A 141,185-nucleotide genomic window follows, 5' to 3' on the forward strand; every position below is an offset into this window, starting at 1 on the left:
TACACACCATACCAAATTTCAAAGTGTACTGTTACTATCTGAGCAAAAAACAATTGATAAGCTCTTATGGTTAGAGTGATATTACCTCTTGAAAAAAAAATGTCAAGTGGCTCAACTTACCCCATGCACGGGGTAAGATGAGCCACTGTGTGGGGTAAACTGAGCCAACACAAAACATGTTAGGTTAACAAAGTAAACAACTTTTATTATTAGAAATGCAATCAATGAATCAAGTCAAGTCAATCAAGTGGGGGATAGGGCCGTTGCATAGAGAAGGGGAGATGAAGAGAGAGGTGATAGAACGAGATGGGATAGGGAGGGATAGATAGATGGATAGAGAGAGAGATATGCGTAGATAGATAGAAAGAGGGATGGTTAGAGAGGGAATGAGAGATATACTATATTATAGAAATTACTAAAACAGTAGAGCAGTGCCAAAAAATCTTATTTCTTTCAGTAGGTTAAAACATTGCTAAAACATGCAGCAATCATTCCATCAATCATTTCATCATTATTCAATGTTCCAAGCGTTCAAATTGCAAGGGAACACCATTTGCCTCTCCCTCCGTGCTGTCCCCCCAACAGTAAAGGGGCGGGGCAATTTTTTCACAATATCCTGTCTTGACAGGACAGCCTCATCTTTCTCTTTGAAGACAAAGGTTGGCTTTCTTGCAGAGCCATGGCATGACCGGCTTCTTTTGAGAAATCTTGCCTCTATTTCAAAGACATCCAATTTGATTATCTGGCCAATGAAGAAATGCACTTTCACCAACTTGGTATAACCTGTCTCTACCTCTCCATTCTTTATCTTTTCAATGAACCTAGTCAGAGTCATCCTGTCCAAATGCATATCCCTCGCCACAGCCCGAATAGGCCTGCCTTTCCTGACTTCCTCTGCGGCTCTCTCCAAAACTGCACGGGACTGTGCGGCCCTGTCTGTTTTTCTTTTGTATGAGTGTGGCATCATGCACACCTGTAATAACAGAGGGCATTATTTTATTTATTAAAAACGTTTTAAACATATTATTTATATTAACATGTTATTTATTTGTTTGTTTATTTGTTGTTGTTGTCATATATGACCAGCAAATGTGAAAACTTAAGTGTCATCCATATTGGGTAAGCTCAGCCACCAATGGGGTAAGTTGAGCCAGTGGCTCAACTTGCCCCACATCTAATGGCTCATCTTACCCCGTGGCCACCATTTTGTAGAAAAATGCTAATAAAGGGGATTAGGCTAATCAAAATTATTTTTATTAGCATTCATATCATAGCTTAGAAAGCCACTAACTTAACCCTAATGTGTCTAAATATTATTCTACTTTTGTCTTCTCTAAATCACCTTCACTGTGGACAAACATGGAATTGACTTAGAAAGCACAAAAACACATTTTTATAAATATCTCCCTCACCTAGTTTGACATGTGGTGCTCCTCTCCACAAGTGTAAGTAAATGGTCCCGCCCCCCTTTGAATGTGGTCACATGGTCACATTTGTTTACTGTTTCTTAGAAACAGGGGGTGGCTCATCTTACCCCCTGGCTCATCTTACCCCGCTCTCCCCTACATATTGTAATAATAATAATATAAGGACATACTACATTGACAAAAAGAGCATTGGTTTTAAAACTTTATCATTAGTATTCATAGTTTATGTTTATTATTAATCCTTTCTTTATGATAAGCAAAGCTGTAGTTAGTTTCACTGTAAATGGAAGCAGAAGCAAGCTTCTTATTTCTCTGTCCCCTAAAAATAAGCATACAACAAAATTACTCATTAGAAGTGAACTGAGAAAGAACAGTGGCCAGTAATTTGGTCTGTTTCCATACTGACTCCATAACTGGGCTTGTAGATGGAATGAACTCTGCTTTTTTGCATGGACGTAATGAACAGAGTAGCTTTGGAGGAACAAAGGCTATCCGACCACACCTGGGCCGTTACATCAAACACCAATGTGCCCAAATAACTCTAAATTCATTTGCTCAAAAAGGGTTTGTGTATGCAGGCACAGAGCTCAAAGCATGCTCTGATGCAGACATTAAAGGGTTTGCATAGAAGATAATGGGTTCTGGCTTGTGCACTGTTCTTTGGTCTCTGCATGCTCTGGTGCTGGTCAATTCACCAGCATCTATGCCATCTTTTTTCTTTCTTTTTTCCCTTCTATCAAATATGTTCTAGCTTGCTTAATGTTAAAATCAAGAAATTCACACAAATACAAAACCCCCCAAAGTTTGTAGTGACATACAGTATATTCAATATGTCAAGGGATCATTTCTTGATTTCCCATGCCAGTCTCTGCCAAATCACTACATTACTTTGAGAAAATGGGAGCACTTTGACCACCTGTGTGTCGCAGCCTCTAATTTTTTCAGTGCTGCCACTCAGAAGCTTGTTATACTGAGAGGAAGAATCAGTTTGGTAAAGACATAAGTGCTGAAGGGCCAAGGCTGTCAGCTCTATTTCTCTTTTCAGTTATTATTAATAATAATAATAATAATAATAATAATAATGGGCGGCGCGGTGGTGTAGTGGTTATCGCTGTCGCCTCACAGCAATAAGGTCCGGGTTCGAGCCCCGTGGCCGGCGAGGGCCTTTCTGTGTGGAGTTTGCATGTTCTCCCCGTATCCATGTGGGTTTCCTCCGGGTGCTCCGGTTTCCCCCACAGTCCAAAGACATGCAGGTTAGGTTAACTGGTGACTCTAAATTGACCGTAGGTGTGAATGTGAGTGTGAATGGTTGTCTGTGTCTATGTGTCAGCCCTGTGATGACCTGGCGACTTGTCTAAGGTGTACCCCGCCTTTCGCCCATAGTCAGCTGGGATAGGCTCCAGCTTGCCTGCGACCCTGTAGAACAGGATAAAGCGGCTAGAGATAATGAGATGAGATGAGATGAGATGAAATAATAATAATAATAATAATGGGCGGCACGGTGGTGCAGTGGTTAGCGCTGTCGCCTCACAGCAAGAAGGTCCGGGTTCGAGCCCTGTGGCCGGCGAGGGCCTTTCTGTGTGGAGTTTGCATGTTCTCCCCGTGTCCGCGTGGGTTTCCTCCGGGTGCTCCAGTTTCCCCCACAGTCCAAAGACATGCAGGTTAGGTTAACTGGTGACTCTAAATTGAGCGTAGGTGTGAATGTGAGTGTGAATGGTTGTCTGTGTCTATGTGTCAGCCCTGTGATGACCTGGCGACTTGTCCAGGGTGTACCCCGCCTTTCGCCCGTAGTCAGCTGGGATAGGCTCCAGCTTGCCTGCGACCCTGTAGAACAGGATAAAGCGACTAGAGATAATGAGATGAGATAATAATAATAATAATAATAATAATAATAATCTCATCTCATTATCTCTAGCCGCTTTATCCTTCTACAGGGTCGCAGGCAAGCTGGAGCCTATCCCAGCTGACTACGGGCGAAAGGCGGGGTACACCCTGGACAAGTCGCCAGGTCATCACAGGGCTGACACATAGACACAGACAACCGTTCACACTCACATTCACACCTATGGTCAATTTAGAGTCAGCAGTTAACCTAACCTGCATGTCTTTGGACTGTGGGGGAAACTGGAGCACCCGGAGGAAACCCACGCGGACACGGGGAGAACATGCAAACGCCACACAGAAAGGCCCTCGCCGGCCACAGGGCTCGAACCCGGACCTTCTTGCTGTGAGGCGACAGCGCTAACCACTACACCACCGTGCCGCCCAATCTCATCTCATCTCATCTCATCTCATTATCTCAAGCCGCTTTATCCTTCTACAGGGTCGCAGGCAAGCTGGAGCCTATCCCAGCTGACTACGGGCGAAAGGCGGGGTACACCCTGGACAAGTCGCCAGGTCATCACAGGGCTGACACATAGACACAGACAACCATTCACACTCACATTCACACCTACGCTCAATTTAGAGTCAGCAGTTAACCTAACCTGCATGTCTTTGGACTGTGGGGGAAACTGGAGCACCCGGAGGAAACCCACGCGGACACGGGGAGAACATGCAAACTCCACACAGAAAGGCCCTCGCTGGCCACAGGGCTCGAACCCGGACCTTCTTGCTGTGAGGCGACAGCGCTAACCACTACACCACCGTGCCGCCCAATAATAATAATAATAATAATAATAATAGCAGCAGCTGCCATGTGTGTAAAATGTTTGGAACAATGTTTGTTATTTTGTAATTTTGTGTTTCAGTCACTTAGTTTAAATCAAATTTATTGTCTTTATACTGTGCACACATGCACACTATACACTGTATGGCCAAAGGTTCGCAGACACCTGACCCATCACATGTATTTTTGAACATCCGATTCCAAATTTAGTCCCTCTTTGCGATCATAATAACCTTCCACTAGATGTTAGAGCATGGCTGTGCGTTTAAATAAATAAATAAATTATATATATATATATATATATATATATATATATATATATATATATATATATATATATTAACACACAGGACCTTCTTGCTGTGAAGCGACAGTGCTAATGACTACACCACCGTGCCACCCCTAGATAGATAGATAGATAGATAGATAGATAGATAGATAGATAGATAGATAGATAGGAGTGGCACGGTGGTGTAATGGTTACCACTGTTGCCTCACAGCAAGAAGGTCCTGGGTTTGAGCCCAGTGGCCGGCGAGGGCCGTTCTGTGTGGAGTTTGCATGTTCTCCCCGTGTCTGCGTGGGTTTCCTCCGGGTGCTCCGGTTTCCCCCAGTCCAAAGACATGCAGGTTAGGCTAATTGGTGGCTCTAAATTGACCGTAGGTGTGAATGTGAGTGTGAATGGTTGTTTGTCTCTGTGTGTCAGCCCTGCGATGACCTGGCGACTTGTCCAGGGTGTACCCCGCCTCTCGCCCATAGTCAGCTGGGATAGACTCCAGCTTGCCTGCAACCCTGTAGAACAGGATAAGTGGCTACAGATAATATATATATATATATATATATATATATATATATATATATATATATATATATATTGCATACTAGGGTACACATAAAAGGAAATGCACCTATGAACTTTCAGCTACACTATATAGGTAAAAGATTGTAGAGACCTGACTATCACATTCATATGCGCTTGTTGAACATCCCATTCCAGATTTATTCCCCTTTGCTGTTACAACAACCTCCACTCTTCTGGGAAGGATTTCCATGAGATCTTGGAGTGTAGCTGTAGGATATGTGTTCATTCAGCCACAAACCATGCATTAGTGAGGTCAGGTAGTGTTTCAGTTTATCCCAATAGGCGTTCAGTTGAGTTGAGGTCATGGCTCTGTTCAGGACACATAAGTTCTTAGAAGAACACAAGAAGAGCACAGCAAAATTATTTTTTTCACAGATCCCAGCTTGTAGGGTCAGAGCCCAGGGTCAGCACCCTTGGAGCATAGATGGTTAAAGGCCTAGCTCAAGGGCCCAGTAACCCAGAGCCTTAAAGGAGATACAGTATGCAGAACCTTTATTTTTAAATACATTTCTGAGTGGATAGTATCTCCATCCTTGAGTCTTGCATGCTGCATAATTGCGAATAAAAACATATATATTTTTGAGAGTTAAAATCGGCCGCAAAGTTGGCATTCAAGCTGCCCCGCTGAGCCAGCCAGCCTTGAGTGGGTGACGTCACAGCAGGAACCGGTGCTATAGACCAAAGCCAGACTTGGCAGGCGAGAGTGGTTACAATGGCCTCTTCGTTCAGATTTATTGGAGATTCTTCGGATTCCTCAGATAGTAATACACGTGACTGTGATAGTCCTGAAATTGGAGTGTGTGTACATGCTACTGCTATACACGTAGAACCGTATCAGTTCGAACCATTGGAAAATGAATCTGATAGTAACACGTCGGCCACGGAGGCCCCCACCTTACGAAATAAAGCCAGAGAACAAAGCTGTCTAGAGAATTGGATGGAATTGAGTGTTGTTGTTTTTGTTATGTAACCAAATGAGAGTCGCATCTTACCCGTCTGTGTTCTCGCTTCTTGAAGGCCGAGCTTGTGGCCAATTATTTTGAAACAATCTTACTTTCAGTTCTTCGTTCATTCACTTCTTCCACATAAGGGCAAGATGTTGCTGCTGAGGCAAGCATATCCAGCGGGGAGGAGGAAGCATATCCAGTGGAGAAATCTGATGACTGGTCCACTCATTCTCCAATTTCTCTATACTGAGTATGCCACCATTACTGCTCAGTTCACACTCCAGGAGAACTGGTGCAACTGAACTTACTTTCCTTTTCTTGTAGTTTTCTTTTCCTTGAGTTGTTGGTACTGCACCCTCTTTCAATATGGGCTTATAGCCAACGCTCCTCAACAGATCAGAGGTTTCATACGAGTCCTCAGTAAAATGTGCAGAGCAGAGGAGAGACCACTTTGCAGGCGCCCAATCCGTGAACTTCTCGCAAAACGCGTCCAAATCTTTGCAGTTTGAACATTCTTGGGCCATGAATGCAACGTAAATCCACCTTCTGTTGTGTTGCTGCACCGGCCAAAAACACATCTACATGGCATGGCAATAAATTAGCTCAAAATGGAGGATCGGAGTTGCAGTCAGCTCTGTGTTTTAGTATAGCGGAAATGACAATGAGACCGATAGACTTCCTGCTGTGATGTCACAGATGTCAAGGTCATTCGCTCAGACCGCTACCTATATGAATCACTTTAATCGTAAAAATTACTATATTAGATTTATTGTTAGCGCTTAAAACTATTCCTATGCCATTCTTGAGGTCTCAAGGCATTTATAAACAAAAAGTGAGGCCATGGTTCTGCGTATATGCTTTAAGTATTGAGCCACCACTTCAACCTTCGCAAGCTGTGTCTTTATGGAGGCTCACTGGCACATTGTCATGCTGGAACAGGTTTGGGCCTTTTAGTATCAGTGAAAGGAAATTATAATGCTACAACGTACAAAGACATTCTATACAATTTTATGCTTTCAACTTTGTGGCAACAATTAAAGGAAGGCCCGCATATGGGTGTGATGCCAGGTGTCCACATACTGTACCTTTGGCCATATAGTATAAAGACATAATTCTCCTGGTTTGAGAAGCTCCTATTGTTTTGCTGGACAGTAATGTTGGCTTTAAGTTGTATGGGTTGCGTTGTAGTCAGATTATGTCTTGTAATTGTTCACTATTAAATTTCACTTACTCCTCTTGCTTGAAATGAATAGGTGAACAGTTGAGTGCTTTGAAATGGAGAGATGAAAACAAAAAACTGTCACCTCATTCTACCCTCAGACACAGGCTGCAAAAGTCAATCACATGACCTGAGAAGGTTTGGCTGGTCCTCCGCCATGTCTGTGTACTGTACTTAGTAAAATGAAAGCTAGGATTAATCGTAAATATTATCAATGGATGAGCCAAAGAAGATTAAATATTTTCATTATAGATATACTCCTCCAGGAAAGCACTGTGAGTAATTGCTGCAGAGGGCCATCCTCCCTACACTTGTACTGCTGCATTTATTTTATTTTACTGACTCAGTTAAACATTATCGGAGCAAAGCAAATTAAAAGAAAAATAACTTTCCTTTTTTTAATTTTTTTGTCCTCTTTACATTTGCTTCAATCTCATTTTCATTTCCCCCATCCACTCTTTTTCTTGCAAACTGCCTCTCTGTCCTGTTATACCTGTTATCTAACAGTGTGTGGTGTGTAGGTGGGGATTATATTCACACACTCATGGATATCAGCTGCATATAGTGCAGCAGAAGTGCACTTCTATATTCCACCGTCCCGCTCTGCTGGAGGCCCACAGTGTACCGTGCGCTCGGACCACGCAGTACATTCAAACCAGGATAGTGTTAACATTTCACTTCCCTCATGCACGCCCAACACAAAGTGAAATAATGCCGCATAGATGAATCAGCTTGTGCTTTACCAATTGAGTGAAGCTGAATTGAGCCTTTGTTTAAATTTATAGGAAGTTTAAGTTGTCCATTTGACTGACTGCAGATAGTGATTTTTGCTGTAGTTTACGTCGTGCAACACACACACACACACACACACACACACACACACACACACACACACTGCTTTATCTATATCAATTAATCTATTGCAGCTATTACTGCTGATTCATTTCATATATTGCTTTATTTCCCCCCAAATAGCTCTGCAAAACATCCGCGTGTAACCATTAACTCGAATTTAACAGTGGGTGCTGAAAATGACTTCATAATGTGCTCAAAACTGACACTGCATTAGCACATGATCCTCTCATGTTACTGAGCTGATGGAGTAAGTCACTGGAACCTCAGAAGTGTGTGTGTGTGGGAGAAGAACCTGTACGTCCTACAAACAGTTCAGGGAATGCATAGTACATTGAGTGGGTTTCTATTTGCCTGGTTTTATGTAAAGCTAAGTAGGAGGGAGGCTTGGCCTCTGTGGAGGCGGATTGTGGCCTTTATAGTATACGGCGTTATACTGACGATGCTTCCTGGTACCTTTATTTATCTCGTTATAGTTATAAATCTCCTGCAGTATGTTGCTGACACATTTGTGCTCCTATAGAAATAACAGCTGATTTCCATTCTTGACCAACAGGTGGCAACACAGCTTCATTCGAACATGGGCCAATGAGAGGAGGTGGGAGGGAGGACTGTAACATGTTCAGAGAGGTGAGCTGATAAAAGTGTGGTTCTGAGGCAGTCAGCTGGGAAGCGTGTGAAGGCAGAAGACACAGCTTTAGGCATGGAGTGAAACAAAAAGGCAGATAAGAAGACAACTATGGGTCCTGCTGCTGCCTGAGGGTTCCACACTTCCTGGACTTGGTACATTGTTTAGAGACAGTGTCTGGTGTCTCTGGAAAGAAAGAAAAGTAAAAAAAAAAAGAAGAATAAGAGGCAAGGAAAAGGCTGAGCCCTGGAGAAAGTGTTTGTCTGAGACAAAGTCATATTGTTGTCAGTGGGTGGTGGAAGAACAGGCTCCAGAACATGGACGAGGAGAAGGAAAAGTTTACTCTAAGAGCCTCGGACACAATTTCAGTGTTCACACACATGTTCAGACAGCTGCACTTCCTGGTATGTGATGAGGACTGATTGCCTGAGCTGCTTGGTGGAATCAACTCCCACATCATGGAGATCAAGCATATTGTGATACTCTCATTGACAAGCCAAGGATATTTCCTGTAATAACATAAAAACAGACTTCTGATTTAAAAAAAAAAACAACCCAAAAAACCTTGTTTTCTCTGGTTGTCAGAAGTTTCACCACACTGTAAATGTTTACAAGTGTATAAAATCATGTTTGTGTGAGATGGAATATCTCTACCTGGACTCAATTTGCCTTGTGACCTCATGATGGAGGGAGATGGAGACCGAGGTGAGATGTCTGCCAACCTGGATGCTCTGGTGGATGGTAAGGAACAGGCAACTCCAGGATCAGCATCATCATCCTGCTCAGATCTGTCCACCTCTACCCCTGCAGTTCAACCCTGTCCACACACCACCAAGACCTTCAGTGGACTCCGGTTCTTTGGCAGAAAGTGAGTGAGTGTGTGCGTGCGTGCGTGTGTGTGTAGCTGCTTTAAGTTCTGAACAATGGAGCAAAGTCAAAACCTCACCCAAAAAAGACTTTGAAATAAACAATAGGTAATGAATCTCAGATGAGCCAGAATAGTTACACCTTGAGCACCAGCATTCTTTACAGCTGGTTTCTCACCATAACTGTTTTATAGTTCAAAGCTCAGTGCAGTACTTTCACTTTTCTTTAGTTATTCTGGATTTTAGTAATATTCTTGTGGAATACTGCTTATTTAAAAACAAATCCCAAATGTATATCTGCACTTTTCATATTTTGCTTTCTATTACAAATGGATTATACTGTACATGTCAATTGTTTTTGCTGCCGTTAACACTCTTATACCCAACATCGCTTCTTCACTGAATTTTACTCAAATATTGAAGGTTTTTAAATGTGCAAGATCAGATTTCATCAAGTGGGTACACTAATCCTACAATCTCTTGTGGTTTGCCGAAAATGGCTGCCTTAATGGATTCTTAAAGAAGTTAATTAAGATCTATTATTGTCAAACCTGTTGGGACCATGGTCACACCCACCCTTCTAGTGCACTGCTGACCTTGTGCTTTTTAGAGCTAACCTACGAACTACGCTGCTGGTTTCAAATTCGAAAAGAGTGTGTTTTGTTTACATTTGATTAGATCCTGGCTTTTGCAATCAGTGTGTGTGTGTGTGTGTGTGTGTGTATATATATAAAACAGGTAGTTTAGGGGGTTAACATTTGATAGACCAGTAACACAGAATAATAAGATAGGAAGTAAGAAAGAAGAAGCATTCATTTTTAAAGCTACAACTTCATATCATTTCATCTGACCTCCTGATGCATTACACTACAAATTACCACTACTGGGCGGCATGGTGGTATAGTGGTTAGCATGGTCGCCTCACAGCAAAAAGGTTCTGGGTTTGAACCCAGTGCCCAACTGGGGCTTCTCTGTGTGGAGTTTGCATGTTCTTCCCGTGTCTGTGTGGGTTTCCTCTGGGTGCTCGGGTTTCCCCTACAGTCCAAAGACATGCAAGTTAGGTTAACTGGTGACTCTAAATTGTCCATAGGTGGGAATGTGTGTGGGAATGGTGGTTTCCCAAGCACGGAAATGGGAAGATTGCAGCAGGAAGGGCATATGGTATGTGGATCAATACGGTCCACATGGACCCTGACCTGGCAGCAGTGCTGGACAAGGGAGAAGATGATGATGATGATGACAAATTACCGTTACTGGTCTGCTGGCTGGATTTTTATGTGGAAAAACATATACGGAGTTCAGTGTGTGCGTTGAATTAAATGTGGTGATTGTATCTAGTGTAATCATATCTGAGAAGCATAAAAATATGAAAATGGATGAAATGATCAAAGTAACACTGACATTTTTTTAAGATTCTGTTTAGGCTGATCAAAACAGTCAGTGTGGGTGCAGTTTTCCGCATGCACAGTGAACTTCTTTTTAATGAACCATATTCAGTCCTGTTAAAATGGATTTGAAATGGAAATAGCTGTATCTGGCCTCAGTGCTTTAGTTGTACATAGTATAAGTGGACTTAAAAGAGGACTCAGATCTCCTTCTGGATATTTTAGAAGTTATGAGCTCTCAGACCACTTGTTTACTCCCCAGTCCCTTTACCATTTTGCAATTGCTCTGTAACACAAAACTAAGGATAGTGTAATTCAAAATGTTACTTTACATGGTGCTATTACAACCCTAAATCGGGATGGTATGTTGAAATGGAAATTAAAACTGAAAACAATGATTTGTAAATAATCTTTGACCTGTACTGCAATCAGAACAATACAACAGCGTATTGTTTGATGTTTTACTTCATGAATTTTCTTGTTTTTTTTTTCAAAGTAAACACTTCAATTTTGATTCTTGCAACACATTTCAAAAGAATTTGGGACAGTAAAGTATTTACTACTTTATAATGTGTCCATTCCTTCTCACAACATTTAAAAAATGTTTAGGGGCTGAAGACACCAAGTGATGAAGCATTTCAGGTGTTATTTTATCCCATTCTTCCTGTAAACAGGTTTAAAGGTATGCAACAGTCCAGTGTCATTGTTGTCATATTTTTTTTTTTTTTTGTTTCAAAATTCACCACACATTCTCTATTGGGGACAGGCGGGATAGGCACCCTTTTCCTCCACAGCTATTCCTTTGTAATGTGTACAGAATGTGGTTTTGCAATGTCTTGTTGAAATCTGCATGGGCGTCCCTGGAAAAGATGTCGTCTTGAAGGACGTTGCTCCAAAATCTCAATGTACTTTTCTGCAGTAATGCTGCCATCACAGAAGTGTAAGTTACTTTTGCCAAGGGCACTGACACAACCCCATACCATGACAGACCCTGGCTTTTGGACTTGTTGCTGGTAACAGTCCGGCCTGAGTTTCCCAAAACCAATGCAGCACAAAGATCATCTTTAAATGGTAGAGTGAGCAGCACAATGAACGCTCTCTCCATGTTAAGATGCTCTTAGCATTAAGAGGCTTTTGGGAAACCCACCCCTGGATGGTCCTTTTCATCTTTGGTCTGGATCACACACTGTCCATTTCTTACAAAATTAAAAAAAAAAAAGACCTAGATTACTGATTTGTCTCATCACAATACACGTTTTCACTGTGTGATGGTCCATCCCAGATGCCTCCAAGCCCAAAGACATTGACGGCGCTTCTGGACACAGTTAACAGGACACAGGCTTCCTTTTTGCACATTAAAGTTTTAACTGGCATTTGTGGATGTAACTTTGTATTCTAGTGCTTGCCAAAGGCTTGCTAAAATAATCCCGAGCCCATGTGGTTATATCAGCTACAGTGGTGCTTGAAAGTTTGTGAACCCTTTAGAATTTTCTATATTTCTGCATAAATATGACCTAAAACATCATCAGATTTTCACACAAGTCCTAAAAGTAGATAAAGAGAATCCAGTTAAACAAATGAGAGAAAAATATTATACTCGGTCATTTATTTATTGAGGAAAATGATCCAATATTACATATCTGTGAGTGGCAAAAGTATGTGAACCTCTAGGATTAGCAGTTAATTTGAAGGTGAAATTAATCAGGTGTTTTCAGTCAATGGGATGACAATCAGGTGTGAGTGGGCACCCTGTTTTATTTAAAGAACAGGGATCTATCAAAGTCTGATCTTCACAACACATGTTTGTGGAAGTGTATCATGGCATGAACAAAGGAGATTTCTGAGAACCTCAGAAAAAGCGTTGCTGATGCTCATCAGGCTGGAAAAGGTTACAAAACCATCTCTAAAGAGTTTGGACTCCACCAATTCACAGTCAGACAGATTGTGTACAAATTGAGGAAATTCAAGACTATTGTTACCCTCCCCAGGAGTGGTCAACCAACAAAGATCACTCCAAGAGCAAGGCATGTAATAGTCGGCGAAGTCACAAAGGACCCCAGGGTAACTTCTAAGCAACTGAAGGCCTCTCTCACATTGGCTAATGTTAATGTTCATGAATCCACCATCAGGAAAACACTGAACAACAATGGTGTGCATGGCAGGGTTGCAAGGAGAAAGCCACTCCTCTCCAAAAAGAAGATTGCTGCTCGTCTGCAGTTTGCTAAAGATCACGTGGACAAGCCAGAAGGCTATTGGAAAAATGTTTTGTGAGACCAAAATAGAAATTTTTGGTTTAAATGAGAAGCATAATGTTTGGAGAAAGGAAAACCCTGCATTCAAGCATAAGAACCTTATCCCATCTGTGAAACATGGTGGTGGTAGTATCATGGTTTGGGCCTGTTTTGCTGCATCTGGGCCAGGATGGCTTGCCATTATTGATGGAACAATGAATTCTGAATTATACCAGTGAATTCTAAAGGAAAATATCAGGACATCTGTCCATGAACTGAATCTCAAGAGAAGGTGGGTCATGCAGCAAGACAACGACCCTAAGCACACAAGTTGTTCTACCAAAGAATGGTTAAAGAAGAATAAAGTAATATTTTGGAATGGCCAAGTCAAAGTCCTGACCTTAAGCCAATCAAAATGTTGTGGAAGGACCTGAAGCGAGCAGTTCATGTGAGGAAACCCACCAACATCCCAGAGTTGAAGCTGTTTTGTACGGAGGAGTGGGCTAAAATTCCTCCAAGCCGGTGTGCAGGACTGATCAACAGTTACTGGAAACGTTTAGTTGCAGTTATTGCTGCACAAGGGGGTCACACCAGATACTGAAAGCAAAGGTTCACATACTTTTGCCACTCACAGATATGTAATAGGCCCTGTGATGACCTGGCGACTTGTCCAGGGTGTACCCCGCCTTTCGCCCGTAGTCAGCTGAGATAGGTTCCAGCTTGCCTGTGACCCTGTAGAACAGGATAAAGCGGCTAGAGATAATGAGATGAGATGTAATATTGGATCATTTTCCTCAATAAATAAATGACCAAGTATAATATTTTTGTCTCATTTATTTAGCTGGGATCTCTTTATCTACTTTTAGGACTTGCGTGAAAATCTGATGATGTTTTAGGTCATGTTTATGCAGAAATATAGAAAATTCTAAAGGGTTCACAAACTTTCAAGCACCAATGTATAGATGAATGATGGCTCTTGATACAGTGCCGTCTGAGGGATCAGAGAGCACGGGTGTTCAGCTTAGGCTTGCGCCCTTGCCCTTTACACACTGAAATTCCTCCAGATTCCTTGAATTGTTTAATGATATTATGCAATGTCGAGGATGAAATATTCAAATACCTTGAGGAACATTATTGTTTTTAAAAATTTTGGTCATTTTCTCATGGATTTGTTGACAAACTGGAGATACTCAGCCCATCCTTGCTCCTCAAAGACTAGGCCTTTCCTGGATACTGATTTAATACCAAATCATGATTACAATCACCTGTTGATATTACTGGCTTCAAATCACATCATTGTTTTACCTCATTACTAGCACTAAATTGCTCCGGTCCAAACTTTTTTTGAAATGTGTTGCAGGCCTGAAATGCAGGAATGGATACATGTTAATAAATAAAATTAAGTTGACCAGAAAAAACATGAAATATTTTGGGTTCATACTGTTTGCACTGAAATACACATCAGAGTAGAATTAGAAATCACTGCTTTCTGTTTTTTAAATTTGCATTTTCTATACGTCGCAACTTTTTCTGATTTGGGGTTGTATTTGGCTGTGGATGAAAAACGGAGAGCATAGCAACAGAATTGAAATGAAATACCAGAAGTACTTGAGGGATAAAAAGAAAGTAACAATATTTTTGTTGCTGAACCATCAAAACCATGCTTCATGCCTTTCTTTTTCCTGCCTAGCTAAATTTCTAATGCCACAGTGCCTCTATTGACCTGTCTGTCCTGTTGCTACCCAACACTGCTTACTTTTTTCTTTTTTTAAAAAAAACCTTGGTTTCTGCAAGGTTACAGAAGATTGCAGCTATGTATGGATGGTAAACACTATTTCATCTCATCTCATTATCTCTAGCCGCTTTATCCTGTTCTACAGGGTCACAGGCAAGCTGGAGCCTATCCCAGCTGACTATGGGCGAAAGGCGGGGTACACCCTGGACAAGTTGCCAGGTCATCACAGGGCTGACACATAGACACAGACAACCATTCACACTCACATTCACACCTACGCTCAATTTAGAGTCACCAGTTAACCTAACCTGCATGTCTTTGGACTGTGGGGGAAACCGGAGCACCCGGAGGAAACCCACGCAGACACGGGGAGAACATGCAAACTCCGCACAGAAAGGCCCTCGTCGGCCACAGGGCTCGAACCCGGCCCTTCTTGCTGTGAGGCGACAGCGCTAACCACTACACCACCGTGCCGCCCCCACTATTTATTTATGTATGTAACTATGGATTATCCATGGCTGATGGGACTCACCTGGATACCTTTTTAGACATGTGCACACATGCCCAGACCTACAAAAAGTCACATAGAGAATGTAGTAGTTGATATGCATACCATTTTTTTTTTTTTAAACTCATTGTTCCCTGGAACTGTTTTGCTGTTCCCCTTGGGTTGGCATTGGTTTCAAATGATGGGTACACTTAGAGATTCCTAACTGTAAGAATCACCAGAATAACCTATGCCACAATGTTATGAGGAACCTACCCAACTTTGAGCTGACTGGAAAGGTGTTCTGAGATAATTGCTGTATGCATGCCACTGGGAGGGGCAACATTAACACTGTATTAACACTGCAGAATCTGGGGAAGGTATGCAGTAATGCCTACTTTGCAGAAGCACAGACCTGCCAGAGTGGCACACTTCATCGGAGTGGCACAAGTAATGCATGCCTCATGAAGTGCCATGTTACAACAGGGGCTGTGTGTCTGGCCCACCATTTGATGTTCACTACCCACTGGGCCAGTTTCCATTTAGAGCTTTTTCCCCATGAAAGATGAACAGTTGATCTGGGAATTGAATTGCTGCTATATAGTCCAAATTGTACAATAGTGTGTATGTTGGGCATAGCAAGGAAGGAACACTCAGCAAGTTCTACATCCTGGAACACTGGTAGGTTAATTAATTGGTTAACAAGTGTAGGTGATATGACTTTGAGCAGAAACCAAGGGTTCAACCGCAAAGTGACTACAATGTCAACACAAGGGATGCCCAAAGCTTCTGACATAGATAACATTGCATATCAACATAGCTGGTCAATGCTGAGGCAGTAGGCAAAAAGTTGGTATTTATCCTCAGCTTCTAGTGAGCTTAAACGTTGGCTGTACAAATGGGAACCCTGTAATTGCTAGTAAGTGACAGGCCTGCTAGACTTCGGAGGGCAGGTGATGTGGAAACTGAGGAATTCATTGTTGAGGGAGGAGCAAGTTCCAACCCCATTGTGTTATTAGTAATCTGGCTAACGAAGTGCAATTATGAACAATATCTCACCACACGAGCAGCACCTAGTCACAGACATGTTGGTTTGGTTAGATGGTGAGGCAGAGGAAGATGGAGCATAGAATGGACCAGAGCTGTACAACTAACATAGGAAGCTCAATACTGAGGGAGACCACTTAAGAATGTTAAGTGCACTTAGCCTCACACCTACTAGTCAGGAGGCTGAGGGGGCTGCAGGACTGAAGAGAAGTGCTGAGGATTCTCTCTGTACTTGGTGATTAGAAGGAATGAAATAGAACCTTAGATTCTTTATCTATAAAGCAAATTGTAAAGTGGACTGAGACCACTTTGTTTCATAATGCATACATAAAATGGACTCCATGGTTCTCTTGTGGGGTGACACGGTGGTGTAGTGGTTAGCACTGTCACCTCACAGCAAGAAGGTCCTGGGTTCGAGCCCAGTGGCCAGCAAGGGCCTTTCTGTGTGGAGTTTGCTTGTTCTCCCTGTGTCCGCGTGGGTTTCCTCTGGGTGCTCCGGTTTCCCCCACAGTCCAAAGACATGCAGGTTAGGTTAATTGGTGGCTCTAAATTGACCATAGGTGTGAATGTGAGTGTGAATGGTTGTTTGTCTCTGTCTCAGCCCTTCGATAACCTGGCAACTTGTCCAGGGTGTACACCACCTCTTGCCCATAGTCAGCTGGGATAGGCTCCAGCTTGCCTGCAACCCTGTAGAACAGGATAAGCGGCTACAGATAATGGATGAGGTTCTCTTGTGGTTTATTTTATTGGTGTTTTGAGTTTATTTCTTATGCAGACCTCTTAAGTGATCTGCATCTGGCGGGTCAGACCTGCAAAATGATATCCAAACCAGCTGACCCACCATGACATGAAAAAACCTGCATCAGAAAAATCTGAAGAGTAATGCCAGGAATGACCTGTCAGGATTTATAGCAGGGCTCCCCATGTACAAAGCGTAGCTGAAAGTGTCAGCCTAACCACAGAGAACCTGACTGTAAGTGCAAGGCAATGTATCTCATAAACACTTGACCACCGGACAACGAAATTTGTATCTTTTATTTACGTGAGATAGATGGGTTTTTATCCAGTGCTTATTTGGATTATTGACTAACACATTTTACACTCGTCGGGAGCTCTGCTTTTAGGCAGTGTGTGTGTGTGTGTGTGTGTGTGTGTGTGTGTGTGTGTATTTCTAAGCTTCAACTTGCCAATAAGTGTTTTTGGACCAATTAGCAGCTTATTAAACAAGTACGTGTGTATATATACACACATGTACAGGGCTTGTATGTCTTCTGGTATGTATGGGTTTAGTTGATTGATGAATGAAATCTGGTCTTTTCATTCACAACAGTCTGACTACTCGACCACTTCCAAACCTGCTTTTTGACAGTTCACATGCCGAGATTTTCCGATTGCTTTGACAGGACCTGTGAGTTTAGAAACCTACAGACATATGACAGATGCTGTCATTGTATGCATGTACATATGTAAGTTAATCTTTATAATTATTGATCTCTACCATATGTAATTTATATCTCACGTGCATGATCGATCATTTGTATAATCATGTCAGATTATGATGGACCAAGTACAAGTATACTAAAGAAAAGAAAACGTGCATTCTAAAACTAAGTTCAATAGAGAGTGGGTTTTTATTTTTATTTTTTTGCATTTCCGTGTATACAGCCTGTGAAAGATCAGCCAGTCAAAGCTTTCTGCACAGTAAGTATGTATTATTTTTAATAACTTATTTACAAGATCTAGGCCTAATGGTTAACTTTTCCTTTACAGTATATTACTGGTTTGTAAAGAGATCCATATGTTGGAAATATCCCAGTGTTTTAATGTATCTAAAATCTAGATCTGCAGCTGATAGACTCTAGTGCAGGCCTGTAATAGCCGAATGTCTGTCATGATCTAAGACTAATGTGTGATTTATCAAATGTCAACGTTGTTGCCCCGACAAAATAACACTACTCGGTGCTGTCAGACACTAAACATGTGCTGTTATAAACTCTCAGCAGATACACAGTCCACTTGCAAGTTTTGATAAGAATATAAATCTCATAAAAATAAGCTGAATTGCTTGGAAATTGTGTATTTCAATGACATTAAAAAATTATTTGGGAGGACACCCCCCACTCCCCAGCGGCTTCGCTGTTGTCAATCAGCCTCCGGCATCGCTTCAGAAATGGACCAGCCTTTGGAAGTTGGAAACTTGGGACCTATGTTTATGTTCACATATGGACAAAAAGTATTGCGTCATCAACCTATGACCACTTGGAATGCTGAAATGTGTGACAACCTGCCTTAGATCTCTTGTTTAAACACCCTTCCAAACTATATTGCATTCATGTCAATGATGGCAAACGTTCTTTGAAAACTAAGTTCTCACTTGTGATTTTGTCCATCGTGTAGCACTCTCCAGTTTATTGGATAAGTGTGTGTTCGTGTGTGTGTGAACTCATGTATTCCACCTGCTCTGTCTAAGAAAGAGGCAGCTGTTTTGGTGCTTTGCTAGTATATGTTCACTGAACTTGTGTAATCTGATAATGTCACACACCCCACAGCCACCTGAGTTTTGTTTTGAAAAAGTAAGTCCACCGTGCCAAAAGTAGAACAGTGACATGAATCTGATTTTCTACAGAGCTGCTGGGTGACGCTATATCCCAGCACCAAAACAAGCTTTCAAACAAACTGATTTATTGCAAACATTTTTAACGTGCCTATTCTGAGACTCATTAAAGTAGGTCTTCTAAACACATACAAATGATGCAACTCGCAGTTCACATTTGTATTAGTGGTCCCAGTCAAGACCTGAAGAGGGACAGACCCATTTCTGCTGCTATCTTTACCATCTCTCCCTCTCCACTCCTGCTATGTATAGATCAGGGTCAGAGTCTCAGTAGTGGATTTTGTGTGTGTGTGTGTGTGTGTATGTAGTGCTGGGGCATTAAATGATGCTCTCCTGAGCTCTGACTCAAAGGAATTAGGCCAGCTGTTTGATTGAAGTTGGCCTGTGGGGAGATGAACTAGTGGACCTGAAACAAGGCAGTGAAGGTATTCACATGTCTATTTGAACACTTTGAAACATTTACCATCTCACTTGTGTATTACATTCTACCAGTCAATCCAGCTATTAGCACTGACATGCAAGATTCAGTTGGAGCATTGTACTCTGCTGTTTGCACATGGTTTATTTATTCATTCATTCACGGCATGGTGGTGTAAGTGGTTAGCACTGTCGCCTCACAGCAAGAAGGCTCTGGGTTCGAGCCCAGCGGCCAACGGGGGCCTTTCTATGTGGAGTTTGCGTGTTCTCCCTGTGTCTGTGTGGGTTTCCTCCGGGTGCTCCGGTTTCCCTTGCAGTCCAAAGACATGCAGGTTAGGCTAATTGGTGGCTCGAAATTGTCCATAGGTGTGAATGTGTGTGTGTGAATGGTTGAGAGGAGAAAACCTCTATAATAATTCCGTAGAAGGCAACGGGAAACTACTACTGTAATGTTCCCCAGAGACTTTGATGGCTGAAGCCGTCAGAGCAGCCACACCACTGTAGTGATATGTCAAAATAGATGGATTTATTTATAAGAATGAAGACAGGATATATGATGTACATGATGGAAGGAGCTAAGATTTTGAGATATAGTCTTGAAATATAAAATTGTTCGTAGACGCATCTTCACTTATAAACTCTCAGGGCAAGGCAAAGAATGGATATTTGGGAAGTGTCCTGCAGATGGCGACAGTGCTATATGTAGTCCTTTTGCTCTGAGAGCCATTACTTTTGTGGTTGCTTGGCAATCACAGTCAACCCTACTGTCATGTTGGGACAACAGGGGAATGTCCAGGGCCTTGGTTGGATGGTAGCCCAGGGGGCACAGTGACATAGAACAGGCATATTCGATCCAGATATTGTGGTCAGAGTGTTAGGTTTAAACTTTTAATTAAACTTCATGTTAAAAATCCAATCCAAACCAAAAAACCCAGAGTTGTTCCATTTGTATCCACAGATCTTTCTTTCTTTCTTTCTTTCTTTCTTTCTTTCTTTCTTTCTTTCTTTCTTTCTTTCTTTCTTTCTTTTAAAAGTTGCAATTAAAAAATTAAAACAAATGTATAAATAATTTATAAAATGTATATATTTGCATATTGGTTTCAGCATACATTGTGCTTATCGGTGGTCTTTGGTGTTTAGTGTGACTCTGCTTTATCCTCCTAGCTGGCATCTTTGTGAAACTCCCAGACAAGCTTTCTTTAAACAAACCTCCCTGAGTTTCCTAGCAACATGTGATAGGAAATACACACAGTGCACAAAGTACCAGTTAACAAGGTACATCAAGTTTTTTTTTTTTTTTTACACAGCCTGAGTAATTAACAAGTAAAGCTAAATACTTATTGGACAACTGTATTATCCTGACTGGATCAATATTTCCAGGCATGTCTGATTTTATTATTTTGTTGTTTTATTTATTATGTATTTCATTATTTATTTCTAAAGTAATTATAGTCAAAGGGAAGAGTGATAGGTTATAAACTTGTGTTGTTTAATATTATCTTGAGAGGCTAGAACAAAAGTTGACATGTGTAGTCGATTTTAACCAGGTAAAGCACAAGGAGAACATCTTCAATTCCACATGGACAGCAGCCTGAGCACAAGATCAAACCCAGGCCCTGTGAAGTGACAACTCTAGTCTCTGGGCCAGTGTGCTGCCCAGGTAACGTATTTCAGAATATTTAATTGATGTTTCAAAATATGTCTGGTAACACTATTATATAAGTGTTTGGAGACAATGCTTGGCACAGTTTAAATCACTTCATTGGTTTCTTCCTGCCTTCAGAGGGTTTAACATTAACGCTTAAATTAAAAATGGCAACCGCAGTAGCAATAACAACCAGTGAAAGCAGTGGAAACCAAGGTCTTGCTGACATTCTCAAGGCCACAAGTATGGTCTAGTTGCCGAATCCTTCACAGAGTGGGATAAACAAGTGGTAACGGAGGAAAGGTATATAATAATTGGCGAATCGAGTCATAGGCCAGAGCACCATGACTCAGAGGGAAATCCAACTCTGCCAGAGAGAGCCATAAATGGCAATGTGTTAACTGAGGACTGGCAAAGAGGTCCACCTCCCCCTGGTCCAGCCTCTTCAAAGATCTGGGCTACCACCAAGGTGTAGACACCATGCTCCTGGATAGTTTCAAAGATGCATCCACCACACCATTGCACAGGCCCAGCAGAGAAATTGTTCTCAGGAAGGTCAGTTCTAGTTTAGCCCATTTGAGGAGATTCTCCGCAATTCTAGCATTCTAACATTCTTGGTGAGTCCAGTTTTATGCCTTTGATCTATCATCTGCTTTGGTGTTTAAGAGCTTTTGAGGTCATTTCTAGGGTCACTGTGTGCCCCAGTTCCCCAGTGTGATAGAGGAAGTTGGACTGTATGGCCTGCTCTTTGGTGAGAGCACATCTGGCAGTCATCCAGATACAGAAGTATCCACAAGTCAATAGCCATCAGAGGAAATAAGGCCATCTGTATGCACCTTCCAGTAAGGTGTGAATTTGACCTGTCTACAGCCCTCTCTACGAAGTAGAAATGGTCATCAAAATGGTCATCAAATGCTCATTACATTACAGGCATTTAGCAGACACTGTTATCCAGAGTGGCATACAACATACTTGGAGAAGTCTGGGGAGCAGTTCGGGGGCCTTGCTCAAGGGTACTTCAGCCATTCCTGCTGGTCTAAGGAATCAAACCAGTGACCTTTTGGTTCCAAAGCTGCTTCTCTAACCTTTAAGCCATGACTTCCCCTTCCATTGTCAAAGACAGTGTGAGGAAGGCAGGCACCCTGTAAGTGGAAAGCACCAGGTGAACAGTCTTGCTGGTTGTGCGATTCTGAAATCCACATCCCCTGTGTAGGGCTTCTTTGGCAGCAAGCCCAAAAAGGAACTCAAGCACACATGGCAGGTTCTGCAGGAGTAATCAGTACACCTTTGGCAGGGTGGATTACACCAAACACATCTGATGCCCAAAAGTCCCACCATCAGTCATGAGGTGCTAACTAGCTCCCTTACAGGGATATATACTGGATCTGCTAATTGGAGTAACTGCTTTAGTGCTAGCACAAGAGTAGCCAACAATGTGACACTCCATGATGCACCATCATAAAGGCCCATTCACACTGGACGTGTGGTGAGAAGCGTCTTGTTTAGTCTAGTCTATAAGTAGCTGTGCACCTGCTATGGCAGAGTTTTTATATTCTATTATAAAATCCTATACAGCAATGTGAACAAACAGAGGGACAGTTATACAGGAAACAGTGTAGCTAATTACAACCCCAATTCCAAAAAAGTTGGGACAAAGTACAAATTGTAAATAAAAACAGAATGCAATGATGTGGAAGTTTCAAAATTCCATATTTTATTCAGAATAGAACATAGATGACATATCAAATGTTTAAACTGAGAAAATGTATCATTTAAAGAGGAAAAATTAGGTGATTTTAAATTTCATGACAACAACACATCTCAAAAAAGTTGGGACAAGGCCATGTTTACCACTGTGAGACATCCCCTTTTCTCTTTACAACAGTCTGTAAACGTCTGGGGACTGAGGAGACAAGTTGCTCAAGTTTAGGGATAGGAATATTAACCCATTCTTGTCTAATGTAGGATTCTAGTTGCTCAACTGTCTTAGGTCTTTTTGTCATATCTTCCGTTTTATGATGCGCCAAATGTTTTCTATGGGTGAAAGATCTGGACTGCAGCCTGGCCAGTTCAGTACCCGGACCCTTCTTCTACGCAGCCATGATGCTGTAATTGATGCAGTATGTGGTCTGGCATTGTCATGTTGGAAAATGCAAGGTCTTCCCTGAAAGAGACGTCGTCTGGATGGGAGCATATGTTGCTCTATAACCTGGATATACCTTTCAGCATTGATGGTGTCTTTCCAGATGTGTAAGCTGCCCATGCCACACGCACTAATGCAACCCCATACCATCAGAGATGCAGGCTTCTGAACTGAGCGCCGATAACAACTTGGGTCGTCCTTCTCCTCTTTAGTCCGAATGACACGGCATCCCTGATTTCCATAAAGAACTTCAAATTTTGATTCGTCTGACCACAGAACAGTTTTCCACTTTGCCACAGTCCATTTTAAATGAGCTTTGGCCCAGAGAAGACGTCTGCGCTTCTGGATCATGTTTAGATACGGCTTCTTCTTTGAACTATAGAGTTTTAGCTGGCAACGGCGGATGGCACGGTGAATTGTGTTCACAGATAATGTTCTCTGGAAATATTCCTGAGCCCATTTTGTGATTTCCAATACAGAAGCATGCCTGTATGTGATGCAGTGCCGTCTAAGGGCCCGAAGATCACGGGCACCCAGTATGGTTTTCTGGCCTTGCCCCTTACGCACAGAGATTCTTCCAGATTCTCTGAATCTTTTGATGATATTATGCACTGTAGATGATATGTTCAAACTCTTTGCAATTTTACACTGTTGAACTCCTTTCTGATATTGCTCCACTATTTGTCGGTGCAGAATTAGGGGGATTGGTGATCCTCTTCCCATCTTTACTTCTGAGAGCCGCTGCCACTCCAAGATACTCTTTTTATACCCAGTCATGTTAATGACCTATTGCCAATTGATCTAATGAGTTGCAATTTGGTCCTCCAGCTGTTCCTTTTTTGTACCTTTAACTTTTCCAGCCTCTTATTGCCCCTGTCCCAACTTTTTTGAGATGTGTTGCTGTCATGAAATTTCAAATGAGCCAATATTTGGCATGAAATTTCAAAATGTCTCACTTTCGACATTTGATATGTTGTCTATGTTCTATTGTGAATACAATATCAGTTTTTGAGATTTGTAAATTATTGCATTCCGTTTTTATTTACAATTTGTACTTTGTCCCAACTTTTTTGGAATCGGGGTTGTACATAAATGGCATTTAGCAGACACTCTTATCCAATGCAACGTACAACATACCCAGAGCAGCCTGGGGAGCAGTTAGGGTTTAGGTGCCTTTGCTCAAGGGCACTTCAGCCATTCCTGCTGGTCCAGGGAATCGAACCAGCAACATTTTGGTCCCAAAGCTGCTTCTCTAACCATCAGGTCATGGCTAATGAGCACCGGATAAGTGTAATTAAATTGAACACGAGATTTCAGTGCCAGTGGAACCTAGACAATAATGTCCAAGTACAAATAGAGCATGTGAGGGAATAGTGGACAATATTGTGCTCAGTTCTGTTTTGCAATAATGATTGTAATATCAGAAACGAGAACATACTCATTACTATAATCTGTCATAATTTTCCTTCTGGTTGTTTGGTTTGCTGGTTCTTCCAGTTTCTCTCTGACGCAGTGCTTGAAGTATTGCCATTGTTCACACTGGGGCACTCAAAACAAGCATTCAAAGCATGATCTGATTTATCTTGAAGAGTGAAAGCAAAGCAATGTAAAAAGTTTAGTTCTGTATCCCAGAAAAAGAGACATGAGCTGGTACAACTTCCAGACTCCACCTCATGGTAACAACTCGAGTCAGCAACAGTATTCTAGCCCCTCTTAAAGAGCAGTAATTATTCCCTTACATGTTGTGCTTTAAGCGTAGTGGTGCAGCTCTCATAAGCGGAAGTGTTGCTGAGGTTTATAATCTAATGAAGTGGATGGTATTGACACGCTGTATTTTAAGTAAGGCTTCTAATAAACAGACAGTGGCTGATTAGCGTTCTGTGATGTTAAATTTGCATGCAGCTTTTCAGACCCTGCGCTGGTTTATACACACTGATCCATAATTCAGGAACTGAGGGGCCTTGAAGTGGAAATGAATGGTATTGTGTTGTGTTGTATTGGTGGTGTTATGGCTGCGCTGTGTCTTTTTTTTTTTTTTTTTAAATCTGGTGAAGAGTTGATACAATGACAAGATGTTCACTGCATATTAGACTGACTTGGGGAAGGCTTCAATGCAGAGCTACCTGCTGACCATCTATGAAGTAATGTTAAATTACAGCATATTTCTAAATGTTGATAAATTACTGAGCTCTGCCCTCCAGGTGTACATAGGAATATGTTATTCAGGCTCACTTGTTTTTCTCAATTACAGTATCTTGCAAAAGTATTCATCCCCCTTGGTGTTTGTCCTGTTTTGTTGCATTACAAGCTGGAATTAAAATGGATTTTGGGGGGGTTAGCACCATTTGATTTACACACCATGCCTACCACTTTAAAGGTGCAATTTTTTTTCCTATTGTGACACAAACAATAATTAAGATGAAAAAACAGAAATCTGGAGTGTGCATAGGTATTCACCCCCTTTCAAATGAAACACCTAAATAAGAGCTGGTCCAACCAATTCACTTCATAAGTCACATAATTAGTTGATTAAGATCCACCTGTGTACAGTAAGTGTCACATGATGTCTGTATAAATCAGCCTGTTCTGGAAGGACCCTGACTCTGCAACACTACCAAGCAAGCAACATGAGAACCAAGGAGCCTCCAAACAGGTCAGAGACAAAGTTGTGGAGAAGTATAGCTCAGGGTTGGGTTATAAAAAATATACCAAACTTTGAATGTTCCAGGGAGCACCATTAAATCCATGAAGCAAAATGGAACGAATATGTCACCAGTACAAACCTGACGAGAAAGCCGCCCACCAAAACTCACAGACCGGGCAAGGAGGGCATTAATCAGAGATGCAACAAAGACACCAAAGATAACACTGAAGGAGCTGCAAAGATCCACAGCGGAGGTGGGAGTATCTGTCCATAGGACCACTTTTAAGCCATACACAACACAGAGTGGGGCTTTATGGAAGAGTGGCCAGAAAAAGCCATTGCTTGAAGAAAATAATAAGAAAACACGTTTGGAGTTTGCCAAACAGCATGTGGCAGATTCCCCAAACACATTGGAAGAAGATTCTCTAGTCAGATGAGACTAAAATTGAACTTTTTGGCCATCATGGGAAACGCCATGTGTGGCGCAAACCCAACACCCTGAGAACACCATTCCTACAGTGAAGCATGGTGGTGGCAGCATCATGCTGTGGGGATGTTTTTCATCTGCAGGGACAGGAAAGCTGGTCAGGACTGAAGGAAATATGGATGGCACTAAATACAGGGCAATTCTGGAGGAAAACCTGTTTGAGTCGGCTAGAGGTTTGAGACTGGGATGAAGGTTCACGTTCCACAATGACCCTAAACATGCTGCTAAAGTTACACTGGAGTGGTTTAAAGGGAAACATTTAAATGTCTTGGAATGGCCTAATCAAAGCCAAGACCTGAATCCAATTGAGAATCTGTGACATAACTTGAAGATTGCTGTACACCAACGCAACCCATCTAACTTGAAGGAGTTGGAGCAGTTTTACCTTGAGGAATGGGCAAAAATCCCAGTGGCTAGATGTGCTAAGCTAATATAGACATACCCCAAGAGACTTGCAGCTGTAATTGCAGCAAAAGGTGAATCTACAAAGTATTGACTTTGGGGGGTGAATACCTATGCATGCTCCAGATTTCTTTTTTCCATCTTAATTATTGTTTGTGTCACAATTAAAAAAAACAAAAAACAATTTGCACCTTTAAATTTGTAGGCATGTTGTGTAAATCAAATGGTGCTAAACCCCCGAAAAATCCATTTTAATTCCAGCTTGTAATGCAACAAACAGGACAAACACCAAGGGGGATGAATACTTTTGCAAGACACTGTAACAGCATGTTAATTAACATCTTGTTTCATATGGGTCATTGTGGGCTTAATTTTACTATTGGTGGTATGAATGTTGGTTTATACAGGTCTTTATTTTTTTGTTTATATTCTGTTAATAGGGGTGGTGCAGTGGTTGCACTATTGCCTCACAGCAAGAAGGTTCTGGGTTTGTGCCCAGTGGCTGACTGGAGCCTTTCTGTGTGGAGTTTGCATGTTTTCTCCATGTCTGTGTGGGTTTCCTCCATGTCTGTGTGGGTTTCCTCTGGGTGCTCTGGTTTCCCCCAAAGACATGCAGTTAGGCTAACTGGTTCCTTTAAATTGCCCATAGGTATGAGAAAGGAACTGGCCACCTACTGCTGCAGTTCTGACCAAGTCAACCAAACGTGGTTTGCCTCAAGGCTGGATCGGGTTCGGCGGTGACGACAACGACGATTTCGTTAATACAAGACTACTTTGTTTGTTACTTCTGGTATATTATTGCTGAAGTTTGTACAGTATGTGAGTTGTTCATGTTTATTTATGTGTTAAGTAATATTAGTCATGGGAACCTTCATGAAAATATTATGTTTATTCCTGCAAATGGATAAGATCAGTAGAGAGGGATTCTTGTGGTCAGGGTTTGTGATGCCGCTTCTGTAGTTTAGTTGTCCTTAGGATGAATAAATACAGGTTTCCCATTGAAAAGGGTAGTGGACCGGGGAGGGGGCTGTCACCGGAAGCTCTGTGTGTGTGTGTGTTGTGTGAGAGATGCACAGTGTGTGTCTGAATCTGGTAATTAGTGATTATTTTAAACCACAGGCTTAGCCTCTGATGCACTCCTGCTGGCTCCCTCACAGCCAATCGATGAGCTGTGTTTGTGTCTGTGTTCTTTAGCACCTCCTCTTTTCCTTCACCTGATCATTCGCCTTTCTCTTCTCTCTTACTTTCTCTCTTTCTGTCAGTCCATTGTGTTTCAGAACTGCCAGAGGACAGCTGCGTAATCCGTGTCAGGTTGTATGCTACTACACTACTTTCCTCTTCACGGTTCATAGTGGTATTAGTCTGGTAAACATACTGAAGTTAATATTTGTGGTGAACTTCCAAAATTGGGTTCTGCGCTTGGTTCCTTGAAGTTGCTTGTATATTTGAGTACGGTAGGTAGACTGCTGCATTGATGCCTGATTGATATACATTTAATGCTTATTTAATTTGTGTCTGTTTTAAAATAGTTTACTTCATTAAAAGAAGCTTTACAGATTTGGTGAGTAATAAGATGCTCTTGTCCATCCTGATTGTACACAGCAAATTCCTCAGTGTTGAATTAACACCCAGAGTGTTTATATCGGTCCAATTGGACCGATATAAACACTGGGTGTTAATTCAACACTGGGGAATTTGCTGTGTACCATGTTCATAACTTCTCTTTACTTGTGTGCACTTTTGTCATTTTTGGAATAGCCTAGGGCTCAATCAGTAGTTGAGCACAGAATTCTCTTTATAGACTGAAAGCTCTTTTTTAATACGTTTTTGAAAAAAAAAAAGGGGGTTGTCTGTAACATCTTTTGTAAAATACTTATTATTGAAATAGCTTGAAGAATCATTTGTACCTGACAGGATATTAAACTACATGATGAATCTAAATTCTAGCCTTTGAGTCTGGTGGAAGTGAAAATGATCGTAATCAGTATTCTACAGGAAATGCACGTGGTGAGCAAGTGTACAGTAAAGTCAAAGAAAATGAGTGCTCTGCACAGTTTTTAAAAGATCACTGTGTCTTGTATTTACTGCATGACTTTGTTAATAGAAGGAAGTTGGCTAGATTGATTGATCATTGATTAGAAGGGAAGACCTAGAGAACTTCCTAATCATATCCTGTTAGCTGATCTGCCCCCTGGCTTGAACTTCATCTAGCATTGACGATATCTGAATTGAAACGGGCACAACCCAGTGATAAAGCAAAAAAAAAAAAAAAAAGAAAGAAAAAAGGGGACTTTCTGGGGGACCCTTAGAACTGTTTTGAGAACCACTAACTTACAGTTTTAGTCAGAAGTTTACATACACTCATCATGGGCATGAATGTCATGGTAATTTTGGGCTGTCAATGATTTCCTTGAACTGTTCTTTTTTCCATGGTGGAATGATTGTACAGCATACATCTTTAATGACTTCAAAAACAAAATTGAATGCACAAGTTTGAATTTATTTTGGATTTTCTCTAATCCACACAGGGTCAAAATTATACATACAGGCTCAAATATACAGGGGACTGCAAAAGTAGGTATACAGTAATGAAAAACAAAACATTCACACACAACGAAATTTGACGGTGAAAAATGAAACCTAGCACCACTATTATAATACTGGAATAATCCTTACTGTATACCTACTTTTGTAGCCCCCTGTATACATACATCAACAAGCTTCTGGCATAATTCTGGCTGGATATTTGACCACTCTTCTTGGCAGAATAGGTAGAGTTCATTTAAATTGGTTGGTTTCCTTGCACAGACTCAGCTTTTAAGAGCAGTCCACAAATTTTCAATAGGGTCGAGGTCTTTGCTTTGGGAACGCCATTCCAGAAGCTTAATGTTAGTCTGCTTTATCCATTCCAAAACCAGTTTTGATGTGTGTTTGGGATCATTGTCCTGTTGGAACACCCAATTGTGTCCAAGTTTCAACTGTCTAGCTATTGATTTGAGGTGAAGTTGAAGAATTTGAAGGTAGTCCTCCTTCATTATTCCATACACTTTGTGCAATGCACCAGTACCACTGGCAGCAAAACAGCCCCAGAGCATGATGCTACCACCATCATGCTTGACAGTGTTCTTAAGGTTGAAAGCCTCACCTTTACTCCTCCAAACATACCTCTTGTCATTGTGGCCAAATAGCTCAATCTTTGTCTTGTCTGACCATAAAACTTTTCCCAGAAGGCATTTGGCTTGTCCATGTGGGCAGCTGCAAATTTCAGTCGAGCTTGAAGGTGTCGATTTTGGAGCAGGGGTTTCTTTCTTGGTCAGCACCCTCTCAGTCCATGGTGATGTAATACTCGCTTCACTGTGGACAGTGATGCTGGTGTTCCGGCAGTTTCCAGTTCATGGCAGGCTTGAGCCTTGGTGGTTCCTGGGTTGTTCCTGAACATCCTAACCAATTTCCTCTCATCTGAGGGTGACAGTTTGGGTCTTCTTCCAGACCTTGCCAAAGTGGTGACACATCTGAATAACTTGTACTTATGTACAATTGTTTGAACTTATGATCTTGGAATCTGCAGTTGTTTAGAAATGGCTCCAAGAGACCTTCCCAACTTGTGTAAATCTACAATTCTCCTTCTTAGATCTTCACTGATTTTCCTTGGACTTTCCCATGGTTCTGAGCATTGGTCAATCCAATGAGGTGCTGTCAAACAAATCCTTTTTATGCTGGCAAAGAGAAACTACCAGTTGTAGTCAATCATGATCACTAACAAGAAGTTAATAGGCCTTGGCCTTGTCAAGTTAAAAGACACTGAAGAACCTTCAGCACTACTTATTAACAGATTTAAGTGAATGTATGTATAAATTTGAGCCTGTATGTATAATTTTGACCCTTTGTGGATTAGAGAAAATCCAAAATAAATTCAAACTTGTGCACTCAATTCATGTTTTTGAAGTCATTAAAGATGCATGCTGTATAATCATGCCACCCTGGAAAAAGAACAGTTCAAGGAAATCATTGACAGCCCAAAATTATCATGACAGTCATGCCTATGATGAGTGTATGTAAACTTCTGACCACAACTGTATATGATACAAAATATATTGAAATGGACATTTTTCAGTGCCACAATCCCGAGAGCTTATATACAGTACTATCTTCTGTTTCTAGTACAGTTCATAACTAACTTTATGCAATTTGTAGAATGTAAAGCTAATGTTCTGTTTGAACACTCAGTCCTACAATGTGTTCTTAATACTTAAGGCTAGTTAATGTACCACTGCAGTAGACCAGTGTTTGGACTGAGGGTAATGTCGACAAATTTTAATAACTTTAAATGAACACGAACAGCTGCTCACCACCTCGAAATGAGATTGAGAGAGGCTATAATTAGCACAGCCATTATTGAAGGGTTAGAAAGCCTTTTAACCTGCTTTGTATATCTACAAGTCAAAGGTTCATTCTCAGTAGGTGAACACTACCTGATTTTCTCATGTGTTTTACATGTCACTGAATGATGTTATCAGGGCTTTGCAAAGAAGTAGCACATGTGGCTACTTAACACTACCTGAACCTCTGAGATGATGTCTACTAGGGCTAGTCTCAGAGCAGAATATACTTGGATATAAACAGTGCACTAATTCTCTGGAGACCTGTGTTGTCTATGGGGAGGGGATAAAAATGGCATGTTGCAATGCATGCAAATGCCAGGCTGTTAATATTACATTAAGAGCTAGAATTAAATTAGTATTAAATTAGATCAGTGTTATGTCAAGGTTCTGTTCAATGCGCTATGAGTCTTCAAGGTTTAGATTTGTCTTTTATCAGTAATTCATACTGACAATTTTGCACCAACAGCCTCAAAGAAGCTTTAGAAAGCCTCCATGGACGTGTTCTTTCGACGTCACTTTAAGAGGAAGGAGGCTGTTTTTGCTCGGCCAGGTGGCGAAGGGTCTGAGCCATGTCGATCCAGGAGACCCAGTATTGCCGTACCAGCGAGCCGTGCACGCAGGCGTTCCAGTGCAGGTTTTGCCTCCGCGACATTGGCACAACGCAGGAGATCCAGTGCTCAGCTACAGTCACTACAGTCACTGCCTCGTGCTGCTTGCAGCCGATCGACTAAGACTGGTAATACGAGACGCCGCTCAAGCACCACCACTCCAGGTGCAAATCCACGTTTTGCTGTACACCGCAAGAAGGCAAGTAAGTTGCGTAACATTGACACGCACCTTCTTGGCCCTTCCATGTTGCTCGCCAGCCTTATCCAGATGACGGAGGAGGAAGAGGATGTTCGGGACCAAGCTGTTGGACAGGTGGAGTTGAAAGAGAGCATGTCCTATGTCTGCTCAGACCCAATGCTTTCAGAAGGAGACTACGAAAGTGATAGTCCAAGCTCCACTACTGACTCTGAACATGACCAGTACTCAGAGCCATATGACGAGCATCTTATGGAGGCAAGTTTGTCAGAGCATGAGTTTAGAAATTCCTCTATTTTGTGCCAGCGGAACTGCCTGCCTCTGAGTGTGGTTGTCGAGCGAGTCCAGGCCCATACGTTAATCCGTGTTCCACGATGTCTCAGGAGAAATTCCTCTTACTTGGGCCATGCTGAAGGTGGCCCACAAGGGCGTTATTACCAGAGAAGGCGCCGCAGACGTGTCTCAGTCATCTCCAAGGCAGGCAGCCCATGGCCAGGAAGAGGTCAACCACTGCCTAGCCGCAGGAACTCCACCTGCTGGAAGACGCATGGTGCCTTTAGCCCACTAATGGGAGCCCATTATGACCCTACACTGGAGTCATGGAGTGGCTTCCTCTCGTATGTAAAACCTTTACTTTCTTTCAGTCCAAATGATGTTCTCTGTTTTTACTGTTCTTGGTCACACCCACTCCCAGAATGAGCTTAAATCTGAAATCCCTTCTTGTGTTTACTGTGTTTTTTCTTGTACTGTTGCGTACGAAATTCAAAAGATATACTGGACCCTAAACTACTGATCACAAACAAACATTCGTGATGTAAACCACCATTTTAGACCAGAGGAGTGTGATAAAATGTGACCATTTCACTCTTGCATATCACATGACTGGTATTTAGCAGACACTCTTATTCAGAGTGACGTACAGCGTACCCAGAGCAGTCTGAGGTTAGATGCCTTGCTCAAGGGCACTTCAGCCATTCCTGCTGGTCCAGGGAATTGAACCAGCAACCTTTTGGTCCCAAAGCTGCTTCTCTAACCATTAAGCCATGACTTCCCTTGCTAACATATTTCTCCATGTTAGAAACAAACAATGTAATCATTAATCAGACATGAATTATAGCATTTAAATAAGAAATCTGTGTCATCTGAAGGTGGCTCTGTGTGTGTGTGTGTGTGTGTTTTCTGAGTGACCTTCTCATTCTCTGTCCTGTGGATCTGAGCTCCATGGTGCTAGCTCATTAGAGGCACTGGTACTACAGCTGGGCTGCCAACTCTCACGCAATGAGCGTGAGACACACGCATTTGATTGTCCTCACATGCCATACCTCCAATTTCTCACGCTAGAAAAAAATCTAGTTTATCTATCTAATCTAGGCTACCCATTGCGTCGCGCCAACCACTTGTGATCGATCAATTATGCCTTACGCACGGCTAAACAGGCAGAGAGGTGTTCCCTTCTGTACACACTCCCCTATGGTAGGTGGCGCATCTAATGATGCTGCACTCGCCGGAAGTTGGATAATTGCCTACCGTCAATTTAGAGGGAGAGGAGAGAGAAGAAGGTATCTGAGTTGAAGACGGGTGTCTCAGACAGGTTTGTACATATGCACACCAATGTGTGGTGTTACTGGCGTAATTATGAAGTTATATAAAGTTTCTTAATCGTTTTAGCCTATAAGTGTTGTGAGAATATTTAATGCCATATCGAGAGCTATGTACTAGGCATGCTAAATCATTATAGGCCTACTGCCGTGCCACAGCCTCTATCTTCCCCAACAAGCAGCACGGGAGAGCACCTCCTTAGTACATGTTTATTGAGGTGGATTTTTAGTTTGTTTACTGTATGTTATCATACTTTATGACTTTATTTGAAGCCATACTGGAAATGTAAAATAAAGCAAGTAAGAGATAATATTACAAATGCAAGAAGAGCCATTAGCCACCATACCTATTGTTTATTTACAGGGTATTTATTTTAAATTATTTATGATGTATGTAATTGCTCAGTTAAAGTAAATAAAGCATGGTCACCTGTAATATCAAAGAACTTGAACTTGTGAATAATTAAAAAAAAAGACAGAGAACAATATACTGAGGAGACAGGGTTTCAAAGAGGGCAAGACAGGTAGAGAATATTTGTCAGATAACAGGCCCTGATGAATGCTCTATTACTAATAAGAAACATAGATAAGAAATAAATTAATAAGAAATATATTAATATAGCTTATTTAAGTATGACCAAAATTTTTAAGCCCAACTTTGTGTGCACATTCCCACCTATGGCCAAGGTTCAGCTTTTTGTGTTTCAATACTGTTCAAACTTAATCATTTTAATGTTTCTTGTAGCACATGCACATTTTGCTTACTGTTTAAGCATTTTATTTGTTCTTTTGCTGTTGATATTTTTCCCCATGCCAATCTTCTGCTGAGCCCAGTGGTGGGGAAAGCCCTTAAATGCATAATGAATAGTCAGTGAGGGACAATCTTATTTTTTGCAACAGTTATTAAAAACTTAACATTTAGTTTCAATTCAGAAGGTGTTTAGGCTTAGCTGATGAAATATTTTCAAACATGAACTTGCCTTTAAATCTGAAACACAGGTCTATAGGGCTACAGGAACATTGGCAGTCATCTGTAGTTTTCTAGTGTGGGGGCTTTTAAACCAAAACTTGGTGCTTTTGTTGGCCACAAGCTGAAGGCCTGGCAAGTCAGGGTGTGTAAGAATGTAGGTATGGCACAGCAGGCCACTCCAAAAATCCACCAGAATGCAGGAACATCTACTAAATCCAAAATCTCAACCCCCCCATTGTCCATCTCCAGCTGGACGACCCACAAACAAAACACCAGAATGCAGGGGGACAAGTGAATATCAAACTGAATACAAAATTCCCACTTACTGCATGGTGTGCGGAAAAGTTTTGCCGTTGCCCCCCCCCCCCCCCCCCCCCCCCCCAAAAAAAAAATCTCACTCCAAGGAACTTCGAAAAGTTGGCAGCCCTGCTACAGCATAATATTGTTACTTATCAGTCAGAAGTTAACCACCCTCAGGTTGCTAAGCGTCACTAATTCACACAGAAGGGACTGCACGCACAGTTTACAAAAAGTAAGGTCTTGCAACAACAGGAAGTAAAAAAAAATACTTTTCACCTTATCTGTTTAAACCCTCATAGAAGGGAAGTTATGATAACATAATTTTGACTTCAGTACTAATATCAAATCTATAACACAGTGCACTTTAACAAAATAATAAAAAAATTACAAAATTTTTTTGACATTTAGTTATATTTAGTAATAGTTTGGTAGTTAATAATCTATTATTGACAAATAATTTGTTATTCATTGTATTGCTTACAGTATATTATGTTAATGGGCCTGAAACCACACAAACCTCCAAACTTGGGCTGCCTTCAATGGCATCAATGCATAATTTTATTTTTGTCTAATCTCACTGTTTAGTGCCAAAAAAAAAATCTGTTACCAAATTAGACTTCATACAGACCATTCACTAGCACATTTGCAAAATAGCCTCTTTGTAATGGCAATTCTTAGTTAAATCCTAAGCTTTACAATGACTACATTTGAGTTTCCTGCACGGTTGAGCTTATACAAATCAAAATAGCAATTTGTGAAATTGTATTTGTCTAGAGGCATCAAACTTTTAGTATAGCGTTGACCAAATTAAAGACTTAAAAATATGAAATATTAGAGTACTGACATTTTTTGCCATGTAGCATCCTTAACCGTGAGTTGGCCTAGTGGTTAACGTGTCCGCCTCTCAACCGGGAGATCGTGAGTTCTACTTGCAGTTGGGTCATACCAAAGACCATTATTAAAAAATGGTACCTACTATTGTCTGGCAAGGTACGCTGCAATACAGATGTGAGTGGGGAATCAAACTCTGGTGGTTACCAGAGGACTAGCCCCCCAATGTAACCCTAGTTGTATAGGTGAGAAGCCGAGTGCTATGGAAACTGAGATTGGCACTGCACCTATACGCCTTAAAGAGTTGGTTAGTACTGGGACAGACCAGATTCTGGTGTGGGAGGGACTTTGACTTGACTTGTAGCATTTTTATTTCTCAGTGCTGTCAAAATCAGCTCTGCTTATTGCTGTTGCTTTGTGCAAGCTTTGTATATGAATGATGAGTTTGTCATGTTGAAGTGTGGATGAAATTAGACAGACCTTTCTTCACATTGAGTGTTTTTTTTTTTTTTTTTTTCCATTTTGGCAAACAGAGCAGTCTATAAACCGTGGGATGAATTATATAAGGAATGATGTGTGTAGGCTTATTAAATGATGGTTAGAATAAACTATTTGGGATATTAAAAAAGCAGAGCTCTTTAAAATGTGGGCTTATTTTGAAACAAGACTCTGTGATTGTGATTGATATGGGATTTAAAAAAAAAAGAAGCTTAAACAGGTCCCTGAAGTGCTCCAGGCAAATGAACAGAGAAAGCGCTTCCTGAAAAAGCTTACTTTCTAATGTCAAGATTATTTATAACCAAATGACTAGATGTTGTGATCTGATTTGTAAGATTTTTGCTGAAGTTATAAAGGGTGCCCCAAGAGTCTCTATACATGGGGGAAATTAATACTTAGTTTAATGCTTAGTTCATACTTTATACTTTGAAGTGCAATTACATGCGCATGTAAAGTAGACATGGGACAGACGACTCTGTGTGCATTTACAAAGAAGTGGCATCCATGCGGAGGACGTTTTGTAAATAAAGTTGCATTTTGCTAAAAAGTGTTCATTTCTCCTATGTATGGAGACTTTTGGGACACCTTGTAGAATTTTTTTTTTTTAAACTATATATTTAATGGTTATTCCACAAAATCGAGTCATACATGAGCTGACAGCTGATGAGGCGCATAGCACGGAGTTGGCTATAAGCCATGTATGACAAGATTGAGTGGAATAACTGTTTTATTCTATCCACATTCCCTGGATTTTGAGAAATGGAGCATTTTTATTTTTATTTTTTGAAAATTTGATAAATAAAAACTTTGTACAAAATGTCCAACAAAATTATTTCCGCTTGGAACGTAAACAAACTGGCGAAATGACGGGAGCAATTTGTGAAAAATGCTACAATAATAATTCTTGAAAAATAAAGAGATGCGTTCTTACCATCAAATACTTTTATTCCATATTTTGTTGCTTTTTTTTGTATTTTCTGGCGTTTGGTTTTCGAGTAGTTTTTATTTCATCATCGATTGGTTCAGCAACACACTCCACCATTTTGTTTTTCTTTACTCACGGTATATGAGCTGATAGCCTAGTAGTAGAGTAGCCAATCAGAGCACGCGATTGCTCATATCCAGTGAATGTGGATAGAATAATTTGAGGTATCTGAGCCAGCAAGCAAGACAGAAGTCTGAAGTTTCTTTATTGGTGGATCTTCTAAATGTAAACGACAATTCGTCAATGCATTGCTAATGGGGCTTATGTCTAAAATGGTGAGATGTAATAACCTGTAGTACATTGAGAGAGTTTGCTTACTGTATGTGTGGGGTGTCTGTGTTCGTATGTTCTTTCCGTATTTCCAACCTTCTCCATCTTCCTGCCTTGCAATAATATGTTCACAGTTACAAAAGAAAAGTCAGTGACAATCACAAATTGATGACAGTTGTTATATTCTGTAGTCTATTTATCTTGCATTCAGAAATCTCACAATGTTTTTTAAATTTGTGCTGGCATTCTTCACTTCCCTGATTCCCCCCCCCCCCCCCCCCCCATTTTAATTGTTGTTAATGGGAAAGTAATCCTAGTGCTATGAAACACTTAAAATTATTTTTAAGGACTTTGCATCAAACCAGGCTGGCCTGGTTTTTAACAACTAAATTTGAATTTGCTACTAAAATAAGAGTTCAGTTTTAAAATATTGTACAAGTAATTGAAAAATGAGATTGTGTAGCCACTTACAGCATCATTTAAAAGGTTGTGACATGTAGCTACCTTTGTCTTGACTTAATCGTTGTGGGTAATGGAATACCATGTAAATTATGCGAAAATGCATAGTGAAACACACTATGTGGCCAAAAGTATGTGGACACTCGACCATCACATTTATACGTGGTCCTTCCCCAAACTTTGCACAAAGTTGGAAGAACACAATTATATTGAAGGCTGTAGCATTTACAGTTACTCTTCACTGGAACTAAGAAGCCCAAACCTGAGAAGTCCAGCATGACAATGCTCCTGTGCATAAACACCAGCTCCATGAAGAAATGGTTAGAAAAGGTTGGAGTGAAAAACTCGAGTGTCCTACACAGAGTCCTGACCTCAACCCCACTGAACACTTTTGGGATGAACTGGGACACTGATACCCCTTTTCCACCAAATCAGTTCCAGGGCTGGTTCGGGGCCGGTGCTGGTTCACAACTCGTTCAACTTGCGAACCAGCTGAGAACCAGTTTGCTTTTCCATAGCTCGGGGTGCTAAGGGGAGCCACGTCATTACGTCACTGTATACATCAGTTATGTCGCTGCGTTTGCATAAACCTTGGCGCGAACATCGAAGCAACAACAACATGGAGAAGAAGAAGAAGCAGCAACAACAACAATAATGGATGACTGCTGCTTTACTGCATCCATGAAATCTCGTCGCTTATTTAAAAATGGCGCCCTCTTGTGGTCTTGCTATTGTTGTTGGTCTTAACAACTCCGCCCCCCCGCTGACGTAAGCAGTTCTTTCCTCTGGCCCAGCAAAGAGCTGGTGCTACCCTGGAACCGTTTTTTCTGGCCCAGAGCCAGTTCTTTGTCAGTGGAAACAGAAAACCCGGTTCCAAACTAAGCACTGGCCCCGAACCAGCCCTGGAACTGATTTGGTGGAAAAGGGGTATGACTGCACCCCAGGCTCCTCACCCAACATCACTGCCTGATCTCACTAATGCTGTTGTGGCTGAATGTTCACCAATCTCCACAGTCACACTCCAAGATCTAGCGGAAAGCCTTCAAGAAGAGTGGAGGTTATTATAACAGCAAAGGGGAATAAATCTGGAATGAGATTTTCAACAAGCACATATGACTGTGATGGTCAGGTCTCCACAATCTTTTGCCCACATAGTGTAGCTGAAAGTTCATAGGTGCATTTCCTTTTGTGTGTACCCTAGTATGCAGAAAGTTTTTTGTATTTTATGTTTCTTGAGATTTGAAGCTTTTTAAAAAATATTATTTTATTTTTATTTAGTCATGCAAGCTATTTTTGTGTACTGCCAAACAATTTCATTTTTTGTTGGTTATACCAGAAACAATATCAGGACTTTATTTGTATAAATCCTTTTCAGACATAATGTGTACAATTGTACACATGAAGTTCCATAGCATTTTTCCTTGTGTCCGAAGGGGTTATACAGGTAGTCGTTGACTTACGACTGCGTTTGGTTACGACTGACCGGTCGTAAACCGATCTGGTCATAAGTCGGCCTATGTTAAATGAACGTAAGTATATTGTGATATGTAATGATATTGTAATCATCTTAAAGTCTTATTTTATCAACATTTTCTTATTTCATTACCTTGGCTCATTATTTGGTTTAAGTCAAACACTGCATACTACTCTGCGTACAGTACAATTCGTTTAATATGTGCAAAACAAAAAATATGAAATACAGGTGTGAAAAATAGAAAACATTTTAGTTTGAAACATACCAAAATACAAATGTAAAACATAGCAAAATACAAAATTTAGTGACCGCTGGTATCACTGGTGCTTGGCTGTGGGTCGTCTACGTCATCATCAGCTGTTGCAGCACTCGGGCTGGCGGGAGCATTTGCTCATTTCATAAACCAGGAGCTGGGGCGGAAACTGTATGACGGAGTGTGCGAGGGAGCGTGAGAGAGACTGCGCATGTGCCTGGAGCTGGGGCGGAAACTGTTGTACGCGGTGAGAGGCGCTGCCGGGAGCTGGGGCGGAAACTGTCGTACGCTCAGCTAGCTCAGCTGGGAAACACTTGCCAGTCGTAACCAGACGGTCATAAAGTCGATTGGTCGTAAGTCGCATAGGTCGTAAGTCGACGACTACCTGTATTCACATTTTCTTCCGAGTCATTAGCCATAGGTATAAAAACCATAAATGCAGCGTTAGTTGTTGTTGCTAATTACTTTCAATCATTAGCTCCCACGCTGCCCCCATGAGAATCACCTTATAACCAACTGCAAGTCTGTGGAGAGACACACACCTACCGTGATATATTTGTGTGTAACTTGCTTTGTTCAACTGATTTTTACAAAATTAATTTTGCTACATATATCATACATTTGTGCATATTGTAGCTGATGCGAATGTATTCTACACAATGTGCACTGACTGCAAAGCAGGGTGTAGGCTGATGTAAATGTACAATTGTACAGAAATGATCATAATCAAGTGTTTTACTGCTGTATATCATTTTAAACCTAATAACGCTCAAAAACAACTATAATAATATCCAAATAATAATAACTGAGAACAGAGCTTCCAAGACTTATCTTTTAATTGGGGAATAAAACACAAAGGGGAATTTTGTTATTAGGAAAATCAACAATGGCCTGGTGTGATGTGGCCTGGCATATAGATTACCAATAAGCAGCTAATTAGTTTATAACACCATGTTCTGAAGTGTTTTATTTCCTCTAATACAGTTGCGGTTAAATATTTACATGCATGAACATGAATGTCATGGCAATATTGGGCTTTTAGTGGTTTTCTTTGAACTGTTCTTTTTCTGTGGCAGAATGATTGATTGTACAACATCCACCTTTAATAAAAGAAACAAGAATTTGGTGCACATGTTTTAATTTATTTTTGGTTTTCTGAAATCAACACAAACAAAAATTATACATACAGGGTCAAAAATGCACATACACCCACTTAGATTATTAATTCAGTGGTTCCAGTTTTTTTTTTTAACTTGCAAAGGCCTCTTAACTTCCTGTTAGTGTGAACATAATTGATTACAGCTGGTAGCTTCTCTGTGCCAAAATAAAAGGATTTGTTTGACAGCATTCATTGGAATGACCACTGGGAAAGTCCAAGGAGCTCAATGCAGATCTGAGAAAGAGGATCATAGATTTGCACTCAGGAATGTCTCTTGGAGCCATTTCTAAACAACTGCAGATTCCAAGATCATCAGTTTAAACCATTTTATGTAAGTACAAGTTATTGGGAGGTGTAGCCACTTTGCTTGAAGAAGACCCAAACAGTCACCCTCAGCTGAAAGGAAACTGATCATGAAGATGGTCAGGAACAACCCAGGAGCCACCAAAGCACAGGCCTGTCATGAACCGGAAGCTGCTGAAACACCAGTGTCCTTGTCTACAGTCAAGTAAGTTTTATATCACCATGGACTGTGAAGCTGCCATCCAAGAAAGAAGTGATACCTTCAAGCTTGACTAAAGTTTGCAGCTGACCATACCTTCTGGAAGAAAGCTTTTTTGGAGTCAGTATTTTATTGCATGTCTGTGTGTGTGTGTGTGTGTGTGTGTAATAGGAGAGAAAACTGTTCTCCACAAACAAGATGCTGAAGCCTCATGTTGAACAGGTTGCCCATACTTTTTTCCACTGGAAAGAATCAGTAGTTGGATGGCAGGATTGTATTATTACCTGTTCTACAATCCTTGTAGGCTGATGCTCCTGTTTTGGACAGCTGAAGATAAATGTGTCTCCTCATCTTTGTCCAATCAAGCCTCAGATTCTTGTTCTTGGCTGACAGGATGTGATCCCCTGCTTTTGTAGTCCATCTACTTCAAGGATTTTCCCTCTCTGTCCTCTTTTTTTATTTTATCATCTCTCTTTCTCACACACACACACATATATATATATATATATATATATATATATATATATCATTATCTCTAGCCGCTTTATCCTTCTACAGGGTCGCAGGCAAGCTGGAGCCTATCCCAGCTGACTATGGGCGAAAGGCGGGGTACACCCTGGACAAGTCGCCAGGTCATCACAGGGCTGACACATAGACACAGACAACCATTCACACTCACATTCACACCTACGGTCAATTTAGAGTCACCAGTTAACCTAACCTGCATGTCTTTGGACTGTGGGGGAAACCGGAGCACCCGGAGGAAACCCACGGGGAGAACATGCAAACTCCGCACAGAAGGGCCCTCGCCGGCCCCGGGGCTCGAACCCAGGACCTTCTTGCTGTGAGGCGACAGCGCTAACCACTACACCACCGTGCCGCCATATATATATATATATATATATATATATATATATATATATATATATAAAAAAACAGGAACAAAAGACAATGCTGACAAGACAGTGTGGTCTGTGCCAGGAAACACACAAATTTAATGGGACTCTATTGATTCTGACAGTAACAGTGGTCAAATATCCAACCAGAATTCTGTCAGAAGCTTGTTAATTGCTATTAAAAACATCTGGTCAGGGTGAAACTTGCTAAGGGACATTTAACCAAATATTAGGTGTGTTGTATGTATAATTTTGAGCCTATTTGAATTTCAGAAAACCCAAAATAAATTACAACTTATGCACCAAATTCATGTTTTTTTCTATTAAAGATATATGTTGTACAATCATTTTTCCAAAAAAAAAAAAATTCAAAGAAATCACTGAAAGCACAACATCGCCGTGACATTCATTTCCGTGTATGTAAACTTCTGACTGCAGCTGTATCAGTAATTAAATTTTTTTAAAGTGTATTAATGACTCTGCATGCATTTGGTCCATTTCTGGTTTTGTCTAATTTTGTGGAACATCCATGACACAAGTTAATAGCGGAGCAGAGCCCCATACTTTAGAGAATATGGTAATACATTGACCTGATTTTTGATGGATTTTGACTGTACAACGTCCGTACGAATGACGAATGTGTACTTCTACAGGGAACTCAATCATAAATGCAAGGCAATGTATTTCATAAACACTTGACCACTGGACAACAAAATTTGTATTTATTTACATAAGAGAGATGGATTTTTATCCAGCACTTATTTTTAAATTACTTTTTAAAAAATAACGTGGAATTATTTATTAACCCATTTTTTGGAAAATATTCATGACCGTTTCTTAAATAGTTAAAACAGTTTCATTAGTCCACGAGCTTGACAGTTTCTGTCATATAAGGGCGGTAGACGGATGTAATCACAGGAAGAGTTTTATTGAAAACACGCTAGTAAACAGATCCAAAACCAAAAAACAGGCAGTAGTTGAGACAGAAAGAAAGCACAACTTTATTCATCACACACTTGTGAAATTTCCTTTCTGCATTTAACCCATCTGAAGCAGTGAACACACACATGAGCAATGAACACACACACATAGCAGTGGGCAGCCATGCTAACAGCACCCAGGGAGCAGTTGGGAGTTAGGTGCCTCGCTCAAGGGCACCTCAACCCAAGGCCGTCTCATATTACCCTAACCGCATGTCTTTGAACTGTGGGGGAAACCAGAACACCCAGAGGAAACCCACACAGATACGGGGAGAACATGCAAACTCCACACAGAAAGGCCCTCGCCGGCCGCTGGGTTCGAACCCAGGACCTTCTTGCTGTGAGGTGACCGTGCTAACCACTACACCACTGTGCCGCCAATGAGTGAGGCACAGGCAGGATATCAGAGGTAATACAATATATGCAGTCCAAAAACACAAACAGGGTCAAAAGCAGAAAAGCAACATAAAAATACAAGGCTTGATAACGTCAAACACAGGGTACAGAGTGTATACTTTGCAAAGTCTGTGTGTTACTGAGAGTTCTTATATGTATGTGCTGTGATTGTGCTCTAATCAGGAACAGGTGCATGGTAATTAGTCCTAATGGTGCTGTGTGTAAATGCGCATGGATGTGACTGATGTAACCAGACAGCTGTTTGACATATCAAATTTGATATTCAATCATAACTATATCGTAATGATGTGAAGTGAAAGCGCTGGTTCACTGCTGTCCACCAGGCACCCAGCAGAGTCACGCCATAATAAATGTCGTGGTGTTGTTTCTGGTGCATGGCATGTGGTGTCAAAGAAAGGAATAAATATGTATCGTAACTGCGATGTGTATCTCATTATTAATATCACTCTCAGAAGACAATGCAGCAATTTATTGACATGAAACACACTACACTACACAATTTGATGGTTCATATGCTATAATATTGTTATTCTATTACGGTTGATTTTGTGCCCTTGCAAATATTTTGCTCATACACTCATCAGGAGCTCTGCTTTTAGGCAGTGCCTATATATCTATACTATACACCTGTGATTTGACTTGCATCCAGATTTTGGCACTACTTACAAATTATTCAGTGCCTTCTGACCAATCAGAATGGAGAATTTAATAGTACCATGGTATACAGCCATATAACAGGAATCAGTGATAACAAGATTAGATGAAATCTCAATGGGGTGGTGTAGCAGTTAGCACTGTTGCCTCACAGCAAGAAGGTCCTGGGTTTGAGCCTAGTGGCCGGCGAGGGCCTTTCTGTGCGGAGTTTGCATGTTCTCCCCGTGTCCGCGTGGGTTTCCTTCGGGTGCTCCGGTTTCCCCCACAGTCCAAAGACATGCAGGTTAGGTTAACTGGTGACTCTAAATTGACCGTAGGTGTGAATGTGAGTGTGAATGGTTGTTTGTCTCTATGTGTCAGCCCTGTGATAACCTGGCGACTTGTCCAGGGTGTACCCCGCCTCTCGCCCATAGTCAGCTGGGATATATCCCTCCCCCCAAAAAAAAATCTTCATGAATGATCTGGAAAATTGCCCCACCAAGACGATAGTAGGTGCATGAACCTGGCATTCAGGTTTCATATATCTGTGGCCATTACTAACATGAAAATTAGTAGGTATTAGACCAGTTATTGATCTTTATTTGTAATTATTGAGTCTTTAGGTGGTTTCTGTTCTGACTATAGGAATCTGCAATGAAATGAGATGTTTAGGATTAGCACTCATACTGCAAATATTATATCTATTTCCTGTGTAAAGTTACTGTATATGCTATAAACACAAACAGCTAACATGTGAGGGATAAATATGTACAGCATCACATATATGATGGTCTGATTAGTCCATCTTTTTATTACGTTTATACAGAATAGCTAAAAACCTCCCGAACACTATACTATGTATAATCGTAGTTCCTATGCTTTCTTTCCTTTTTAATACTTTTGTACTACAACCCCGATTCCAAAAAAGTTGGGACAAAGTACAAATTGTAAATAAAAACGGAATGCAATGATGTGGAAGTTTCAAAATTCCATATTTTATTCAGAATAGAACATAGATGACATATCAAATGTTTAAACTGAGAAAATGTATCATTTAAAGAGAAAAATTAGGTGATTTTAAATTTCATGATAACAACACATCTCAAAAAAGTTGGGACAAGGCCATGTTTATCACTGTGAGACATCCCCTTTTCTCTTTACAACAGTCTGTAAACGTCTGGGGACTGAGGAGACAAGTTGCTCAAGTTTAGGGATAGGAATGTTAACCCATTCTTGTCTAATGTAGGATTCTAGTTGCTCAGCTGTCTTAGGTCTTTTTTGTCGTATCTTCCGTTTTATGATGCGCCAAATGTTTTCTATGGGTGAAAGATCTGGACTGCAGGCTGGCCAGTTCAGTACCCGGACCCTTCCTCTACGCAGCCACAATGCTGTAATTGATGCAGTACGTGGTTTGGCATTGTCATGTTAGAAAATGCAAGGTCTTCCCTGAAAGAGATGTGGTCTGGATGGGAGCATATGTTGCTCTAGAACCTGGATATACCTTTCAGCACTGATGGTGTCTTTCCAGATGTGTAAGCTGCCCATGCCACATGCACTAATGCAACCCCATACCATCAGAGATGCAGGCTTCTGAACTGAGCACTGATAACAACTTGGGTCGTCCTTCTCCTCTTTAGTCCGAATGACACGGCGTCCCTGATTTCCATAAAGTACTTCAAATTTTGATTCGTCTGACCACAGAACAGTTTTCCACTTTGCTACAGTCCATTTTAAATGAGCCTTGGCCCAGAGAAGACGTCTGCGCTTCTGGATCATGTTTAGATACGGCTTCTTCTTTGAACTATAGAGTTTTAGCTGGCAACGCCGGATGGCATGGTGAATTGTGTTCACAGATAATGTTCTCTGGAAATATTCCTGAGCCCATTTTGTGATTTCCAATACATAAGCATGCCTGTATGTGATGCAGTGCCGTCTAAGGGCCCGAAGATCACGGGCACCCAGTATGGTTTTCCGGCCTTGACCCTTACGCGCAGAGATTCTTCCAGATTCTCTGAATCCTTTGATGATATTATGCACTGTAGATGATGATATGTTCAAACTCTTTGCAATTTTACACTGTTGAACTCCTTTCTGATATTGCTCCACTATTTGTCGGTGCAGAATTAGGGGGATTGGTGATCCTCTTCCCATCTTTACTTCTGAGAGCCGCTGCCACTCCAAGATGCTCTTTTTACACCCAGTCATGTTAATGACCTATTGCCAATTGACCTAATGAGTTGCAATTTGGTCCTCCAGCTGTTCCTTTTTTGCACCTTTAACTTTTCCAGCCTCTTATTGCCCCTGTCCCAACTTTTTTGAGATGTGTTGCTGTCATGAAATTTCAAATGAGCCAATATTTGGCATGAAATTTCAAAACGTCTCACTTTCGACATTTGATATGTTGTCTGTTCTACTGTGAATACAGTATCAGTTTTTGAGGTTTGTAAATTATTGCATTCCGTTTTTATTTACAATTTGTACTTTGTCCCAACTTTTTTGGAATTGGGGTTGTAAGTGTGAACAATCCAAGTTATGTGGAATATAATATGTACTGTATATTAGTCCATAAGCATGTATGCATTTGTGTTGTTTCAGGAAAGCCATTGCCAAGTCTGGTGTTCAGAACCAGGCCAACCAGTCCAGTGCCTTGGCAGCAACCAAGTGTGAAACTAACCAGGAGATCTCCCAGACAGTTGACTGGACCGTGAGTTTCATTATTCTATAAGGATAATATGACAGATCTACCTGCTACTCTGGATAATGAGGTCATGTGTTCACATTCGGCTAATTAACACCAGTCTGATGGCTGGCTTGCTAGCAGTTTTCATTAAAAGAGTATTTCTTCTTTACAGTATATGCACTGTATAACTCACTCCTGATAAGTGGATACAAATGAACTAGCATTGCCATTACTATATTTTTACATACAGTACAGAATGTTAAAAAAAAATCTTACATGGTTCATAGATGTGAAAATGTAGAGTCTGGTTATTGCACCTTCTCTACCCTACAGGAGAATGCTCAGTTCGGACAGCACGTCTGGTTTGAGACCAGTCTTTCTGGGGATTTCTGCTATGTTGGAGAGCTTTATTGCTTTGCCAAATCACTGGTGAGATTTCCGCAGAGCACATATGCTGCTTTTCCTCTTTTACACTTCCTTATTTTGTGCTGTTCTGTTTGTTCCGTCAAACGGAGTATCATTAACATAAAGGAACACAACTGTGATTTCAAAAATAAGCTTCCTAAATTGTTGCTGAGGTTAAAATAATTTCCTCAAATACTATAGTGCTTGATCTTTTTAGAAAACCTTGTGTTAGAGCACCCACCACTGTTGCCACTGTGTAAGCACATGCCTTGTGGCAGATAGTGATCCATGAATAATAATAAAAACCTTGTAATAGTAGTAATAATAATAATGTCACTGCCCTGTCTATAACCATATGTTTTCTGACCAACAGCAGAAATCACTGCCTCGCTATAAATGTGCTGCTTGTAAAATAGCAGTCCATACAATATGCATGGACCAGCTAGAGAAGGTAAACATTTCAAATTGGTACATGTTTGATTTTGAATTCTGTTTATTAAGTGCATTGTTGTGCTATTCATTGCTTTTGTGTGCAGATTAATTTCAGATGTAAACCATCGTTTCGGGATCCAGGCACAAGGAATGTGCGAGAGGTAAGAAAAGTCTCATTAAACTGAATTTCTCGGTATAACCGTGCTGTTTAATATTTCTCTAACATCCGTACATTTGCGTTTTTCAGCCATGTACTGTAAGGCATCACTGGGTCCACAGGAGGCGGCAGGATGGGAAATGCAGACAATGTGGAAAGGTCTGTTACAGTTTAATGCCAATAAAATACAAATCTGATTTTAGATTTAATGTCCTATTGTATTATATTGTATTGTATTCCGGATTCGTGGTTTGCCAAAACAGTCCTTTTCTGGCAGGCATTTTGATGAATGAACTCATTTCATCTCATTATCTCTAGCCACTTTATCCTGTTCTACAGGGTCTCAGGCAAGCTGGAGCCTATCCCAGCTGACTACGGGCGAAAGGTGGGGTACACCCTGGACAAGTCGCCAGGTCATCACAGGGCTGACACATAGACACAGACAACCATTCACACCTACGGTCAATTTAGAGTCACCAGTTAACCTAACCTGCATATCTTTGGACTGTGGGGGAAACCGGAGCACCCGGAGGAAATCCACGCGGACACGGGGAGAACATACAAACTCCGCACAGAAAGGCCCTCGCCGGCCACGGGGCTCGAACCTGGACCTTCTTGCTGTGAGGCGACAGCGCTAACTACTACACCACCATGAATGAACTCATTTTTCTATATATATATTTTTAATGTAGGTATGATTACTTTTATGCATTATTATTATTAGTTATATTTAGTAAGTTGTTTTTAGTTGTTAGGCACTTTTGAAAACTGTATAGGTGAATCTGTGTGGTATAAAAAATTAATAAATAAAGACAATCTTTATTTCATAAAAAAAGTTAAAATCATTAATATAACTGTACAAAATGATTTCTATAACTATTCAAAATCACACAATTTGGTCTGATATAAAAAACTGCAATAATATATAACAAGTATGATAAAAACTATATATGATAAAAACTAAACTAAAGAATATAGACTAAATTAATAAAAACTATATATAATAGAAACTAAGCTAAAGAATATAGATTAAATTGATAAAAACTATATATAAATAAAAACTATAAACTAAAAGAATATAAATTAAATTGAACACTTTTTAAAATGCTCTAATTAATTGCGGCGACTGACGTTTCTGCATCAAAGTCAATGCCTTTCGCATTCAAATTAGTTCTTCTTATAGTTCTTAAACCTTTCAAACATAGAAGAGCTGATCGCAGAATGGAGAAGGACACTTTGGCTCTTATCCAGGCAATGGCTGTAGCATAATCCTCTCCTATAATAATTAATAATAATAATAATAATAATAATAATTATTATTATTATTATTATTCCACATAAATTGAAAATGCTACAATCATGGTTTCTTCTTTTCCTCAGGGTTTCCAGCAGAAGTTCTTCCACAATAAAGACATCGTGGCCATCAGTTGCTCTTGGTGTAAACAGGCGGTAAATGGATCTATTGATCTGAGAGTGGTTATGTAACAGAAAGAACATGGTGATGAAGCAGAGCAATGAAGTTAATGGGTCTGTGTATGCTTTACAGTACCACAATAAGGTGACCTGCTTCATGCTACAGCACATAGAAGAGACCTGCAGTCTCGGTGCACATGCTGCTGTTATAGTACCTCCTACCTGGATCATCCGAGTACGCAGACAGCAGGTGCACACTCAGCCCTCTCCCCAAGGCCTTACTGTTCTGCCTGTTATATTTATAACATGTAACATCTGGTTTTGTGCTGAGAATTTTTTTTTTTTAATTTTTAAAGATTTCTCTCTTTAGCTCAATATTGCATTTTCAAATTTGCTGTCTCACGGCCTTCAGCATAAAACACAAAAAGACCTGCAACATATATTTCAGCTTTAGTTTATATAAATTATGTGGAAGAATTTTAATAAATCAATATTCAGAAGGCTAGATCTATAGCAAATAATTCAAGCTTTATTGTGATATTGCAGCTGGAGAGATAAGCATGTACATACAGAGTATTCCTACACTCCTCCCTCACCAAGGAAGGTGAACTGTTTTTATATTGTATACTGGTTCCAGAGACAGTTACACAAGCTCGCAGTCCCTCACTCAGCATCCTTCCATATTATATATACACACACACACACACACACACACACACACACACACACACACACACACAGAGCAGTTAGTTACCAACTTAAAACTAATCCACAGCATATTTCACTTATTTCCTATTAATGATCATTTTAAGCAGTATGAATGATTAATTTTTGGTCATCATTTAACTCGCATGTAGATACATGCATTTTTTTTCTGTTTCCACACTAGTCCAGGGACAAGGGATTAAGTGAAATTTTTGTGAATCCTTTGAGGATGATCAGAGGCATTTTGGACATTGTACTCTTCATATAGTTCAGAATGTCACCTAAAACCCTATTTTACTTCCTTCAGGCTTCCCTAAAGTCTAGTAAAAGGAGGAAAAAGACATCTGTGAAAAGCAAGACCAGCAAGAAAGGGACAGAGGTAAACCATTCAGTGTCCCTTGCTGTATCATGAATGTTGTGATTAACATAGTGATGATGTGAACAGCACTGGAAACATTTTGATGGAGTATAAAGAAGGTATTACACGGTGGTGTGAAGATATGAAGTTTATCTTTGAGTGGTGAATATATTCACAAGTGAGCGAAGCAAATGAGTGAAAATATCTTCAACACAAGAAGATAAACTCCATATCTTCGCACCACCATGTAACATTCTTTATATTATATGGATACATCCACAAAAAAACCCCCGCAAGTTAATCAAAAGAATTTTAATTTTGAACCGGTTCACCATTTTGACAATGCACGCCTAATCAGCAGGAAAACACTGGGAGTGACGACATCGGAGTGAAATATCAGGAATTATTATACTTACTTACAAGACACTTTTTTGATGGAATAAAAACATGTATTCTATTCCCTTCTAGCAGGTTTCATTCAGTTGGTTTGATCGCATGCAATATTGTTAGCATATCGCTTATCCTACGTGTATTATGTCATTCTACCCAATGGAGAATGAGCATTAAATATGGTTTACGATATTGCATGGTTGTCAAGACAACATGACGTCACACGTCGGAGGTGTAAAACTTCCATGCTAGTGAACAACTGTGTCAATTTGGAAACAAACATGGCCGCCAGGTTTGTTTCATTAAATATGGAAGATTTTGAGAGAATTTTGAAAGAGAAAGACGCGTTGAACACCCGAAAGGAATGTATAATAATAATAATAATAATATTGGCTGGCTTTTTTTTCATGGTATATCAGATATATTCTATTCAGCTATCATGATATGGAACTCGTTGAAAATCATGCTAGCTGAATGGAACATATCTGATATACCACTCAACGCCAGCCAATATTATTTAAATATGTCACTCAGATCTGTGATTTTTCACCTGAAAAATGTGAGTTTTTCAGCATGAGAAGATAAACTTCATATCTTCAAGCCAATGTGTGATTTTCTTTTTATTATATCGACACATTCACAAACAAAAAGTACCCAAATTTATCAAAACAATTCATCAGTTTCCTCACGAGTGACATATAGAGGTTTATGTCACCGTTTTAGTTCTCCAGGTCTCAGATGTAGCTTGCATGAAAAATACGAGTGGCGTATTTCCCACTAAAACACTCGTGTCCATATAATATATACAGCTATTTTGTGCTCGAAAAGCAGCTCTTTGCTTCTAATCCCTGTGCTAGGATGGCAAATGGAAACACTTTATAGTCAAGCCGATTCCCTCTCAGCTCATGAAGCCATTGGTTGTGTTTGTGAATCCAAAGAGTGGTGGAAATCAGGTGAGTATGAGCCAGTTTTTTTTTTCTATCACATGGAATTGTCAAGTACTACACACAAACAAGCCTTTTAACAAATAAATTTGATTTGTCTTATTTTATTAGGGAACGAAAATTATTCGGTCTTTCTTGTGGTACCTAAATCCCCGACAAGTGTTTGATCTCACTCAAGGAGGGCCTAGAGAAGGGTAAGTATTGAAACGCTGGTTGTTTCATTGCCTTTGGTTTGATACCGAGATCTATTTCTTACTTCGGTTGTAGAGAAACCACTATTTTTAACTTCCTCACTCCACTGTGCTCATTTTTTTAAGGTTAGAAATGTACCGCAAAGTGCCCAACCTACGTATCCTGGTATGTGGAGGAGATGGAACGGTCAGTACAATTTGTCAGTTATGTACACTTTAATGCAGTAAGCAGTTTTCTTGTTTAGACTAAGCGATAGTGGTAATGTTGCATACATAATAATAATAATTTAACTACTTATATTGCGCCTGTTACATAAAAAATGCTCACAGGCGCATTACAATATCGGAAAAATGTCAAATACATCATTCAGTGTAATTTAAATAATGGTTTATTTGTCTAGAGCTGACTTTCTGGGAAATGTTATGTTTAGACTAAGCAATAGTGGTAATGTTGCATACATCATTTAATGTAATTTAAATAATGGTTTATTTGTCTAGAGCTGACTTTCTGGGAAATGTTATGTCAGATGTATGAAGGCTGATAAGATGAACTGGACACCTTTTGAATATGCAGGTTGGCTGGATCCTGTCAATGTTGGATGAGCTGCAATTGAATCCTCAGCCTGCTGTTGCTGTCCTCCCACTTGGCACAGGAAACGACCTGGCCAGAACACTCAACTGGGGAGGAGTGAGGAAAACATAATGCTCTAATATGTTCTTGAAATCATTTGGCTAGCAGTGGCTAGTGTAGGTTACTGTATGTGCCTGATTTGCTTAGATTGTTCATAATGCCATAGTGTTTACTTTTATGTTTCCACCACCAAGAGGTGGAGGCATTATGTTTCCAGATTGTCCATCTGTCAGTCCAAGGTTAGCACAATCATGAACATGATAGCTCAAGAACAGTGGTTCAATGTTTGTTTTTTTCTTGGGGGGGGGGGGATTTATATGGAATTACCATGGTAACCAGCAGATGAACTAATTAGATTTTGGATCTATTGAGCCAGACAGGTTCAAGGCCATAGCAAGGTCAAATGTCTGAAATAGTTTTTCTTTAATAGGTCCTTTCTTTATGAAGTACAGTACCAGTCAAAAGTTTGAACACACCTACCTCATGAAGCTGGTTAAGATAATGCCAGTAGTGTGCAAAGCGTCATCAAGGTAAATGGTGGCTACTTTGAAGAATCTAAAATATGAACCATATATTTTTAGCACTTTTTTGTTTAATTTCATACATGTTCCAGATGTTATTTCATAGTTTTGATGTCTTCAGTATTGTTCTACAATGTAGAAAATAGTAAAAATACAGAAAAACCTATGAACGAGTAGGGGTGTCCAAACTTTTGACTGGTACTGTATATTTTAAAAGTATTTCTGGCATACAAATACTGCATACATACAAAAGTAACAAGAAGGACTAGACTATTTTGGTGGCAGAGGCTTCCGCAAGGTCTAATTGTTGCTCTCATCAGTCAGTAAAAATAGATTATCTTAATCAGTCAGACAGTTTTTGGTGGGTTTATCTTGTACTGTGTTGTTTCTCTTCTTCTTCTTTTGTTGTTATTAAAATGTTACCGCCGAGATGAAGCTCAAACTCTACACTGTATTTGTTGATTTATCTGTGTGATATGTTCAGGGCTACACAGACGAGCCAGTGTCTAAAATTCTGTCTCATGTCGAGGATGGGAACATTGTGCAGCTGGACCGCTGGAACCTCAGTGTGGAGCCCAACCTAGAGGCCACCGAAGAAGAGAAAGATGAACACCAGACAGACAAGGTCAGCTCATGCTCCAAGCGCAGAAACGGCACTGAGCCTCTCAATTTAGCAAGTGAAAAAATCATACACTGTCAAATTGTGCTGGCTGACTGCAAGATTTCACTAAACCAAATATAAGATTATTAAACCTGTTTTTTAAAAACATATTTACCAATTTCAAGCTGTTAATCTTCTTTTTCTGTTGGCAAATATTTTTGCATCTATCTAGAAATACAACCCCGATTCCAAAAAAGTTGGGATGCTGTGTAAACTGGAAATAAAAACAGAATGTGATAATTCACAAATCATGGAAACCCTATATTTCACTGAAAATAGTACGAAGACAACATATCAAATCTTAAAACTGAGAAATTGTATTGTGTTTTAAAAATATATGCTCATTTTGAATTTGATGTCAGCAACATGTTTCAGAAAAGTTAGGACAGGGGCATGTTTACCACTGTGTTGCATCACCTCTACTTTTAACAACATTCTGTAAACATTTGGGAACTGAGGAGAGCAATTGCTGTAGTTTTGAAAGAGAAATGTTGTCCCATTCTTGCCTGACATACAATTTTAGTTGCTCAACAGTTTGGGGTCTCCTTTGTTGTATTTTGCATTTCATAATGCACCAAATGTTTTAAACGGGAGACAGGTCTGGATTGCAGGCAGGCCAGTTTAGCACCCAGACTCTTTTATTATGGAGCCATGCAGTTTTAATATGTGCAGAAAGTGGTTTGGTATTGTCTTGCTGAAAGAAGGAAGGCCTTCCCTGAAAAAGATTTGTCTGGATGGCAGCATATTGCTCTGAAACGTGTATATATCATTTAGCATTAATGATGCCTTCCCAGATGTAAAAGCTACCCATGTCATGTGCACTAATGCACCCTCATACCATCACAGATGCTGGCTTTTGAACTGTGCATTGATAACAAACCTGATGTTCCCTCTCCTCTTTAGTCTGGAGGATGTGGTGTCCATGATGTCTAAAAAGAATTTCTACTTTTGATTTATTAGACCTCGGGAAAATTTTCCACTTCGCCTCAGCCCATTGTAAAAAGAACTCGGGCACAGAGAAGGTGGCAGTGTTTCTGGATATTGTTTAAATATGGTTTTAACTTGCATTTGTGGATGCAGTAATGAACTGTTTTCACAGACGATGGTTTTCTGAAGCGTCCCTGAACCCATACAGTGATTTCCACTACAGACACGTGTCTGCTTTTAATGCAGTGTCACCTGAGGGCCTGACGATCACCGGCATCCAGTAGTTTTCAGCCTTATCTCTTGCATACAGAGATTTCTCCAGATTCTCTGAATCTTTTAATGATATTATGTACCATAAATGATGTGATCCCCAAATTCTTTGCAATTTTAAATTGAGGAACGTTATTCTTAAATTGTTGCACTGTTTGCCCACACAGTCTTTCACAGAGCAGTGAACCCCTCATCATCTTTATTTCTGAGAGACTCCGCCTCCCTGGGATGCTCTTTTTATACCCGATAATGTTACTGGCCTGTTGCCAAATAACCAAATTAGGTTTTTTTTTTAACATTACACAACTTTTTCAGTCTTTTGTTGCCCCGTCCCAACTTTTCTGAGATGTGTTGCTAACATCAAATTCAAAATGAGCATATATTTTTCAAAAAACAAATAAAAAAATTCTCAGTTTCAACCTTTGATATGTTGTCTTTGTTCTATTTCCAATGAAATATAGGGTTTCCATGATTTGCAGATCTTCACATTCTGTTTTTATTTATGTTTTACACAGTGTCCCAACTTTTTTGAAATTGGGGTTGTCCGTGATTAAAATGAGCAAAATGATTTGCTTGTGGAAGATGGAAATTAGTTTTAAAAAAAGTTATATAATTTTAATGGTCTTGTATTTGGTTTGTTGTAATTATAGAACAAGAAATATTAGACTTTTTGACTATATTTAAGATATTTTCACTTGCTAAGGTTTTTTGCATTTGTGAGGACAAAATTGCCATTAGATAGTCATCATAATGAATGATTAATTATTGAACATAAATAAATTATTGAACAAAACTGAATGAAAGTGTGTCACTTCTGTGTCTTTCAGCTAAACCTGTGTTTCTGTTTGTAAATTTAGCTTCCCATTGATGTCTTTAACAACTACTTCAGCTTGGGTTTCGATGCACATGTAACCTTAGAGTTCCACGAATCCAGAGGTGCACCTCCTCTCCAATTTTTTTGCATTTGTGTAATTTTGATCTTGGTTACCAAAACCTAAATACTTTCAAGACATATGTATTATAATAAAGTAACCTGTGGTTTTGTTTGTTTTTTGTCAGAGGCCAAACCTGAAAAATTCAACAGCCGTCTTCGGAATAAGATGTTCTATGCAGGGGTGAGTGTGTCGTGGTTTAGATGTATCCCTTTGTACGTTCTCACATGTGCTGATTTTCCTGCTTTCTTCCAGACGGCATTCTCTGACTTTTTAATGGGCAGCGCTAAAGACTTGTCTAAGCACATCAGAGTGGTGGTGAGTAGAAAAATGGTGGTTTTCTCTCATATTCATATAGTCAGAAAAAAAAGTTAAATGAATATGTATGCAAAACATGTTTTTTGGCATTTTTTTTAAATTATGCAATGAGTGGAGTTGGGCTCAGAGCTGGGGGTGAAGTTACACTTTAAGAGTTAGACTGCATTTCCTGCAGGGAAGTTGTTCCAGTATAAAACATAAAAAGCATTCTTAATGTCACTTCTGTATTTCTCTGCCTTTGGACATATCCAGTGTGATGGCACAGACCTCACTTGTAAAGTTCAGGAGCTGAAACTACAGTGTTTGCTCTTCCTCAACATTCCACGGTAACATCTGTATATCCTGTCTTTGGTTTGTTGACTAGTGAGCAACATGGAGCATGATTTATTTCATAGTTTCTATATGTCTAATGCTGAGCCTGACATCATGTAATACGGAGTGTAATATGCAAAGTGATGGTTGGTTTGTTTTTTAAAGATATTGTGCTGGTACAATGCCATGGGGCAACCCTAGCGACCACCATGACTTTGAGCCTCAGAGGCACGATGACGGCTACATAGAAGTTATTGGATTCACCATGACCTCTCTGGTAAATTAATCACTGTATCCTTTAAAGAAATGTTAATAAATATGCTTCTGGTCAGTTTATTGGTTCATACACTATTCTCAGTGGTTATATATGGGCATCTGCCATTTTGTAAAATATGGGTAAAGTGTGAAATACAGCGAACCATTGATGTTGCTAGACTCCTATTCCTCTTTCTCGTGTAAAATACCCTGGAGAATAATGATGAAAAATAACACGCTGTTGTTGGATTTTTATTTTTTTAATTTTTTTAAGAACCTCAGTTGTACTCCTTGCCCTCATTTTGTCAGACAGTCAGAGAAATTATATGAATGAATGTAAATTCTATGCTCTTTAAAACCATCAAATGCATTGCAAAAGTGTAGAGAGGTCATGGAAAATGAGCGAGAAATGCCAAAGCAATACAAACTGTGCATGTAAATTCACTGCATAAATGTTCTTGGTTTGGTTATTAATACAGTTCATTGTGGATGGTCTTGTAGGCCACGCTGCAGGTAGGAGGCCATGGCGAGAGGCTACACCAGTGTCAGGAGGTGACTCTCACCACCTTTAAGCCCATTCCTGTGCAGGTGGATGGAGAGCCATGCAGACTGGCTCCATCCGTTATCCACATCACGCTCAGGAACCAGGCCAACATGCTGCAGAAGACCAAGAGGAGAATCTCCCTCCCACAGCTCAATGAGTGAGTCACACACAAACACCAGCCGTCTCTTTTATTATTTAAATTAAGGGAAAACCATATACATTTGAATATTTTCAGCTGCCTTAAAATTGATTTATTTTCTCTTTATAATCCTCTTAAACCATGGTCGCAATGGTACTATGAGCTACGAGTCTGATTGTTAAAATATCTTTTTGTATTTTGAAGTTTTGAGCCTATAATGTACAGAATAAACAAATGGAAGGGTAATTGACTTTATACTGTATAACTTTTCTTACTTCAAAAAGTGGTCAGTGTGCATATTATAACCCTGTTTCCAAAAAAAGTTGGGACTCTTGTGTAAACTGTAAATAAAAACAGAATGCTATGATTTGCAAATCATGGAAACCCTGCATTTCATTGAAAATAGTAAAAAGACAACATGTGTTGAAACTGAATTTTTTTTGTTTGTTTTTTGAAAAGTATATGCTTATTTTGAATTTGATGCCAACAACATGTTTCAAAAAATTGGGATGGGGCAACAAGAGACGTTGTGTAATGCAAACAAAATGTGGTTAATTGGCAACAGGCCAGTAACATGATTGGGTATAAAAAGAGCATCCCAGGGAGGTGGAGTCTCTCAGAAGTGAAGATCTGATGAATCAAATTTTTAAATTCTTTTTGAAATTCTGGAACCATCCGGCTTGTTGTCAGTGCACAGTTCAAAAGCCAGAATCTGTGATGGTATGAGAGTGCGTGAGTGCATAAAGCATGGGTAGTTTGCATATCTGGAAAGGCACCATTAATGCTGAATAATATATACAGGGTTTGGAGAAACATGCTGCTATCCAGATAGCATCTTTTTCAGGGAAGGCCTTCCTTCTTTCAGCAATATAATGCCAAACTGCATTCTGCATATATGACAGCTGCATGGCTCTGGAGTAAAAGAGTGCAGGCGCTAAACTGGCCTGTCTCACATTGAAAACTTTTGGTGCATAATGAAGCACAAAATACGACAAATGAGACCCCAAACTGTTGAGCAACTGAAATTGTATATCCAGTAAGAATGGGACAACATTTCACTTCCAAAACTACAGCAACTGGTCTCTTCAATTCCCAAATGTTTAAAGAATGTTATTTAAAATAGAGGTGATGCAACACAGTGGTAAACTTGCCCCATCCCAACTTTTTTGAAATGTGTTGCTCACATCAAATTCAAAATGAGCATATGTTAAACTATATAACATTTCTCAGTTTCAACATTTGATATGTTGATTTTGTACTATTTTTAATTAAATATAGGGCTTTCATGATTTGCAAATCTTCACATTCTGTTTTTATTTATATTGTACACAGCATCCTAATATTTTTGGGCAATAGCCAGGAAATGATAGTATGTCCTGTATTACACTGTGTGTGTGTGTGTGTGTGTGTCCTTAGTCAGCAGCCCATCTCTGAGCAGCTGCATATCCAAGTGAGCCGAATCAGCATGCGTGACTATGAGGCTTTACACTATGACAAAGATCAGCTCAAAAAAGCCTGTAAGCGATACATTTGTTTTTCAAGCACTGGATGTTTATTAAGTCAGATACACATATGATGTTAGCTTGAATGCTTGATCTCTCTAACAGAGTAGTTTCTATTATTATGTTTTTAAGAAAGCATACAGAGCAGACTTTTTTGTTTTCTCAGCAATTCCTCTGGGAATCATCACTGTCCGGGCAGACAGTGATTTGGAGACTTGTCGTCTTCACATTGAAAGGCTTCATGAGGTACATTTGGATTCTGAAACACACGTTAGAGGACCTCTGTCTGCTTATTCATAATGCTTACATCAAGCATTTAAAGAAAGGCTGTTGATTGAGCATAATTTATGCAATCCTGTAACTACAATTTTGCTTAATATTAAGTTGACAAATACAACCCCAAAACAGAAAAAGTTGACATGGAATGGAAAATGCAGGAAAGGTCTAGTTTTTGAGGAGCAAAGATGGGCAGAGGATCTCCAGTTTATCAACAAATGTGTGAGAAAATTATTGAAATGTTTAAAAACAATGTTCCTCAAAGAAAGATAAGAATGGATTTGGATATTTCACCCTCAGTGGTGCATAATATCATTAAACGATTCAAGGAATCTGGAGGAATTTCGGTGTGTAAAGGGTAAGGGCGCAAGCCTAAGCTGAATACTCGTGCCGCCCTGAAATATGTTTATTTTGGAAAAAAACAAAACAATAAAATTTACGAGGTAAAACATCAAATAATGTGCTGTTGTTTTGTTCTGAGTGTAATTCAGGTCAAAGATGATTTTACAAATCATTGTGTTCAGTTTTAATTTCAATCGCAACATACCATCCCAACTTTTTCTGAGTTGGGGTTGTAATGAACTTTTAGACATAACTTTTTTTTAATCACAAAGTGAATAGTTTCAAATGTTGCCCTCTTGTCAGAAAACTGGATATTTGAAGCATAACGATGCCACGACCATCTGTGAGTCTGAGACTCAGACTATGAGAGTTGATATTGATGGTCGTCTTCTTTTCTCAGTTGATCAGAATGATACTAGGCTGTTGCACCTGTTAGGAATTGAGGGAATTGTCATCAACTAAATGGTAGAAAAGTAGAATGAAAGAACTGGTGTTAGTGTAGTCTTTGTATTTAATTACTGAAGAACAACCGTCTGGCGTTATAACCATATAATAGTTAATGAAGACCATATTGTGAAGTTAATGAACTTCTACAGCTAAGTAATTTAACAAGTGAAAAAATGTGATTAAAGTGTCACGATTATAATATGATTCATCATTTTTAATTATGACTCCAATTTTTCTAAAGTAATTTTAAGGTAAAATCACACAAACACACAGTACGTAACTATGAGTAATCACACTCCGTTAGATAGTTGCTAGGAGTTGCTCTTTTTTCTTTTCAGGAGGGGATTGATGTAAATTCAGACACGGCAACCATACCAAAGCTCTCACCAAAATGGTGCTTCCTCGACTGTAAGTGAAAAATGTATAAGTTTGATTATCACCTATTGACTTAGATGTCATTTGTTGATGGTGTCTGGTTTTCTTTCACAGCCACAACTGCGGATCGTTTCTACAGAATAGACCGTGCTCAGGTATTTATATTGAGGGTTTAGTAAATACTTACAGTATTTAGGTACATTTTGATTCTGTTCTTTGCCTTTTCATTTTGACATATTTCTAACTTTTATGTTGTTTATTCCAGGAGCATCTGAACTATGTGACCGAGATCTCACAGAATGAACTTTTTATCTTGGACCCTGAGCTGATCATTAAGGAAACTGTGGGCACCTCTACTGGAATGCCAGAAATGGTAGACACACTGGAAAAGAACTCTGATAGCTCAGATCAGACTGCCTTCCCAGCATGCCCTGCAGCATCTCCACCACTCAATAGGTAAAATTCAGATTTTTCTGCTTGTGCGTGCACTTCCATGGCATTACTAAAAGTAAAAATCTGCCTGTAGTAAGGTTTCTGTAAAAAGATTTCACCCTAGAGCTCGATGACTATTCTGCAAAATTTTTTAAAAAATCGGGCGTAACGTAGTTCTGGCAGGCCATGAAGTCAAGCTCAGCCCTCAGTCTCAGCTACATCAGTTGACTGCAGTTGATCTCAAGCCAGCCCACATCAGCTGTCAGCTCAGCTGATTCCCTTCTATGCATTCTATTGGCAATCTCTCATAGAGCACCTATTGAAGCTGCTTTAACCTGCCTACCTTTGCTGCTTCCTCTGCAAGCCATTTTGCAACCCACTTCCACCCCAACTCCGCCCCCTTTCATGCTGTCTGACTTTAATCAATGTCATTTCTAGATCATTAATGCCAGCTTACAACCCAGTCCAGGTCACCTTCTTCCATTGCTCCATGGTCCAATTCTGATGCTCACATGCCTATTGTAGGCACTTTCCTTGGCGGACAGGAGTCAGCATGAGCACCCTGACCAGTCTGCAGTTCCTCAGCCCATATAAGCAAGCTGCGATGCGCTGTGCGTTCTAACACCTATCATAGCCAGCATTAACTTTTCAGTAGTTGTGCAGGTGCTCTTCTGTGGTTCACTGATTTGTTCTTCCTTGAACCACTTTCTGATAGACAATAATCACTACATACCAGGAACACCCCATGACCTCCAATTTTGGAGCTGTGTTGACCCAGTCATTTAACCATTGCATTTGGCCCCTGTCAGAGAAGCTAAGGTCCCTTAATCCATGTCATTTCTGTTGCTGCCACCTTCCCTGCTTTAGCTGTTCCATGCATGCACATGGAAGGGCAGGGAGGTCCCATATTCCAACCTTAATCATTGTCATCTCTGTTGTCATTGATGCCTGCTCTGTTCTGTACCCTATGGGGGGTTGCTGCGACTCTCCCTGCTTCAGCCTTTCCATGTAGGCACATGGTAGGGCGTAGGGAGGTGTGCTCTCCCTGCCCCAAGGCTTTCCATGTATGCACATGGAAGGGCAGGAAGGTCCCAGAACAGAGCCACCTACCAAATACAACTTGTTGCAAATATTGTGTGCAAATAATGTTCCTTGATGAAAGTGGTTCTGACAGGACTACAGTTAATGGCCCATTATGCTGGTGTGTAATTTGATTCATATGAGTAATAAGTATATTTTGTGGTCTATCTTGCTAATCTCCTGAAGTAGTATAGTCCATCACAATCAGAAGCAAACCTATTGTTAGTTTCAGCTGGTGAAAGATTTAATTTGCCTGACATCACCCCAGAACTCTAAAATAGAGTTGCTAGACCGCTATTATGACAAACTCTTAATGTGTTTTAAATCTGGATTAAAAATGGTAGCACTTATCTATATATTATATACTTTAAATCTTTTAAATATAAAGAAGATTTTGGACTCGTAATAAAAAGAGGATTAGTTTTTTTTTTCGCACACCCATTGCTATTATTTTACTAGTGTGCACTGTATTCAACCATGAACTGGCCTAGTGGTTAGCATGTCTGCCTCTCAACCAGAAGATCGTGAGTTCTACTCGCGGTCGGGTCATACCAAAGACCATCACAAAAAATGGTACCTCCTGCCATCTGGCAAGGCACACTGCAATACAGATGTGAGTGGGGAGTCAAACTCTCATGGTTACCAGAGGACTAGCCCCCCACTGTAACCCGAGCTGTAGAAGCGAGAGGCCAAGGGCTATCAAAACGGAGATCGGCGCCGCACCCATACGCCTTAAGGGCCTGGTTAGTACTGGGACAGGAGACTGCCTGGGAAGACCAGATTCTGCCATGAGAGGGACTCTGACACTATATTCAGTCCTCCATATCAGCACTGGCATTAAAGTCTATTGTTTTCTTTCAGGGTAAATGAAGATCAAACTGCTGCACAGAGAAAGCACATGTTCTGTGACAACCCCAATGCAGAGGGACATGCTGATGCACTGGCATCTATCAACACAGACATTTGCAAGTGAGTTTGAGTTAAATTTGTGTAAATTATGAGTCCGAGTAGTGAGAGTCAGGCCAATTCATATGCCAACTGTATTTGAAAAATAGCTAGTTTAGCATTTTGTGAAACGTGATCAGCTCGAAGTTGCTCCCCAAAGAGGAATTTAAGCCTGTACCACAAAACTGTGATTTAAGAGCTGCCTCCAGAACTGAAATTGCAGTTTCTCTTACTTGGAAGAATAGAAATGCATTCCAACAGAAATGCTAAGAAAAAGAGGTTTGTGCTGAAATGAAGGCTGAACTTTCACTCTTCTTTTGTCCATTTAATTTCCAAAGACAGGAGAAAGAATTGAACTAGCACAACTCATGAGCACTAGGGTGGTGCTTTTACACACACACACACACACACACACACACACACACACACACACACACACACACACACACACACACACACACACACACCCCTTCATCACTAAGCAGCCTTCAAATTGTACAAACTTTTGAATGAATATGTTGACAGTGCTCACTGACTAAATATTTCTTCCTCTTGTACTCTCAGATCAGACGACATGGTCCAGAATGAAATTGATAAAGGTAAAATCAAACCATTTTGGTGATCCTGTTAAGGTTTAGAAATCTGATAGAATCACACTTTTAGTTCTTGAATTTTTTGTTACAGTTTTAATAATTGAAACATATCTATTGTTGCTCATAAGACTGCAGGCTAGCGAACAACGAAATTACCTCCAACATTTTTTTTCTTTTAATATAGAGACCATGAAGAGGCTAATCACAAGTGTGAAGTCAGATAATTTTAAAAAGGTGAGAGAATAATTCATATGCATAGATTTTATTCCTGTTATTGAATGTGACCCCATGACCCTGGCCACCTGGTTAATGAAACTGAATGAATGTAGGATTTTGCTCTAGAGATGGCACGATATCACTTTCTTTTCCAATACCGACATAGAAACTTTGAGTATCAGTCAATACTGTTACCCATTCGATATTGTTTTCTGTAAAAACTACTAAGCTTTTAAAATGCTTTTTTTTTGGTAAATGAACCACTTCACAGGTAAAGTCTTTCACATAAAAATCACTTGCATTGTAAATATAATAAAGTACTGTATAAAATATAAACATAATAAAATCAATCAGATAAAAGAGAAACTAGTCAAGTCTCTTTATATGGAAATATTTCCAGTTCCAAAAATAAAGTTCTCTTCCAAATCCAATTGCAGTGTCTTTCTGTTCCAAATCCAATCTTACAGTCCCAAATCTAATTTCTGTTATACTTCCAAATCCATTCTGCTACAGTTGCAAATCTAATTCCAATCTCTTATATTTCCAAATACAATTTCTATCTATACTTCTAAATCCAAATCCAATCTGTTCCAGTTCCAAATCCATTTCTGGATCCAATTCCAATCTCTTACAGTTCCAAATCCAATCTGTTGCAGTTACAAATCCAATTGCAATCTCTTATATTTCCAAATCAAGTTCCAGATCCAATTCCAATTTCTTATCGTTCCAAATCCGATTGCAATCTTGTATTTCCAAATCCAATTCCAATCTGTTACAGTTCCAAATCTAATTCCAATCTCTTATATTTCCAGATCCAATTCCAATTTCTTACAGTTCCAAATCCAATTGCAATCTCTCATATTTCCAGATCCAATTCCAATCTGTTCCAGTTCCAAATCCAGTCTGTTCCAGTTCCAAATCCAATTCCAATCTCTTACAGCTCCCAATCCAATTCCAATCTCTTATATTTCCAGATCCAATTCCAATTTCTTATTGTTCCAAATCTGATTACAATCGCTTGTATTTCCAAATCCAGTTTCAAATCCAATTCCTATCTGTTACAGTTCCAAATCCAATCTCTCTTTTGTTGGCAGGTACTGGCCTAATACCCATAGTGAATTTCAGATCAGTGACATCTACAACCCCAATTCCAAAAAAGTTGGGACACTCAGTAAAACATCAGTAAAATCAGAATGCGATAATTTGCAAATCATGGAAACCCTATATTGCATTGAAAATAGTACAAAGACAACATATCAAATGTTGAAACTGAAAAATTTTATTGTTTTTTTAAAAATATATGCTCCTTTTGAATTTGATGTCAGCAGCACATTTCAGAAAACTTGGGACAGGGACAACAAAAGACTGAAAAAGTTGTGTAAAGCTAAAAAAAAAAGTAATTTGGTTAATTGGCAAGAGGTCAGTAAAATGATTGGGTATAAAAAGAGCATCCCAGAGAGGCGGAGTCTCTCAGAAGTAAAGATGGGGAGGGGTTCACCGCTCTGTAAAAGACTGCTTGGGCAAACAGTACAAAAATTTAAGAATAACGTTCCTCAATGTAAAATTGCAAAGAATTTGGGGATCACATCATCTATGGTACATAATATCATTAAAAGATTCAGAGAATCTGGAGAAATCTCTGTATGCAAGAGACAAGGCTGAAAACTGACACTGGATGCCTGTGATCTTCAGGCCCTCAGCTGACACTGCATTAAAAGCAGACACGTGTCTGTAGTGGAAATCACTGAATGGGCTCAGGAACACTTCAGAAAACCATCGTCTGTGAAAACAGTCCATTTCTGCATCCACAAATGCAAGTTAAAACTAGATATAAACAATATCCAGAAACACAGCTACCTTCTCTGGGCCCGAGCTCTTTTACGATGGACTGACGTGAAGTGGAAAATTGTCCTAAGGTCTGACAAATCGAAATCTGAAATTCTTTTTAGAAATCTTGGACATCACCTCCTCCAGGCCAAAAAGGAGAGGGACCATCCGGCTTATCATCAGTGCACAGTTCAAAAGGCAGCATTTGTGATGGTATGAGGGTGCATTAATGTACGTGACATTGGGTAGCTTGCACATCTTGGAAGGCATCATGAATGCTGAATGATACATGTTTCAGAACAACATGCTGCCATCCAGACAAAATATTTTTCAGGGAAGGCCTTCCTTCTTTCAGCAAGACAATGCCAAACTGCTTTCTGCACATATTAAAACTGCATGGTTCTGTAGTAAAAGAGTCCGGGTGCTAAACTGGCCTGCCTGCAATCCAGACCTGTCTCCCATTTAAAACATTTGGTGCATTATGAAGCTCAAAATATGACAAAGGAGACCCGAACAGTTGAGCAACTGAAATTGTGTATCATGCAAAAATGGGACAACATTTCTCTTTCAAAACTACAGCAATTGCTCTCCTCAGTTCTCAAACGTTTACAGAGTGTTGTTAAAAGTAGAGGTGATGCAACACAGTGGTAAACATGCCCCTGTCCCAACTTTTTTAAAACGTGTTGCTGACATCAAATTCAAAATGAGCACATATTTTTCAAAAAACAATAACATTTCTCAGTTTCAACATGTGATCTGCTGTCTTTGTGCTATTTTCAAAGAAATATAGGGTTTCCATGATTTGCAAATTATCACATTTTTGTTTTTATTTACAGTTTACACAGTGTTCCAACTTTTTTGGAACTGGGGTTGTATATTTTTCTCAGTTTCATGCAAATCATCTCTGATGTCTTATTTATGCAGTTGGTAGAGCTACACAAAGATGGAGCCAATCTTGCAGTGCATGATGCATTGGGCTGTACGCTGCTCCACTATGCTGTAGATACTGGCAACAAGGAAATGGTCAGATACATCATAGACAATGGTACAGTAACAAAATAACTCGTACTGTAAAGAAGTGACTTTGCAGTCACTAGTACTAAATCACATTTCTTTTTTTACCTGATTTTTTTTTAAACAAGCAGCTCCACTGAGTATCCTGGATGTTGCAGAAAAAGACACGTAAGTAGAACTGCAAGAGAACGATGGCTCGATTGCGTTTTCTTAATGTTATTTGAACTATATTTGAGGGGTCTTTTGTACCTCTAGAACCTCTATAAAACCTCTCTATTCTGGATTGTTGCATAATCCATAATTCCAAGCATCATTATTTGCAATATTGAGCACATGATTTAATATGTATGCGGGTATTTTTTTTAGCTCATGCAATTTTATACCATGTAATATCATGTAAGAGTTTTGAAATTGTGTTCATGCACAATCTAGAGGTGAGACAGCGCTGCACAAAGCTGCAGCATTGTGCCAGAGGACAATCTGTGGTTACTTGGTGGATGCAGGAGCTTCGCTCACAAAGACTGACCTACAGGTGAGCAGATGGCCAGCATACTACCTTTACCTCCTCTAGCAGACCTAGTGTAAAGTCTAACCTTGTGCTGTCCTCAGGGTGACACTGCAAAGGCACATGCCGAGAGAGCTCAGGACTGGCAGCTGGCTGAGTATCTGGAGAACCAGCAGCACCACCAGATGATTCAGAGGGATGACCATGAGACATCAGTATAACCAACAGCCTGAACTGTCCTGATCCTCTAATGGAAAATGCTTTTCTTGCCATGGTCTAATGACAATACTGGGCAGCATGTTAGTCTGAACGAATGAGGTTTGTTTCTTTCTTGACTGAAATGCCAAACAAAGACAACATGCAATGTCCTGTTGTAGTTGCGCGAATATGCTTCTCTTGTACTGCAGATAATGTTGTGCCAAATGCTAAATTTCCTAGATAATAATGGCAAAAATATGTGGGACATCAGGGTTAGAAGAACAGAAGTACAGTACAGTACATCTGACTGTGGCTTATCCTTTATTAAGCAAACCGCTTAAACCTCAAAACAGATCATTGTGGACAGAAGGTTTTTTTTTTTCTGTATTTAAGGAATCTATCTTACTTTTAACTTGGTATTTGCTTGCCAGACACTTAGATACTTATGCTAATCCATTTTGCCTAGTTTTATTCACATTTTAAACGGTTGGTTTTTTCATTTTGACTGAATTGGACTTTACAACAGCCATCTGCATTTAAAACTTCTTCCTTGGCTGCGGCTTTATGAGTCATTTCTGTCTTTTTGGTAAATGCTTGTATTTTATTATAAGAATATAGTTATTCGCATGATTCTGTAAACCCTTTGAAATGACAGTTAACGGCTGCCTCCTTTTTGTGACCTTCTTTTAATCTTATACTGAACTAACTAACTTTCAGCAGATTTCTTCAATAGATGTGGAACGTTGCACTGATTGTTTAAAGAACACTTATAGTAATGTGATGTTCTTGCAAGGAATAATATTAAGTCATTAGGTCATGATGCCTTTAGGAATAAGTTACCGTTTGTCATGTTTTAATTGATCTAAGAGGTCTTTGATTAAATCAGTACATGTGAGTTCACAGATGTTTCAGATGCTTGCATTTTAGCCACAGTGAAACATGCAATGTGCCATTAAAATATGATGTTGGAATTTCTACTAAAACAATCTGGGGCTGGGTAACTACATGTTTACACCTAATGAGTAAAGACATTACATCTTTTTGTGCTTACACAATTGTTAGTGGCATATCCTCAGGTACTGAATGTATTTTTTTTTCTTTTTTTTCCTTCACAGCCTATAATATGTATTATTTTAATGCAGTCTGCCATCATTGCCTTAGCATTATTATTATTTTTTAATGTACTGTCATGAGTTATGAGTTAAACTGCACTGTCAGTGCTCTGTTTCGAGTTGCTGTGCAATTCATTATTAGACATTGTGTGTACATATCTATCAAGCATTTTAAAAATGTGTGAGTAACGATACCATTCCAGAGTCCTGTTGAAGCATTTGTATTATTTTATGAATTTAAATGAACTTATAGGCAATAGTTTAATCCTACTAATACAAAACTTTGTTAGATAATAGATTATAGTATTTACTGTATATTTGCTGGTTTGTTATTGTCTACCTGTATAAAAGAAATAAAGTTTTAAATTTCTTTTTCTTTGCTTTTTTAATAGCAGTGATAACATAGTACAGTGTTCTATAATAACGTTGCTGCAACATGGACACCATTTCTTATGGTGTGGATGGGAGTCACTCAAAATGATGATCCTTCCTTCAGAGACTCTGGTTTCTCAGTGAAGATGTACTCAGTGCTGGCAGGTGGACTGACCTTTTCCACTCAAGCATTACTCAGACCAGATTGGGTTTTCTATCTCCAGTTCATCCTTGTGCTACTTGTCCTGCTAAGCCATGCAAACAGTTTATTTTACTGTGCTTTCGGTATGATAGACAGACAGACAAATATTTGTTTTTTATGATTCATAGATAGACAAGTATTTGTTTTCTTTTTCTGATAGATAGATAGATAGATAGATAAGCCCTGTGATGACCTGGCGACTTGTCCAGGGTGTACCCCGCCTCTCACCCATAGTCAGCTGGGATAGACTCCAGCTCGCCTGCGACCCTGCACAGGATAAGCGGTTACGGATAATAGACGGATGGATGAAAGATAGATAGATAAAGTATTTGTTTTTTCTGATTTGTAGATAGGTAGATATTAGGGTGCATCAGTTGCCCCCTAAAAATGAAAAGTTCCTCCGATCATGATGCATTTTTGTTTTTATGTTCCTTTTGGTAAGAAAACACACTGGGTGAAATATTTTGACACAATTCAAAAGTTTAATGGTGGCACCAGGAGCTCAAAGTTATGGAAAAAGCTGCTATTTTATGACAAAATTTCGATCACTTTTCATGAAACATTATGGCACCTTATAGAGTATACCAAATATCTTAGATACACATTTTTAGTACATATTCTAAATATATTATCAAGCACAGTTTGAGTTTTAGCTGTTCATTGAATCATTGTTCAACTACTTTTAAACAATACAAATGTATTATGAATCACATTAATGCTTCTCAATCCCTTGCAAAGGTTCTTAACATGATCTCTGGGTCACAAGAAATCAATAAATGGAGTCCAACATTGTGATTCAAACCTTACGCGAAAACATAAAATAAGCGTTTTTTGGCAAAAAATGAACCTCATGGTGCCACCATTAGACTTTTGAATATGGTCAAAAAATTTTACAGGATGTCTTTATTGGTGAAAAGGAACACCCAAACAAAAATGCATCAGATTTTATGAAAGTGAGGGCAACTGATGCACTCTAGTAGATATCTATCTATCTATCTATCTATCTATCTATCTATCTATCTATGAATCAGAAAAAACAAATACTTTATCTATCTTTCATCCATCCATCTATTATCCGTAACCACTGGAGCCTATCCCAGCTGACTATGGGCGAAAGGTGGGGTACACCCTGGACAAGTCACCAGGTCATCACAAGGCTGATCTATCTATCTATCTATCTATCTATCTATCTATCTATCTGAAAAAGAAAACAAATACTTGTCTGTCTATCTATCTATGTATTTGTTTTCTTTTTCTGATAGATAGATCAGCCTTGTGATGACCTGGTGACTTGTCCAGGGTGTACCCCACCTCTCACCCATAGTCAGCTGGGAAAGGCTCCAGTGGTGATGGATAATAGATGGATGGATGATGAATGATTGATTGATAGAGTATTTGGAGTGGCATGGTGGTGTAGTGGTTAGCACTCTCGCCTCACAGCAAGAAGATTCTGGGTTCGAGCCCAGCGGCCAGCAAGGGCCCTTTCTGTGCGGAGTTTGCACGTTCTCCCCGTGTCCATGTGGGTTTCCTCCGGGTGCTTCGGTTTCCCTCACAGTCCAAAGACATGCAGGTTAGGTTAACTGGTGACTCTAAATTGACCGTAGGTGTGAATGTGAGTGTGAATGGTTGTTTGTCTCTGTGTCAGCCCTGCGATAACCTGGCAACTTGTCCAGGGTGTACCCCGCCTCTCGCCCATAGTCAGCTGGGATAGGCTCCAGCTTGCCTGCGACCCTGTAGAACAGGATAAGCAGCTACAGATAGATAATGGATGGATGGATAAAGTATTTGTTTTTTCTGATTCATAGATAGATAGATAGATAGATAGATAGATAGATAGATAGATAGACAAACAGACAAGTATTTTTTTTCTGATACATTACAACCCCGATTCCAAAAAAGTTGGGACAAAGTACAAATTGTAAATAAAAACGGAATGCAATGATGTGGAAGTTTCAAAATTCCATATTTTATTCAGAATAGAACATGGATGACATATCAAATGTTTAAACTGAGAAAATGTATCATTTAAAGAGAAAAATTAGGTGATTTTAAATTTCATGACAACAACACATCTCAAAAAAGTTGGGACAAGGCCATGTTTACCACTGTGAGACATCCCCTTTTCTCTTTACAGCAGTCTGTAAACGTCTGGGGACTGAGGAGACAAGTTGCTCAAGTTTAGGGATAGGAATGTTAACCCATTCTTGTCTAATGTAGGATTCTAGTTGCTCAACTGTCTTAGGTCTTTTTTGTCGTATCTTCCGTTTTATGATGTGCCAAATGTTTTCTATGGGTGAAAGATCTGGACTGCAGGCTGGCCAGTTCAGTACCCGGACCCTTCTTCTACGCAGCCTTGATGCTGTAATTGATGCAGTATGTGGTTTGGCATTGTCATGTTGGAAAACGCAAGGTCTTCCCTGAAAGAGACGTTGTCTGGATGGGAGCATTTGTTGCTCTAGAACCTGGATATACCTTTCAGCATTGATGGTGTCTTTCCAGATGTGTAAGCTGCCCATGCCACACGCACTAATGCAACCCCATACCATCAGAGATGCAGGCTTCTGAACTGAGCGCTGATAACAACTTGGGTCGTCCTTCTCCTTTTTAGTCCGAATGACACGGCGTCCCTGATTTCCATAAAGAACTTCACATTTTGATTCGTCTGACCACAGAACAGTTTTCCACTTTGCCACAGTCCATTTTAAATGAGCCTTGGCCCAGAGAAGATGTCTGCGCTTCTGGATCATGTTTAGATGCGGCTTCTTCTTTGAACTATAGAGTTTTAGCTGGCAATGGCGGATGGCACGGTGAATTGTGTTCACAGATAATGTTCTCTGGAAATATTCCAGAGCCCATTTTGTGATTTCCAATACAGAAGCATGCCTGTATGTGATGCATTGCCGTCTAAGGGCCCGAAGATCACGGGCACCCAGTATGGTTTTCCGGCCTTGACCCTTACGCACAGAGATTCTTCCAGATTCTCTGAATCTTTTGATGATATTATGCACTGTAGATGATGATATGTTCAAACTCTTTGCAATTTTACACTGTCGAACTCCTTTCTGATATTGCTCCACTATTTGTCGGCGCAGAATTAGGGGGATTGGTGAGCCTCTTCCCATCTTTACTTCCGAGAGCTGCTGCCACTCCAAGATGCTCTTTTTATACCCAGTCATGTTAATGACCTATTGCCAATTGACCTAATGAGTTGCAATTTGGTCCTCCAGCTGTTCCTTTTTTGTACCTTTAACTTTTCCAGCCTCTTATTGCCCCTGTCCCAACTTTTTTGAGATGTGTTGCTGTCATGAAATTTCAAAATGCCTCACTTTCGACATTTGATATGTTGTCTATGTTCTATTGTGAATACAATATCAGTCTTTGAGATTTGTAAATTATTGCATTCCGTTTTTATTTACAATTTGTACTTTGTCCCAACTTTTTTGGAATCAGGGTTGTAATAGCCAGACAAGTATTTGTTTTTTTTTTAATTCATAGATAGATAGATAGATAGATAGATAGATAGATAGATAAGTATTTTTCTTTTTCTGATAGATAGATCAGCCCTGTGATGACCTGGCGTCTTGTCCAGGGTGTACTCCGCCTCTCGCCCATAGTCAGCTGGGATAGGCTCCAGCTTGCCCGCGACCCTGTAGAACAGGATAAGCTGTTACGGATAACAGATACCGTAAAATACCAAATAACAGCCGAGTTCCAATTAACCGCCGAGTTCCCTTTAACGGCCGGGTGTACGCGTGTGTTGTGACAAATAAAGGCCGGTTCCGAATACTCGCCGGGGTCTAAAAAAAAAAAAAAAAGCGTCCGAACGTTCTATCTAGAATCTTGAGGCCCAGCACTTTTCTGGTTTTCTGGTGTTTAAACGATTTAGCATTGCATAGTTTTCTACCGAAACAATATGAATGAATGAATGAATGAATGAATGAATGAAATTATTTCTATAATACTGTTTACAACATTTTGTTACGTGATTAATAAACATGCCATTTCAATGTTATAATCTTGGTCTACCGTAATATTTCTTGAGGAATGCAACTCCGTAACTTTTGACAGATGTCTTAGCCACCCCTTTGGGTATACCCAACGAAAGCCAGCGTGTGTGGTGACATTGAGGACTGCGGGTTTCCAAGGTTGGACTGCTGCTTCTGTTAAACGACCTAAATTGCCGAATGCATGCGTCAAAGCACACACTGAGTTTTATTAAAGACCTTATACCATTTCACTTGCCCTTACCCATTCGGATCTGGAAGACGCTTTACAAAAAAGGTGAGAGCGTTCTAACATGCATTTCAGTCTGCTCGCGGCCAATCTAATCCAAGGGGCCTTTTCAACAAGTAATCTGTCGTGCAAGTTGGGCAGAAGCACGCGTCAGGCAGGCAACATGTAGGCCTACAAGTCAGTAACCTATTCAACTAACTTTCATCCGAACTTTAAGTTTTCTACGGGGTCGAGCCACCGTACCAACTCACTCGGGGAATAGGCTCATATCCGCCAAATAGGGAGACGTCTTGGAGAGAAACGTGATGCAAGATGACAGTATGTAGCCACTGCAGGTCACTTATTTTTCAGCATAAGAAAAAACCCTTTGGTTTGACACTTCGCACCCTAATTATGTTGCTTCAACGTCGCGCCCTCCATGCAATTTCAGATTGACAGACATCGCGAAGCGCAAAGGGCGGAGGCTGCATGGGTGAGGGTGATAGCAAGTGACCATAACTTTGCAGAGTAATTAAATCACAGTGCTGCGCACAGACAATGGTGTGGTTTCTTGATTATTTTGTAAAGCATGCGCTTAACTAGTCATTAACAGGAAAAGGTGTGTGATTTATCCTTTATCCACCCCGACTGTGCCATGCGAAGATGCATTCTGCGTCTTCAAAATTCCCCGAAGTCGGCACCGTGCTATCTGTAATCTAACTCTAAACAAACTGTAAGTTATACTGGTTAAAAGTAGGCCTACCTGAGAGTGATTTTTTTTCCCACGTTTTGAGGTAGATTTTGGGGAAGGTGTTTGTGAAGAAGGAATTAATCGCCTGTTCCAAATAGCCGCCTAGTCTCTAATACGCGCCGGGTCTCTTACGTGATTGAGACAAATAATCGCCCGGGCTATTATTTAGTATTTTACGGTAGATAGATAGATAGATAGAATTAATTTTTTTCTGATTTATAGATGGATAAGTATTTGTTTTTTCTGATTCATAGATAGATAGATAGATAGATATTTGTTTTTTTTATTCATAGATAGATACAGTGGTGCTTGAAAGTTTGTGAACCCTTTAGAATTTTCTATATTTCTGCATAAATATGACCAGATAGATAGATAGACAGATAAAGTATTTTTCTTTTTCTGATAGATAGATTAATAGACAAGTATTTGTTTTTTATGATTCATAGACGGATGGATGGATGGCTAGATAGATGGATGGATGGCTAGATAGATGGATGGTTCGATGGAGAGATGGATGGAGATATGGATGGATGTGCACGTGAGGCTGAAGTTGAGGTCACGTGTTTGTGCCCTCAGGAGGCTGGATGTAAAGCGCTGCAGCGCGACCAGCTCAAACTAGATTTCCAAAACAAAGAGTAGCGGAGGAGGAGCTGCACTTGCTCGGAAAGCAGTTTACACACACGCGCGCGCACGCACACACGCGCAATCTGGTGAAGGAGCTCTCCCACAGCAGCAAGGCAAGTAGCTTTATTCTCTCATCATCACATTAGTGCGTCTCTAATATCACCTCCTCTACTGTCATCTGCAGTCTGTAGTGTAGCAGCTGCACTTTTCTTCTCTTTGTGTTCACACTGATTTCAAACTGCTCTCTCTCTCCTTATTGCTTATATAATTCATCTATAGCTTACACTAATGTCTAATGTAATGGAGCAGACACGCCTTGGTATATTTTTGTCTTAGATTTTAGAAGGGAACTCTTATGGCACATTAAATAGGTATGGGAATAGGGTTGGGATGATGCTGTGCTCTTAAAGATTCATCTCTGATAAATTTATTACAGTGTACTGACAGAGTGTTGATTGGTTAATAAGTAACTGGCACTGGGCATTTAAACCTGACACTGTTATCAGCTGTCCTACTTGATGCCATTATGCAGCATTTTTGCTGGTTATTAGATGAAACATGGCACCGCTGCCCACTGTTTTTTCACTGTCTGATGGAGACGTTGCCCTCAGGAGTGCCAGTTCAGTTTTTGGTGCCAGCTTCACTGACCCACTTTTCAAACTCATTACAAACCAGTCTGCTTCCTCCTCGGGTGTTTTTTCCTTCAGCCATCAGCTATTACTGGGACAAAGTTACAGAAGATGGACAAGGAGCCTCAGAGATGATAAGAGCTTGCTTTATGGGAACGCACTCCACAATGAATCCATGCTATATGAGCAAAAGTTTGTGGACACATGACCACCATGGTCATATGTGCTCCTTCCCCAAACATGCATGCGCACAGCTGTATAGAATATCTTTGTAAACTGTAGAATTACAATTTCTCTTCATTGGAACTGAGAGGCTCAAACATGTTCCCACATGACAGTGCAACTGTGTACAAAGCAAGCTCCATGAAGACATGGAGGTCTCCATGTGGAAGAACTCCTGCACAGAGCCCTGACCTCAATCCCCACTGAACAACTTTTGGGATGAATTGGGAGACCGGCTGAACCCCAGGCCTCCTCACCCAACATCAGCGCCTGACCTCGCTAATGCTCTCACGGCTGGATGAACACAAATCCTCACTCCAAAATCAAGGGGAAATCCTTCCCAAAAGACTGAAGCTTATTATAAGAGCAAAGGGGAATAAATCTGGAATGGGATATTCAATAAGCACATATGGGTGTGATGGTAGGGGTCCACAAACTTTTAGCCACACAATGCAGCTAGTGTTACCAGATTGGGCTGTTTTCCAGTTTTAAAATGCATTTTCAACATTGGATGGGTATGGTTTACTTTGGATATAATTAAGTTACAATTCAGGCAGGTTTTCACCACTGATGGGGATGGAAACAATCAAATCCAATCTGGCAACCTGTGAATCCCAAAGCCTCAGGCCTGCAGTTCTCCACAGGCGGCTAGCGTCCCGTCGCTCCTCCACAGAGCTGTTTTTGTCCTCCGATGCAAATAAGCTTACATTCAGTGAGCTTGCCGAGAGACACTGCATGGGATCTGTGCTCTGGCTCTTTTGGGGGGAAAAAAGAAGAGAGGAAGAAAAACAGGCGAGAGCCGCCTTTTGTTTGGAGGCACTGAATCGGGCTGCTCTCTCTCAATCCAGCATGGAGGCCTTTAAGAGCACCCCTCTGTTCCCACAAAAAGCCCCCTACATTTATGAAGCCGGGAGAAAATGCCAGTGAAAGGAGGACAGCATTAATGGAGGGATGGGGTAATGAAAAGGACAAGTGATGTGTTTGTGCTTTCCGGGAGGAGAGAGCAGAAAAATATAGAAAGGCACTTAAATGGACTCATGCACAGTGGAGTCTTGGTATGATGTTATTAGCTACTGGGGCTTGAAGTCGAATGCTTTGTAGAAAAGAAACATTCACCATGAGGTCTCTTTATTGCCATGGTTTGCTTGGATTCCCTTATTTTGCTTGCTTTTTCATGTTTAACATGAAAGCCTTTCCTTGTATTTCCCCAGTGATGGATGTGTACATTGAGAGTTTTTCTTTTCATGCCAAATGGATCAGTGCTTTGTGCACTATGTCTAGATTAGTGCTTTATTAGCCAGATGGTCATAATTAATCTTCTTAAAGGAAGGATGAGGAAACACGAAACATCCAAACCATATTTCCTCAGATTTTTTCATATTTCATTGTCCAAAAATTATCCTTTTTTCTCTAACATCACTAAGTGCTAAATAAGATGGCTGTGAAAAAACCCCCACCTCCCATAGAAACACAGAACAAGAAAGTAAAGTTGCCTTTAGAAACTGTAATATACTGTAAAACTATTGCAGGAAAATAATCAGCGAGGCTATTATTTCCATTTCTTTTTATAAGTCTGATAAATCACAGAATGCGTGTGATCATGTAATTTGTGATTATTTTATTGGACCCTGCTGTGGGTAGTGAAGGTCTGATTACTCGCTGCTACCCAGAAGGACGTCACGTGCATCATTTGTAATTTGCTTGTCACGAACAGCGCACGAAACCGCACCTCCTCCATCTTTGCATTCATTTACACAGGAAGGAACTACAGCAAGAAGAACTGTGCAAATAGGAAAATAATGATAATGATGCAAATGTTAATGGTGGTTCACATAAAATTTTCCACTAGCCTCATCATTTGGTTGTGCTGTGCACGTTTGAACAGCTACAGTGGAAAATTAAACCAGTACTGGATCCCTTAATCCAGGGGTTTGGTCTAGAATTACTCTTAATATAAAGCAGATGTTGGTGGAAAATGTTGACGTTCGAGCCAGATCACGTCTTCATGGGTGGTTGGCACGAAACAAACTGGAACTGACTATGAGTGGAGCAGTGTGGGATCAGTTTCACGATGGAGTATCTTTCAACTCTGAAATACTTGTGGCATTATTATTGCCTTTATTCCAGTTTTACAAATAGAAAATAAATATTTATTGAGATGAAACATACTGTTAAAAATTTATAGGCCAGTGATCATAATTTAAACCATGGGGTACGATAGGTTTACCTTACCCTGGAAACATTCATAATACTTTCACTGCAGTACTAATACAACATTTGCGCAAAGTATTCTGCGTGATAAAATAATAAGCATGCAGAGTTGATATATTAGGAGTTTATGAGCTTTTTTAAATAAAGAAATGCCCAGATTGAAGATATTCATATTTCCACCCATCTCCATTCTCAGCTTTGGACGTGTAGCCAATTCCGACCTGCTGCATGATGAGTGCCATTTGGGAGTGTGAAGACTGACACAAACACAGCACTGGCTATTAAAAAAAAAAAAATGTTGCTCATGCAGTGCCATAAAGCAGCTTAAAGCACATGCAGGAAAGTGCTAACTCTATACCTGAGCCACCAGATGCCTGTGATTAGCTCATTTTACTGATTGATTCAGGAGAGAGGAAGGATATTTTTATCCCCCCTGACTGAAAGGCCCGAAGGGGGATTATGTCGTGGCGATGTCCATCCATCCATCCCAGGAAGCTTCTGAAATCAACTCCTCTCACAATTTATGGAGGAATTTCACCAAACTTGCCAAAAGGCTTTGTTATATGTCAGTAGTACTCATATTGTAATTTTGTTCAATTCGGTCATGTTTTACCAGAGTTGTGGCCCTTGATTAACAACCTTGTACTTTCACAATTTCATAAGGTGTGCTTGCCTTCTGATATCAACTCCTCTCACAATTCTCAGATGAATTTCTTGAAGCTTGGCAAAAGGCCTTGTTATGTATAGGTAATCGTATGGGGCCAAGTAAAATTAAGGATTAATTTCACGAGTGATTTCGAAGTTTTGAAAATTGCCCGAGTCAAGACGCAATGAGGGCAATTTCAAAACTTTGAAATCATGAGGGTCGGCACGGTGGTGTAGTGGTTAGCACTGTCGCCTCACAGCAAGAAGGTCCAGGTTCGAGCCCCGTGGCCGGCGAGGGCCTTTCTGTGTGGAGTTTGCATGTTCTCCCCGTGTTCGCGTGGGTTTCCTCCGGGTGCTCCGGTTTCCCCCACAGTCCAAAGACATGCAGGTTAGGTTAACTGGTGACTCTAAATTGAGCGTAGGTGTGAATGTGAGTGCGAATAGTTGTCTGTGTCTATGTGTCAGCCCTGTGATGACCTGGCGACTTGTCCAGGGTGTACCCCGCCTTTCACTCATAGTCAGCTGGGATAGGCTCCAGCTTGCCTGCGACCCTGTAGAAGGATAAAGCGGCTAGAGATAATGAGATGAGAATGAGATGAGATGAAATCACGAGTGAAATTGATCCTTAATTTTACAAGGAACCATACGATTACTTGTTAGGGCCAAATTCATACTTCGGAAGCCATTCAAGTTCACAACATTTGTCATTGACGTTTTCTGAACCAGTCAGGGCTCAAGACTATCTTGAACGTTTGAATCAGTTTCTAAAGCATCTTTCATCATGAGAGAAAAAAACTGCGATAGCACCTTGTCTAACTCACAGCATTCATATGCCACTAGAGAGTCGTTCATTTGTCTTTCTGCGGCCCATTTCTTAAACATGGAAAGCCAAAAATTCGTACTTTTTTTCATTTTCACTTGCAGCTTTCAATTGGTTTATCATTTCTTTGTCAAATATAGTGAAACACAGCATTGCAGAGTCAGCCATTTTGTTGATAAAATTTGCTAATTTTTGTAACCGTAACCAAGCAACGAACTAGCCAATAGCATTTCAGAAATACGGCCCCGTGTTAAGGAAAAAAAGCCCTCCTTGATTGACCAATCAGAATTGAGTAATTTGGCCCCATGTATTATAAATGAATGTAATACACATATTGCGATTTAAGTTTGTTTGTGAAAATTTTACCAGAGTTTTGACCCTTGATTAAATAACTTGTACTTTGACAATTTCATGATGGTGGACGTTCTTCTGAAATCAACTCCTCTCACAGTTTGTGGATGAATTTCACCAAACTTGGCAAAAGGCTTTGTTATATGACAGTTATACGCATATTGAAATTTCATTTAATGTGGGAAAATTTTACCAGAGTTATGCCCTTGATTATTAAACTTGTACTTTGGCAATTTCAACAAGGTGTGCTTGCTTTCTGAAATCAACTTCCCTCACAATTTTTGGAGGAATTTCATGTAATTGGCAAAAAGTTTTTTATCCCCCGCTGGCCAAAAGGCCCGAAGGGGGATTATGTCGTGGCGACATCCGTCCCGGGAAGGGTACTCCCCTTCTGAAATCAACTCCTCTCACAATTTTTGGAGGAATTTCATGAAACTTGACAGGATTCTTTGTTATATGTCGGTAATATGCATATTGCAGTTTCGTTCAATTCAGTCACATTTTACCAGAGTTATGGCTCAGTTGCCAGTGGGGGATATTGTGCTCTCGGAGGACTCTTGTTCCAAGAGAGCAAGACACCACCAAACAATATTTTTCCTTAAAACAAGCAAGACAGACGAACCTTTTAAAAAGTGTTCAGAAAATAGCTTATTGACCGAGTTGGCAATTATCATGAGGTTATCATTTGTGTGATTTCACGAGCAACTTTGCTTAATTGTCATTACTGACTAGAGACCTTCCATAGTTATCTGTTCACTAGCTTACTTTCTAAACATGCGTAAATTGTTGTGTAAACACAGAGTACAAGTGTATCAGATAACTGCAAAAATACAATTTTGGCAATAATTATTCAAGGGCATTTACGTAATACTGAGTCATGAGTCAGTCAGTAATTCAATTTCTTAAAATAACCAGAACAAAACATAAAACATGAGACAGCCACATAGCAAAGCAGCCTGGCATAAAATTCACTGGTTTTGTGCTTGTTTGCATGTGTAAGTGAATAATTAGATGATGAAATAACAGCTCTGATCAATAAAATGGCTAATAACTGAAAAGCATTTGGTCTATTGGACATTTGAGAATTAATTTATCACCACCACAGTAAAACAGTCGAAGTAGAGAACAGATTCAGGGAAACATCGCATGCCACAAGTCAGTAAGCTCAGCTTGGAAAGCTTCCCTGAACAAAGCTGTCCAGAATTACAAAATGGTGGCTGTTTATATTCACGTCCAGAGATTTCTTACTCCTGACTGCTGAACCACACAGTACCTCTGGCTTTAATAAATCAAAATTTTCACAACAGTTGTTTTGGCAATATTATGGGTGCCATAAACAGTAGGGTGCATCAGTTGCCCTCACTTTCATAAAATCTGATGCATTTTTGTTTGGGTGTTCCTTTTCACCAATAAAGACATCCTGTAAAATTTTTTGGCCATATTCAAAATTCTAATGATGGCACCATGAGGTTCATTTTTTTGCCAAAAAACGCTTATTTTATGTTTTCGCGTAAGGTTTGAATCAAAATGTTGGACTCCATTTATTGATTTCTTGTGACCCAGAGATCATGTTAAGAACCTTTGCAAGGGATTGAGAAGCATTAATGTGATTCAGAATACATTTGTATTGTTTAAAAGTAGTTGAACAATGATTCAATGAAGAGCTAAAACTCAAACTGTGCTTGATAATATATTTAGAATATTTACTAAAAATGTGTATCTAAGATATTTGGTATACTCTATAAGGTGCCATAATGTTTCATGAAAAGTGATCGAAATTTTGTCATAAAAGTCATAAAATAACAGCTTTTTCCATAACTTTGAGCTCCTGGTGCCACCATTAAACTTTTGAATTGTGTCAAAATATTTCACCCAGTGTGTTTTCTTACCAAAAGGAACATAAAAACAAAAATGCATCATGATCAGAGGAACTTTTCATTTTTAGGGGGCAACTGATGCACCCTAATAAACAGCCCAAATGTACGTATCTGCATTTCGTTGCCTTGCATCTGTGACATGTGCAATGACAAAGTTGAATCTAATCTAATCTAAAAACTGCATTCATTTGTTGACTCTGAAGATTGCTTGTAAGTAAACTCTACTAACCAATTCCAGAAAAGGAGGCGGGATTTGTCAGAAGATTGGGGTACGAAATGACACTTTCCATCGCTAGGCACTAGATGTATTGGGGTGATAATTAAATGAGAGACAGAACTTGGAAGTGTCTCTGACATCAGTACATGAGAATTGGCATCTCTGCATTTTGTTGTTTGGTTTGTGCAACTCAACAAACCTCTACAACACTCTGGTGCATCTTTATCACAAAGTACAAGCAGATTTACTTAACCTTTCATCATTTGCTGTCCTTAGGATGAGGGGTGTATTCTCAGTAACGATCATGCTGCTCATGACTTTGACCATTGCTGTGGAAGCCATAAAGACAAAAGGTGAGCTTCTTTTGCAGATTCAAACACCAATCAAACATATCGGTCACTTTAGTTTTTTGACATTAATGCCAATGATATGGATACTTTGTATTATTCTAACCGCATTCACTGGATGTAAGCAATCGCGTGCTCTGGTTGGCTACTCTACTACAAGGTAGAGGTCTGCGCGGGTCGGATTTTTCAGTCCCGCTCCCGCCCGCATTGTGCAGTCCCACTCCCGCCCGCGCCCACAAAAAAATTATGATTTTCAGTCCCGCTCCTGCGCGCGCCTGCCATATTTTGTCCCGCTCCCGCCCACAAATCCCGCATGATGCAGACGTTCGCGTTATTTCTCAGGAAAGTTATTGTCTTGACACAGCGTGATGGTGCCCCGCCCCCTACTTTGAGCGGATTTGAGCATAAATATCTACAGCTCAAGTTTGTTATTATTTACCTTGCTTCTGAATTCAGCATGTAGTGTCTCTAATAATAATAATAATAATAAGTGCTATCAAGCGATTAAAATATTTAATCGTGAACCGCACATTTTTATCATATGAGAAACCATTGTAATTCTCTGATCAGCATAAAAAAGTGAATGGGCTTGCTTTGTACCAATGGTGGTTTTTTTTTTATTTATTGCAAAGCAGAGCTAGTAAGAAAAGTGAATTGATTTACTGCTTGAGTTAGTCTACAACTTTAATCAGAGAGACAGGTTACACAGTGACGGTAGGCTTGACTCAATGCTATCCCAGAAATCCTTCCTGTAATATGCAAATTTGGCCACCTCTGATTGTACAGCCAAATTTGCATATTACAGGAAGGATTTCTGGGATAGCATTGAGTCAAGCCTACCGTCACTGTGTAACCTGTCTCTCAGATTAGAGTTGTAGACTAACTCAAGCAGTAAATCACTTCACTCATGGTTCTCTTGCTAGTTGGGTGTGAACTGCGAGTCATTAGAGTGATCAAAGGATTTCCCGTTAGGGTGATCATGGTAAGTTTAAGATGCTATTCCTCACTCAATCTGGCAATCTGACTCTCTCTGCAAATTTAGGCATCTTAAAATGTTTTTATTAATGCCAAATAAAATATCCAGCACAAATTATATATGATAGACATAAATTAATAGGTTATAAATTTTATTTTAAACACATTTTTAGTTAGCGGGACTGCAGCTTATCACCTCTCCTGCCCGCGCCGCGTATGTGCACTCCCGCTCCTGCCCGCGCCGCGTATGTGCACTCCCGCTCCCGCATGTGCACTCCCGCTCCCGCCCGTGTGCATATGTGCACTTCCGGTCCCGCCCGCGCGCGCAATGAGCTTTCAAAATTTGTCCCGCGCCGCACTGCTTTGCGGCGGGTCCCGCGAGTCCCACGGGACTCCTGCGGGAGTGCAGGGCTCTACTACGAGGATATCAGCTCATATACCATGAGTAGAGAAAAACAAAATGGCAGTGTGTGTTGCTGAATTAACCGAGGACGAAATAAAAACTCTACTGAAAACCCTAAAACATACAAAAAAAAAAAGCAACAAAATAAGGAATAAAAGTATATGATGGGAAGAACGTATATTTTTTTATTTTTCAAGAATTATGACGACAGCATTTTTCACAAATTGATACTGTCGTTTTGCCGGTTTGTTTACATTCTAAGTAGAAATTATTTTGTCGGATGTTATGTATAAAAGTTTTTATTTATTGAATTTGAAAAAAAGGGAGGCACAGTGGTGTAGTGGTTAGCACGGTCGCCTCACAGCAAGAAGGTTCTGGGTTCGACCCCCGTGGCCAGCAAGGGCCTTTCTGTGTGGAGTTTGCATGTTCTCCCCGTGTCTGTGTGGGTTTCCTCCGGGTGCTCTGGTTTCCCCCACAGTCCAAAGACATGCAGGTTAGGCTAATTGGTGGCTCTAAATTGACCGTAGGTGTGAATGTGAGCGTGAATTGTTGGTTGTCTGTGTTTATGTGTCAGCCCTGTGATGACCTGACGACTTGTCCAGGGTGTACCACGCCTCTCGCCCATAGTCAGCTGGGATAGGCTCCAGCTTGCCCGCGACCCTGCACAGGATAAGCAGCTATGGATGGAATTTGCTAAAAATAAAAATGCTCTGTTTCTCAAAATCCAGTGAATGTGGATAGAACAAAACAGTTATTTCACTCAATCTCGTTGTACATGGCTTACAGCCAACTCGGCACTAGGCAACTCATCAGCTGTCAGCTCATGTACGACTCGATTTCGTGGAATAAATTAAATATTTGATATTTATATTCCCACAGACAAAGGGAAGGACATGAAAGTAGAGAGTGACTGCTCTGACTGGCTATATGGGAGATGTGTGCCCAACAACGGAGACTGTGGCGTAGGTGTTCGTGAGGCCACCTGCAATGAGCTCACCAGGAAACACAAGTGTAAAGTGCCATGCAACTGGAAGAAAGACTTTGGAGGTATATGCTTAGGAAATGTTTAAAATAGTAAAAGTTTATCTCAGGATGTTCCACTGAACACATTTTTATTGCTCTTTAGCTGATTGCAAGTACAAGTTTGGCCGTTGGGGGGAGTGTGAGGCAGGCACTCGAAGCAGGACTGGTGTCCTGAGGAAAGCGCTGTTCAAAGCTGACTGCCAGGAGACCATTAAGGTGACCAAACCTTGCAATCCAAAAATACCCAAACCTAAGGGTGGTGAGAAGAAGGCAAAGAAAGGGAAGGAAAATTAAGTAATCCAGTGTGACAACCTTTTCCCAGCCTTTAACTGGAATGGCGCTTAATCTGCAATGAGGGGGAAAAAAATTGTCACTCTATCTATATTTGATTCTGTCTTATGTTGGTACAATTGTGATTGTTTCCGTTGTCATATTTTTAAATACATTCTGTAGGAAGCTGATAACTGTAATTTACTTTACATTTATAAATAGAGAAACACAGAAAACCGTGATTTACTAAAGATGCATGTCAGTATGGACATTTATTATTATTATTATTTTTGGCCCTTGAAAATTTGATTAGTAGAGATATGATTTAACACAGTGATCAACTGGATCCATATTTGTACATGTCAAATAAAATAAAAGCCTTCAATTTTTAGTACACTTGCAATAGTAGACGAGTTGCGTATCTATGCTTATCAATGTTTCTAGATTTGTAATCAATGTACAATCAACATCACTAACGGATTCCACTTCAGGTCTATGAATAAATAAGAAAAGTTGGGTTTTTTTTTTCAATGTCATTCTCTTTTGCATTTTTTCCCCACACAAATACATACAGGCTGCAGAATTAACCGTCACGTTCTTTGTACACATTTTTCAAATGAATAGTCAGTATTGCATGTACTTTTTGCAAACTGCCTCCTTTTTCCTAACCTCATGACTTTACTCACCTGACTTCTGGAAACTCTGTGCGGAACTACAGATGAAGAGGAAAATTGATAGTTGCAGTACAATTCGCTCTGGCACTACTGTTTGTGAAATCAGTAGTTGGTCTTTGGTTCTCAAGTGAGAATGTAGAACATGATCTCTGTGCGGTGTCTTTCAATCAAACTAGAGAGATGAGGAAGGGTTTGCAGGTTGTGGATTCAGTGTGTGCTGCCGGGTGGTTTGTCTTCATACAAGTAAACAGCCACCTCAAACTGTAAACACAATCAATTTTTGTCATCTTATCCGTATGTAAGCAACACAAGAATGATTTAAATCCTCTATGAAAATAAGCAAAAATGAATAGTAACATTCAATAAATGCTACTTTGAACTTCAACAAATGGGGACAATGTAGTTTCATTTTTTTAGATTTTCATGTAATTCATTTTATTACCTACAGAACAAAATGATCAGCACTCCAGTGATAAATGTTTGATGGCGCCTCCAGCCACACCCCAGAGTTTCATCCTGTAACATTTGCCAAAACGTGGGGTTATTATCTTAATGGAAAGTCTATTTTATTGAACCTCCTGGCAGAGACAACCAGGTTGTGGCCTGAAATATCCTGGTATGTTGCAGAATTCATGATGCCATCAATCTTTACAAAAGCCTACCAGTAACAAAACATCCACCAGAGGATTTTATAGTGGACAGCAGCTGCTTTTCTTTGAACGCATTCTCCATTTTTACCCAACATGAGGGTGCATCAGTTGCCCCCTAAAAATGAAAAGTTCCTCCGATCATGATGCATTTTTGTTTTTATGTTCCTTTTGGTAAGAAAACACACCGGGTGAAATATTTTGACAAAACTCAAAAGTTTAATGGTGGCACCAGGAGCTCAAAGTTATGGAAAAAGCTGCTATTTTATGACAAAATTCGATCACTTTTCATGAAACATTATGGCACCTTATAGAGTATACCAAATATCTTAGATACACATTTTTAGTACATATTCTAAATATATTATCAAGCACAGTTTGAGTTTTAGCTGTTCATTGAATCATTGTTCAACTACTTTTAAACAATACAAATGTATTCTGAATCACATTAATGCTTCTCAATCCCTTGCAAAGGTTCTTAACATGATCTCTGGTTCACAAGGAATCAATAAATGGAGTCCAACATTGTGATTCAAACCTTACGCGAAAACATAAAATAAGCGTTTTTTTGGCAAAAAATGAACCTCATGGTGCCACCATTAGACTTTTGAATATGGTCAAAAAATTTGACAGGATGTCTTTATTGGTGAAAAGGAACACCCAAACAAAAATGCATCAGATTTTATGAAAGTGAGGGCAACTGATGCACCCTACCCAATATTCACATGGTGCTCATGACCAGTTCGATTTGGTTCTTATTTAACCACAACCCATGAGTCTACCTGTTTAGCAATGTGCTGCATTTTGAGAGTAATCCTCAGGAAGTGCTTCTTTCACACAACCTTTCCAAACAACTTTTGCTCTTGAGGTGGCATCTAATAGTTAATTACAAAATGTGACATTTATTTGATTGTATGAAATAAACTGCAGGTCTGAAAATGTAATGTTTGGATTCTTCTTCGCTGATCTCGCCATCCTCCTCAGCGTGGGTGGGTGCAGTACGCTATTATAGGAACAGCTTTTGTTAGATAACAGTTAGTGTTTCTTCACTTGTCGAAGTGGAAAATGTTATTGTGTGTAATGTTTATATTATATCTGCTTCTTCCAATTCTCTTGAAGGATGTGCAAGATATAGATGCTTTCCTTTTAAATTCACATGCTGTAAACCAGGATAAAAGTAAAAGGTGCTTTCGAACTGCAATTGCTACACTTGACCCCTCTAATGCTCCCAGGTTCTTCCACACCACCCCAGTGTTACGTTTCTTCAACTGGCTTCCTGTAGCTGCTCAGATCAGATTTACAACACTCATGCTTGACTACAAAGCCATCACACCCCTCAATCACTGCACCACACTGTCCAATCCTCTAGCACTGATTCACTAGTCCTACCATCCCTCAGGGTACAAGGAAGGCATGTATCAAGGCTCTTGTTCTGGTTCCTAGGTGGTGGAACATCCCATACATTTCCGAACAGCTGAGTCACTGGTTGTCTTCAAGTGACAACTCAAGTTCCATTTCTTCATGTAGTACTTACACTACCGTTCAGAAGTTTGGGGTCACTTTGAAATGTCCTTATTTTTGAAAGAAAAGCACTGTTCTTTTCAATGAAGATCACTTTAAACTAATCAGAAATCCACTCTATACATTGCTAATGTGGTAAATGACTATTCTAGCTGCAAATGTCTGGTTTTTGGTGCAATATCTCCATAGGTGTATAGAGGCCCATTTCCAGCAACTCTCACTCCAGTGTTCTAATGGTACAATGTGTTTGCTCATTGCCTCAGAAGGCTAATGGATGATTAGAAAACCCTTGTACAATCATGTTAGCACAGCTGAAAACAGTTGAGCTCTTTAGAGAAGCTATAAAACTGACCTTCCTTTGAGCAGATTGAGTTTCTGGAGCTTCACATTTGTGGGGTCGATTAAATGCTCAAAATGGCCAGAAAAATGTCTTGACTAGATTTTCTATTCATTTTACAACTTATGGTGGGAAATAAAAGTGTGACTTTTCATGGAAAACACAAAATTGTCTGGGTGACCCCAAACTTTTGAACGGTAGTGTAAATTAGCAGTTTGGTATTTTAAAACATTTCTTGCGTTGTCTTGTGTGTTTTTCAAACCAAGTCTGATATGGTATGTTCAAAAAACGTGAGTATGATGGTCCTTTTTGGCCAAACAGTGTAGTTTATGTGACAAAGTTATCATCATTGCATGATAGGATAATGGTGGTGCCTTCAATGATTAAATATCAAATTTGTGCCATAAATCACTCCTACGTTTATCAGTATAATTGGAGATATCAAGCAGTGGTATTTGTATAGTATTTCCTCATCCAACAGTTTGTGTTAGAGGTACTGCACACAAACACATCGGAGCTGTAAACTAAGTTATACGAGAGTACGGTGATGAAACATCACTGCTGGTGTTAATATTGACAAAATGAAATTTTTTTTTTTTTTTAAATCATCGGGATTTTATGGGCTGACAGCAGCTCAAAACGCAATCCACTGACTAAAATCATCCTGAACCTTGCAAGGCCGATGCTGAGGTAGAGTCAACCTTTTGGTCCTTCTTCTCTACATCAAGAAAACTTAATCAAAAAATAAAATATATTAACACCTTCTAATCAGAAGTGAGTGGCCCACCTCTCTCAGCCCCGCCCTTGAGTGGGAGTCTGAAACTGTGCTCATTTTCAAACGTGCTGATTGAGAGCTATCATTCACACAAGTTTATACCCCCTTCACCACCTTGCCCCACTCCTCAGCTGACCCCTCTTCGTATTTTACAAAACTATTTTTTACAGCTTGGATTACATTTAAATCATGCTGACTTTTCGAACCAGAAGTTGTGCGTGTTGTCGGTGAATTATATAATAAATTCAACAAGATTCACACTTTTCAATATTCCCATTTTATTCAACCTCTTTTAACCACCATAACACTGGATCTTTGGTGTCCAACAGCACTTTGTTGAACAAACACCTAACCCCTATTTTAGCTAAAGACTTAAATTCACACTTCTTTACTTGATAAAAGATGCTTCTTACATAAGCGGATAAGGGGACTTTTACATCCTGCTTTTCCCATACCTTTGATTTCTTCAGCACTGACCCAGCAGTGAGATCACAAAAACTGGCACAGAGTCGCTAATGTCAGTATGTCTGTCTGTCACATCACACCAGGTTTCGCATCGCCGGTATCTCTCTTAGATTTGTAAGCTTCAGTTGACCAAAGCATCTTAAGACAACCTAAAAGGCTAATAAAATACTAGAGACATGTGTTTCTCAGATGTGTGCTGCATTGTCTGATGTAAGCAAAACTGAAGTGGGGGCAAGCTTTTAAAAAGAAAGCAAAAACAAGCAAAAACCTACAAACAGATCTGATATCTATGAGCAGATTTATCAGACCAACAGGTATACAGTATACAGTGACATCAAAGAAAAGCAGATGTCATTATCTCCCTTATTACAGCTATGCTCCTTTTTTCCATAGTTCTTAAATCAGTAACAATGTTTTGGGGAAACAAACAAACAAACAAAAAAAAAACCCATTTTCAATCAGTGTCTTCAATGACTAAACAGGGCTAACCATATAAAGTGTAAAATAGTACTGTAATAATTAAAAAAACAAAAAACAAAGAAACAAAAAAACAGCACCAGAGGTGAGATTTTAGTTAATATTTTAAACAATAGCAATCAAAGCACTCCAAAGCATGAAACGGATAAAGACGTCAGTCTATTATTTTATCAAGAATTCACTCTTCTCACTCATTCACTCTTTGTTCTATCTGAAAAATAGCCCAACGCTGACTGAGTCTCGAATATCAAGACACAGTCGAGAAATGAGAAGGCGGGGTGCTTCAGCAGTTCTTATGACGTCAAAAACTAGGGATAAATATTAGACAGCTAAAAGCAGGGCTGTTAAGGAGCACACATTGACTTACTGTTAAAAGCCATTTCGACACCAAATAAAAACAAAATAGGATGTTCTGTGCTTCATGGTTTTGCTTCGAACACTAAGAACCTGGAAAGCCTACCTCAATGCTCCTTTTGTTACACCTACAAGAGGTCGAGCTCGACACCTGCGCAGGGCAGAGATGATTAGGAAGTACTCAGAGCTTCAGAAGTGCAGGAACAGACAGAGCAAACGTATCTACCTAAAAACAAGCACATTTATCTTTCAAGTCATTTTCTTGATTGGAAATGCTACACTTACCGGTGATACAACCTCATGCACAGTAGTACACGCACGCACAAGCACATGCCCTCTGTTCAGTGATTAAGTTATGTATGTGTTTCAATGCAGGTCAAGTTCAATCTGCTGGTTCAAGGCCTTTTTTCTTTTGTTTTAAAAAAAAAAACAACAATAACTGGCCAGCTCCTTAGAGATATTCTACTGTATGTAATTCAAGTATAATTCTTTCCCCAGGCTTGTTTTGGGAGATATGTCCTGACAGTCATTCCCCCCACAGAAAGTCTGGAGAGAAACCAGGGTGTTTAGTGCAATCAGACACTAGCTGCCACTGTAGGTGGCACAGGCATGCTGTGACTGGTGGCATCAAAAGGAACCATTAGCATCCTGGCTGAACACAGGTGGAGCACAAGCAGCGTGGTTCAGGGGAACGGAGCCTGATTAAAATGAACTCGGCTCAGTAAGCTTCCAAAACCAATGCAGATACAGAATATTGATGTGGCGATATGATAGCTTTGTTGTTGTTGTTTTTCCTCCTTTTGGCTCTCTTTGATGTGAAATAAATTTCTAACTCGGCTTAATTAATGCTTAGCAACACCTTTTAAATGAAATACGTTTTTAAAGTAACAAATCAAATGTATTTGCCAAGGTGGAAACTTAAAGGCCGTCGTCATTATAAAACATTTCAAAGAACACCTGGGCTATGGTATGCTCACCCTCCTTGCATATTAGTTGAAACTGTGGCGCATTTGACTGGATTATACTGCTGTAATTATAATCTCTCTTCTGCAAAAAAAAAAATGAACAAACAGTGAATCTGGTTATTACAAGATTAATAGACAGCAGTGTCCTTTCAAAGTTTCTCCAATTCGTCAGACGAAATTGCAATCACTTGACATGAACGCATGACCCATTGGCCCTGTGAAGCAAGCATGTTTTCTGCAGCCATGCCTGGAACTTGACTGGTGACAATGCTGGCTCCTGAAGGAGCAGTAAACTGAACTACGTTAATTTCTGTACCCCAGTACAAGAATGACTCAAGTAGAAGCCCTTTCTGGCGATGGAATGCTCAAAAGTCTGAGACACGTTTCATAAGGAAGCAAAACTACAACTGAAGTGCAAGGACCAAGTGCAACAATGATGGCTTTCTATGAAGACATTCCCCATGAAATATATTTGTAGAGAGGCTGCTGTCTCCTCTGAACAGAGACAGAGTGGAAATTTGGCACTCTTACTTCTGCACATAAGGCAAAAGCAGAAGGAGGCAAAACACAGGCACACAGGTCCACCTCAGGGGTTCGTTCTGTCAGCTTTTGACAAAGAACCGCTCACGTCTTGCCAAATCCAAATCAACCTGCTCCACTGATGTAAGTGTAGGACAGTGGGAGGAAGCACTATCTGCTGTACAGGTCACTGGGGTAATTTCTGCTGCTACTCTCACTGTTGTTGCTGTTGTTGTTGTTACTTATGTTGGCCAAGTACTCGCTCCTAGAGGATGGATCGGGTTCTTCATTCTGACCGTCCTCAACCATGTCCTCCATTACCGAGGCCTCTAACACTACTGCACTAGGGCTTGAAGAGGGAAGAGCAGATCTCGAGGGGATTTCAGATACAGGAGTGCCACCATGTGTCTCAGAAGGAGCAGGATTGTCTGAAGTGTCAGAGAGGAGCACGTTTGGTCTTGTGTTGATACCGCTTTCCCCTGAAGGTGCTGGGTTACTCGCCTGCGCTGCTCCTGCTGGTGTCTGAGAGCCACGGTGAATGCGGTGGCTCACCACTATGTTGTTGCCGAAGCCTCCCATAGAGGCCATGGTGGTGCTGCGCTCTCTCTGGACCACCGCCGTCATCCCACCTTCAGCCATCAAACGCCGGATCCGAGAAAGCGCATCTTCACCTGGGCCAGGATCTGACTGGGACTCACCTGAAATGCCAAAAAGGAATGTTAAATCATTCTATTCAATAAGATAGTGACTAGTTATGAGTAATTAATTACCAAGTCCTTTAAAAGACAGCTTTTTACATTTAGCATTAACAAAAAGTATATATGTATCAATCTGGATTAGCCCTACAGCACAGAAACTCCTACATCAATCTCTGTCTGAAATACAGTACATGGTCGGACACTACACGTGGCTTTGAGCTATTTTCAGTTTCAAATGGATTGATCAAGGCTAGGAATAATACTGAGCATAGAAAAGAGTTCGATTTATTATTGGGAAACTGGTGTGAAGTTTGAAACCCAACGATCAATGTCCAGGAGCCATAGGTGCTTTCTGGCTGAGAGGGATGATAATACTCTAGGTCTCTGCTGTCAATTAGTGCAACACTAAATCACTGAACTCATGTATGCAGAAGATGGCAGATCAAGCTTTTCTCGGAGTGTTCATGAGCAGCAGATTATAAAGATGTGGGTGGGTGGCTTAACGAGTCTCAGACCAAGCATGTTTACCTGCACCCTTCATGGTTAGGAGCTGTCGAATGATGGGGGAGAGGTGGGTGGCCAATGTGAGGAGAAAAGGGGGGAAAATCTACGAAAAAGGAAAAGGAGGAAGAGAAAAATGAAAGAACATGAATGCATATAGAGGTAGTGTACCATGGTTGGTGCTCAGTGAGTCAGTGTGGGTACTGGGATCGTGGGAAGCAGCTTCATGAGCCACTGTGTCTGGTGGCTCACTGTGTGGGAGTGTCTCTGTACTGGCGGTCTGCACTTCACTAGTCTCTGCCACTGAGAGAGAAAAAAAATAACATTACATCAAAGCCTAAGACAAACACTAATTCCTTGATGTATCAGAAATGTTCAAGGTTTTCAAAAAAAAATTTAAAAATTTAAATGGGCGCAAGCTGAAGACCTTATCACTGCTGCTCACTTCATTCCCCCCCCCCAGAGGCCTTGGTAGACATAATATAATGAGTAAGACTGCATGTGTTCCAATATCACAAGAGTACAGATCAACCAGTACACTGAACAAGTAAACATTTACATAATTATAAACTCGGAGAATAAGCAAAAGCTGGTGCTGTAGTGGGTGTATGCATGTCTCTTACGGTGTTGCGGTGCGTGTACGGTCTGAAACGCATTCGTCAAGGGCAGCTCTCGCTCTGTCTGCGTCTCTGCGTTCTGTAGACGCACCACAGGTGTCTGCGTGCCCTGGGAGGTCACCGAGGGGGCGGGCTGACGAGGCTGCAGGCCAATAGCGCTCATCAGTCCCATATCTCTGTCCAATCGCCAGCCAGACCTGCTTGTCCTTTATCAGAGTGCGAAAATGATCATAATCATCAGAACACAAAATCATGATACATTTGTCAATGTTTTACGTCATGTCAGAAAGGAGGATGACAGAGGGCTTTCTGATCCTGACCGTTCCACTCCACGTGTCCGACTGCTACTGCTGGCAGTGAACAGAGGATCAGAGTTCTGATCGGTGCTGCTGTCTCCCTCGTTACGGTAGTCACTGAAAATACAAGATGATTGTAATGTGCGTAAATGGTACATTTTTATTCAATGGGTTATACTGTACAACCAAATCATCAATTCAGTGCCCCTAGAAAGAGTGGATTCAACAATCATGCCCTGAACTGATTCATATTGGCTTTCAGGCTTGTTCTAAATAAAGCAACACTAATGTCAGCCTAAAGCGTGCAATCAAAGGAGGTTTTTGCAATAAGTGTATTAACAGTGAGTTACTTGAAAACACTGAGTTCCAAAAGGTATTCAGGACCGAGGCAATCTGCCTGTAACCTTTTTAAAAAGCAATCATTGGCCAGTCTGTTTTCCAGACAATGTCCCTAGTTTCCTGCCCATAAGCATGATGACAACCTAATAAGTGACTGCATCAGACAGCAAAGAATGAACTAGTAGGATATCAGTTTTCCTCTCCCTTGAAGTCACTAAGTCTTCCAGAGCATCCAGACACTTACACAGGTCTACAGATAACCAGGTCTCCTTTGCTGGTCCCGTAGGCCAGACCCATGCCAGGTTCAGGCAGCCAGCGTGCCGAGTTAATGCTCACATGCCTACGCTGGTCTGGAGCCATGGGGTAAACCACATTATATACCATCTACACAAGACACAGACGTGAGGGTCAAAACACACAGAATGCACAAAGATTTACAGGAGAAACTGATTGCCTGGTGCATAAATGGAAACCATCACTCACTCTGATTGAAGTTTCTCCTCCATGCGGCTGCTGCAGACGGAACACTTGCGCCACCATGTGGTCAGTGGTAGGATGGAGCAGGATCCTGCGTGAAGCCAAGCCCACCATCACATAGCAACCCATTGGAGACAGGCTCACCGAGATGGCGTTGGGTCCTGAGTATATCACAATGAACCCAGTCAGACATTTCATACCCCATTTACTTTCCAAAAATAATGACAAATTTTCAGACGTGAAAACTCAACGTGTAAAATGTCCAGACAAGCAGAGCTGGCTAAAATATTCAGGTGCATTTTAGATACGTGACACTTACCAAATCGCTTGGTGTAGAGCATCTCTCCCAAGTTGTGAGGGGCAAGAGAGTAGACAGCAAGGATGCCCTCATCTGGAAAGCCCCGCTGGCTGCTGGGTATAAAAACAGCCAGTAGCTGCCCATCCGCTGATATATCGCAACTAGCATCATTATAGATCTTACAGTGTGGAACCAGCACATTCACAGAGGCTACAAAGGTCAGGGTACAACCAAAATAAGTCAGAGAGTGTAACTGCATCATGTTAGAAAAACAATACAGATCATTATGCTTTATCTATCCCAAGCAATACAATCACAATGACATTCTGGTGCTCATGTCTGATCAGATTTATATTCCTTTGGTTTTACTTAAAGCATATACGCAGAACCATGGCCTCACTTTCGTTTATAAATACCTTGAGACGTCAAGAATGGCACAGGAATAGTTTTAAGTGCTAACAATAAATCTAATACAGTAATTTTTACGATTAAAGTGATTCATATAGGTAGCGGTCTGAGTGAATGACCTTGACGTCCGTAATGTCACAGCAGGAAGTCTATCGGTCTCATCGCCATTTCCGCTATACTAAAACACAGAGCTGACTGCAACTCCGATCCTCCATTTTGAGCTAATTTATAGCCATGCCATGTAGATGTGTTGCTGGCGGGTGCAGCAACACGACAGAAGGTGGATTTACGTTGCATTCATGGCCCAAGAATGTTCACACTGCAAAGATTTGGACGTGTTTTGCAAGTTCACGGACATATTGGGCGCCTACGAAGTGGTCTCTCCTCTGCTCTGCTCATTTTACTGAAGACTCGTACGAAACCTCTGATCTGTTGAGGAGCGCTGACTATAAGCCCGGATTGAAAGAGGGTGCAGTACCAACAATTAAAGGAAAAGAAAACAAGAAAAGGAAAGTTTTTATTTATTTTTTTTTTAAAGTGAGTTCAGTTGCACCAGTCCTCCTGGAGCGTGAACCAAGGGTTGTTGCCAAAACCTGGGATGGAACGGGACATATCGCTCGGTCAGTGACCTCCCCACGGTTGTTGCTAAAACCGGTGATGTCCCGTTCCGTTCCGGGTTTTAGTAATGGCCTGAGCCCAGTAGTAATGGTGGACTACACAGTATGAAAAGTGAATGAGTGGAGCAGCCGTCTGATTTCTAAACTGGATATTGTTGCCATCTCGCCCTTACGTGGAAGAAGCGAACGAATGGAGAACTGAACGAACAACCGAAAGTCAGATTGTTTCAAAACAGTCGGCCACAAGATCGGCCTTCAAGAAGCGAGAACACAGACAGGTAAGATGCGACTCTTATTTGGATACAAAACAACACTACTCGTTGTTTACCTGCATTTAGATTAATACATGTAACTTGTGTGTTTAAGTTACAGGTATAAGATTATTTAATTTGCTTCAGAATGTGATCGTCTCAGTTCATCTGATTATTTAATTAGCCTTTTACGTTTTATCAGTGAAAATGCATGCATGTACATGTATGTTGCATAAGTTATAACACCTATCCTGTTTTAATGAGCGTCAACCCACAATCAATGAAGTCAAATCAGTCTTAGTTGAGCAAGTCGGTAACAGGATTTCTTACTTTCACCATAAATTTTTATTGATATGACTTTGGTCTATAGTTGTCAAAGGCCTCGGCCTTAAAACCCGTTACCGCTGTGACGTCACGCGCTCAGGGCTGGCTGCAGTGTGTGAAATATCTTGAAAATCAGAAATGGCCAACAGGGCTCTTAACTTTTCAATGTTCATGGCCAGCATTAAAAGTTGATGGCCAGTGTGAATGTATGACCCTCGGATGCCTGATGCACATCTAGTGTGTGTTTTTTGAAGTTCTGTGAGCCCAACACAAGAGGAGCAGTCGCATACTTGTGATATTTGTCAGTTTTCAGTCCGGGTTTTCTAACAGCGTACGGACCATAAATTGAACGGCAAAGTCGGCAAAACATCTGTTTTTGTGTATTTGAGTACAACAACCAATTGTATGTCTGCAGCCAACCTGGTTTAAACGTCCTCTCCCGCTTTTCTTCCTCATATCGCTTCTTAGTAGCTTCGATTTCTTCTTCTGTTTTCTTCTGCTTCACTTTTTTCTCAGGCAAACCCAGAAACTTCCACATGATTGTCACGAAAAGGCGAAAAAGCGCACTCCTGTAGAATCTCGCGCCACAATGTCGGCAAAATGTAATGTGATAAACTGCTCATTTGATGGCATGAGATGGCAGCTGATTCGCTTTCGTTTTACAGACGTGATGTATCTGACAAAATAACCAATGAAAACAATCCTTGCGAAAGGTGGACGTGTCGTGTTAGGGACATAGTAATACAAGCATGAAACCATCAAAATGTACCTTCGCAGGCTAGCCAATGTTTGTGGCATGACGGACTCGCTACTTTTTATAGTTTATGGCCCGACGAAAAAGTCGATAGCGTCAGGCTACCGGGCACGCGGTAATTTCACACACTGGCTGGCTGGCTCAGCTCGAATGCCAACTTTGCGGTCGATTTTAACTCTCAAAAATATACGTTTTATTCCCATTTATGCAGCATACAAGAGTCAAGGATGGAGATACTATCTACTCAGAAATTTATTTAAAAATAAAGGTTCTGCGTATCTGCTTTAAAGAAAATTACCATTGCTGATCTCAGGCAGGTCGAACTTGGTGAAATCCCACCACTGCAGTCTGTAGGTGGTGTTGGCAATATTACTGGCTACCGCAGACTGACCATCACCAATTGAAGCCCCTGGAAATAAAACATAAATGTGAACTGCATTCGCACATTTGTTGCATCTTGGAATAAAACATCTTGTACAAAATATGTACCTGCTAATACTCTGTTAATTGAGGAGTGGGTTGCCAGGCCTGACTGACCCCTCTCATGGAAAATACCAGCATATGGAAGATATTCAGGTAACAGGAACCTTCTTTTATTTTAAAAAAAAAAAAAAGGGGGGGGGGGGGGGGAGAGAGAGAGAATGAAATCCTGCTGCAAAAACCTTTACAACAAATTGCCCCTTTCCCCCCCAGCATGAACACAAATCTATACAGACATATTTTCCATTTCATCTAAAAACACTGAGGTTAAATACTTAAGACTGCTAAAGTAAACAAAGAGATCAAACACAGAGCATATTTATACTGACCGTGGGACAAAGCGACCAAGGGAGGGTGCAGACATTCGTGCGTTGCGGGGCATTCTGTGTCTTGTCCGATCTCCAGGTTCCCTGTAATGAGAAAGATTATGTAGGTAGGCGTGAGTGTGTGTGTGTGTGTATATATACACACACACACACACACACACACACACACACACACACACACACACACACACACACGGCGTGCACACACACAAACAAATAATAGATCTGAACATATTACATCAGTAACAATGACAGGTTATTTTTTTTAAAGTAGTTATCATAGTGTTGTGTAATGTATCAAATTAAAGAGTGTGAAGATCTGAACTGAAAACTTGTTTAAATTTTGTAAATGCGTCTTAAAAAAAACAAAAAGGCATGAACATTTGAAAATCCAATGTTTTATAAAATTTTCATTTCTGTCCGTTTCCCCGGTCACAAACCAGCAATCCTTTTCCATTGGTACAAGTTTCCATTCATGAGAAAAAACCTCAATCAGAAATTAATAGACCAAAAAGCTAAAAATAAAGAGATTTAGAATTTTGAGTATCAGGGTAAGAATTACAGATAAAGCCTTCTTTAGATCACAGTTACACACCTAGAAGGCTTAAAAAGTAATACATCAATGAAATTTGGCACATCCTTTGTGTTTAAACATAAAAGCCGGAATTGAGCGGGTATGTTCGCTTTAAATTAAGGACACCGAGCATGACTAATGAAGGTGGTGCTCAAACACGCTGTGTATAAGAGCAGGGCTTGACATTAACGCTTGTCCAGGACAAGTGATCCTTTATGTCGGACAAGTTCATCGTCTCAGTTACTTGTCCGATCGGACAAGTGCCAAAATATGCCGATATTCGAGTTACAAATCAAATTTATCAGTTTATTCACATGATTTCCGAAGCATCTCACTCGACATATTGTTTTGATGAATCGCCGGATGTTTCTATTCGGAAAGAGCGACGTGCGCATGCGCAATATTCCGCTTGCGAAACCGGCCAATACCGCTTCGTGTATTTGAGCTGAAAAGTAAACGGTCGTTTATGATTGGTTTTAATCGTGTCATACACGTGGATTTGTTGACATTTCTGTTGGCGGGCTCATTATTCAACTGTATATTTACGTTGAGTATGTGGTAATTTCCAAATCTTTGAATTGTTGTTGATGGTGTTCATTATATAGCCGAGCGCATGTGGCGGGGTGTGCTGGGCTTGGCATGTGCGCCTGCATGCGTGTGGATTGACAGGGACTCAGGTAGGAGTGGGGAAAGTTATCTATGAAATACCAAGCTGTCAAATGGCTGCTAATTAGGTTACCGGCTGTATTAATTAACTAATTAGTAACGGGAGTTTAGGGATTTGAAACATAGGGCTCTATAATTTAGATATAATTATGGATTATTTTAAATTATTAATTATCTTTTTTTTTACCATTAGATACCATACAGGAGCCACACTGAATAATTAAACAACAATTAATCAGTAGAGGATATATATTCAAAGCTAATAATTTAAAAATTAAAATATATATCATTTTAATTTTCTGGTTTTCAATTTCTCATAAATAAATTAATGATTGATGGAGTCCAAATTTTTTCTGCAGTGAATAGATTTTTGCGTTAAAGTAATTCTGGTGAAATGATTTCTTTATTGGGTATCAAATACTTTTTTGCGATAAGTTTTGGCACTCATTTATTCATATAACCTAGAAAATGTCCCTCCTGAAGTTTGGCTTCACAAAGAAGTCTAGTGAATTTTATGATAATGTTACTTTTTGTGATATTTGTTACTGAACTGCAGAGTACTGATCTGTGTATATATAATGGTTAGTGTTTCTGGATCTCATAGTATAGTTATTTTGTTCTTAAAATTTTATGTTCATAATTTCTACTCTATTGGAATATATTGCTTCTGAACTTCAGCATAATAATTGGTGAATTATGGTATCAATCAGTCTGTTTTACTATATTTTTGAACTTTTGCCTCAGTATATCAAGTATTGATTACTTTTGATTCATAGACATTATGCATATGTTGTGAATTCGGAAACAAATGCAAAAGATTGTTGGGTTACAAATAGTGTGTGTTTTTTTTTTCTCAAATATTTCTTCGGACAAGTCAACTTCACATTCGGACAAGTAAATTTCCTTTCAACTTGCCCGACAGGACAAGTGGTTTCAAAAGTTAATGTAGAGCCCTGAAGAGGATTAAATTTTTGTTAATTCTCTTCAAAACAGTATTACTGATATTTCTCGTTTTTTCTCCATGAAAAAAAAAGGAAAATCGTTGATTTTTTTTTTTTTTAGGAAGGATACAAAAGTTTCCTCAGTGATCCAATCTTTTGCGGGCATGAGACAGCAAAGTGTTCGGCCGATTTTATTGGAAAAACGAGTCAACATGAGGGATTCGACTACTATGTGGGAATCATGAGTTTCAAGCTGATTGAACCAACAGTGAGCAAGCCGGAAACAGAAACAAAAAACACGCGAACCGGTGATGAATATCACTAAAAAAAAACTAAGATGGCAGGGCCTGTGAATTTGGTGTATTGCATTACACAATGTTAAAAAACGCTTAAAGTAAAAGCTCATCACAACACCACACAAAATTAACAATATATTCCGTAAATGTTATTTATTCTTGAATCGACACTAGTTTTAAATATTTGTAAAGGCCAAACGAAAACATGCTGTTCTCCCATACAAACGTACGGGAGGTTCATCAGCGCAGCGGCACGCTGTCAAGCCTTTAGACCTATTATTTATCTTGTAAATGATTTGAATCAGGTCACATCAACTTTCTGCACATAAAGGAACAAAGGTGATATGAGCAGGCACATGTTCTTAGACAAATTATTTGGTAACAGTAACATCAACACCTATTTGCTAACTCGTGATATAAATAAGTACACTGACTTATAAAATACTCCCTTCTGATTAGTCGTTACTTTTCACCCTGACACACACGTATCCTTTAGGAGTTTTCCATGTGGAGGGCGTGTCCATAATCACTTCAGAACGGGCCTCACCCCGATAAACTGATCATTACACCTACTCTATATCCTCATAGTCAGCATCACTGCCCTCTGCTGGTGTGGAGGAGGGATTGCCCGCCTGGTTGTCGGAGGATGTGGATAGGGTACGCAGGCGGTTCTGTAAGGAGCGCTGACGAATACTTTCTCTCCTAGACAGATACTGAATCATCCTCTGGGCATAATATGCTGCTGGAGATAACCTGCAGAACACAAAGACATTATGTGACTTGGAAAAAGTAGCGGAATTTTAGGTACCAGAATTTAAATACACCCTTATATACCTGGCAGGATCTGGGTAAATAGGATGATCACGGGAACCTGACATGTCGTACCGGGAGAAAGGAAAGAGCGAGGACTCCAGAAGCCTCCTGAATATACACATTACATAACAAATCTTGATTTTTCCTTGCACGTGCAAAACATTTTCAATTCCTATAACTCAACTTGCTCTTTTTAGAAAAGGCTTAAACTTTTTTCTAACTCTTTGCTAGGATTTATGAGATTTACCCCCACCCAGGAGTCAGTCATGTATTCAGCATTCTACTGATATTTTGAATTAAATCTATTTTTAAAAAAAAAATATTTTAAGCATTTGTTATCCTGACAAAACATTCCCATTCGGAGATTGCATGGACTCTCCAAAAACAAAAATATTTGTCACGCAATTTAAATACACTGGAATGAAAGCAGCTCATGTGACAAGGAGGAGAAAATTGCTACGGCAAGAACGTTCGCTGGAATATGGGAATGTATAAAGAACACTGACATTTTCATACAATTAGCTAATATAGAAATGATATAAAACTCAAGTTACATGGAAATGACATCTGGAGGACAAAACACACAAAAATATATGCATGGAACCTTCTGAGTGAGTCCTCGTCGGTATTATCCACAGGCACATCTGGGTTTAAGGCTTCTTGTGCTGCTTCAGTGGCGGGATTAGCTGTGGCCTGCTGATACACTCTCTCCCATTGGCCTGTGTCCTGATTATACACCAGGCCCATAGGCTGTTGGCCCTGCATAGGCTGCTGACCCTCATCTGTGGTATGGGATTCTTCTCTTGAACTCTGTGCAGGTACCTCAAAGGCAGGTACAGGCATCTGCCAGTGGGGCCCATCCTGAGCTGAGGCAGAAGAAGCTTGGCTCGAGCGCTCCCAACGCTGGGTGTCATGGTTATAAGTGAGGAGGTTGTGGCATGAGCGGCAGCGGTTAGGATGGTTGTGATGCAAGCTGGAATTACTGGTGGCATCCCCAGCATAGGCGGAGTTCCGATGCGAAGGCCCTGCTCTCTCGGAGTCTACATTGCTGGAGAGCAGGTCCTGCATGGGCCCCTGGGTACCTGCTTCCCGGCTAGAACCTGCTCTCTCCAGATCCTGCATGCGCTCGTATTCCATGAAGTAGCGGCTCAGGTTGCACTGGAGGACGTTGCGGATGGAGGCTGGGTTGTTCCGTTGGGAGTTATCATAAAATGGGTGATGCCCACTACTGGTTCCGTCGCTGGCTCTACTCTGCCTAGGGTCAGCCCCAGGCAGTCCTAGGCCACGGCCCTCGGTGGCTGATGTATAGATGGGTGAAGAGGAAGAGGAGGAAGAGCTGTCAGGGTACCTATGCAAGGAGTGCAGACCCACGGAAGAGGAGCTGGTCCTGGGAGGGGGTATGATCCCCCTTCCCATAATGCCCACTGCTGCCTCACCCAGCGTAGCTCCAGAACTGGTGCCCAGCAAGCTACTGGACCAATCAGCACCTGGTAATCGAGCTGAGGGCTCTGGAGTGCCACCCAAAGCCATGCTAGTTCTGAGAGACGACAGGCCTCGGTGCAGTGAGCTCCCTGCAGCGCTGCTATGCACGCTGCTAAAAGCAGAAGGCCTGTCTGAGGAAGGACGTGATTGATTGAGAGGCTGTGGGTGTGGATGAGAGTGAGAGTGGGCAGAGTCTGTGGGCTGCAGAGCAGAGGAGTTCTGAACAGTTCGAGAAGTGGCTGCACAACGACTGCACAGGCAACCAAGCCCCAGGTGCTGAGTGCAGCTCTGCTGAGGAGGCCGGTCTGCGAGCTCGCTCCGCCCGGGATACTGAAACAGAGGCATGCTGGGAGGAGGTTCTCGGGGTTCTGTTCCTCCAGAGGAGCGAGAGGACAGGATGTGCAGGAAGTTGTGCAAAATTGGAGTGCGGCGAACAGGAGGGGAACGGAGCACAGAACGCTGGCGGAACAGGGCCATTTCCATGCTGTCCATGGGAACGTCGGAGTCTTCCTCATTCTACAAACACATTTGAACATTTAGAGCACATGAGACCTGCATTGAGCAGGAGCAAATCATGATAGGACGCGGTTAAGCCTATTTTCCAGAGGTGAAGCGAAGTATTCATTTCTGTGCTTTTTTGCACAGATTCAGAAAAAATATATATATAACAACGTGCAAATTACCGTACGAATCATCAGAGATTACAAACTATAGATGATGTGCAAACCTCATAGATGTGTGTATAGCAGTTAGAACCGGCTTAAATATGGCTCATGTGCTTTTACAATTACAGACATACACTATAGAATATTGCATGAATGTTGCATTCTGTATAGTTTGTAGCTAGAAAACCACACCTGTGCTATATGTGGAAGAAACACAATTCAGACCAAAACATCATGCTTGGACTTTATATCTCAGGACATGAATAAGTAAATGTTCCTTTTAGAAGCATGTCAAATCTGGAAAACGAAAGGATTTGAACCTGTTGGTTGGTCGGGTTCACGATAGCTGTCAGAAGATTGTGGCCAAGAGGATCAAACCTTACAAGCCTGAAATGAGATTTGAATTTGTATAAATAATTAACAAAGGACACGTTAAACGTTCAAGAGTTACCTCAAGGATCCCAAAGCAAATATCCTACCGGACACGCTCGGTCTCACTGCCGGTCTTGACGACAGCGAAGGGCTCGGGCCGACTCCAGTCCCAAAAGTGCAGTTCGTTGTTGGTGGCAATAAGTAGCAGCTGGGCTGTGGGGTGGAAAGCCAGGGACGCGATGGCTATGTTCCCCTCTGTGAACCAGCTCTCACTACCACCCTGCATAACAAAAACACAGCACATGTTTATACAGCGCCCTGCACAATTATTGGCACCCCTGGTTAAGATGTGTTAAAAGCCTTAAAATAAATTCAATTTTTATTGCAGAAGCATAATCTCACACTGAAAATTGTAGGAAAATATAACCCTTAAAGGAACAGTCCACCGTACTTCCATAATGAAATATGCTCTTATCTGAATTGAGACGAGCTGCTCCGTACCTCTCCGAGCTTTGCGCGACCTCCCAGTCAGTCAGACGCAGTCAGACGCGCTGTCACTCCTGTTAGCAATGTAGCTAGGCTCAGCATGGCCAACGGTATTTTTTGGGGCTGTAGTTAGATGCGACCAAACTCTTCCGCGTTTTTCCTGTTTACATAGGTTTATATGACCAGTGATATGAAACAAGTTCAGTTACACAAATTGAAACATAGCGATTTTCTATGCTATGGAAAGTCCGCACTATAATGACAGGCGTACTAACACCTTCTGCGCGCTTCGGCAGCGCATTGATACGGAGCTCAGATATCAATGCGCTGCCGAAGCGCGCAGAAGGTGTTAGTACGCCTGTCATTATAGTGCGGACTTTCCATAGCATAGAAAATCGCTACGTTTCAATTTGTGTAACTGAACTTGTTTCATATCACTGGTCATATAAACCTATGTAAACAGGAAAAACGCGGAAGAGTTTGGTCGCATCTAACTACAGCCCCAAAAAATACCGTTGGCCATGCTGAGCCTAGCTACATTGCTAACAGGAGTGACAGCGCGTCTGACTGCGTCTGACTGACTGGGAGGTCGCGCAAAGCTCGGACAGGTACGGAGCAGCTCGTCTCAATTCAGACAAGAGCATATTTCATTATGGAAGTACGGTGGACTGTTCCTTTAACTCAAGTGAATTAAAAAAAAAAAACTAAGAAAATTATTTTTCATAAAATCACCTGTTCCACAATTATTGGCACCCATAATTCCTAGAAAATAAATGTAATTGAAGCATTTCTGTCATTTCTACTGTAGTTTATAAAGTTGATCAGAGTATCTAGGAACCTTTAATTAGTAATTCATCACATCCTGTTTCCCTGTGGTATAAATAAGATGTGACACAGAGGACTATTTCTATTATCCACTCTTCAACATGGGTAAGACAAGAGAACACACCATTCAAGTAAGGCAGATGTGTGTCGACCTTCATAAGTCAGGCAATGGCTACAAGAAAATAGCCACCCGCCTACACCTGCCCATATCTACAGTCAGAGGAATCATCAAGAAGTTTAAAACAACTGGAACAGTGGCAAACAAGCCTGGACGAGGATGCAAGTTTATCTTGCCCCCATGCACAGTGAGGAGGATGGTAAGAGAAGGAAAAAGTTCTCCAAAGCTCACTGTTAAAGAATTGCATCAAAGAGTAACATCTTGGGGTCAGAAAGTCTCCATAACAACCATCAGGCGCTATCTACATGCCAACAAGCTGTTTGGGAGGCTGCACGGAAAAAGCCTTTTCTCACTTACAAGCATAAATGTAAATGTCTGGAGTTCACCAAGCGGTACTGGGACTTCAAATGGGACCGTGTGCTTTGGTCAGATGAGACCAAGATAGAGCTTTTTGGCAACAAACACTAATACATCACAAAAGATGAGTATGCAGAAAAGCACCTCATGCCCACTGTGAAGTATGGGGGAGGATCGGTGATGCTGTGGGCCTGTTTCTCTTCCAAAGGCCCCGGGAACCCTGTTAGGGTGCATGGCATCATGAACTCTTTGAAATACCAGGACATTTTAAATCAAAATCTGGTGGCCTCTGCCCGAAAGCTGAAGATTGGTCGTCACGGAGTCTTTCAGCAAGATAATGACCCTAAACATGTGGCCAAATCTACACAAAAATGGTTCACCAGACACAAAATCAAGCTCCTCCCATGGCCTTCTCAGTCCCCAGACCTCAACCCAATTGAAAACCTGTGGGGTGAGCTGAAGAGGAGAGTGCATAGGAGAGGACCCAGGACGATTTAGAGAGATTGTGCAAAGAGGAATGGTCGAAGATCCTGTATTCTCTCATCCTGTGAAATGTTATAGGAGAATGTTAAGTGCTGTCTTGTTGGCAAAAGGGAGTTGTACAAAGTATTAACATCAGGGGTGCCAATAATTATGAAACACATTATTTCATGTAAAAGAATTATTTCTTAATGTGGGATTTTTTTTTTCCACTGAATAAATGCACTTGAATTAAAGGTTGGATTTTTCTCTTTTTTTGCATTGGTGTCCTATATTATTATTATTTTTTAAATGAATTTATTAGAAGCCTAAGAACATATCTTAACAAGGGGTGCCAATAATTGTGGAGGGCACGTATTTTTTATATATATATATATATATATATATATATATATATATATATATATATATATATACACACACACACACACATATACATACATACACATACACACATATATACATACACACACACACGTTCAAAAGTTTGGGGTCACTTTGAAATGTCCTTATTTTTGAAAGAAAAGCACTGTTCTTTTCAATGAAGGTCACTTTAAACTAATCAGAAATCCACTCTATACATTGCTAATGTGGTAAATGACTATTCTAGCTGCTGGTTTTTGGTGCAATATCTCCATAGGTGTATAGAGGCCCATTTCCAGCAACTCTCACTCCAGTGTTCTAATGGTACAATGTGTTTGCTCATTGCCTCAGAAGGCTAATGGATGATTAGAAAACCCTTGTACAATCATGTTAGCACAGCTGAAAACAGTTGAGCTCTTTAGAGAAGCTATAAAACTGACCTTCCTTTGAGCACACTGAGGTGGTGTTTACATTAGACCGTATCCGTCTCGTTTTCGTCGCGGATGCACTGTCCGTGCACATTAAAACGCCGGGAAACGACTCCACAGGCGGAACAACTTGAATCCGCCGGGGCCCACGTATTCAATCCATTACATATCTGATCCGGTGCTGTGTAAACATTGAGAAATGAGGATACGCTGTGCTGAGCTCTAGCTGACGTCGTCATTGGACAACATCACTGTGACATCCACCTTCCTGATTCACTGGCGTTGGTCATGCCACGTTGGTCATGTGACGCGACTGCTGAAAAACGGCGCGGACTTTCACTTCCTGCTATTTGTCCCGAATCACTGCTCGTGCGCTTCACTCGCGCGCTCTGTGAGCTGCGCAGGGCCGGAGTGCGCACCCTCCAGAGGGCACTCGCTGTTCAGGGCGGAGTGATTTGGAGCGCAGGATGCCTGCAGAGCCAAGCGTATCCGTGTATTGGCGTTGCTGTGTGCACGCAAATCATGTATTGGCGTTGCTGTGTGCACGCGAATCGTTTTAAAAACGTTAATCTGATGATCCGCTGATACGGTCTAACGTAAACACCACCTGAGTTTCTGAAGCATCACATTTGTGGGGTCGATTAAATGCTCAAAATGGCCAGAAAAATGTCTTGGCTATATTTTCTATTCATTTTACAACTTATGGTGGGAAATAAAAGTGTGACTTTTCATGGAAAACACAAAATTGTCTGGGTGACCCAAAACTTTAGAACGGTAGTATATATATATATATATATATATATATATATATATATATATATATATATATATATATATTTTTTTTTTTAAAAAGCGCCTCATGCCCCTGAGCCTACACACAGAGCCCTGGAGAAGCAACAAATCTGTCAATATTTTATAGATTTTCAGTGAAGTGGACATTGTGGTGACTGTGAAGGCGTATGATTTACATCATTGTCACAGGCATCAAACGGAGCCCTGGTGCCCTGTGGATCAGGACACTGTCATCCTGAAAGACAGCACTTTCATCACGTTAAAGATAATCAGCTGAAACAACTCTTCTTGCACTGATCCTTCTTTCCAAGGTACAGGTTCCCATCCCTGGTCATGCAGTACCGATCCTGCATATTTCTTACTTTCCCTACTCCCAACACAACTGTTTGCATTAATTAATAGTCCTTACTGAGTCGAAGTGGGTGCGTTAGAGCTGGGAAACCACTAACTTGTGCAGGACAGAGGGTTCTCCAGGACCAGTGTTGGGAATCTGTGCTCAAAGGAGAAAAGACAGACCCAAACCAAGCTGCCATTTTTCCCCCCTTTAATTTGTCAACCTTCTCTATATGTACATTAGGGTGCATCAGTTGCCCCCTAAAAATGAAAAGTTCCTCCGATCATGATGCATTTTTGTTTTTATGTTCCTTTTGGTAAGAAAACACACTGGGTGAAATATTTTGACAAAATTCAAAAGTTTAATGGTGGCACCAGGAGCTCAAAGTTATGGAAAAAGCTGCTATTTTATGACTTTTATGACAAAATTTCGATCACTTTTCATGAAACATTATGGCACCTTATAGAGTATACCAAATATCTTAGATACACATTTTTAGTAAATATTCTAAATATATTATCAAGCACAGTTTGAGTTTTAGCTGTTCATTGAATCATTATTCAACTACTTTTAAACAATACAAATGTATTATGAATCACATTAATGCTTCTCAATCCCTTGCAAAGGTTCTTAACATGATCTCTGGGTCACAAGGAATCAATAAATGGAGTCCAACATTGTGATTCAAACCTCACGCGAAAACATAAAATAAGCGTTTTTTGGCAAAAAATGAACCTCATGGTGCCACCATTAGACTTTTGAATATGGTCAAAAAATTTTACAGGATGTCTTTATTGGTGAAAAGGAACACCCAAACAAAAATGCATCAGATTTTATGAAAGTGAGGGCAACTGATGCACCCTAATGTACGTTTAAATTTCTCTTTCAACAAAAAGAAAAACTTAGCAGTAAAAAGTATAACATATTGTATGGAGGCGCAATATTATATCAGTTTGGTGCATGGCAAAACTTGGGCACGTACATGTAGGTCCCAGATGCGCACTTCTCCATCAAGGCACCCCGAGGCCACCAAGCCTGGAATTGTTGGATGGAAAGTCAAACACCATGGGGTCCGGCGGTGACCCACCAGAGAGTGCAGGCACTTCCCTGTTTTCACATCCGTGATGTAAATGTTATGGTTGACATGAGTGGAAGCCATGAGATTCCTTAGATGACAAGAACAGCATTATGAGAGGTATTTAATAATGCATGCTAAACACGACGCAATATTCATATCATCAATACCAGTCCCCATATCCCGATAATTCTTTGCTCCCTACCTGTCCGGGCTGAAGGCCAGCAAGAAGGTTGAGCGAGGATTATCAGGCAGTTCCACTTTCTGTTGGAAAGACAATAATAATAATAATAATACGAGAATACTGAAGTCAGTATGTAGTATCATTTGAATAAGATACTTTTTTTTTTCTTTAAGTGTACATTCATTGACATGGCACACTACAGCAGTGTGACCTGAACAGATTGAAAGGTGCTACTGAAGGAATACCTGACTCTGCAGTTTCATCCAGCGTGTCCTGTCCTCCACAAGCTGCTGCAGGAGCCGCTGGGATCCCAATATCCGAGCTCCGCGCTCTCGCCCCGACAGCACCAGCACTGCATTCCTGTTCTGCACAGCCATCTTTCTGTCTCTGTCTCTTGCTCTCTCGATAGCGGACTGAATCCGGCTTGGCCCTTCCTCATGCACGGATCAGTTATTATTCAGCAGCATATAGGCTATGCATACTACAAGAGATTTTTGAGCACATAATAACCATCTGTACACAAACTAGTACTAGAACTTAAAAAAAAAAAAAGACTAAAAAAAAAAAAACGTATGCAACAAACAGGACAGAGGAATAAACAACTCCCTAACATTATAGCATCTTTCATCAAGTTCATCTACATCATTCAAGGCACTGTTAAAAACCATCTTTTGTTACATAGACATGAGTGTTTTACTGGTAAATATGCTGCTCGTATTTTTCATACAAACTACATCCAGGACATTGAGTAACATTTTCTAATATCTATACTCGTGAGGATATCAATGATGTCACTCTCAGTGTTTTGCCGCTGACTTGATGTTTGTTGTCAAAATGGTGAACTGGTCCAAAATTTTAATTCTTTTGATTAACTTATGCATTTTTTTGTGGATGCGTCCATATCATATAAAGAATACTGCACCGTGGCATGGAGATATGAAGTTTATCTTCTCGTGTTGAAAAATATTTCACTTGTTCACTTTGCTCACTCGTGAAATATGTTCACCACTTGAAGATAAAGTTCATATCTTTGCGCCACCGTGTAATATCCTCTATTTATCTAGGGCCTTTTCAGTATTAGCAGTCTTGTTTTATTTCCCACTGTAACCTCACAACAGTCAGTCATGTTGTCCCCCCCCCCAAAAAAAAAAAAAAAAAAAAAAACTGATGTAACCTTTCTTAAAGTCTTGCCACAAAATGTGTATGGAATGTCTTTGTATGCTGTAACATTAAGAGTTCCCTTCACTGAAATTAAGGGGCCCAAAACATGACTTTGTTCCAGCATGTGCGGCACGGTGGTTAGCGCTGTCGCCTCACAGCAAGAAGGTTCTGGGTTTGAACCCAGCGGCCGGTGAGGGCCTTTCTGTGTGGAGTTTGCATGTTCTCCTCGTGTCCGCGTGGGTTTCCTCCGGGTGCTCCGGTTTCCCCCACAGTCCAAAGTCATGCAGTTAGGTTAATATGGGACGGCCTTGGGCTGAGGTGCCCTTGAGCGAGGCACCTAACTCTCAACTGCTCCCCGGGCGCTGTTAGCATGGCTGCCCACTGCTCTGTGTATGCGTGTGTGCCCACTGTATGTGTGTGTGCTCATTGTACGTGTTCACTGCTTCAGATGGGTTAAATGCAGAGAGGAAATTTCACAAGTGTGTGATGAATAAAGTTGTGCTTTCTTTTTTCTTTCTTCAATGCCGCTGTACACAAAGTGAGCCAGGTAACAGTCTGTGCACCAGGCCTTCACACTTGACATCACGAACACTCTTGTGATTGATCCCCCATTCACACTCACACAGACACCTGTTTATTTACGATCATCATTCGGCTACACCAATTCGATTAGATGGTTCTCGGAATCGCCGCTTGAAGAAAATGCAAAATGAAAAAAAAAAAATCGAAATCAAACTCCCGCCAACAGAAAAGGTCACGTGACGTGAGATCACGTGACGTCGAAAACCAATCAAATCGCCCCTTTCACTTTCGTTAAAGACTTGTGAAGTAGCCTACTCCTGGTCAAATCTTTTTTTCTGTGCATTGTAGATGTTCAACTGACTAATTCAATCGTTTATTTAGCCTGTCTGTTTACTGGTTTGCCTGTATTGTTTGGTCTATTTCCACCGCTAATTTTACCACCAGAGCATTTTTTAATTTTTATTTCGCCCGCTCGCTTCATATTTTTCCTGAAAAAATCCGAGAACCAACTAATTAAATTGGTGTGGCCTTATCATTATGCTGTAATGGTGTCGTGTGGGAATGGAAGCAAAATGGTCAAGTCAAAATGTTAATCTATCCCCTGGTGACATAGTAACATTAACGATAATCATTCGCTAGAGATGAAAGTGGAGCAAAGGAAAAAACCCTGAAATATATGGGGGGGCAGCAACGTCCCCCGAAAAAATTGTAATAACATAACACGCAAAACCCTGCATTCTAGTGCATTTTAGTACTTATTTACTAAAACACGTTATAACTTTTAAGCCTTTTTCTTTCATGTACATTAATGATTAATACGTCAAAAATCTCATCTCTCATCTCATTATCTGTAGCCGCTTTATCCTGTTCTACAGGGTCGCAGGCAAGCTGGAGCCTATCCCAGCCGACCACGGGCGAAAGCCGGGGCACACCCCGGACAAGTCGCCAGGTCATCACAGGGCTGACACATAGACACAGACAACCATTCACACCTTGGTTGCAGAAAGTTGGCATTAAATCAAATATTATAATGGCTACCAGTGGGCAGAGTCATACAAATACAAAGTACCATTATTATTATTATTATTATTATTGTTTTTAAATGCTTACACAAGCAAATTGACTTCATTTAGAGATTCCTCACTAAGTAAAGGTTTACATTTTGCTGAGTGACAAGATTTTCTTTTCCCCTTCATGATTCCATCCATCCATTATCCGTAACCGCTTATCCTGTACAGGGTCGCAGGCAAGCTGGAGCCTATCCCAGCTGACTATGGGCGAAAGGCGGGGTACACCCTGGACAAGTCGCCAGGTCATCACAGGGTTGACACATAGACACAGACAACCATTCACACTCACATTCACACCTACGGTCAATTTAGAGTCACCAGTTAACCTAACCTGCATGTCTTTGGACTGTGGGGGAAACCGGAGCACCCGGAGGAAACCCACGCGGACACGGGGAGAACATGCAAACTCCGCACAGAAAGGCCCTCACCGGCCCCGGGGCTCGAACCCGGACCTTCTTGCTGTGAGGCGACAGCGCTAACCACTACACCACCGTGCCGCCCTACGTCAAAAATATCAAATTTAATTCCCCTAGTTAATGAGTCATTTTCAGGAGTGCATTTAGAAAACGCAGTGATTTTCCTGCTACATAGTTCATTACTCTGAAAAAAATCAGACAGTTGAAGGTAAACTCAGCAAAATCCCAAAACAGTACTGTTAAAAAGTAAAGGTCTGTTAGAGTTTCTAAAGCTTTCAGGTTTCAATGTTGGGGACATTGAGCCTCGTTTATCAATCTTTTAGTAGAGTTGTGCGTTTGCAGAAGCTAAAGTGAACTAAAAATATCCAATTCATATTTATGCAAGTTGAAGCCAATTGTTTACGTTAGTTCCTATTGTCTGTAAATTTAAACACGCCAACGAATACCAAATTTCTCATATACAGTGGAGGAAATAATTATTTGATCCCTTGCTGATTTTGTAAGTTTGCCCACTGGCAAAGATATGAACAGTCTATAATTTTAAGGGTAGGTTTATTTTAACAGTGAGAGATAGAATATCAAAAAGAAAATCCAGAAAATCACATTTTATAAAATATATAAATTGATTTACATTTCGTTGAGTGAAATAAGTATTTGATCCCCTACCAACCATTAAGAGTTCTGGCTCCCACAGACCAGTTAGACACTCCTAATCAACTCATTACCTGCATTAAAGACAGCTGTCTTAAATTGACATCTGTATAAAAGACAGCTGTCCACAGAATCAATCAATCAATCAATCAGACTCCAACCTCTCCAACATGGGCAAGACCAAAGAGCTGTCGAAGGATGTCAGGGACAAGACTGTAGAGCTGCACAAGGCTGGACTGAGCTACAAAACCATAAGCAAGAAGCTGGGTGAGAAGGAGACAACTGCTGGTGCAATAGTTTGAAAATGGAAGAAATACAAAATGACCATCAATCGACCACGGTCTGGGGCCCCACGCAAGATCTCACCTCGTGGGGTATCAATGATCACGAGAAAGGTGAGAGATCAGCCTAGAACTACACGGGAGGAGCTTGTTAATGATCTTAAGGCAGCTGGGACCACAGTCACCAAGAAAACCATTGGTAACACATTATGCCGTAATGGATTAAAATCCTGCAGTGCCTGCAAGGTCCCCCTGCTCAAGAAGGCACATGTGCAGGCCCGTCTGAAGTTTGCCAGTGAACACCTGAATGATTCTGAGAGTGATTGGGAGAAGGTGCTGTGGTCCGATGAGACCAAAATCGAGCTCTTTGGCCAGCGCTCGAAACTAACGGTGTCCCGATGTCCCGGGGACCATAAAAAATGTAATCGGGACACAAAATTATCATATCTGGGACAATCCCGGGACAATGGAAAAAAAAATAGATCTAGAAAAAAAGTTCTACATTAATATTATTTACAAAGCCGTAACACATACGTAGACATTCACCTAATTTGTCAATTTTAATTTTAAAACGTTAACAGCGAAAAATACATAGTAGCTACACTTTCGATGCACCTGCATCCGTAGGCTACAGAGCAGCGCATTCTGTTCTAGAATCTTCGGCCGGAGTCCGCATTATATGGACTTGGAATGGAATTGCTAGCGCACACGCTGCGCCGACTCTTGCCAGAACAAAAATGCTTAAGTGGTTGAAGCGGACCGACCGCGGGGAAGAAACTGAAAGCCCAGACATAACGTCTCCGGGACCTTCAGGATCCAAAGTGTCATCGCCTGGTCTGCAGGCAACGCTAGCAACTGAATGAACTTAATGAACACTGTTAGACACGTTATAAAATACAACAGGAATGATGTGGATGATATTGACGGAAGATACCGTTCAACAGAATAAGTGAGTTTTCTTGGTGTCTTTCTAGTTCAGAAAGTTTAGTCAGTCAGCAGCAGAACTAGGCTCGGACCTGCCACTATGGTGATGTTGCTAACATTTGCAGCGAAAGTTCATAAAATGGATAACGGAAAGTTCATAAAAATGGATAACGGTAATGGATAACGGAAAGTTCATAAAAATGGATAACGGTAATGGTGAAAATTATAAGTTGGCCTTATAAGTGCCAACAGATATTCAAGGTATAAGTAGATGAAATGAACATAAAAGGGGTCTTATTTTCAACTAAAGTGTACTGCAGATGCAGGGAGTTGAAACATTTTCTGAATGAGCTAGTTGGCCCCTTTAAATAAACGGGTATCTGTTCATACAGTGAGATCGCCAAAGTTTAATAAACTGAAAATGCAATAACTGTAATTTTGAAGTAGATGATGCATAGGACATGTGTCGCTTGTGTCTTGTGACTTATTGTAAAAATGATATAAAGGGTTCAAAATCGCATAGTTACAAATATAATAGTAACTTCATATGATAATATTAACCACTGGTTATTTCAGAGAGGAAAAAAATGGGGACACTATTGCTTCCATTCGGGACAATACAACACAGAATTCGGGACCACTGGGGGACACAAAGAAAAAAAGTTAATTTCGAGCCCTGTCTTTGGCATTAACTCAACTCGCCGTGTTTGGAGGAAGAAAAATGCTGACTATGACCCGAAGAACACCATCCCCACTGTCAAGCATGGAGGTGGAAACATTATGCTTTGGGGATGTTTCTCTGCTAAGGGCACAGGACTACTTCACCGCATCAACGGAAGAATGGACGCGGCCATGTACCGTAAAATCCTGAGTGACAACCTCCTTCCCTCTGCCAGGACACTGAAAATGGGTCGTGGATGGGTCTTCCAGCACGACAATGACCCAAAACATACAGCCAAGGCAACAAAGGACTGGCTCAAGAAGAAGCACATTAAGGTCATGGAGTGGCCTAGCCAGTCTCCGGACCTTAATCCCATAGAAAACCTATGGAGGGAGCTGAAGCTCCAAGTTGCGAAGCGACAGCCTCAAAACCTTAATGATCTAGAGATGATCTGCAAAGAGGAGTGGACCAAAATCCCTCCTGACATGTGCGCAAACCTGGTCATCAACTACAAGAAATGTCTGATCGCTGTGCTTGCCAACAAGGGTTTTGCCACCAAATACTAAGTCTTGTTTGCTAGAGGGTTCAAATGTTTATTTCACTCAAAGAAATGCAAATCAGTTTATATCTTTTATATGAAGTTATTTTCTGGATTTTCTTTTTGATGTTTTGTCTCTCACTGTTAAAATAAACCTACCATTAAAATTATAGAATGTTCATTTCTTTGTCAGTGGACAAACTTACAAAATCAGCAAGGGCTCAAATAATTATTTCCTCCACTGTAAATCAGGGCCGTAGGGTGTGTGTGTGTGTGTGTGTGTGTGTGTGTGTGTCACACACTGACTGGCAGCCTGAGTACATTATGTAACAAAAAATAATTACCATTGCTAGTTTTAGGCAGCTTAGAAACTGGCTCTTCCATTATTGCTGTTTCTTCCACGTTTTCTTGATGTTGTGTTCTAGAAACGGCACTAAAACTTAGCTTCGAAACCACAAAATGCAACTTTGATGGGGAAAAAAAAAAAAAAAAAAAAAATATATATATATATATATACACACACACACTACCGTTCAAAAGTTTGGGGTCACCCAGACAATTTTGTGTCTTCCATGAAAAGTCACACTTTTATTTCCCACCATAAGGTGTAAAATGAATAGAAAATATAGTCAAGACATTTTTCTGGCCATTTTGAGCATTTAATCGACCCCACAAATGTGATGCTCCAGTACCTCAATCTGCTCAAAGGAAGGTCAGTTTTATAGCTTCTCTAAAGAGCTCAACTGTTTTCAGCTGTGCTAACATGATTGTACAAGGGTTTTCTAATCATCCATTAGCCTTCTGAGGCAATGAGCAAACACATTGTACCATTAGAACACTGGAGTGAGAGTTGCTGGAAATGGGCCTCTATACACCTATGGAGATATTGCACCAAAAACCACACATTTGCAGCTAGAATAGTCATTTACCACATTAGCAATGTATAGAGTGGATTTCTGATTAGTTTAAAGTGATCTTCATTGAAAAGAACAGTGCTTTTCTTTCAAAAATAAGGACATTTCAAAGTGACCCCAAACTTCTGAATGGTAGTGTGTGTGTATATATAAAATAAATTGCTTACCTCTCTTCATGTCGAAAGGAGGAGGAAAGTTTCGCTTGTTTTGACATGGCGAATTATTAACACGAGAAAATACTCGTAATCCACAACTAAAAAGACCGCAGCTACACTGGCAGCTTGAACATGCTTTCTAGTGCGATTGTGTTGCGCTTGCGCAGAACGGTGTCAGTCCTGCGCGCCTTAGCACGTGCACCTGAAGGCGCACCTTGGGCACGCGCGCCGTTAACAAAGAACACCTGTCTTTAATCAATGAACTATGTTTGGGCTATTTAAGGACTGCGCCCAGGCAAGGACGATGCGAAGTATTACGCCGTGTCTAGGAACATGAAAAATCCGAAAAATAAATTTCTCCATTTGGAAAACTGGAGATTTTCAAGAGTTTTGTCAAATATCCGGATCATTAACGGAAAAAATCCGGAGGAAAATCTAAAAATCCGGAATTCCGGGAAAATCCGGAACACTTTCATGACTAATTCACCAAGGCTCCAGTGGGAATTTGAACCATTGGATTAATGTATATAACAATGCAGTGATATTACGACAGAACTACTGACACCTACAAAATCCGAATACTCATACTGCCTCACTTTAAAGCTCCTGGCAGCAAATTCAAAACAACAATATGGATTTACCGTCTCATGAATTACACGTCACATCTGTTCTCACAAGTTTTGCACATCTCAGGCGGGAATACACAACACTCGTTATTTTATCGTTATGGAAGACTTTCTCAGAAGTGTGGACGTATTATAACAGCAAATGGGGGACGAAATCTGTAATGGGATGTTCATAAAGCACATATGGCTGTAAAGGTCAGGTGTCCACATACTTCTGACTGCATAGTGTATGTTGCTTAATTCCACTTACTAAATAAGCATCTACAACAAAAACCTGAATGGATCTGAGACCCAAATTAAAGCTAATTGACTGGAGAATACTGATGAATGGAGAATGTGGCAGCACTGAAACCTGGTGCTATTTCAAAAATGCACACTCAAAACCAATCCTCTTATGCCTGCTCTCACACACATACATACATTTAAATATATATATATATATATATATATATATATATATATATATATGAGAGAGAGAGAGAGAGAGAGAGAGAGAGAGAGATATTATATTTATATAATTGTACTGTAATGGGATGGTATTGGTGAAGGCACACAGCCTGGCTAGAAACTGCGTCAAATCCTTTCATACTCAGAATGATCTCGCTTTATAGTGCTCACTGCTGAGCGGTTTAACCGTCTTGCTTTTTTAAAAAAATAAATAAAATAAAAAAGTAAAAGTATATATACTCAGCTCCTATCTGAGTCAAGCTAACAATAACTTGATAACGATAGTCACTAGCGCGCCCGCCCAAATATGGAAACTGGTGGCAGCCAGCTAGCTAGCTAGCAAGATGAGCTAGGCTAGCAACATTCAAGCTACCGAGCGCAGACGCTGCTTTTTAATTAAAAATAAAAACAATAACGTGCTGCTAATAATGGTAAAAAATACCTATAGCATTATATTAAAATGTAAAAAGATACAAAACGTAAAAAGTAAATACCTGTTTTCTTGTCTTTCCAGTGAAAAGTGTCATCGAAGGCGTAGTTACAAACTCGCTAGCTAGCTGGCTTGCTAACCCAGTCAAGCTTGTTTGCTATTAGAAACCAACCAGAACTGACAATCGCGTTTTTTGTAATCATATAATGACAATGTCATGCAACATCCCATACAGCCAGCGGGTTACATTCATCTCTTTTAAAAATTTAACAATCAGACCATTTTGATTACTTCAATTTTTTTTACAGGATTCGAAAAAAAATAATAATAAAACGTTAGTTAACTAGCTTATGGGCTTGTGGACATCTTGACGTAGCCAGGCATTGAGACGAGCTCAGATGCTGGATAATTGGACGTGGTAGACTAATCGAAAACAGAGCGCATAGATTCATACACAGTCAGAGAGAAGAGCACGTTTAAAAAAATGGTTCAAAAAAGAGTGTTCAGGAGAAATTGTTTCATATATATATATATATGTGTGTGTTTCCAATTTCAAGGAGAAATTGTTTCTTTTGGGCGGCACGGTGGTGTAGTGGTTAGCGCTGTCGCCTCACAGCAAGAAGGTCCGGGTTCGAGCCCCGTGGCTGGCGAGGGCCTTTCTGTGTGGAGTTTGCATGTTCTCCCCGTGTCCGCGTGGGTTTCCCCTGGGTGCTCCGGTTTCCCCCACAGTCCAAAGACATGCAGGTTAGGTTAACTGGTGACTCTAAATTGACCGTGAGTGTGAATGGTTGTCTGTGTCTATGTGTCGGCCCTGTGATGACCTGGTGACTTGTCCAGGGTGTACCCCACCTTTCGCCCGTAGTCAGCTGGGATAGGCTCCAGCTTGCCTGAAACCCTGTAGAACAGGATAAAGCGGCTACAGATAATGAGATTAGATTGTTTCTTTTATATATCAGGGCTTTACATTAACTTTTTTGCTCACCAGCCACTGTGGCTAGTGGTTTTCCCGAGTCACTAGCCATTCAGCCTTTTCACTAGCCACAATTTTGTTGCCAGGAAATCGCAGTTTTTTCTTCACCATGATACGTTAAAGTTCGGAAGCTCTAGATTTAATTATGAATGGCAGCGTATAATGTATCTCTACAGTAGCACTCAAGTATTCAGTGCTGTTAACCCTTTGATGCAAAACATGGGTCAAAAGTGACCCGGCTGAGTTTTTATCTTCTATATCTTTGCAATAAATTAATTCCATCATTCAGTATTCAAGGTATTCCTCAATTGACTTGTTTTTGATCATCATACATCCTTATTTTATTTTTTCCTTTCTTACTTTTTGAATAAAAACCCTTTTTGTATCACTACCCTTCTAATGCACAACATGGGTCAAAAACAACCTGCATTCATTTTCCAGGTTATTTCATGTGTGGCTGAGTGTTTCTATGATATACTTTTGAAATAAATTCATTTTGTCATTTACTTTTCTAAATATGCAATAAATATCTTGTTTTTGTTTAGCACAAATCATCATTTTTATTTTTCCTTTCTTAAGTTATGAACAAGCACAGCTTTTGTAATTCTACACCAAGTTTACACACATGGGTCAGAAACGGCCCGCATGCATTTACTACAGCGTTTGGTGGGAACTGTGAATTGTGCTTGTGTCAGACATTTCGCAGCTCAGCACAGCGCCCTTTGCCCATCTCATACATGTAAGTAATGTTTTTCAATTGTTCTAACATTACCTTAGAAAAAAATTGATTATGTTTAGGTTATCTTGAGAGTGAGTAGATTACTTGTCAGAAAGTTACAAGTAATTACTATTAGCTACAGAGCTGTTGACATATTCTACTTTAGTTAGCTAATTTTATTGTAGTTGACTTAGCTAACTACATAGTTAATAAACAAATAACTGGCCCCATTCACTGCTAAAGTAATTACTTGAAACAAATTATTATTATAGTATTAAGACGTTTAATTTTAAATCACACTTGGATGACCCATGTGTAGTAATATAAAAAGTATTTTTGTTCATAAAGTAGGAAAGAAAAATTTAAATTAATGATTTGTGGTAATTAAAAACAAGATATTTAAAGAATACTTGGAATATTCAATCATAAAATAAACTGACTTCAAAAGATAGAGCAAAGAAAAACTCAGTCAGCATGAAATAACCTGGAAAATGAATGCGGGTCATTTTTGACCCATGTTGTGCATTAGAAGGGGTGTGCATATGTTTTGCATCAAAGGGTTAAGGTAGCTCCCTATATGAAAACATGCAACCAATTCAGACAAAAATATAAACAGAGTATTCTGTTTATTGAACTCAAATTCAAGCCCCTTACAATATGAAATATCGTATATGAAAAATAACATTCAGTACAACTGAACTGATTCTAATATTAAAAGTCCAATTCAAAACATTTATCATTGAAAAACATTTGATGTTTTGATATGCAAGTATTATGTGTATTATCAAGTATTATTATGTATATTATCTATTAATAGTGTGTGTGTGTGTGTGTGTGTGTGTGTGTGTGTGTGTGTGTGTGAACATGTGTAGAGAGAGACATTAAATGTCCTCATTACATTCATCATCAGATGAGTCTGAATGGTCCATGAAAAATGGTCTTCGTGACCTGAGGCTTCCCGCATGCCGTAAGTTGATAGCTGGGGCGAGATCAACTTCTTTACAATCGCGTGAACGTTTCTAAACAGCTGTGGTTGGTAGAAGAGAGCAACTGGACTTGCTTGAAGATTCTTGAAAACGTTTCGCCTCTCATCCGAAAGGCTTCCTCAGTTCTGTCTTAATAGGGAGTATCAGGTATTTATCCTCTCATGGATCATCATAGAATCCGAATCAGAATGCTGATGGCTGCATTGAAGGTGGCTGATAGATGTCATAGACACCTACCTCTGTTCAGTGATGGTCGTTCCAGGTTGACAATAATGAACGATCCTCTCTGGCTAAGATGTCTGCCAGTTTTCTGGAAGTCCTCTCATACTCCCGTACTAGTCGAAGGGATCTCATCCCAAAGTGCGTAGAAACATATCTGTGAAGATACTCAGTCATCCAGGTACATAGTAATCTGTGGTTGGTAGAAGAGAGCAACTGGACTTGCTTGAAGATTCTTGAAAACGTTCTATGACATCTTTTATCAGCCATCTACAGTGCAGCCATCAGCATTCTGATTCGGATTCTATGATGATCCATGAGAGGATAAATACTTGATACTCCCTATTAGTCAGACAGAACTGAGGAAGCCTTTCGGATGAGAGGCGAAACGTTTTCAAGAATCTTCAAGCAAGTCCAGTTGCTCTCTTCTACCAACCACAGATTACTATGTACCTGGATGACTGAGATTCTTCACAGATATGTTTCTAAACAGCAGCTCCATCCTCTCCAGCTCAGCCGACTTCATGACAGCCAGGGACTGAAAGCAATGCTGTCCTGTAGTGAACCAGCCGTCTTCTCCGGTTTTGATGTTATACTACCGATGTGTGCATTTGACTTTTCGTGGTCCTTTACAGTTTCGAGTTTAAAATTACTGGTGTTGGTTTTTGCCAGACTTTCTACAGTCTTCACAGTACAGGGTATTTTCAGTTTTGCTATGAACTAGACAGTCTGGGTGGCACGGTGGTGTAGTGGTTAGTGCTGTCGCCTCACAGCAAGAAGGTCCGGGTTCAAGCCCTGTGGCCGACGAGGGCCTTTCTGTGTGGAGTTTGCATGTTCTCCCCGTGTCTGCGTGGGTTTCCTCCGGGTGCTCCGGTTTCCCCCACAGTCCAAAGACATGCAGGTTACTGTAGGTTAACTGGTGACTCTAAATTGACCGTAGGTGTGAATGTGAGTGTGAATGGTTGTCTGTGTCTATGTGTCAGCCCTGTGATGACCTGGCGACTTGTCCAGGGTGTACCCCGCCTTTCACCCGTAGTCAGCTGGGATAGGCTCCAGCTTGCCTGCGACCCTGTAGAACAGGATAAAGTGGCTAGAGATAATCAAGTTTTCAAAAAATCAAGTTTATTTGTACAGCGCTTTTAACAATAAACATTGTCGCAAAGCAGCTTTACAGAATTTGAACGACTTAAAACATGAGCTAATTTTATCCCTAATCTATCCCCAATGAGCAAGCCTGTGGCGACGGTGGCAAGGAAAAACTCCCTCAGACGACATGAGGAAGAAACCTCGAGAGGAACCAGACTCAAAAGGGAACCCATCCTCATTTGGGCAACAACAGACAGCCTGACTATAATATTAACAGTTTTAACAGGTATAACCCTCAACTGTCCTCATGGGGCCGTCCTTCACAGGAGTGGGGCGATAAAACTCCGACCAGACACAGGGCACCAGGATGGATCAAGCAGGTCTGAGGGGCAGAAGAGGCCAGCATCTCAATCCCAGGATCAACATGTAACTCAGAGGGACAGATGGGGGGGGGGGGGGGGGGGGAGAGAGAAAGAAAACACGTTGTTAGGTATGCCCTAAAATAATAGATATAGATAATAGATAAAGATAATGAGATGAGATCTCTTGTGTGACGTGTAATTCACCCCTCTCATTTAAATATGTCGAAAATTTTTTGGTGCGCGCTTTGCGCATCACGGACCTCTGTGATTTTAAAATGCTGCTCCGGCCCTGCTCATCTCTGCCCCTTTTTTCCTGAGCAGCGGGGTTTGAAACTCCAGCGATATGCCGCCACATAGTGCGTTTGTCAGTCATCAGCAACTTTGTTGCTTCGTTCATTAACTGCAGGTTACCGTATCATTGATTTTATCTGAGACGTTAACGAACGTTCTAAACAATTCTAACATGTTGTCAGAATGTTTATGCAGGTGCTCATGGGAGTTGTAGGCGCGTAATATTACACTGCAATGCGTTTATTATATCAGATGCCTTCAGAGAAAACTACAATTAAAATATATTGTCATACCACAGAATAAACCACCGGCCAAAGTGGCTAGTGGGACTAAAGTCATTAGATTAGATTAGATTAGATTAGATTAGATTAGATTAGATTAGATAAAACTTTATTGATCCCTTTGGGAGGGTTCCCTCAGGGAAATTAAGATTCCAGCAGCATCATTACAGATAAACAGAGAAAAGAAATAGAGAAAACTTCTAGATAAATTAAAATAAATTAAAGTATTTACATATACAAATATAAAAAGAATAAGATATGGGGAAGAGAGGAAGGGGGGAAGGAGGGAGGGTAAAAAAGGTGGGGAGAAGGGGCGTCAGGAGATATATTGCACATTATATTGCACATTGTCCGGTATTGCTTATTGTCTGGCTAGGCTACTGCTCCTTCCTGTCCTCTGTCCTCCTGTTACCCCTCCTCCCCCCCAGAGAGGAGTTGTATAGTCTGATGGCATGAGGGACAAAGGAGTTTTTATGTCTGTTCGTCCTGCACTTGGGAAGGAGCATTCTGTCACTGAACAGGCTCCTCTGGTTGCTGATGACGGTGTGCAGAAGGTGACTGGCATCATCCATGATGCTCAATAGTTTGTCCATAGTCCTCTTCTCTGCCACCGCCACCAGAGAGTCCAGCTTCATGCCGACCACAGAGCCGCCAAAGCCGAATTTTACCCGCATTTGGCGGGTGGGCGGGCGCTAATGTAAAGCCCTGATATATATATATATATATATATCTCATCTCATCTCATCTCATCATCTCTAGCTGCTTTATCCTGTTCTACAGGGTCGCAGGCAAGCTGGAGCCTATCCCAGCTGACTATGGGCGAAAGGTGGGGTACACCCTGGACAAGTCGCCAGGTCATCACAGGGCTGACACATAGACACAGACAACCATTCACACTCACATTCACACCTACGGTCAATTTAGAGTCGCCAGTTAACCTAACCTGCATGTCTTTGGACTGTGGGGGAAACCGGAGCACCCGGAGGAAACCCACGCGGACACGGGGAGAACATGCAAACTCCACACAGAAAGGCCCTCGCCAGACATGGGGCTCGAACCCGGACCTTCTTGCTGTGAGGCAACAGTGCTAACCACTACACCACCGTGCCGCCCATATATATATAATTTCTCCTGGACACACATACACATATATATAATAGCTAATTGTAACACATGATGTATATTTCCTCTTCAAACAGGAACTACATAGACAGAGTTATAGCTTTATTTAACAAGTGAATATGTCTGTATGTTGATTGATCTGCATCCCTGATTCCAAAAAAAGTTGGGATGCTGTGTAAAATATAAATAAACAATAGAATGCAGTGATTTGCAAATCCTTTATGACCTGTATTCAATTAAATACAATCCAAAAACAAAATATTTAATGTTCAAACTGATAAACTTTTTTTTTTTTTTGGGAAATATGCATTCAGTGTGAATTTCATGCCTGCAACATATTCCAAAAAAGTTGTGGCAGGGACATGTTTACGACTGTTACATTACCTTTACTTTTAACAGCACTAAATAAGCATTTGAGAACTGAGGACACGAATTATTGAAGTTCTGAATGTGAAATTATTTCCCTTTCATAATTGTGTGGCTTCATAATGCACCAAACATTTTCAAAGGGAGGCAGGCAGACCAGTTTAGCACCCACACTCTCTTTAATTTGAAGCCATGCTGTTGTTCAGTTGGGTACTATATTCTTAACTGACATTAGTGCATACTAGTGTTCGGATTCAACCTGTGTTTGTATTTAGATTGGCCTCTTGTCAGTCATTTTATAGACACACCCACAATACCCCTTCACATCCTCTTAAATCATTTTGAGGAAAATATTGAGTTTTGGCGGCACGGTGGTGTAGTGGTTAGCGCTGTCGCCTCACAGCAAGAAGGTCCTGGGTTCGAGCCCCAGGGCCGGCGAGGGCCTTTCTGTGCGGAGTTTGCATGTTCTCCCCGTGTCCGTGTGGGTTTCCTCCGGGTGCTCCGGTTTCCCCCACAGTCCAAAGACATGCAGGTTAGGTTAACTGGTGACTCTAAATTGACCGTAGGTGTGAATGTGAGTGTGAATGGTTGTCTGTGTCTATGTGTCAGCCCTGTGATGACCTGGCGACTTGTCCAGGGTGTACCCCGCCTTTCGCCCGTAGTCAGCTGGGATAGGCTCCAGCTTGCCTGCGACCCTGTAGAAGGATAAAGCGGCTAGAGATAATGAGATGAGATATTGAGTTTTATGAATGGTAATGTTTGAGTTGTGAGTTGTTTTTCATACAAGTGGATGTCCAAGTGCACTTGAAAGTGATGTTATGATAGCCCTTCCTCATGATAAGTCTAATTAGTATGCCAAATCTAGTTGAACCACCATAAGTTTCTGGGCAGAGCTTTGTGTACATGGATGGAAATGGGGGTGAACTCAGTGAGCCAAAAAAAAAATCATTCAAATCTTATTCAACTCCAGGTATGTGCTGTGCACTTTTTTTTAAAGTTCTAACACTGTGAGCAGCCATGTTGATGGCTGTAAATGGGAAAGGAACTCATTAAATGCTCATTAAAAGGTCTTGTTTTGGACAGTTCCTGAAATGTGCTGTTATTAGCATTTATTCATGCAACCATCCATCCATCTTCAGTAACTTCTTTATCCTGGCCAGGCTTGCAGTAGATCTGGAGCTATCTTGGCACAAGGTGAGAATACACCCTGGATGGGACATCCTTCTATCGTAGTATTAGTAATTATGTGTCATAGAAATGCTAATGATTAAAATAGTTGTTTGATGACCGACAGAAACAAACATTTGTCTAAATACATTTATTTTACATTCAAAGCTGCTCATCATATAAAACCATGAACTCTAGCATATATGTACTAAGAAAGGTGTGTTACATGAGCTGTAGAACAATATTCAAACTTCAATATATAGTATATGTTTATACAAAGAAATCTCACCTTGACTGCCATTTTATCACTAACATAGAAATAAACTATACATTGTAAGTTACATCACTTACCAAGAAAATAAATAAGACATACAATATAAGTTACACAATTTGAAATTATTGCACAAGACCTTGAAAAAGCCCCATTTTCATGAAGGGACCTAATGTCCTGTTCATAATTTCCTAGTTTTATAGTACGTCACCATTTATAATATTTGCTTCTGTCACTGACAAACAATATTTTAATAAATCACAATAGGCAACATTGGATGTGCTTGTCTTAAAGTGCATGTAAATATCTGCATCATCACCACTATTTTGGAAGTATGGAGTAACATTGCTGCTAAAATGGCGTTTTCCAAGTTCACAATGTGTGAATGTATGTTTGAGAATACCATAGCTGGATAATTTTTCTCAGCTAAAATATGTCAGTCATTCATATTGTTCAGTACATACTACTTTAATTTACATGCCAATTCAGTCTTTAAAAGCAGATTAGGAGGTTCTTTCCACTAAAAGTCTTTTGGCGAACTTCTAGTTGTGTTTGGCCCGACCCCCTTTCAGGTAGCTTTTCCAGCGTTTTGCGTACTCTCTAAAAATGGGACTGCTGTCTATAGAGGACAGCAGCTGCAGTTGGTTTATATGAGTGGTGTGGTAGTCCCAGCGTGCCAGATTTGGTGCCAAACCCAACGTGAAATGCCTCAGGTCATAGACAGTTCCAGAACCTGTGTCAAACAGTGGCAGCATGGCTTTAAGGGACTCTAATCCTCGGCTAAACAGTATGCCTGCCTCTCGGCCAAGTTTGTCCCCTGCTATTTCAGCCACATCATACAGTCCGATCAGTGAGTATATGAAGCCGTTAAGCACAAAGGAGCTGGGTGTTGTGGGGTACTCTTCATACCAGTCATACTTATTCATGAACAGAGCTTTCACGCCATGCTGCTCTGACATGCGTTTGAAAGGTGCAGTGGCACGCATGGCTGCACTGAGGTACACAAGGTCATGTGTGACAAGGTATGCCCTCACGAGTGTGGACATAGCCTGTCCCTGGGCCATGGCAGAGTACCAGCCAGACTCCAGTGTCCTAAAACCTTCCCCTAATTTACGGGCCACTTTGATGGGCCACCCACCGCGCTCGTCCTGATTGCGTAGGAGCCAATCACTAGCAGCAAAGAAGGCAGCCATGTGAGCTGTGGAGGAGATGGTGATGTTGCTGATGAAGCCTGAGCCGCGCAGTACTAGCTGGACCACACGTCGAGGAATGATCCGAGTCCCCTTCACTACTTTGGTATTAGACAAACCCACTCCTTTACGCAGGTCAGTCACCAAGTCTCGGCTCAGGGTACCCCAGGATGTCTGGGGGCCGATGCCATAGGTGACTTCCCTGTCCTTGAAGGAAATGAGAATAGAGCTGGTGATATAGTGAATGGTATACAGCGGTCCCTTCTCCGTTGTTTCCAACGCCACTGACACGCTACCATTTGAAGTGAACTTCACATCAAAGGACAGGACAAAATCCTTTGAGTTGTCCAGAAGTAGAGCTATACCCTCTGAATTATCTACACAAAACAAAGCAGACTTAGTTAAAAATGCATCAACTAAAATTATGTTATGTTATACTCTGGCATCAAACTGGAATTATCTTTATATTTCGACAATTTATCAATAGAGCCTTTACCTGGTGTAGTGAACTGGTAAATAGTGGCTGTGTGACCTGGGTCATGGACCTTGGCAATCGAGCAACCTTTAGGGATTGTCCAGGGACTGGGACTGCCCTCTTTCTCTTCCATGAACCCATAAGTCTTTATGCTTGGTGGCTTCTCTGTAAGATTCTTACTGTAGTGGCTTAGTCCATACTGAGCTATCTGGATTGGGTAGAAGTAGCCTTGTGGACCCCACTGTGTGGAAATGGGAACACCTAAAGTAACCAAAGAAACAGAGTTAGAATGAGTACTGGGTTCAGTTTAAGACAAGTGAAATATCATTTAGCTTTACTGATTAACCCCTGAATGTCACTGCTTGTTATTTAGATATTCCTTGAGCACATGATTCAGTAAAGGTAAGGTCTCACATAGCCGGAATCACTTTATGGTAGAGGGCAGCACGGTGGTGTAGTGGTTAGCGCTGTTGCCTCACAGCAAGAAGGTCCGGGTTCGAGCCCCGTGGCCGGCAAGGGTCTTTCTGTGTGCAGTTTGCATGTTCTCCCCGTGTCCGCGTGGGTTTCCTCCAGGTGCTCCAGTTTCCCCCACAGTCCAAAGACATGCAGGTTAGGTTAACTGGTGACTCTAAATTGACCGTAGATGTGAGTGTGAATGGTTGTCTGTGTCTATGTGTCAGCCCTGTGATGACCTGGCGACTTGTCCAGGGTGTACCCCGCCTTTCGCCCGTAGTCAGCTGGGATAGGCTCCAGCTTGCCTGCGACGCTGTAGAACAGGATAAAGCGGCTACAGATAATGAGATGAATGAGACTTTTTGGTAGACGCCAGTAGATGATTTTTGAGCCTTCCAGGGGTTAACTGGCATGCATTCTGGGCCCTTCCGTTGAAATATGTGAGAGCCAAGGAGCTACCTTGACCACCAGGAGGGCATGGCTCCCATCCCTGAAAAGTTTCATTGTGTTGAAAATTGCTGTGGGTCAAGCTCCAGATGAATTCATCCATCACAACTGTGAAGGTATCCGTGAGCATCCCCGAGGAATACTTGAGCCTTTTTGATGCATACGAGAGGCTTATGTGGGCTACCGGGGGTTACCATAGCATTCTGTCGCAACCATCAAGCTCAAAATGTTCATGGAACATTCTGCAGAAAGTGAAAAGTTTGCCTAGGGGGCATGGCTTATTTCACCTTGCTGTGGCTATGCCATCCTGCAGTCGAGAAAAACGTACACACTGCTGTAATTGCCGTAAGGCCATATGTCGCTGTCGCCATTGGTTTACTGGCATCTTCTGTCACTACCATCACAGCTACCGTGGCTTCATTTGCATATTTACACCATCCAAATTTATGCAACGGATCATCTCCAAAATCTGCCGGAATGGCCACGGTAGCCCCAGCCACGGTTATCATGGCTCAACCGGCTATATGTGACCTTAGCTCAATTCCTCTAATCACCCCTATAAGTAATGACTTATGATGATTGTAAAGTTTCTTATTATACTATACTGCGTTTTCCTGCAATATCGTAAACTGTGATCTTTCACATACCTTCCATGCCACTGATGCACTTCACGCGGTCTCTCACCTCAACATTATAGACTTCGAATGACATGAAGACCCCATCAGGATGATAAGGTTCTCTCTGGGCATACACACGTGAGTAGCTGTGCGAGAACTCAAACCTCTCTGTACCCTCATACTGCACCAGGCGCCCATATACATTAAAGTATTTCTCCACCCAGCTGAAGGGAAGGTATACCTCATTGCCCTCTCGACGCCCTTTGATCGTCACATCCTCATTAATGAGGCAGTCAATTTGCTCATACTGCATCTCCCTGACAACCAGGGGCACTTCGGGGAGTTGCCCGTGGTCCACTTCTTCCTCGGCAGTGGGTGCGGGCTCAGGTTGGGACCTGGTTGGTGGATGCACAGCCACATCGCTGGAGCACTTGTTCCACAGCACAATCGTAATGAGAGCAAAGACTGCACAGAGGACTATCAGCGTTTTGTGGTTGACTCTTGCCACCAGGCAGCGCATCCTCACATCAGAGCCATGCACAGGTGTGGGATGAGACAGGAAGGGACATCTTACAAGATAGCTACTGAGCTGTCTCAAGGATGCCTTCAGGGTCTGGAACTGGATGCAGACAATTCCATTAGTGATCATACGACCATTCAAATGTTAGATAGGAATACAAATGATGTTCAATACTGTATGTTTATTATTTAGTCTATTCTCAGAATTATAAGCATGCAGGGGTCAGTGAAGCCTACAGCCTGCACAGCACACATGTACATGATGCCAGCTGTGAAAAAAACCCCAGGATGTTGTTGAAGGATTGATTTTAGACCATGACAATTATGTCTGGCTTTAACAGGCACCGTTATTTTATTAATGGGCGGATCCGAGGCTGTAAGGGTTCACGTGATTTTGATAGAGAGCTTTAGTAGAATATATCATTAAAAAAAAAAACTCGGAAAAAGGTAACACCTACCTGTATCTGTAGTTTCAGGAGCAATAGATCCAAAAAGCAAACTAAAAACGCTACATTTATTTAAAAACTAACGCTATTTCTCAATAAGCCGGTAAAAAAACATAGGCGCAAACAAAGCCCTTTTCTCCCTCACCTGCCCCGCCGTACATGACAGAGTGACACAGCTTTCAGCCAATGAAAACGCAAGAGACAATCACACCAACCAATCAGGCAGTCGAGTGTGAGGCGTGCCTTATAAAAGCTTTATTATAGGGAACTAGCCTGAAATAGGCCTAGTACTTCACGTTATAACGTTCTACTTATCTATTGTCTATTTCGATCAAAAACAATCAATTAAAAACATTAAACTCAAACAGTAATGATACTTTTTGCTTCTAATGAGATTTTATATCAAAATGTTTAAATTAATATAAAATACATGCAGTTCCAAACTACATCACCAGATGGCGCTATTTATTCTGCTACTCTAATGCACAGGTTCCCAACCCTGGTCCTGGAGAACCAAATCCCTGTCCTGCACATTTTACTGTTTTTCCAGTCCTAACACACCCACTTCAGCTCAAGAAGAACTGTTAATTGGGACTTCTCTTCCCTCCATTCAGGACATTGCACCAAGGCGCTGCATGTCTCGAGCCAGAAACATCATCATCAGAAGAAGAAACCTTTATTTGTCACATGCACACTTCAAGCACAGTGAAATTCATCCTCTGCATTTAACCCATCTGAAGCACTGAACACACGCACACACACCCAGAGCCACACCAGAGCGCCCGGGGAGCAGTCAGGGGTTAGGAACCTTGCTCAAAGGCACCTCAGCCCAAGGTCGCCCCACGTCAACCTAACTGCATGTCTTTGGATTGTGGGGGAAACCGGAGCACCCGGAGGAAACCCACGCAGACACGGGGAGAACATGCAAACTCCACACAGAAAGGCCCTCGCCGGCTGCTGGGTTCGAACCCAGAACCTTCTTGCTGTGAGGCGACCGTGCTAACCACTACACCACCGTGCTGCCTCACACCCTCATTATGGACTGTTCTCCCCTCTGGCCTCTGGAAAGAGGTTCCGCAGCATTCAGTGCAGGACCACCAGGTTCTGTAACAGCTTTTTCCCCCAGGTCACCATACTGCTGAACTCCAAACCCAAACTTCTATTTAAAACTTAATTCCACAGGTCACTTTGGTGTAGTTGTTAGCATGGTTGCCTCACAGCAAGAAGGTTCCGGGTTCGAACCCAGTGGCCAGCGAGGGCCTTTCTGTGTGGAGTTTGCATGTTCTCCCCGTGTCTGCGTGGGTTTCCTCCGGGTGCTATGGTTTCCCCCACAATCCAAAGACATGCAGTTAGGTTGACGTGGGGCGGCCTTGGGCTGAGGTGCCTTTGAGCAAGGTACCAAACCCCTGACTGCTCCCCGGGCGCTCTGGGCTGCCCACTGCTCTGTGTGCATGTGTTCACTGCTTCAGATGGGTTAAATGCAGAGGATGAATTTCACTGTTTGAAGTGTGCATGTGATGAATAAAGGCTTCTTCTTCTTTATAATATTTTTGCTGCTGCATAATTTAATTCAATACACTTCATATTTAATTCCGTGCTGAGCCAAATTGCAATGAAATTTCGTTCTGTGTACACTTGTTGCATACTGAATGACAATAAAGGTTGTCTAAGTCTAAGTCTAATTAGTTGAATAAGTGAATCAGGTGTGTTGGGAGCAGGGAAAACACTCAACTACTCCAGGACCAGGGATTGCAAACCTGTACCCGAATGCACCATGAATGATGCAGCAAGCACTCCAACAGACCACCCAAGTGACCCACATCTGGTGGGTCAGACTCACTAAATTATATCCAAACCAGCTGACCCACCAAGACATGAAAAAACTTGCAGAAAAAAATCTAAAGAGTAATGTCTATGATCTGTCAGGATTTATCTCAGCTTAGAGGAAATACGCAGAACCATGGGCTCACTTTTTGTTTATAAATGCCTTGAGACCTCAAGAATGGCACAGGAATAGTTTTAAGCATTAACAATAAATCTAATATAGTAATTTTTATGATTAAAATGATTCATATAGGTAGCAGTCTGATTGTATGACCTTGACGTCTGTGACATCACCGCAGGAAGTCTATCGGTCTCATCGCCATTTCCGCTATACTAAAGCACAGAGCTGACTGCAACTTCAAGCTTCCATTTTGAGCTAATTTATTGCCATGCCATGTAGATGTGTTGCTGGCAGGTGCAGCAACACGACAGATGGTGGATTTGTGTTGCAATTATGGCCCAAGAATGTTCAAACTGCAAAGATTTGGATACATTTTGCGAGAAGTTCACGGGCATATTGGGCGCCTACGAAGTGGTCTCTCCTCTGCTCTGCACATTTTACTGAAGACTCGTACGAAACCTCTGATCTGTTGGAGCACTGGCTATAAGCCCGGATTGAAAGAGGGTGTAGTACCAACAATTAAAGGAAAAGAAAACTACAAGAAAAGGAAAGTAAGTTCAGTTCGGTAAGTTCGGCACCAGTTCTCCCGGAGTGTGAGCCGAGGGTTGTTGCTAAAACCCGGGATGGAACTGGACATGACATATTATTGCTCGGGCAGTGACCTCCCCGCGGTTGTTGCTAAACCCGGTGACGTCCCGTCCCGGGTTTTAGTAATTGCCTGAGCTGAGCAGTAATGACAGAGTACTCGGTATGGAGAAAATGGAGAATGAGTAGACCAGCCGTCTGATTTCTCCACTGGATATGCTTGCCTCAGCAGCAATATATCGCCATTACGTGGAAGAAGTGAATGAACAGAGAACTGAATGAACAACTGAAAGTCAGATTGTTTCAAAACAATTGGCCACAAGATTGGCCTTCAAGAAGCGAGAACACAGACGGGTACCGTAGGATGCGACTCTTATTTATTACCTGCATTTAGATTAATACATGTAACTTGTATTAGAGGTCTGCGCGGGACAGAATTTTCAGTCCCGCTCCTGCCCGCTCCCACATTGTGCAGTCCCGCTCCCGCCCGCTCCCGCAAAGAATTATAATTTTCAGTCCCACTCCCGCCCGCGCCTGCCATATTTTGTCCCGCTCCCGCCCGCAAATCTCGCATGATGCAGACGTTCGCGTTATTTCTCACAAAAGTTCTTGTCATTGGCTTGGGGAATTAAACATGCTGAGCTTAGCTGAGCGCTCCACTGACCGATCCTTCACCTAGCGCACGTAGCGAGGGTGCGCATTGCCAGGCAGCATGCGCAGCTGAGGCTTTACAGAGATACCCAACACACCTACCAAAATCTACAGTAGATATTAAGAATATTGTACATTGCACATAGCTTATATGTCACTCCTCACATTTACATTCTAGGAAATACAAGTAACTTGTCCAGGGTGTACCCCGCCTTTCGCCCGTAGTTCAGCTGGGATAGGCTCCAGCTTGCCTGCGACCCTGTAGAAGGATAAAGCGGCTAGAGATAATGAGATGAGATGAGAAATACAAGTAGGCCTATAAGAAATTAATATAATTTAAAGACACAGCGTGATGGTGCCCCGCCCCCTACTTTGAGTGGATTTGAGCATAAATATCTAAAGCTCACGTTCAGGGGTACGTTTCCCAAACACGCAAATGTACCTCTTTTTAAAGCAGCACTTACTTCTGAAGCACTGTGAGCTTCACTAGAGGAGCTCTGCTCTTCTGCCATGATCGGAGATCTCAAACACGGAAGAGCGGAAAGGAATCGGAAATGTATGCGAGATTAGACCACATCCGCAAACTTAGGCATCTTAAAATGTTTTTATTAATGCCAAATAAAATATCCAGCACAAATTGTATATGATAGACATAAATTAATAATTTATAAATTTTATTTTAAACACGTTTTTAGTTAGCGGGACTGCAGCTTATCACCTCTCCCGCCCGCTCCCTCATTGTGCACTCCCCCTCCTGTCCGCACCCGCTTTTTTGCTTCAGAATGTGATTGTCTCAGTTCATCTGATTATTTAATTAACCTTTTATGTTTTATCAGTGAAAATGCATGCATGTACATCTATGTTGCATAAGTTATAACACCTATCCTGTTTTAATGAGAGTCAACCCACAATCAATGAAGTCAAATCAGTCTTAGTTGAGCAAGTCGGTAACGGGATTTCTTACTTTCACCATAAATTTTTATTTATATACACTCGTGGCAGCGGGGGCGTGGTCAAGCGCCAGTCTGTGACTGGAGGGCGGAGTCAGGGAAGGTAAGTGGCAGAATCACTACACCTGATGTCAATTAACCTGTGTTTGTGTCTTCCCAGTGACCACACCCTATATAAAGAGAGAGAGAGCAGAGGAAGTGAGCTCTCTCCTGAACCAGCCAACTTGTGTGTGTGTGAGACTGGGAGAGTATTTGTGTCTGAAAAGAACAAATAAATTGAGTTATGGAACTTTATTTTAGCCTGCCATCTTTCTGTGCTCCTCCCCCTCCTACGAACTGCTACAGTGGTGCCGAAACCCAGGACGGAACACAGGAAAAGAACAGCCCCATGGAGTCCTCCCCCTTCGCAGACCTGGTCCACGCCCTTGCCACGGCCCAGCAGAGCCAGCACCAGGTGCTAGTCACCCTCCGGAAGGAGCAAGAACGCCGATTCAAGGCCCTGGTGCTGGCGCAGCAGGAAGATCAACAGGCATTCCGGCACCTCCTCGCGTCGGCGGGGTCCACCTTCTCCACCGCCGCGGGCCCTTCTTCCCTCACCCTAACTAAGATGGGCCCGCAGGACGACCCCGAGGCCTTCCTCACACTCTTCGAGCAGGCAGCAGAGGCCTCGGGCTGGCCGGTGGAACAGCGCGCGGCGCGCCTCCTCCCCCTGCTAACGGGCGAGGCGCAGCTGGTCATGCTACAGCTCCCCGCCGACCACCGGCTGGCCTACGCGAACCTTCGCCGGGCCGTCCTCCAGCAGGTGGGGCGCACCCCCGAACAACAGTGACAGCGCTTTCGCACTCTGCGTCTGGAGGAAGTCGGCCGGCCGTTCGCGTTTGGCCAGCAGCTCTGGGACACCTGCTGGCAGTGGTTGAGGGCCGACAACCGCGACGCCGAGGGAATCCTCGATCAGGTGGTGCTGGAGCAGTTCATCGGCCGCCTGCCAGAGGGAACCGCAGAGTGGGTCCAGTGCCACTGCCCGGCATCGCTGGATCAGGCCATCGAGTTGGAGGAGGACCATTTGGCGGCTGTTCCGACGGCAGGACAGCGGACATCCTCTTCTCTCCTCTCCTCTCTCTCTCTCTCCCCCTCTCTCCTCCTGTGTCTCGTCCTCGCCCCGTTCCCCCACCACGGAGGTGGGGGCTGGCACCACCCCAGCCGGCTCGTCGCACCCGCGGTGCCCTCCCGTTTTTCCCTTCTGTGTCTGTCTCTTCCCCCCCTCAGGTGAGTGAGCCCCAGGGCGCCGGTGCAGAGAGGAAGTCCGGGCCGGTTTGCTGGCGCTGCAGGGAGCTGGGCCACCTCCAACAGCAGTGTTCGGCAATGGAAGTGGGCGCGGTGGTTCGGATCCCCGATGCGCCAGGAGCTGCCCTCGATCGGGCCGGAGCGTATCGCATACCGGTGAGTATCCAAGGGGATACATATCAGGCGTTGGTGGATTCTGGTTGTAATCAGACCTCAATTCACCAAAGCCTGGTGCAAGATGAGGCATTGGGGGGAGCACAGGGGGTGAAGGTGTTGTGTGTGCACGGGGATGTTCACAGCTACCCTTTGGTGTCGGTCCACATTTTTTTCCGAGGGGAAAAATTTAGAGTAAAGGCGGCGGTTAATCCTCGCCTCACCCACTCGATAATTTTGGGGACTGATTGGCCGGGATTCGGGGAGTTGATGAGTCATTTAGTGAAGAGTGGGTCTGCCGTAGTTTAGCAGGGAGAGGTCCCGGTGTCGCTTTGGCGGGAGCAGCTGTCACAGAGCCGTCTACGTCATCTCTGCATCAGAGTGAGAAGCAGCAGGCTCCTCCTCCCTCTCTCAGGGAATCCCTGGCGGATTTCCCATTAGACCAGTCGCGAGACGAGACTCTGCGGCATGCGTTTGACCAAGTGAGAGTAATTGATGGTCAAACACTCCAGCCAAACACCACCCCGTCCTTCCTCTATTTTTCTATTATGAAAGATAGATTATAGCGAGTGACGCAGGACACTCAGACTAAAGAGTAAATCACACAGCTTTTGATTCCAAAAAGCCGCCGGGAATTGATATTCCAGGCGGCTCACTTTAATCCCATGGCTGGACACTTAGGGCAGGATAAAACAGTAGCCCGAATAATGGCCCGATTCTATTGGCTGTGGATTCGCGGCGATGTCCGTAGGTGGTGTATGGTGTGCCGCGAATACCAGTTAGTAAATCCAGCGGCCATTCCAAAAGCGCCTTTGCGCCCTCTACCATTAATCGAGACCCCGTTTGAAAGAATTGGGATGGATCTCGTCGGGCCATTAGATCGGTCAGCACGAGGGTACCACTTTATATTAGTTCTGGTGGACTATGCAACGCGATACCCAGAAGCTGTGCCTCTTCGCAATATCTCAGCACGCAGTATTGTGGAGGCGCTCTTCCGCGTCATCTCCCGAGTTGGAATCCCGAAAGAGATTCTGACTGACCAAGGCACCTCGTTTATGTCACGGACACTGAACAAACTGTATGGGTTATTAGGGATTAAGCCGATCCGCACCAGCGTTTATCACTCACAAACAGACGGTTTAGTTGAACGGTTCAATCGCACCCTCAAGAATATAATTAAAAAATTCGTAAGTGAGGACGCACATAATTGGGATAAGTGGCTCAAACCCTTGTTGTTTTCAGTGCGAGAGGTCCCCCAAGCCTCCACGGGGTTCTCCCCGTTAGAATTATTATATGGGCGTAAGCCGCGCGACATTCTAGATGTGCTGCGAGAAAATTGGGAGCAGGGACCTTCACCAAGTAAAAACAAAATTCAATACATTATGGACCTGCGCGCAAAACTCCACACACTCACACACTTAACCCAGGAGAATTTGCGGCAGGCCCAAGAACGGCAAACCCGCCTGTACGACAAGGGTATGCGCCTTAGGGAGTTCGCACCGGGAGATAAAGTACTCTTACCATTGCCCACATCGAGCTCCAAATTGATCGCCAAGTGGCAAGGACCCTTTGAGGTCACACGGCGAGTCGGGGACGTCGACTATGAGGTGAGGCAAACGGACAGGGGTGGGGCGCTACAGATTTACCACCTCAATCTGCTCAAACTCTGGAATGAGGAGGTCCCCGTGGCGTTGGTGTCGGTGGTTCCGGAGAAGGTGGAGCTGGGTCCAGAGGTTCAAAAGGGAGCATTGGCATCGCGTACTTCTCCGGTCCCCTGTGGAGACCACCTCTCCCCGACCCAACTCGCGGAGGTCGCCCAGTTGCAGACCGAGTTTTCGGACATGTTCTCACCCCTGCCCGGCCACACCGACCTCATAGAGCACCACATTGAGACACTCCCGGGGTTGGTAGTGCGCAGCCGTCCTTACCGGCTACCCGAACACAAGAAAAAAGTGGTTCGGGAAGAACTCGAGGCCATGCTCAAAATGGGCATCGTTGAGGAGTCCCACAGTGACTGATAGACTCTAGTGCAGGCCTGTAATAGCCGAATGTCTGTCATGATCTAAGACAAATGTGTGATTTATCAAATGTCAAGGTTGTTGCCCTGTCAATATAACACTACTTGGTGCTGTCAAATACAAAGCATGTGCTGTTATAAACTCTCAGCAGATACACAATCCACTTGCAAGTCTTGATGCCATTATAAATGTCATAAAAAATAAGCTGAAATGCTTGGAAATTGCATATTTCAATGGCATTAAAAATAACAAAATTCTGGGGAAGACCCCCAGACCCCCTGGTGGGAGGGGTTGCATCCTCCCCCTCTTGGTGGCTTTGCCACCGTTGATTGGCCACTACGTGGTCTCAGCCATCACTTCAGAAATGGACCAGCATTTAGAAGTTGGAAAATTGGAACCTATAGCTCCAGATTCCCCAGTTCCATCCTGATCTTGGGGCAGCACGGTGGTGTTGTGGTTAGCACTGTTGGCTCACAGCAAAAAGGTTCTGTGTTTGAGCCCAGCGGCTGTCGGGGGTCTTTCTGTGTAGAGTTTTCATGTTCTCCCCGTGTCTGTGTGGGTTTCCTCTGGGTGCTCCAGTTTCCTCCACAGTTCAAAGACATGTGGTGAGGTTAGCATGGGGCAGCCATGGCCTGAGGTTGGGCTGAAGTGCCCTTGAGCAAGGCGCCTAACCTCCAACTGCTCTTGTAGCATAGCTGACCACTGCTCTGGGTATGCGTGTGTGTGTGTGCTCATTGCTCACTTGTGTGTGTATGTATGTGTTCACTGGTTCAGATGGGGTAAATGCAGAGAAGGAATTTCACTGTGCTTAAATCTGTGCTTGAGTGTATGTGTGATAAATTGGTGTCTTCTCGATTGCCCTGGTTATGAACGTGTGTGTGTGTGTGTGTGTGTGTGGTGTCTTCCATTCAGGGTGTATTGGGCCACCCATGACCAATGTTCCCAGTATAGGTTCAGGATCCAAACCCAACATGTTTAACCTTATTTCTCACATACATCAAATGAAATGGAGACAAGAGAAAAGCAAAATTATGAAATAAAAAGACGGCTGTACACTCTTTTTTATATGCTCAAATGAAAGGTTACCATGATTACAATGTCACTCACGAGTGCTTAACAGTTTTCAAGGCTGTAAAATATTCAATATACTTTCACAGGTACAATATAGTTTTACAAGTTTGAACAGGTAAACATTATGTAATGTTTAGCTCATTAAACAAGCAAGAATAAGAATGAAATATATACAATATGGTAGTGTTATAGTACTTGAGATCTTGAGTCTCAAGACCACTTTTTGAAGGTCTCAGTTTCGTCTCGGAATCAACTGCATTTTTATTCAGTCTTGTCTCGGTCTCAGACAAAGAGGACTCTGGATTTTATTTCAAGACTGGTCAAGACCACAACTGTGGGGATTTCACTCAATTGCCTGTGCACTGTCTGATTTATTTGTTATCATCATTACTGTGACTGGATGCAAAATTTCCTGCTTCAAATGCAAACAATAACATGACTCACTGCTCATTTTAAATTTTTATTAGTGTTAATGGCTGTCACCTTCCCCAACCCCTGGTCTGTTCTCGTCTTGACTCGGTCTTGCCCTGCCTTTGTCTTGGTCTTGATTTAGTCTCAACCCCTTAAATCCTTGGTCTTGTCTTGGTCTTGATGCATTCTGGTCTCAGTCATGACTTGGTCTTGGTTTAGGTGGTCTTGACTACAACACTACAACATGCCAATGAGTACTATTATTATACTTCTAGTTGACCTTGAATTCTTCATGTGCACGTGACATCACACTTATTTTCCAAACCAGAAGTCTGCCATGTTGGATGATAACAACAACCAAGATAGAGGCACTTCATGTGTGAGCTGCTGCAATACTTTATGATTTTCTTTTGATTTCATTGCTTTTGAAGAAAGACAACGCCTCCTTTGTGTGTGGGATATAATTGCGGTAATAATGTTACTCGTGACAAAGAGAAACAGTTCTTCAGAATTCCCCCAAATAATTAAAAAACAAACAGCGACAAAACAGATGAAGAACAGTCCAGAGAACACTGTGCACTGTGATTTAAAACATACATCATAAGGACTTACAGTGGTGCTTGAAAGTTTGTGAACCCTTTAGAATTGTCTATATTTCTGCATAAATATGACCTAAAACATCATCAGATTTTCACACAAGTCCTAAAAGTAGAAAAAGAGAACCCAGTTCAACAAATGATACAAAATATTATACTTGGTCATTTATTTATTGAGGAAAATGATCCCATATTACATATCTGTGAGTTGCAAAAGTATGTGAACTTTTGCTTTCAGTATCTGGTGTGACCCCCTTGTGCAGCAATAACTGCAACTAAACGTTTCCGGTAACTGTTGATCAGTCCTGCACACCGGCTTGGAGGAATTTTAGCCCATTTCTCCGTACAGAACAGTTTCAACTCTGGGATGTTGGTGGGTTTCCTCACATGAACTGCACGCTTCACGTCCTTCCACAACATTTCGATTGGATTAAGGTCAGGACTTTGACTTGGCCATTCCAAAACATTCACTTTATTCTCCTTTAACCATTCTTTGGTAGAACAACTTGTGTGCTTAGGGTCGTTGTCTTGCTGCATGAGCCACCTTCTCTTGAGATTCAGTTCATGGACAGATGTCCTGACATTTTCCTTTAGAATTCGCTGGAATAATTCAGAATTCATTGTTCCATCAATGATGGCAAGCCGTCCTGGTCAAGATACAGCAAAGCAGACCCAAACCATGATACTACCACCACCATGTTTCACAGATGGGATAAGGTTCTTATGCTGGAATGCAGTGTTTTCCTTACTTCACACATAACGCTTCTCATTTAAACCAAAAAGTTCTATTTTGGTCTCATCCATCCACAAAACATTTTTTCAATAGCCTTCTGGCTTTTCCACGTGATCTTTAGCAAACTGCGACGAGCAGCAATGTTCTTTTTGGAGATCAGTGGCTTTCTCCTTGCAACCCTGCCATGCACACCATTGTTGTTCAGTGTTCTCCTGATGGTGGACTCATGAGTATTAACATTAGCCAATGTGAGAGGCCTTCAGCTGCTTAGAAGTTACCCTGGGGTCATTTGTGACCTCACCAACTCTTCAAATTAACTGCTAATCCTAGAGGTTCACATACTTTTGCCACTCACAGAAACATTTAGTTGCAGTTATTGCTGCACAAGGGGGTCACACCAGATACTGAAAGCAAAGGTTTACACACTTTTGCCACTCACAGATATGCAATATTGGATCATTTTCCTCAATAAATAAATGACCAAGTATAATATTTTTGTCTCATTTGTTTAACTGGGTTCTCTTTATCTACTTTTAGGACTTGTGTGAAAATCTAATGATGCTTTAGGTCATATTTATGCAGAAATAGAAAATTCTAAAGGGTTCACAAACTTTTAAGCACCACTGTAACTGGGGAAAAAGCTAATTACACCCGCATGTGTGGTGACCACTTTATATCTGGTAAGAATTAATTGCTAATTAAAGCTATGTTTTCTGCTGATTAAATTGAACTTTTGAGCTTTAGCATGAACACTCTGCTTTTCACCTTGCAGGAGCACCAGCAAACCTACACGATAAAACAAATCCAGATTGGGCACCAAGACTCAAATTAGGACACGATAAGATCAAGATGAAAACTCATCTCACAGTTTCAAGAAGCGACAGGATAAATGAAAGATTTGCTGAGAAAGCCAGATAAGAAGCAGCACAAACCTTAGTGAGTTTGGATACACAAGGAGAACAATGTGGATCAGTTTTGCCAGGTGAGATATTAGCAATGCCATTCCAGTAACCCAGTAACTTTGTAACTTCTAAGATTTCATTTTTGTGTTGGTTGTCCTCGAGGTTTGTAGAATGAGATAGTTTACAATATCAGGGTATTCAAGCGCTGGTAATGAGGCTAAATCCTCTGTATAATCGGACGTTTTTAAAATATACGGGTCAAAGCCACAAATATCTACATTTTCTCTGAATCTTGACTTGGCAGAGGACTCCAGAGAATCATAATATTTCTAGAAAGTTGGAGATGCATCACAGTTATTGCTCGCATGAGACAGCATTTTGGATTTGTATATCATCCAACATGGCGGCGGATGCATAC

At 41.2% G+C, this 141,185-nt stretch overlaps 4 protein-coding genes and 1 long non-coding RNA gene across 14 annotated transcripts; 3 read left to right on the forward strand and 2 right to left on the reverse strand.

Moving 5' to 3' along the window:
* The first annotated feature begins 8,602 nt into the window (after nt 1-8,602).
* Nucleotides 8,603-68,534, forward strand: dgkzb (diacylglycerol kinase, zeta b). 8 transcript variants are annotated; one of them, XM_060914504.1, is made up of 36 exons: nt 9,394-9,469; nt 20,931-21,043; nt 27,354-28,015; nt 28,234-28,265; nt 31,553-32,507; nt 46,711-46,819; nt 47,129-47,224; nt 47,574-47,651; nt 47,737-47,793; nt 47,880-47,948; nt 49,170-49,238; nt 49,336-49,452; nt 50,215-50,286; nt 51,513-51,608; nt 51,711-51,793; nt 51,917-51,977; nt 52,365-52,478; nt 53,427-53,567; nt 55,658-55,736; nt 55,860-55,915; nt 55,988-56,050; nt 56,303-56,376; nt 56,528-56,639; nt 57,119-57,318; nt 58,717-58,817; nt 58,969-59,048; nt 60,206-60,275; nt 60,357-60,397; nt 60,508-60,698; nt 62,616-62,723; nt 63,264-63,298; nt 63,477-63,526; nt 66,260-66,380; nt 66,478-66,517; nt 66,782-66,881; nt 66,959-68,534. In XM_060914504.1, the coding sequence occupies exons 5-36, from the start codon at nt 31,579-31,581 to the stop codon at nt 67,073-67,075; spliced, it is 3,729 nt and encodes a 1,242-aa protein (XP_060770487.1). In that variant the 5' UTR covers nt 9,394-9,469; nt 20,931-21,043; nt 27,354-28,015; nt 28,234-28,265; nt 31,553-31,578; the 3' UTR covers nt 67,076-68,534. The 8 variants fall into 8 exon arrangements, with proteins under 8 accessions (XP_060770492.1, XP_060770487.1, XP_060770484.1 ...); XM_060914501.1 differs by having other exon boundaries at nt 27,354-28,265; XM_060914508.1 differs by having other exon boundaries at nt 27,354-28,265; nt 66,481-66,517.
* On the forward strand, nt 17,766-20,614 carry LOC132881717 (uncharacterized). Its single transcript, XR_009654070.1, has 3 exons — nt 17,766-17,818; nt 18,018-18,053; nt 20,548-20,614. It is a non-coding gene; the product is annotated as an uncharacterized LOC132881717 (long non-coding RNA).
* Nucleotides 68,535-74,336: 5,802 nt separating the features above from the next.
* On the forward strand, nt 74,337-85,352 carry mdkb (midkine b). The gene is made up of 4 exons (XM_060914512.1): nt 74,337-74,438; nt 81,574-81,650; nt 83,902-84,069; nt 84,149-85,352. Exons 2-4 carry the CDS (start codon nt 81,575-81,577, stop codon nt 84,337-84,339), a joined length of 435 nt encoding a protein of 144 aa, XP_060770495.1. The 5' UTR covers nt 74,337-74,438; nt 81,574; the 3' UTR covers nt 84,340-85,352.
* Nucleotides 85,353-88,523: 3,171 nt separating this feature from the next.
* ambra1b (autophagy/beclin-1 regulator 1b) lies at nt 88,524-117,866 on the reverse strand. Of its 3 annotated transcripts, none has more exons than XM_060914500.1 (19): nt 117,547-117,866; nt 108,932-109,116; nt 108,708-108,766; nt 108,410-108,593; nt 103,352-103,524; nt 103,193-103,259; nt 101,330-102,723; nt 100,747-100,833; nt 100,486-100,665; nt 97,439-97,519; nt 97,119-97,219; nt 96,928-97,038; nt 94,297-94,485; nt 93,984-94,138; nt 93,745-93,884; nt 93,186-93,278; nt 92,872-93,071; nt 92,420-92,551; nt 88,524-91,747 (listed from the first exon to the last, which is right to left on the reverse strand). In XM_060914500.1, exons 2-19 carry the CDS (start codon nt 109,061-109,063, stop codon nt 91,221-91,223), a joined length of 4,005 nt encoding a protein of 1,334 aa, XP_060770483.1. In that variant the 5' UTR covers nt 109,064-109,116; nt 117,547-117,866; the 3' UTR covers nt 88,524-91,220. The 3 variants fall into 3 exon arrangements, with proteins under 3 accessions (XP_060770483.1, XP_060770481.1, XP_060770482.1); XM_060914498.1 differs by having other exon boundaries at nt 108,932-109,120; XM_060914499.1 differs by having other exon boundaries at nt 108,932-109,167.
* Nucleotides 117,867-125,863: 7,997 nt separating this feature from the next.
* On the reverse strand, nt 125,864-129,023 carry glcea (glucuronic acid epimerase a). Its single transcript, XM_060914511.1, has 3 exons — nt 128,534-129,023; nt 127,008-127,247; nt 125,864-126,888 (listed from the first exon to the last, which is right to left on the reverse strand). The coding sequence occupies exons 1-3, from the start codon at nt 129,021-129,023 to the stop codon at nt 125,864-125,866; spliced, it is 1,755 nt and encodes a 584-aa protein (XP_060770494.1).
* Nucleotides 129,024-141,185: the final 12,162 nt, after the last annotated feature.

This window comes from Neoarius graeffei, chromosome 2 (assembly GCF_027579695.1).
Source record: "Neoarius graeffei isolate fNeoGra1 chromosome 2, fNeoGra1.pri, whole genome shotgun sequence".
NCBI classification, from domain to species: Eukaryota; Metazoa; Chordata; class Actinopteri; order Siluriformes; family Ariidae; genus Neoarius; species Neoarius graeffei.

What these genes read in the sequence shown, in the direction of transcription:
- dgkzb (XM_060914501.1), top strand. Translation starts at nt 31,579, where the DNA reads ATGGACGTGTTCTTTCGACGTCACTTTAAGAGGAAGGAGGCTGTTTTT. An exon ending in ACATTGAAAGGCTTCATGAG is followed by an intron (nt 59,049 to 60,205) that starts GTACATTTGGAT and finishes TTTTCTTTTCAG; the next exon opens with GAGGGGATTGATGTAAATTC. An exon ending in CAGATACATCATAGACAATG is followed by an intron (nt 66,381 to 66,477) that starts GTACAGTAACAA and finishes TTTTTAAACAAG; the next exon opens with CAGCTCCACTGAGTATCCTG.
- mdkb (XM_060914512.1), top strand. Translation starts at nt 81,575, where the DNA reads ATGAGGGGTGTATTCTCAGTAACGATCATGCTGCTCATGACTTTGACC. An exon ending in GGAAGCCATAAAGACAAAAG is followed by an intron (nt 81,651 to 83,901) that starts GTGAGCTTCTTT and finishes ATATTCCCACAG; the next exon opens with ACAAAGGGAAGGACATGAAA. An exon ending in CTGGAAGAAAGACTTTGGAG is followed by an intron (nt 84,070 to 84,148) that starts GTATATGCTTAG and finishes ATTGCTCTTTAG; the next exon opens with CTGATTGCAAGTACAAGTTT.
- ambra1b (XM_060914498.1), bottom strand. Translation starts at nt 117,579, where the DNA reads ATGACACTTTTCACTGGAAAGACAAGAAAACAG. An exon ending in TGCGCATCTGGGACCTACAT is followed by an intron (nt 103,525 to 108,409) that starts GTACGTGCCCAA and finishes TTTGTTATGCAG; the next exon opens with GGTGGTAGTGAGAGCTGGTT. An exon ending in GACGAGGACTCACTCAGAAG is followed by an intron (nt 100,834 to 101,329) that starts GTTCCATGCATA and finishes GTGTATATTCAG; the next exon opens with GAGGCTTCTGGAGTCCTCGC.
- glcea (XM_060914511.1), bottom strand. Translation starts at nt 129,023, where the DNA reads ATGCGCTGCCTGGTGGCAAGAGTCAACCACAAAACGCTGATAGTCCTC. An exon ending in GTGCATCAGTGGCATGGAAG is followed by an intron (nt 127,248 to 128,533) that starts GTATGTGAAAGA and finishes TGGTTACTTTAG; the next exon opens with GTGTTCCCATTTCCACACAG. An exon ending in TTACCAGTTCACTACACCAG is followed by an intron (nt 126,889 to 127,007) that starts GTAAAGGCTCTA and finishes TGTTTTGTGTAG; the next exon opens with ATAATTCAGAGGGTATAGCT.